General features: G+C 47.9%; 3 protein-coding genes across 5 annotated transcripts in view; 2 read left to right on the plus strand and 1 right to left on the minus strand.

Moving 5' to 3' along the window:
* Positions 1-16312: 16312 nt before the first annotated feature.
* On the minus strand, positions 16313-19327 carry LOC118936241 (hematopoietically-expressed homeobox protein hhex-like). Its single transcript, XM_036972052.1, has 4 exons — positions 18825-19327; positions 17089-17267; positions 16823-16873; positions 16313-16605 (listed from the first exon to the last, which is right to left on the minus strand). The coding sequence occupies exons 1-4, from the start codon at positions 19177-19179 to the stop codon at positions 16342-16344; spliced, it is 849 nt and encodes a 282-aa protein (XP_036827947.1). The 5' UTR covers positions 19180-19327; the 3' UTR covers positions 16313-16341.
* Positions 19328-24936: 5609 nt separating this feature from the next.
* On the plus strand, positions 24937-66967 carry LOC110515857 (fumarate hydratase, mitochondrial). 3 transcript variants are annotated; one of them, XM_036972049.1, is made up of 10 exons: positions 24937-25106; positions 28606-28734; positions 29025-29135; positions 41988-42164; positions 43251-43433; positions 47148-47313; positions 47822-48025; positions 54951-55078; positions 63070-63223; positions 66740-66967. In XM_036972049.1, the coding sequence occupies exons 1-10, from the start codon at positions 24999-25001 to the stop codon at positions 66880-66882; spliced, it is 1503 nt and encodes a 500-aa protein (XP_036827944.1). In that variant the 5' UTR covers positions 24937-24998; the 3' UTR covers positions 66883-66967. The 3 variants fall into 3 exon arrangements, with proteins under 3 accessions (XP_036827944.1, XP_036827945.1, XP_036827946.1); XM_036972050.1 differs by lacking the exons at positions 63070-63223; positions 66740-66967 and adding an exon at positions 56972-57043; XM_036972051.1 differs by lacking the exons at positions 28606-28734; positions 29025-29135.
* Positions 66968-109440: 42473 nt separating this feature from the next.
* LOC110515110 (regulator of G-protein signaling 7-like) overlaps positions 109441-122500 on the plus strand; it is a 56397-nt gene continuing 43337 nt past the window's right edge. The window contains exons 1-2 of the mRNA XM_036972088.1: positions 109441-109645; positions 111814-111926. Of these exons, the coding sequence (XP_036827983.1) occupies positions 111849-111926 (78 nt within the window). The 5' untranslated portion in view covers positions 109441-109645; positions 111814-111848. The remainder of the gene's footprint in view (positions 109646-111813; positions 111927-122500) is intronic.

A 122500-nucleotide genomic window follows, 5' to 3' on the forward strand; every position in this document is an offset into this window, starting at 1 on the left:
CCTCCACATTGACTCTGTACCAGTACCCCCTGTATATAGTCTCCACATTGACTCTGTACCGGTACCCCCTGTATATAGCCTCCACATTGACTATTTGTACCGGTACCCCCTGTATAAAGCCTCCACATTGACTCTGTACCGGTACCCCCTGTATATAGCCTCCACATTGACTCTGTACCGGTACCCCCTGTATATAGCCTCCACATTGACTCTGTACTGGTACCCCCTGTATATAGCCTCCACATTGACTCTGTACTGGTACCCCCTGTATATAGCCTCCACATTGACTCTGTACCGGTACCCCCTGTATAAAGCCTCCACATTGACTCTGTACCAGTACCCCCCTGTATAGAGCCTCCACATTGACTCTGTACCGGTACCCCGTGTATATAGCCTCCACATTGACTCTGTACCGGTACCCCCTGTATATAGCCTCCACATTGACTCTGTACCGGTACCCCCTGTATATAGTCTCCACATTGACTCTGTACCGGTACCCCCTGTATATAGCCTCCACATTGACTCTGTACCGGTACCCCCTGTATATAGCCTCCACACTGACTCTGTACTGGTACCCCCTGTATAAAGCCTCCACATTGACTCTGTACCGGTACCCCCTGTATAAAGCCTCCACATTGACTCTGTACCGGTACCCCCTGTATATAGCCTCCACATTGACTCTGTACCGGTACTCCCTGTATAAAGCCTCCACATTGACTGTGTACCAGTACCCCCTGTATAAAGCCTCCACATTGACTCTGTACCGGTACCCCCTGTATATAGCCTCCACATTGACTCTGTACCGGTACCCCCTGTATAAAGCCTCCACATTGACTCTGTACCGGTACCCCCTGTATATAGCCTCCACATTGACTCTGTACCGGTACCCCCTGTATATAGCCTCCACATTGACTCTGTACCGGTACCCCCTGTATATAGCCTCCACATTGACTCTGTACTGGTACCCCCTGTATATAGCCTCCACATTGACTCTGTACTGGTACCCCCTGTATATAGCCTCCACATTGACTCTGTACCGGTACCCCCTGTATAAAGCCTCCACATTGACTCTGTACCAGTACCCCCCTGTATAGAGCCTCCACATTGACTCTGTACCGGTACCCCGTGTATATAGCCTCCACATTGACTCTGTACCGGTACCCCCTGTATATAGCCTCCACATTGACTCTGTACCGGAACCCCCTGTATATAGTCTCCACATTGACTCTGTACCGGTACCCCCTGTATATAGCCTCCACATTGACTCTGTACCGGTACCCCCTGTATATAGCCTCCACACTGACTCTGTACTGGTACCCCCTGTATAAAGCCTCCACATTGACTCTGTACCGGTACCCCCTGTATAAAGCCTCCACATTGACTCTGTACCGGTACCCCCTGTATATAGCCTCCACATTGACTCTGTACCAGTACCCCCTGTATATAGCCTCCACATTGACTCTGTACCAGTACCCCCTGTATATAGCCTCCACATTGACTCTGTACCGGTACCCCCTGTATATAGCCTCCACATTGACTCTGTACCGGTACCTCCTGTATATAGTCTCCACATTGACTCTGTACCGGTACCCCCTGTATATAGCCTCCATATTGATCTGTTGTATTCAGCATTTCACTGTGAGGTCTACTACACCTGTTGTATTCAGCATTTCACTGTAAGGTCTACTACACCTGTTGTATTCAGCATTCCACTCTAAGGTCTACTACACCTGTTGTATTCAGCATTTCACTGTAAGGTCTACTACACCTGTTGTATTCAGCATTTCACTGTAAGGTCTACTACACCTGTTGTATTCAGCATTTCACTGTAAGGTCTACTACAACTGTTGTATTCAGCATTTCACTGTACGGTCTAGTACACCTGTTGTATTCAGCATTTCACTGTAAGGTCTACTACACCTGTTGTATTCAGCATTTCACTGTGAGGTCTACTACACCTGTTGTATTCAGCATTTCACTGTAAGGTCTACTACACCTGTTGTGTTCAGCATTTCACTGTAAGGTCTACTACACCTGTTGTATTCAGCATTTCACTGTAAGTTCTACTACACCTGTTGTATTCAGCATTTCACTGTAAGATCTACTACACCTGTTGTATTCAGCATTTCACTGTGAGGTCTACTACACCTGTTGTATTCAGCATTTCACTGTGAGGTCTACTACACCTGTTGTATTCAGCATTTCACTGTGAGGTCTACTACACCTGTTGTATTCAGCATTTCACTGTGAGGTCTACTACACCTGTTGTATTCAGCATTTCACTGTAAGGTCTACTACACCTGTTGTATTCAGCATTTCACTGTGAGGTCTACTACACCTGTTGTATTCAGCATTTCACTGTAAGGTCTACTACACCTGTTGTATTCAGCATTTCACTGTGAGGTCTACTACACCTGTTGTATTCAGCATTTCACGGTAAGGTCTACTACACCTGTTGTATTCAGCATTTCACTGTAGGGTCTACTACACCTGTTGTATTCAGCATTTCACTGTGAGGTCTACTACACCTGTTGTATTCAGCATTTCACTGTGAGGTCTACTACACCTGTTGTATTCAGCATTTCACTGTGAGGTCTACTACACCTGTTGTATTCAGCATTTCACTGTAAGGTCTACTACACCTGTTGTATTCAGCATTTCACTGTGAGGTCTACTACACCTGTTGTATTCAGCATTTCACTGTGAGGTCTACTACACCTGTTGTGTTCAGCATTTCACTGTGAGGTCTACTACACCTGTTGTAGTCAGCATTTCACTGTAAGGTCTACCTACACCTGTTGTAGTCAGCATTTCACTGTAAGGTCTACTACACCTGTTGTATTCAGCATTTCACTGTGAGGTCTACTACACCTGTTGTGTTCAGCATTTCACTGTGAGGTCTACTACACCTGTTGTATTCAGCATTTCACTGTAAGGTCTACTACACCTGTTGTATTCAGCATTTCACTGTAAGGTCTACTACACCTGTTGTATTCAGCATTTCACTGTAAGGTCTACTACACCTGTTGTATTCAGCATTTCACTGTAAGGTCTACTACACCTGTTGTATTCAGCATTTCACTGTAAGGTCTACTACACCTGTTGTATTCAGCATTTCACTGTAAGGTCTACTACACCTGTTGTATTCAGCATTTCACTGTGAGGTCTACTACACCTGTTGTATTCAGCATTTCACTGTGAGGTCTACTACACCTGTTGTGTTCAGCATTTCACTGTGAGGTCTACTACACCTGTTGTAGTCAGCATTTCACTGTAAGGTCTACCTACACCTGTTGTAGTCAGCATTTCACTGTAAGGTCTACTACACCTGTTGTATTCAGCATTTCACTGTGAGGTCTACTACACCGGTTGTGTTCAGCATTTCACTGTGAGGTCTACTACACCTGTTGTAGTCAGCATTTCACTGTAAGGTCTACTACACCTGTTGTATTCAGCATTTCACTGTAAGGTCTACTACACCTGTTGTATTCAGCATTTCACTGTAAGGTCTACTACACCTGTTGTATTCAACATTTCACTGTGAGGTCTACTACACCTGTTGTATTCAGCATTTCACTGTAAGGTCTACTACACCTGTTGTATTCAACATTTCACTGTGAGGTCTACTACACCTGTTGTATTCAGCATTTCACTTTAAGGTCTACTACACCTGTTGTATTCAGCATTTCACTGTAAGGTCTACTACACCTGTTGTATTCAGCATTTCACTGTAAGGTCTACTACACCTGTTGTATTCAGCATTTCACTGTGAGGTCTACTACACCTGTTGTAGTCAGCATTTCACTGTAAGGTCTACTACACCTGTTGTATTCAGCATTTCACTGTAAGGTCTACTACACCTGTTGTATTCAGCATTTCACTGTGAGGTCTACTACACCTGTTGTATTCAGCATTTCACTGTGAGGTGTACTACACCTGTTGTATTCAGCATTTCACTGTGAGGTCTACTACACCTGTTGTATTCAGCATTTCACTGTGAGGTCTACTACACCTGTTGTATTCAGCATTTCACTGTAAGGTCTACTACACCTGTTGTATTCAGCATTTCACTGTGAGGTCTACTACACCTGTTGTATTCAGCATTTCACTGTAAGGTCTACTACACCTGTTGTATTCAGCATTTCACTGTGAGGTCTACCACACCTGTTGTATTCAGCATTTCACTGTAAGGTCTACTACACCTGTTGTATTCAGCATTTAACTGTAAGGTCTACTACACCTGTTGTATTCAGCATTTCACTGTGAGGTCTACTACACCTGTTGTATTCAGCATTTCACTGTGAGGTCTACTACACCTGTTGTATTCAGCATTTCACTGTGAGGTCTACTACACCTGTTGTATTCAGCATTTCACTGTGAGGTCTACTACACCTGTTGTATTCAGCATTTCACTGTAAGGTCTACTACACCTGTTGTATTCAGCATTTCACTGTGAGGTCTACTACACCTGTTGTATTCAGCATTTCACTGTAAGGTCTACTACACCTGTTGTGTTCAGCATTTCACTGTAAGGTCTACTACACCTGTTGTATTCAGCATTTCACTGTAAGGTCTACTACACCTGTTGTGTTCAGCATTTCACTGTAAGGTCTACTACACCTGTTGTATTCAGCATTTCACTGTGAGGTCTACTACACCTGTTGTATTCAGCATTTCACTGTAAGGTCTACTACACCTGTTGTATTCAGCATTTCACTGTAAGGTCTACCTACACCTGTTGTATTCAGCATTTCACTGTAAGGTCTACTACACCTGTTGTATTCAGCATTTCACTGTAAGGTCTACTACACCTGTTGTATTCAGCATTTCACTGTAAGGTCTACTACACCTGTTGTATTCAGCATTTCACTGTGAGGTCTACTACACCTGTTGTATTCAGCATTTCACTGTAAGGTCTACTACACCTGTTGTATTCAGCATTTCACTGTAAGGTCTACCTACACCTGTTGTATTCAGCATTTCACTGTAAGGTCTACTACACCTGTTGTATTCAGCATTTCACTGTAAGTTCTACTACACCTGTTGTATTCAGCATTTCACTGTAAGGTCTACTACACCTGTTGTATTCAGCATTTCACTGTAAGGTCTACTACACCTGTTGTATTCAGCATTTCACTGTGAGGTCTACTACACCTGTTGTATTCAGCATTTCACTGTGAGGTCTACTACACCTGTTGTATTCAGCATTTCACTGTCAGGTCTACTACACCTGTTGTATTCAGCATTTCACTGTGAGGTCTACCTACACCTGTTGTATTCAGCATTTCACTGTAAGGTCTACCTACACCTGTTGTATTCAGCATTTCACTGTAAGGTCTACTACACCTGTTGTATTCAGCATTTCACTGTAAGGTCTACTACACCTGTTGTATTCAGCATTTCACTGTAAGGTCTACTACACCTGTTGTATTCAGCATTTCACTGTAAGGTCTAAAACACCTGTTGTATTCAGCATTTCACTGTAAGGTCTACTACACCTGTTGTATTCAGCATTTCACTGTAAGGTCTACTACACCTGTTGTATTCAGCATTTCACTGTAAGGTCTACTACACCTGTTGTATTCAGCATTTCACTGTAAGGTCTACTACACCTGTTGTATTCAGCATTTCACTGTGAGGTCTGCTACACCTGTTGTATTCAGCATTTCACTGTGAGGTGTACTACACCTGTTGTATTCAGCATTTCACTGTGAGGTCTACTACACCTGTTGTATTCAGCATTTCACTGTAAGGTCTACTACACCTGTTGTATTCAGCATTTCACTGTGAGGTCTACTACACCTGTTGTATTCAGCATTTCACTGTGAGGTCTACTACACCTGTTGTATTCAGCATTTCACTGTGAGGTCTACTACACCTGTTGTATTCAGCATTTCACTGTAAGGTCTACTACACCTGTTGTATTCAGCATTTCACTGTGAGGTCTACTACACCTGTTGTATTCAGCATTTCACTGTAAGGTCTACTACACCTGTTGTGTTCAGCATTTCACTGTAAGGTCTACTACACCTGTTGTATTCAGCATTTCACTGTAAGGTCTACTACACCTGTTGTGTTCAGCATTTCACTGTAAGGTCTACTACACCTGTTGTATTCAGCATTTCACTGTGAGGTCTACTACACCTGTTGTATTCAGCATTTCACTGTAAGGTCTACTACACCTGTTGTATTCAGCATTTCACTGTAAGGTCTACCTACACCTGTTGTATTCAGCATTTCACTGTAAGGTCTACTACACCTGTTGTATTCAGCATTTCACTGTAAGGTCTACTACACCTGTTGTATTCAGCATTTCACTGTAAGGTCTACTACACCTGTTGTATTCAGCATTTCACTGTGAGGTCTACTACACCTGTTGTATTCAGCATTTCACTGTAAGGTCTACTACACCTGTTGTATTCAGCATTTCACTGTAAGGTCTACCTACACCTGTTGTATTCAGCATTTCACTGTAAGGTCTACTACACCTGTTGTATTCAGCATTTCACTGTAAGTTCTACTACACCTGTTGTATTCAGCATTTCACTGTAAGGTCTACTACACCTGTTGTATTCAGCATTTCACTGTAAGGTCTACTACACCTGTTGTATTCAGCATTTCACTGTGAGGTCTACTACACCTGTTGTATTCAGCATTTCACTGTGAGGTCTACTACACCTGTTGTATTCAGCATTTCACTGTCAGGTCTACTACACCTGTTGTATTCAGCATTTCACTGTGAGGTCTACTACACCTGTTGTATTCAGCATTTCACTGTGAGGTCTACTACACCTGTTGTATTCAGCATTTCACTGTAAGGTCTACTACACCTGTTGTATTCAGCATTTCACTGTAAGGTCTACTACACCTGTTGTATTCAGCATTTCACTGTAAGGTCTACTACACCTGTTGTATTCAGCATTTCACTGTAAGGTCTAAAACACCTGTTGTATTCAGCATTTCACTGTAAGGTCTACTACACCTGTTGTATTCAGCATTTCACTGTAAGGTCTACTACACCTGTTGTATTCAGCATTTCACTGTAAGGTCTACTACACCTGTTGTATTCAGCATTTCACTGTGAGGTCTACCTACACCTGTTGTATTCAGCATTTCACTGTAAGGTCTACTACACCTGTTGTATTCAGCATTTCACTGTGAGGTCTACTACACCTGTTGTATTCAGCATTTCACTGTAAGGTCTACTACACCTGTTGTATTCAGCATTTCACTGTGAGGTCTACTACACCTGTTGTATTCAGCATTTCACTGTAAGGTCTACTACACCTGTTGTATTCAGCATTTCACTGTGAGGTCTACTACACCTGTTGTATTCAGCATTTCACTGTAAGGTCTACTACACCTGTTGTATTCAGCATTTCACTGTGAGGTCTACTACACCTGTTGTATTCAGCATTTCACTGTAAGGTCTACTACACCTGTTGTATTCAGCATTTCACTGTGAGGTCTACTACACCTGTTGTATTCAGCATTTCACTGTAAGGTCTACTACACCTGTTGTATTCAGCATTTCACTGTGAGGTCTACTACACCTGTTGTATTCAGCATTTCACTGTAAGGTCTACTACACCTGTTGTATTCAGCATTTCACTGTGAGGTCTACTACACCTGTTGTATTCAGCATTTCACTGTAAGGTCTACTACACCTGTTGTATTCAGCATTTCACTGTAAGGTCTACTACACCTGTTGTATTCAGCATTTCACTGTGAGGTCTACTACACCTGTTGTATTCAGCATTTCACTGTAAGGTCTACTACACCTGTTGTATTCAGCATTTCACTGTAAGGTCTACTACACCTGTTGTATTCAGCATTTCACTGTAAGGTCTACTACACCTGTTGTATTCAGCATTTCACTGTAAGGTCTACCTACACCTGTTGTATTCAGCATTTCACTGTGAGGTCTACTACACCTGTTGTGTTCAGCATTTCACTGTAAGGTCTGTTGTATTCAGCATTTCACTGTGAGGTCTACTACACCTGTTGTATTCAGCATTTCACTGTAAGGTCTACTACACCTGTTGTATTCAGCATTTCACTGTAAGGTCTAGTACACCTGTTGTATTCAGCATTTCACTGTAAGGTCTACTACACCTGTTGTGTTCAGCATTTCACTGTAAGGTCTACCTACACCTGTTGTATTCGCCGCATGTGACTAATAAAATGTGATTTGATTTGATTCGATTTGATCAATGTCATATGGGGCGTTATAAGTTATTAATGATATCAATGTCATATCAACGACACAGAGACAGAGGGACAGAGAGACAGAGAGACAGAGGGACACAGAGGGACACAGAGACAGAGGGACAGAGAGAGACAGAGGGACACTGAGGGACACAGAGACAGAGGGACACAGAGACAGAGGGACACAGAGGGACACAGAGACAGAGGGACAGAGGGACACAGAGACAGAGGGACACAGAGACAGAGGGACACAGAGGGACACAGAGACAGAGGGACACAGAGACAGAGGGACACAGACACAGAGACACAGAGACAGAGGGACACAGAGATAGAGGGACACAGAGACAGAGGGACAGAGATAGAGGGACACAGAGACAGAGGGACAGAGACAGAGGGACAGAGACAGAGGGACACAGAGGGACACAGAGACAGAGGGACACAGAGACAGAGGGACACAGAGACAGAGGGACACAGAGGGACACAGAGACAGAGGGACAGAGAGGGACACAGAGACAGAGGGACACAGAGACAGAGGGACACAGAGGGACACAGAGACAGAGGGACAGAGGGACACAGAGACAGAGGGACACAGAGACAGAGCGACACAGAGGGACACAGAGACAGAGGGACACAGAGACAGAGGGACACAGAGACAGAGGGACACAGACACAGAGAGACACAGAGACACAGAGACAGAGGGACAGAGGGACACAGAGGGACAGAGGGACATGACATTGGTGCACCTCACCTCATTCAAACAGACAGATGTGAGGGACTCTATTTATTTATATGTCTATCAGACGGGGCCTTTGGAGCCTGAAGCAATCCACTCAATGTTTCACCTAATATCCACAGACCAAACTGTGTGTTCTTTCACCGTTGTTGATTCTATTGAGCACAATTTGTGAACCATTACACAATACAGGTGAAAATCAATGTACATTCTATTGGTTTTGGGATGGTCTAGGTGATCTACGGGCCATTGAACCCGATGAGTATTCACGTAGGTGCATACAGTTTAAATATTTATCACACACTCTCAGAGCTTAGTTCATTGCAGGTCATATTGCTTCATGTAAACTCTGTAGGGGTTTGTCTTTCTGCTGAATGATAAGCTATGTAATGTTCAATCTGCAGGTAGAGGAGTGGATGAAGAGCAGAGCTGTGTTGAACAATGTACCAGGTCTACATCCTGATACAACAGAGCTGTGTTGAACAATGTACCAGGTCTACATCCTGATATAACAGAGCTGTGTTGAACAATGTACCAGGTCTACATCCTGATATAACAGAGCTGTGTTGAACAATGTACCAGGTCTACATCCTGATATAACAGAGCTGTGTTGGACAATGTACCAGGTCTACATCCTGATATAACAGAGCTGTGTTGAACAATGTACCAGGTCTACATCCTGATATAACAGAGCTGTGTTGGACAATGTACCAGGTCTACATCCTGATATAACAGAGCTGTGTTGGACAATGTACCAGGTCTACATCCTGATATAACAGAGCTGTGTTGAACAATGTACCAGGTCTACATCCTGATACAACAGAGCTGTGTTGTTGGACAATGTACCAGGTCTACATCCTGATACAACAGAGCTGTGTTGTTGGACAATGTACCAGGTCTACATCCTGATACAACAGAGCTGTGTTGGACAATGTACCAGGTCTACATCCTGATATAACAGAGCTGTGTTGAACAATGTACCAGGTCTACATCCTGATACAACAGAGCTGTGTTGTTGGACAATGTACCAGGTCTACATCCTGATACAACAGAGCTGTGTTGTTGAACAATGTACCAGGTCTACATCCTGATATAACAGAGCTGTGTTGTTGAACAATGTACCAGGTCTACATCCTGATACAACAGAGCTGTGTTGTTGAACAATGTACCAGGTCTACATCCTGATATAACAGAGCTGTGTTGTTGAACAATGTACCAGGTCTACATCCTGATACAACAGAGCTGTGTTGTTGAACAATGTACCAGGTCTACATCCTGATACAACAGAGCTGTGTTGAACAATGTACCAGGTCTACATCCTGATATAACAGAGCTGTGTTGGACAATGTACCAGGTCTACATCCTGATATAACAGAGCTGTGTTGTTGAACAATGTACCAGGTCTACATCCTGATATAACAGAGCTGTGTTGAACAATGTACCAGGTCTACATCCTGATACAACAGAGCTGTGTTGTTGGACAATGTACCAGGTCTACATCCTGATATAACAGAGCTGTGTTGTTGAACAATGTACCAGGTCTACATCCTGATACAACAGAGCTGTGTTGAACAATGTACCAGGTCTACATCCTGATATAACAGAGCTGTGTTGGACAATGTACCAGGTCTACATCCTGATACAACAGAGCTGTGTTGTTGGACAATGTACCAGGTCTACATCCTGATACAACAGAGCTGTGTTGAACAATGTACCAGGTCTACATCCTGATATAACAGAGCTGTGTTGTTGAACAATGTACCAGGTCTACATCCTGATATAACAGAGCTGTGTTGAACAATGTACCAGGTCTACATCCTGATACAACAGAGCTGTGTTGGATAATGTACCAGGTCTACATCCTGATATAACAGAGCTGTGTTGTTGAACAATGTACCAGGTCTACATCCTGATATAACAGAGCTGTGTTGAACAATGTACCAGGTCTACATCCTGATACAACAGAGCTGTGTTGAACAATGTACCAGGTCTACATCCTGATATAACAGAGCTGTGTTGGACAATGTACCAGGTCTACATCCTGATATAACAGAGCTGTGTTGTTGAACAATGTACCAGGTCTACATCCTGATATAACAGAGCTGTGTTGAACAATGTACCAGGTCTACATCCTGATATAACAGAGCTGTGTTGAACAATGTACCAGGTCTACATCCTGATATAACAGAGCTGTGTTGGACAATGTACCAGGTCTACATCCTGATACAACAGAGCTGTGTTGGACAATGTACCAGGTCTACATCCTGATACAACAGAGCTGTGTTGGACAATGTACCAGGTCTACATCCTGATACAACAGAGCTGTGTTGAACAATGTACCAGGTCTACATCCTGATATAACAGAGCTGTGTTGGACAATGTACCAGGTCTACATCCTGATATAACAGAGCTGTGTTGGACAATGTACCAGGTCTACATCCTGATACAACAGAGCTGTGTTGAACAATGTACCAGGTCTACATCCTGATATAACAGAGCTGTGTTGGACAATGTACCAGGTCTACATCCTGATATAACAGAGCTGTGTTGGACAATGTACCAGGTCTACATCCTGATACAACAGAGCTGTGTTGTTGGACAATGTACCAGGTCTACATCCTGATATAACAGAGCTGTGTTGGAAAATGTACCAGGTCTACATCCTGATATAACAGAGCTGTGTTGGACAATGTACCAGGTCTACATCCTGATACAACAGAGCTGTGTTGTTGGACAATGTACCAGGTCTACACCCTGATATAACAGAGCTGTGTTGAACAATGTACCAGGTCTACATCCTGATATAACAGAGCTGTGTTGGACAATGTACCAGGTCTACATCCTGATACAACAGAGCTGTGTTGAACAATGTACCAGGTCTACATCCTGATATAACAGAGCTGTGTTGGACAATGTACCAGGTCTACATCCTGATATAACAGAGCTGTGTTGGACAATGTACCAGGTCTACATCCTGATACAACAGAGCTGTGTTGAACAATGTACCAGGTCTACATCCTGATATAACAGAGCTGTGTTGGACAATGTACCAGGTCTACATCCTGATATAACAGAGCTGTGTTGGACAATGTACCAGGTCTACATCCTGATACAACAGAGCTGTGTTGTTGGACAATGTACCAGGTCTACATCCTGATATAACAGAGCTGTGTTGGACAATGTACCAGGTCTACATCCTGATATAACAGAGCTGTGTTGGACAATGTACCAGGTCTACATCCTGATACAACAGAGCTGTGTTGTTGGACAATGTACCAGGTCTACACCCTGATATAACAGAGCTGTGTTGAACAATGTACCAGGTCTACATCCTGATATAACAGAGCTGTGTTGGACAATGTACCAGGTCTACATCCTGATACAACAGAGCTGTGTTGAACAATGTACCAGGTCTACATCCTGATATAACAGAGCTGTGTTGGACAATGTACCAGGTCTACATCCTGATATAACAGAGCTGTGTTGGACAATGTACCAGGTCTACATCCTGATACAACAGAGCTGTGTTGTTGGACAATGTACCAGGTCTACATCCTGATATAACAGAGCTGTGTTGGACAATGTACCAGGTCTACATCCTGATATAACAGAGCTGTGTTGGACAATGTACCAGGTCTACATCCTGATACAACAGAGCTGTGTTGTTGGACAATGTACCAGGTCTACACCCTGATATAACAGAGCTGTGTTGAACAATGTACCAGGTCTACATCCTGATATAACAGAGCTGTGTTGGACAATGTACCAGGTCTACATCCTGATATAACAGAGCTGTGTTGGACAATGTACCAGGTCTACATCCTGATACAACAGAGCTGTGTTGTTGGACAATGTACCAGGTCTACATCCTGATATAATAGAGCTGTGTTGGACAATGTACCAGGTCCACATCCTGATACAACAGAGCTGTGTTGAACAATGTACCAGGTCTACATCCTGATATAACAGAGCTGTGTTGAACAATGTACCAGGTCTACATCCTGATATAACAGAGCTGTGTTGGACAATGTACCAGGTCTACATCCTGATACAACAGAGCTGTGTTGAACAATGTACCAGGTCTACATCCTGATATAACAGAGCTGTGTTGAACAATGTACCAGGTCTACATCCTGATATAATAGAGCTGTGTTGGACAATGTACCAGGTCTACATCCTGATGATTCAACAGAGCTGTGTTGTTGGACAATGTACCAGGTCTACATCCTGATATAACAGAGCTGTGTTGGACAATGTACCAGGTCTACATCCTGATATAACAGAGCTGTGTTGAACAATGTACCAGGTCTACATCCTGATATAACAGAGCTGTGTTGGACAATGTACCAGGTCTACATCCTGATATAATAGAGCTGTGTTGTTGGACAATGTACCAGGTCTACATCCTGATGATTCAACAGAGCTGTGTTGGACAATGTACCAGGTCTACATCCTGATACAACAGAGCTGTGTTGGACAATGTACCAGGTCTACATCCTGATATAACAGAGCTGTGTTGTTGGACAATGTACCAGGTCTACATCCTGATATAACAGAGCTGTGTTGAACAATGTACCAGGTCTACACCCTGATATAACAGAGCTGTGTTGGACAATGTACCAGGTCTACATCCTGATATAACAGAGCTGTGTTGTTGGACAATGTACCAGGTCTACATCCTGATATAACAGAGCTGTGTTGGACAATGTACCAGGTCTACATCCTGATACAACAGAGCTGTGTTGTTGAACAATGTACCAGGTCTACATCCTGATTCAACAGAGCTGTGTTGTTGGACAATGTACCAGGTCTACATCCTGATACAACAGAGCTGTGTTGTTGAACAATGTACCAGGTCTACATCCTGATGATTCAACAGGAAATAGGCTTCCTGGAAATGGAATGCATGTCCTGTATTCACACTCATAACATGGATTTAGTCAATAACCAATAGGAATAGAGTAGAAACCATTGAGCACATTTACAAGGAAATTAATTTTTTACTTAAAAGAAAGACACACTCTTAGACAATAAAAAGGTGCTATCTAGAACCTTTAAGGGGTCTACAGCTGTCCCCATAGGAGAACCCTTCGGTTGCAGGTAGAACCCTTATGGGTTCCATGTAGAACCCTTTCTACAGAGGGTTCTACATGGAACAAAAAAGGGTTCTAACTGGAACCAAAAAGGGTTCTACCTGGAACCAAAAGGGTTCTACCTGGAACCAAAAAGGGTTCTACCTGGAACAAAAAAAGGGTTCTACCAGGAAGCTATATTGAACTGAAGACGTGATAAAGACACTTGACACATCCCTCGTCTTTTCTCAGCAACCAAGTGATGACGCACAGAAGCTGTTAAAATGTCCAAGTGAATATCTGACGACAACACGTCTTTATCACTGAAGTGTCATTACACACTGAAATTGACTTTTCTCCCCTCCAATGAGTCACCAGTTGGTCGGGCATGGTCCCTTATCGTGACGATAAGAGTGTTCAATAATCATCAAGATTAATGAGGATTTCTTATCACTAAATACTGTTTATTAATAATCAATTAAAAATACCCTGAGTTTAGAATACATTTCTAAATGCTTTCCATTCGACGGAGAAAACCCAACAAACAACCACAACCACAAGGACATTCTGAGATGTGGCTAGAGATGGTCAGACAGTCAGTACTGAGTTCCCTTCAGACAGTCAGTACTGAGTTACCTTCAGACAGTCAGGTCTGAGTTACCTTCAGACAGTCAGGTCTGAGTTACCTTCAGACAGTCAGTACTGAGTTCCCTTCAGACAGTCAGTACTGAGTTACCTTCAGACAGTCAGTACTGAGTTACCTTCAGACAGTCAGTACTGAGTTCCCTTCAGACAGTCAGTACTGAGTTACCTTCAGACAGTCAGTACTGAGTTACCTTCAGACAGTCAGTACTGAGTTACCTTCAGACAGTCAGGTCTGAGTTACCTTCAGACAGTCAGTACTGAGTTCCCTTCAGACAGTCAGTACTGAGTTACCTTCAGACAGTCAGGTCTGAGTTACCTTCAGACAGTCAGGTCTGGGTTCCCTTCAGACAGTCAGTACTGAGTTACCTTCAGACAGTCAGTACTGAGTTACCTTCAGACAGTCAGGTCTGGGTTCCCTTCAGACAGTCAGGTCTGGTTCCCTTCAGACAGTCAGGTCTGGGTTCCCTTCAGACAGTCAGTACTGAGTTACCTTCAGACAGTCAGTACTGAGTTACCTTCAGACAGTCAGGTCTGGGTTCCCTCCAGACAGTCAGGTCTGGGTTACCTTCAGACAGTCAGTACTGGGTCCCCTTCAGACAGTCAGGTCTGGGTTCCCTTCAGACAGTCAGGTCTGGGTTCTCTTCAGACAGTCAGGTCTGGGTTCCCTTCAGACAGTCAGGTCTGGGTTCCCTTCAGACAGTCAGTACTGGGTTCCCGTCAGACAGTCAGGTCTGGGTTCCCTTCAGACAGTCTTGTGGGCGTGGTAGATCAAAACAAAACTGTTTAGACTCTGGAGACATTTTCCTGAGAAGACAGATTTTCGGGAGGTCACATAATGGTCTGACAAACACACCTGCTACGCAAAAGTCAATTATGGTAAATTCTGACATAAACTGCATCCCATCTACAAAACCCAAAATCAGCGCCAAAAACCCGCGCCAAAACCAGCGTCAGAATCAGCGCCAAAACCCGCGCCAAAACCAGCGTCAGAATCAGCGCCAAAACCCGCGCCAAAACCAGCGCCTAAATCAGCGCCAGAATCAGCGGATGTGGTATATTGAGACGCAGCCCAGATATCGTTAGTTTAATTAAGAGTGTATTTCAAAAGGGTTCTACTAAACTAACACGTGGAATTGTTTTAAGATGATCATACCAAGAAACATTTAGCTTTTTGATTTAGTCGACAACAAAAAATGCATGAAAAGGATGTTTGTTTTAAAGTGTCTGTCCTATATCTGAGAGGTATAAGAAAGATCAGGATTGTATTTTAATATTTGTACCAAAAAATAAATGCCACTAAACTACTTCCACATACGTCCTTTCGTGTTTTTAACCGGTACGAGGGGACCTTCAAATGAAATTGTATATGTCGCATGAGTACCGTGAAATGCTCACGTTCACGTCCAGTGAGGTTTGTGTGCGTCCTAGAGTAAAACATGTCGTTTGTAGGCCTAACGGTTCCGAAGCTCATTTTTTGCTCAATTAAATTTTATTTTAAAAAAACTCATAATGACAATAAAACAACATCACAAAATATACAGGTATTTATATACAAAAACAAATCTATTTTCCAGAAAGATGCTACAACAATGTTTACTGACGGGCTATTGGTCCTCTTCCCGGGCAGTCAGTCACCCAGTGGGACAACGTCCAGATTGACCTGTAAACACTGATCTGATGACTTCATATCGGTGGATTCAGTGGGAACTCCATGTCATCCTCTATGTCCAGTTCTTGGTCTGTATCGTCTGAAATGTCTGACTCTATTTGTCCTTGTGATAGAGGCGACGTGGAACACTGCAACCGACTGTGAGTGTGCGTCATCTCTGTAGCCCTACATCTCTGGTCCCGGCCCGGACTGAGGCTCACACCGGACTCCGGTCCCTCCTCGCAGTTTCTCCCGGTGCTATCGTCCTCCAGATCTGTCTTACTGCCGGTAGGGTTCTCCTGGGGGGAAATAACAACAACGGTGACCAATCAGCCACAACGTACATTTCACATTGGCATTGTGCATGAATTTTACGCACAGGCTACTCAAGCACTAAATCTATATTAAATGTTTGTTTGTTTTTAGCTTGAAATTAGATATAAATAGCCTTTTCTCTATTCATAATTGACAACTTTAATCGAAAAGTACATTAAACCCTTCCTAATTTATTAATACCTGCTTCAGTCGCCTCCACTTGGCTCTTCGATTTTGGAACCACGTCTTCACCTGGAAAACAATGTCAACGAGAAATGTTTTAAAATGTTAGTCTACTAGATTCTGTGTCAGATCATTTACCTAAGACTATTGGCCTATGCGGAAATCAGTTGAACGAAATGTATTTTTTTAAAAATAATGTAATTGATGATACGGGTGAAACGGATAAAACCCAACTGACATGAATAGATACTGGATGTGGGCCCCTAATAAAACATACTGCTGACCTGTCGTTCACTCAGTTGCAACATTTTAGCCAGTCGTTTTCGTTCGGGGGGTGAAAGGTATTTCTGTGTCTCAAACTTCTTTTCCAGCTCTATTGTCTGGTCGTTGGAGAATCGGACTTGTCCACCTTTTCTCTTGTGCAGTGGACGCTGAATGAACGGGCTCCATAGAAGTTGTTTACCTTTGAAGACAAAAAAAATAAAAATAATGATTTAATATTGAAAAACATGTTTAGACAAATGGGGCAGAATTATATGCTTAATGTTAGACCTTTAAAGTAGCCTCCCCCCCAAAAAGTGAAAATAAATCAAAATTGTTTTCGTTAAACTTGATTCGTTTCTCCTCCAGCAGAGGCCTACATGATTCTATGCAAATATTGACAGTTTTAATCATCTTTCTTGTCCGTGTTTTGCAGGCATCCGTTTAACCTCGGTTTTTAAGGAAGGCCGTGAGTTGAAACTTGAAGCAGAGTGGAGAGAGTAGAACTATGGCAAAATATCCGTCCTGTGTTTCCTGTTGCTTTGCCTCACCAGTTTCTCTCATTACTAACGACCTTTCCATCAACATACTGCAATTGATGCTATTTAAAATCGACATTTGTTTTAATCAGCTTATCTCATTAAACTATAAGCATAACCTCATAAGAATACAATAATAATCACCATTACAATAGTTAAATCCTTTTAAAAAAACGATATATATATATATATATATATACACATACACATACATATATATACATACACATACATATATATCTTCCAAAAAGCTAAAAATAAATAATCGCTTTTTAAAAAATTATATGATTCATTATACCCCAAAAATATTTTGGTTTTGTGGCACAATGATCAAACCCATATTTTTCTTATAGGCATGTATTGAATTATAATGAAATAAATTGGATGAAATAGTGAAATTCAAATAAATTCAAAAGTCACCCTAAAGATTTTAAATTGCGTCAGTTCATAGGCCTATTTCATGTTTTGCAGTTTGATTATTTTAGCAACCATAAAGTCACAATCCACCGCAGAGGAAATGAACAATATCAGACAAACGGATCCCGGCTATCAGAAGTCGAGTGTTTCCTGAATGTGTCTGTATTGAGGATGTCGATAAAATAATCAGCATCATGCACGACTCCCGGGGAAGAGGCTGCTCGAGGCCGCCAGGAAAACATTCAACAGCTTCTGAAAGCAGATTTACTCCTATCGAGAGCTCAAGACTTCCTGTATGAACGGAAAGGGTCAGGCTTGCTGAACAGAGAGGCAGTTCACCCCAGGGCGACACTTTAATGCTGAAATAACAAGTGATTTAGAGCATGTTTTAGTCGCAGGATGCATCGGATGTTAGAAACAATAACGGATTTTGCACAAAAAAAAAAAAACTCAAGGTGGTTGATTTAAGTGGCCCTAACACTTTAACAATTAGCAAACTAAACAGATAACTTAATGTATTTAGGTTAATTATGCCTGAAGTAAATCAACTATGTTCAAGCATGATATACACATTTTTACCTCTAAAACATACTGCCACTTTAGGATGGAAACCTGCAGCACGCAGGGAATGAGAATCTAGTTTCAAAATCAAGTACACGCACAAACTTTTAATCTCCTTTCGCCTACACATTGTACATAGGTTATTACAGGCGCATAGTAGTTGTCAACATTAAAGTATCTTTAACGAATTTCAGCAGAAAAATCATCCAAACAAGTAAGAGATTGATATGAGTTGAACTCACCAAGCGGGTCGTGCCTGATCAGAGTATAGTCCCCCATAGACCGGTGGAATGGATACAGTGAATTAGCGAAAGCCCCGGAGGCATACGTGGCGGTGAGCGCAGCGTGGTGAGAGAACGCAGGGTGGATCGGTGTCGGTTCATAGATGGGGGTCCGGTACGGAGAGACCAAACTGGTGAAGGATGAATTCGGTGACGGTAGATTTGGCGTGGAGACCACCGCTGAAGACTGGGTCAGGGTCTCATTTCTCCCCAGGATGTCTTCGATGTAGAAAGGAGTTGGGTGGACGGGCTGGATAGGGGTCGGCGCGTAAAGAGGAACACCCATGGCTGAAGGCGCACTGTGTTGGTACTGCATGATCACACTATGTTGGTACTGAATAATATCTCTATTCAACTATATTATCTTCTGCTGTCAAAGTAAGAAGTGTAGGAAACCTATAGGCGCCTCTCTCTCTCTCTCTCCATGAGTTGGCTGTTGAGTGTGACCTCAGTTAAAGCTACTTCATATCTCAACATTAGAGGGAGGAGATAACGGAGCAGGCCACTTCCTGCAGGTACACACACACACACTGCGATTGGTCCCCTCGGCAAATACACTTAAAATTCAATAATATCCAATCAGGCTATCCTTTATCTTACCTTTAAGCGCATATGTTCATTAATAAAATAGGCCTTTACGTGTTATCTGTTAAAAATAAAGAAAGATGGTATGAACGTCTCCTGACGCGTGGCACATGTTAAAAAGACATTTCTTTATAAGTGATTCAATAGGCACGTGGTTTTCTAGATTCAATAGAACAGGCTATTCACGTGGTTTTCTAGATTCAATAGAACAGGCTATTCACGTGGTTTTCCAGATTCAATAGAACAGGCTATTCACGTGGTTTTCCAGATTCAATAGAACAGGCTATTCACGTGGTTTTCCAGATTCAATAGAACAGGCTATTCACGTGGTTTTCCAGATTCAATAGAACAGGCTATTCACGTGGTTTTCCAGATTCAATAGAACAGGCTATTCACGTGGTTTTCCAGATTCAATAGAACAGGCTATTCACGTGGTTTTCCAGATTCAATAGAACAGGCTATTCACGTGGTTTTCTAGATTCAATAGAACAGGCTATTCACGTGGTTTTCTAGATTCAATAGAACAGGCTATTCACGTGGTTTTCTAGATTCAATAGAACAGGCTATTCACGTGGTTTTCCAGATTCAATAGAACAGGCTATTCACGTGGTTTTCCAGATTCAATAGAACAGGCTATTCACGTGGTTTCCCAGATTCAATAGAACAGGCTATTCACGTGGTTTTCCAGATTCAATAGAACAGGCTATTCACGTGGTTTTCCAGATTCAATAGAACAGGCTATTCACGTGGTTTTCCAGATTCAATAGAACAGGCTATTCACGTGGTTTCCCAGATTCAATAGAACAGGCTATTCACGTGGTTTCCCAGATTCAATAGAACAGGCTATTCACGTGGTTTCCCAGATTCAATAGAACAGGCTATTCACGTGGTTTTCCAGATTCAATAGAACAGGCTATTCACGTGGTTTTCCAGATTCAATAGAACAGGCTATTCACGTGGTTTTCCAGATTCAATAGAACAGGCTATTCACGTGGTTTTCCAGATTCAATAGAACAGGCTATTCACGTGGTTTCCCAGATTCAATAGAACAGGCTATTCACGTGGTTTTCCAGATTCAATAGAACAGGCTATTCACGTGGTTTTCCAGATTCAATAGAACAGGCTATTCACGTGGTTTTCCAGATTCAATAGAACAGGCTATTCACGTGGTTTTCCAGATGAAATAGAACAGGCTATTCACGTGGTTTCCCAGATTCAATAGAACAGGCTATTCACGTGGTTTTCCAGATTCAATAGAACAGGCTATTCACGTGGTTTTCTAGATTCAATAGAACAGGCTATTCACGTGGTTTTCCAGATTCAATAGAACAGGCTATTCACGTGGTTTTCCAGATTCAATAGAACAGGCTATTCACGTGGTTTTCCAGATTCAATAGAACAGGCTAGTCACGTGGTTTTCCAGATTCAATAGAACAGGCTAGTCACGTGGTTTTCCAGATTCAATAGAACAGGCTATTCACGTGGTTTTCTAGATTCAATAGAACAGGCTATTCACGTGGTTTTCCATGTGCATAAAACGTAGAAAAAAACCTCTAATCTGTAAAAAGTAAATTATAATGGCCTGAATCATTCGGATAGTTGGAGCACATTATCACAGAATATTACTTCAGATTTAAACGGCAACAACAGATTGTAAAATACAACTGTGTCTGTGACAGGTGATTAACTCATGATTTGGATGATTGACATGATCCCGAGACTGATTCCTGTATCAGTGAGCCAATAGAGAGACACTATAGTAGCCCGTCAGTATAACAGTGCTGTGTGTTGTGGGTCTATTATGAATGTTAGTGGTTTTAAATAGCTAACCGAGTAGGGGCTCTATCGGATTATTCCCGCATCGTTTCCTCTTCTCTGTTAAACAGTAATGAATAAATTCCGTTATAACTTCTCTAATGTTTCAGTTTGATCAATAACAAGTCATCTGTGCTCTCTCCAGTTTAAAACAGAGCCCGTGACTACGAGCAGGCCCTAGCCTACACGTTGAACATTTGTGTAATATTTCGCAGCCTATTTGGGTGCATTCTATATTCACTGAAGCTGCAATTTTGTAACTCGGCTCTTTTCAGCTCTTCTAACAGTTATTTTTCTTTGTCTTGATGCAAAATTGTGCCGCAAAGCTGAAATCCCATTGACAATAGTTCCACTGATTAGCCGATTCGATTTTTCTACAAGCGAGTCACTCCAATAAAGGGAACTTTCTAACGTCGTAATTTAGATAAAAGAGACCCGAAGAATAAACACTGATATGGGAGAAGCTGAGACATATAGCCTCACATGAAAGTCAAATCAGTAGATGGCTAATATTTGGACTTTGACAATGATTGCAGTGAATTGATCGGAGTGGCGTCCGGACTTCTGTTCGGACAACAGCTGATAGTTACAGAGAGCAGGGTGGGTGGTCATCGCTGTCTAATGTCGTCGAGCGGCACCGACGTTGTTGGCGACACATGGCCCATTTTAGAGACGTTTTGAATTTAATGGAGTCAATTAATAGAAACGGTTGTTAATAAAATCAATTATCATCAAACACCCAACTGTATCTATTATAAATATGTGGTATATTATTAAAGCTAATTCCATGAATATCCATAAGGCCGTCTAGGCTGCTTTATCCAGTCTACTGAGAGAGAAAGTAAGAGGGTGTAGGCACGGGCTTTAGGACTATAATCTGTTGTGTCACAGATGGATATTCGTTTTCAACAAATTATACAAACTGGGTCTTCAGCGCTGTTATCACCTGATTAGGTCCATAGTGTTAAAATGAAGGACTCATTATGATGATTAGGCTACCTACATGTAATTACAGTTTATCTGCCCCCAGATTACCAAGTAACATCATAGATTCTTGGACAACAATTAAAATGCTTATGGTTTGCGACCTGATTGCTGCCTAGTGGTTAGAGCGTTGGACTAGTAACCGAAAGGTTGCTAGATTGAATCCCCGAGTTGACAAGGTAAAAATCTGTCGTTTTGCCCCTGAACAAGGCAGTTAACCCACTGTTCCCCGGTAGGCCATCATTGTAAAAAATATTTTTTCTTAACTGACTAGCCTGGTTAAATAAAGGTTAGATAAAGGTTAGATAAAAAAAAACCCACATAGGGTGGCCTATCATGGTTTCACTTTTCCCCATTGAGTGCCGCCTGCCTGTGTGATTTATTGGACCAACTAAACAGAAGGAGCATCATTGCTGCCATCTACAGGAAGATAGATATACAGAGCAGACTAGTTTTTTATTTCAGAAGGGTAAAAACTGTGCATCTCTTATTGAATGACAAACAACAACCATGTCATGTTCCCACTCCTACTAGGAGTAGTACTGTTGACCAATCACAGACGAAAGGGGCGTGGACTTCGGATCCAGAATTTTCACAAAATGTCACGTGAACAAACAACCTCATATGCTGGCGGTGATAAGGGATTTTAGAAAAGGCCCCCCATCTCGGTGGTGTTGAGAAATGTATGCAGTTTTAAAAGCTAATTTCCTGCAATTCTACACACATTTTTCCATGCAAATGAGAGAAAAAGTTGAAGTTTTAAAACTGATCTCTCCCTTAAACTCCTCTCTCATTCAAGGAGTCAATTGGGCTCTAGACCAAAAATCCAACCTGAGCACCAATTATGTGAACAAGAAGCTCAACATATAAAATATTTTCCAGGATTTGAGATAATAATACATTTAATTTGTTTGGCGCTTTATATTACAGTTATCTAAAACTTAACTTGTCCTCTGCAATATCGTAAAGCGTGGAAATCATGACATTAAGTACTTTCGAGGAAAATAGGGAAGTTTCTGGAGTCATACCCAGACCTTTAGAAGGGATTGCTTGACGATTAGCTTAGCAACCGCTGATAACGGGAACGTGATTGGTCGACAGTCTGCTGGGCGGAGCGTTATATGTTCCTCTATTCATTTCCTGTTGGGATTCTTATCTCCTCCTTTTCTAATATGGCTCAGCCAACCAAAATCTCACCAGGGGGAGCGGCTGAAAGCGGATGTTTCCGGTTTTCAAGATACAGTATTTTCCATAGAATTAGGAATTAGAATACTAGAATCAGTGGCGATATTAGCATGTAAATCTTGGTATGGCAAACTCAAAAAAGATTTTATGCATGCCAGCAAAGCCACTACACAACACAACACTAAACAATACATTAATTGCACTATATAATGGTGACAAACTGTTAGGGTCTACATAAAGCTGTCCCAACAGCAGAGCTTTCTTTTCAGCACCATGGAGTGAATCCTTACCACTGTTACACCTGGTTATCAGCGGAGCCTTGTCTAGCAGAGAAACAGTTCATTCAGCCTCATTTACTGCCTTTTAAAAAACATACAGTACCAGTCAAAAGTTTGGACATGCCTTCTCATTCAAGTTTTTATTTTATTTTATTTTTTTACTATTTTCTACATTGTAGAATAATAGTGAAGACATCAAAACTATGAAATAACACAAATTGAATTATGTAGTATGAACAGCATTCTTACATAGATATTCCTCTTGTCCAGATGGGATAGGGCAATGTGCAGTGTGATGGCGATTGGATCGTCTGTGGATCTATTGGGGCAGTAAGCAAATTGAAGTGGGTCTAGGGTGACAGGTAAAGTAGAGGTGATATGATCCTTAACAAGCCTCTCAAAGCACTTAATGATAACAGAAGTGAGTGCTATTTTTACTGACAATATTTTAAGTTGTCTATAATTCAATTTCACAATTTCTAAATCACATGCCTTACTTTTATGTTCCTGCTCAAGTAAAAGCAGGACTGGTGGCAACTCTGAAAAACTGATCTGGGGACTCCTCTCAGGCGTCAATGTAATAACGTTTCAATCGGTGACGTCACTTGCTCTGAGACCTTGAAGTGGTAGTTCCCCTTGCTCTGCAAGAGCCGCGGCTTTTGTGGAGCGATGGGTAACGATGCTTCGAGGGTGACTGTTGTTGATGTGTGCAGAGGGTCCCTGGTTCGCGCCCGGGTATGGGCGAGGGGACGGTCTAAAGACGGTCAACAAACAACATAAACATAAATTCAAGTTTAGACAATTAAATTGGTAGCTGCACCTATCCCTCTGTGCCTATCAGTTATTAGAGATAGCAGTTTAGGACTCAACATTGCATGATTTCTAGCCTGGAAAGCCGCTCGTGTCCGCTATTTAAAAGTCTTTTTAACGTGGAGATCCGTCAAAAATACATATAAATAGCGCCCACTAGCGGCTATACAGGATACATGATCGCTTACACATTTGCATTTTCCCAATACAAGTTTAGACAAACCAAAAGGCCTAAAAATGTAATGACAAATACAGTAATATCAAACAACGTCACTTGTTTAAACGGCATGAAGACAGTCAAATGTAGTATAACATTTTTATATCGCTTTTGATTCGGTGTGCTGCTTTAAATGATACCCCCCCCTCACGTGCACAAGAAATGTTGCAAATATATGTTTCCGCCCCCCTAACACAGACGTGTAGTTGGCTCATTTTTAGTTCCGCCCTGGTCTGAAGGGACAGCTGGGTTAATAACGCAATGTATCTCTCTTTGAGAAACGTCCTGCGATTTAACTGCAACCTCCAGGCGTTGCAGAGGAGCCTTTCCAACACAAAGCACAGTCCTGCAGTCATCTCCTCCAGAATGGTACGTTTTGGGGTCTTATCGGGGTTTACAGTCAGTTGTTAGTCCATCGCAGGCCCTGCAAATGACCTTAATAGTTAGCCAAGCTAACTGGTTAGTTAGTGGTACTAGCTCAAATGAAATAGTTAGCCATCTTGCTATCTAGCTTTACATGAATGTAGTAATGCTGTTTTTAGGACAACCGCAGTCTGTCAAACAAGAGAAACACAAGTATTCACAGCAATATTCTGGTAGCAAGCTTGTCATTTGGCTAATGTTATCTTGTCAGGCTGGCAGAAGGTCAAAGTCAGTTTACAACTGTCTGCTAACTGGCTAACTTTCACTGCATAACTTACCAAGTAAACACGGAGTTCAAATTGTATTTGTCGCTTGCGCCGAATACAACAGGTGTAGATTTGACCGTGGAATAATTATTTTCGAGCTATTAACCAACAATACCGATTGAAAACGTAAGAACAATGTCTTAAATAAAAAAAAAAGCAAATAGTTAACGTGACTCAATAAAATAGCAATAACGAGGTTATACAAGGAGTGACTTAGCGAGTCAGTGTGTAGAGGGGTACGAGGTAGTTGGTGAAAGTAGCCCCTAGGAATCTAACATAAAGGCTCACTTTTGGTGAACAGTCCCATCACAAGTCAGACTGTACAAGGCAGCCGCTACTCTTCCTGTGGTCCAGCACGAATGAAGGCAGTAACATACATAATAATACCATTTTTTAAAACATTAAAATACATTTTACAACAGATTTCACAATACATTGTGTGCCCTCCCGCCACTACTCTACTACAACACAATGTGTGTGTGTGTGTGTGTGTGTGTGTGTGTGTGTGTGTGTGTGTGTGTGTGTCAAGTCCTCAATGTTCAATAAGGTGTATTTTTATCTGCTTCTTAAATCAGATTTTACTGCTTTTGTTTAGTTACCTGATGTGGAATAGAGTTCCATGTAGTCATGGCTCTATGTAGTACTGTGGAATAGAGTTCCATGTAGTCATGGCTCTATGTAGTACTGTGGAATAGAGTTCCATGTAGTCATGGCTCTATGTAGTACTGTGGAATAGAGTTCCATGTAGTCATGGCTCTATGTAGTACTGTGGAATAGAGTTCCATGTAGTCATGGCTCTATGTAGTACTGTGGAATAGAGTTCCATGTAGTCATGGCTCTATGTAGTACTGTGGAATAGAGTTCCATGTAGTCATGGCTCTATGTAGTACTGTGGAATAGAGTTCCATGTAGTCATGGCTCTATGTAGTACTGTGGAATAGAGTTCCATGTAGTCATGGCTCTATGTAATACTGTGGAATAGAGTTCCATGTAGTCATGGCTCTATGTAGTACTGTGGAATAGAGTTCCATGTAGTCATGGCTCTATGTAGTACTGTGGAATAGAGTTCCATGTAGTCATGGCTCTATGTAATACTGTGGAATAGAGTTCCATGTAGTCATGGCTCTATGTAGTACTGTGGAATAGAGTTCCATGTAGTCATGGCTCTATGTAATACTGTGGAATAGAGTTCCATGTAGTCATGGCTCTATGTAGTACTGTGGAATAGAGTTCCATGTACTCATGGCTCTATGTAGTACTGTGGAATAGAGTTCCATGTAGTCATGGCTCTATGTAATACTGTGGAATAGAGTTCCGTGTAGTCATGGCTCTATGTAGTACTGTGGAATAGAGTTCCATGTAGTCATGTCTCTATGTAGTACTGTGGAATAGAGTTCCATGTAGTCATGGCTCTATGTAATATTGTGGAATAGAGTTCCATGTAGTCATGTGGAATAGAGCATAAAACATAAAACCAAACTGATTTACGATGTCTTTGGTACATTGGTATGGCCTATACTCCAAAACTAAACACATTCGCTCAATCGCCTTTGAGTATGGTCTTTTATTATGCATAGTGGACTGGCTCAGTGGTGGTGGACTGGCTCAGTGGTGGTGGACTGGCTCAGTGGTGGTGGACCGGCTCAGTGGTGGTGGACCGGCTCAGTGGTGGTGGACTGGCTCAGTGGTGGTGGACTGGCTCAGTGGTGGTGGACTGGCTCAGTGGTGGTGGACCGGCTCAGTGGTGGTGGACTGGCTCAGTGGTAGTGGACTGGCTCAGTGGTGGTGGACCGGCTCAGTGGTGGTGGACCGGCTCAGTGATGGTGGACTGGCTCAGTGATGGTGGACTGGCTCAGTGATGGTGGACTGGCTCAGTGATGGTGGACTGGCTCAGTGGTGGTGGTGGACCGGCTCAGTGGTGGTGGACTGGCTCAGTGATGGTGGACTGGCTCAGTGATGGTGGACTGGCTCAGTGATGGTGGACTGGCTCAGTGATGGTGGACTGGCTCAGTGGTGGTGGTGGACTGGCTCAGTGGTGGTGGTGGACTGGCTCAGTGGTGGTGGACTGGCTCAGTGGTGGTGGACTGGCTCAGTGGTGGTGGACTGGCTCAGTGGTGGTGGACTGGCTCAGTGGTGGTGGACCGGCTCAGTGGTGGTGGACTGGCTCAGTGGTAGTGGACTGGCTCAGTGGTGGTGGACCGGCTCAGTGGTGGTGGACCGGCTCAGTGATGGTGGACTGGCTCAGTGATGGTGGACTGGCTCAGTGATGGTGGACTGGCTCAGTGATGGTGGACTGGCTCAGTGGTGGTGGTGGACCGGCTCAGTGGTGGTGGACTGGCTCAGTGATGGTGGACTGGCTCAGTGATGGTGGACTGGCTCAGTGATGGTGGACTGGCTCAGTGGTGGTGGTGGACTGGCTCAGTGGTGGTGGACTGGCTCAGTGGTGGTGGACTGGCTCAGTGGTGGTGGTGGACTGGCTCAGTGGTGGTGGACTGGCTCAGTGGTGGTGGACTGGCTCAGTGGTGGTGGACCGGCTCAGTGGTGGTGGTGGTGGACTGGCTCAGTGGTGGTGGACTGGCTCAGTGGTGGTGGACTGGCTCAGTGGTGGTGGACTGGCTCAGTGGTGGTGGACTGGCTCAGTGGTGGTGGACTGGCTCAGTGGTGGTGGACTGGCTCACTGGTGGTGGACTGGTGGTGGACTGGCTCAGTGGTGGTGGACTGGTGGTGGACTGGCTCAGTGGTGGTGGACTGGCTCAGTGGTGGTGGACTGGCTCAGTGGTGGTGGACTGGTGGTGGACCGGCTCAGTGGTGGTGGACTGGCTCAGTGGTGTAAAGTACTTAAAGTAAAAATAGTCTAAACTCTGTGGAGGAGTCGAGGTACTTGGCAAACTGCATCCCAACACTACCGCTGGCACAGAGCACTGTCCAAATGGCTGCGTAGGGATTTGTTTACCTACAATTAGCTAGGAGATCTGTATCTAAACACCTGATAGGTCAGCCTGAGACACAACTGTTCTGTTGTTCAGAGGTTGGCTTTCAAATGTCAACAAAGCAAGTCTATAGCTAGCTACTAGTTTATTGTTGTTGTTGAGATTATGCCTCTCTAACCAAATAACCATGTCGTAACCCAGACTAACTTTTCATCTTTGCTATTTGACTGTCTCGATGTTGTTGTTCAGTCTTCAGAGTACAGAATTGAGGCAGACACCTTTGGAGAGCTGAAGGTGCCCGTTGACAAGTATTATGGGGCTCAGACAGTCCGATCCACCATGAACTTCAAGATCGGAGGACCGTCGGAGAGAATGCCAGTAAGTTCAGACTAGATGCTACTTCATCTATCAAGGTGTAGCTTGAGCCCTGAGACACGGCTGTGGATCCCTGTGGCTGTAGGTCACCCGTCCCACCATGTCTCGGGGGGGGATCATTGTAGCTAGCTCTCGCTACAAATTGGACACACATCCTTGCAACAATTTCCTGTCCTATTTCCCCCAGATTCAGATCAGACTAAAGGTTACTTCCTGTAATCAGCGTATCGTTGTGTATCAGTGAAATCATCGTAGCGCCACACGTCCTCACTACTGTCTTTGGTGTCCAACAGATCCAGGTGATCAAAGCCTTTGGGATTCTGAAGAGGGCTGCTGCAGAGGTCAACAAGGACTACGGACTGGACCCGAGGCTGGCTGATGCCATCGTGCAGGCTGCTGATGAGGTGCCTGATACAGGGGGAACAGCCACACCACTACAGGAGAGGGTCGCATGACTGTCAACGTTGTGACAGATTAGACTGGATACCTGTCTACTAACACAGATTAGACAGATCAGCCTGGGTACCTGTCTGGTTCTAACACAGATTAGACAGATCAGCCTGGGTACCTGTCTACTAACACAGATTAGACAGATCAGCCTGGGTACCTGTCTACTAACACAGATTAGACAGATCAGCCTGGGTACCTGTCTGGTTCTAACACAGATTAGACAGATCAGCCTGGGTACCTGTCTACTAACACAGATTAGACAGATCAGCCTGGGTACCTGTCTGGTTCTAACACAGATTAGACAGATCAGCCTGGGTACCTGTCTACTAACACAGATTAGACAGATCAGCCTGGGTACCTGTCTACTAACACAGATTAGACAGATCAGCCTGGGTACCTGTCTGGTTCTAACACAGATTAGACAGATCAGCCTGGGTACCTGTCTACTAACACAGATTAGACAGATCAGCCTGGGTACCTGTCTGGTTCTAACACAGATTAGACAGATCAGCCTGGGTACCTGTCTACTAACACAGATTAGACAGATCAGCCTGGGTACCTGTCTAGTTCTAACACAGATTAGACAAATCAGCCTGGGTACCTGTCTACTAACACAGATTAGACAGATCAGCCTGGGTACCTATCTAGTTCTAACACAGATTAGACAGATCAGCCTGGGTACCTGTCTACTAACACAGATTAGGCAGATCAGCCTGGGTACCTGTCTGGTTCTAACACAGATTAGACAGATCAGCCTGGGTACCTGTCTACTAACACAGATTAGACAGATCAGCCTGGGTACCTATCTAGTTCTAACACAGATTAGACAGATCAGCCTGGGTACCTGTCTACTAACACAGATTAGACAGATCAGCCTGGGTACCTGTCTACTAACACAGATTAGACAGATCAGCCTGGGTACCTGTCTGATTCTAACACAGATTAGACAGATCAGCCTGGGTACCTGTCTACTAACACAGATTAGACAGATCAGCCTGGGTACCTGTCTGGTTCTAACACAGATTAGACAGATCAGCCTGGGTACCTGTCTACTAACACAGATTAGACAGATCAGCCTGGGTACCTGTCTACTAACACAGATTAGGCAGATCAGCCTGGGTACCTGTCTACTAACACAGATTAGACAGATCAGCCTGGGTACCTGTCTAGTTCTAACACAGATTAGACAGATCAGCCTGGGTACCTGTCTAGTTCTAACACAGATTAGGCAGATCAGCCTGGGTACCTGTCTAGTTCTAACACAGATTAGACAGATCAGCCTGGGTACCTGTCTAGTTCTAACACAGATTAGGCAGATCAGCCTGGGTACCTGTCTAGTTCTAACACAGATTAGACAGATCAGCCTGGGTACCTGTCTACTAACACAGATTAGACAGATCAGCCTGGGTACCTGTCTAGTTCTAACACAGATTAGGCAGATCAGTCTGGGTACCTGTCTAGTTCTAACACAGATTAGGCAGATCAGCCTGGGTACCTGTCTAGTTCTAACACAGATTAGACAGATCAGCCTGGGTACCTGTCTAGTTCTGTCACAGATTAGACAGATCAGCCTGGGTACCTGTCTAGTTCTAACACAGATTAGACAGATCAGCCTGGGTACCTGTCTAGTTCTAACACAGATTAGACAGATCAGCCTGGGTACCTGTCTAGTTCTAACACAGATTAGACAGATCAGCCTGGGTACCTGTCTAGTTCTAACACAGATTATACAGATCAGCCTGGGTATCTGTCTAGTTCTAACACCGATTAGACAGATCAGCCTGGGTACCTGTCTAGTTCTAACACAGATTAGACAGATCAGCCTGGGTACCTGTCTAGTTCTAACACCGATTAGACAGATCAGCCTGGGTACCTGTCTACTAACACAGATTAGGCAGATCAGCCTGGGTACCTGTCTAGTTCTAACACAGATTAGACAGATCAGCCTGGGTACCTGTCTACTAACACAGATTAGACAGATCAGCCTGGGTACCTGTCTAGTTCTAACACAGATTAGACAGATCAGCCTGGGTACCTGTCTACTAACACAGATTAGACAGATCAGCCTGGGTACCTATCTAGTTCTAACACAGATTAGACAGATCAGCCTGGGTACCTGTCTACTAACACAGATTAGGCAGATCAGCCTGGGTACCTGTCTGGTTCTAACACAGATTAGACAGATCAGCCTGGGTACCTGTCTACTAACACAGATTAGACAGATCAGCCTGGGTACCTATCTAGTTCTAACACAGATTAGACAGATCAGCCTGGGTACCTGTCTACTAACACAGATTAGGCAGATCAGCCTGGGTACCTGTCTACTAACACAGATTAGGCAGATCAGCCTGGGTACCTGTCTACTAACACAGATTAGACAGATCAGCCTGGGTACCTGTCTAGTTCTAACACAGATTAGACAGATCAGCCTGGGTACCTGTCTAGTTCTAACACAGATTAGGCAGATCAGCCTGGGTACCTGTCTAGTTCTAACACAGATTAGACAGATCAGCCTGGGTACCTGTCTAGTTCTAACACAGATTAGGCAGATCAGCCTGGGTACCTGTCTAGTTCTAACACAGATTAGACAGATCAGCCTGGGTACCTGTCTACTAACACAGATTAGACAGATCAGCCTGGGTACCTGTCTAGTTCTAACACAGATTAGGCAGATCAGTCTGGGTACCTGTCTAGTTCTAACACAGATTAGGCAGATCAGCCTGGGTACCTGTCTAGTTCTAACACAGATTAGACAGATCAGCCTGGGTACCTGTCTAGTTCTGTCACAGATTAGACAGATCAGCCTGGGTACCTGTCTAGTTCTAACACAGATTAGACAGATCAGCCTGGGTACCTGTCTAGTTCTAACACAGATTAGACAGATCAGCCTGGGTACCTGTCTAGTTCTAACACAGATTAGACAGATCAGCCTGGGTACCTGTCTAGTTCTAACACAGATTAGACAGATCAGCCTGGGTACCTGTCTAGTTCTAACACAGATTAGACAGATCAGCCTGGGTACCTGTCTAGTTCTAACACCGATTAGACAGATCAGCCTGGGTACCTGTCTAGTTCTAACACATATTAGACAGATCAGCCTTGGGTACCTGTCTAGTTCTAACACCGATTAGACAGATCAGCCTTGGGTACCTGTCTAGTTCTAACACCGATTAGACAGATCAGCCTGGGTACCTGTCTAGTTCTAACACAGATTAGGCAGATCAGCCTGGGTACCTGTCTAGTTCTAACACCGATTAGACAGATCAGCCTGGGTACCTGTCTAGTTCTAACACAGATTAGACAGATCAGCCTGGGTACCTGTCTAGTTCTAACACCGATTAGACAGATCAGCCTGGGTACCTGTCTACTAACACAGATTAGGCAGATCAGCCTGGGTACCTGTCTAGTTCTAACACAGATTAGACAGATCAGCCTGGGTACCTGTCTACTAACACAGATTAGACAGATCAGCCTGGGTACCTGTCTAGTTCTAACACAGATTAGACAAATCAGCCTGGGTACCTGTCTACTAACACAGATTAGACAGATCAGCCTGGGTACCTATCTAGTTCTAACACAGATTAGACAGATCAGCCTGGGTACCTGTCTACTAACACAGATTAGGCAGATCAGCCTGGGTACCTGTCTGGTTCTAACACAGATTAGACAGATCAGCCTGGGTACCTGTCTACTAACACAGATTAGACAGATCAGCCTGGGTACCTATCTAGTTCTAACACAGATTAGACAGATCAGCCTGGGTACCTGTCTACTAACACAGATTAGGCAGATCAGCCTGGGTACCTGTCTGATTCTAACACAGATTAGACAGATCAGCCTGGGTACCTGTCTACTAACACAGATTAGACAGATCAGCCTGGGTACCTGTCTGGTTCTAACACAGATTAGACAGATCAGCCTGGGTACCTGTCTACTAACACAGATTAGACAGATCAGCCTGGGTACCTGTCTACTAACACAGATTAGACAAATCAGCCTGGGTACCTGTCTACTAACACAGATTAGGCAGATCAGCCTGGGTACCTGTCTGATTCTAACACAGATTAGACAGATCAGCCTGGGTACCTGTCTACTAACACAGATTAGACAGATCAGCCTGGGTACCTGTCTGGTTCTAACACAGATTAGACAGATCAGCCTGGGTACCTGTCTACTAACACAGATTAGACAGATCAGCCTGGGTACCTGTCTACTAACACAGATTAGACAAATCAGCCTGGGTACCTGTCTACTAACACAGATTAGACAGATCAGCCTGGGTACCTATCTAGTTCTAACACAGATTAGACAGATCAGCCTGGGTACCTGTCTACTAACACAGATTAGACAGATCAGCCTGGGTACCTATCTAGTTCTAACACAGATTAGACAGATCAGCCTGGGTACCTGTCTACTAACACAGATTAGGCAGATCAGCCTGGGTACCTGTCTACTAACACAGATTAGACAGATCAGCCTGGGTACCTGTCTAGTTCTAACACAGATTAGACAGATCAGCCTGGGTACCTGTCTAGTTCTAACACAGATTAGGCAGATCAGCCTGGGTACCTGTCTAGTTCTAACACAGATTAGACAGATCAGCCTGGGTACCTGTCTACTAACACAGATTAGACAGATCAGCCTGGGTACCTGTCTACTAACACAGATTAGACAAATCAGCCTGGGTACCTGTCTACTAACACAGATTAGGCAGATCAGCCTGGGTACCTGTCTGATTCTAACACAGATTAGACAGATCAGCCTGGGTACCTGTCTACTAACACAGATTAGACAGATCAGCCTGGGTACCTGTCTACTAACACAGATTAGACAAATCAGCCTGGGTACCTGTCTACTAACACAGATTAGACAGATCAGCCTGGGTACCTATCTAGTTCTAACACAGATTAGACAGATCAGCCTGGGTACCTGTCTACTAACACAGATTAGGCAGATCAGCCTGGGTACCTGTCTGGTTCTAACACAGATTAGACAGATCAGCCTGGGTACCTGTCTACTAACACAGATTAGACAGATCAGCCTGGGTACCTATCTAGTTCTAACACAGATTAGACAGATCAGCCTGGGTACCTGTCTACTAACACAGATTAGGCAGATCAGCCTGGGTACCTGTCTACTAACACAGATTAGACAGATCAGCCTGGGTACCTGTCTAGTTCTAACACAGATTAGACAGATCAGCCTGGGTACCTGTCTAGTTCTAACACAGATTAGGCAGATCAGCCTGGGTACCTGTCTAGTTCTAACACAGATTAGACAGATCAGCCTGGGTACCTGTCTAGTTCTAACACAGATTAGGCAGATCAGCTTGGGTACCTGTCTAGTTCTAACACAGATTAGACAGATCAGCCTGGGTACCTGTCTACTAACACAGATTAGACAGATCAGCCTGGGTACCTGTCTAGTTCTAACACAGATTAGGCAGATCAGTCTGGGTACCTGTCTAGTTCTAACACAGATTAGGCAGATCAGCCTGGGTACCTGTCTAGTTCTAACACAGATTAGACAGATCAGCCTGGGTACCTGTCTAGTTCTGTCACAGATTAGACAGATCAGCCTGGGTACCTGTCTAGTTCTAACACAGATTAGACAGATCAGCCTGGGTACCTGTCTAGTTCTAACACAGATTAGACAGATCAGCCTGGGTACCTGTCTAGTTCTAACACAGATTAGAAAAATCAGCCTGGGTACCTGTCTACTAACACAGATTAGGCAGATCAGCCTGGGTACCTGTCTGGTTCTAACACAGATTAGACAGATCAGCCTGGGTACCTGTCTACTAACACAGATTAGACAGATCAGCCTGGGTACCTATCTAGTTCTAACACAGATTAGACAGATCAGCCTGGGTACCTGTCTACTAACACAGATTAGGCAGATCAGCCTGGGTACCTGTCTACTAACACAGATTAGACAGATCAGCCTGGGTACCTGTCTAGTTCTAACACAGATTAGACAGATCAGCCTGGGTATCTGTCTAGTTCTAACACAGATTAGGCAGATCAGCCTGGGTACCTGTCTAGTTCTAACACAGATTAGACAGATCAGCCTGGGTACCTGTCTAGTTCTAACACAGATTAGGCAGATCAGCCTGGGTACCTGTCTATTTCTAACACAGATTAGACAGATCAGCCTGGGTACCTGTCTACTAACACAGATTAGACAGATCAGCCTGGGTACCTGTCTAGTTCTAACACAGATTAGGCAGATCAGTCTGGGTACCTGTCTAGTTCTAACACAGATTAGGCAGATCAGCCTGGGTACCTGTCTAGTTCTAACACAGATTAGACAGATCAGCCTGGGTACCTGTCTAGTTCTAACACAGATTAGACAGATCAGCCTGGGTACCTGTCTAGTTCTAACACAGATTAGACAGATCAGCCTGGGTACCTGTCTAGTTCTAACACAGATTAGACAGATCAGCCTGGGTACCTGTCTAGTTCTAACACAGATTAGACAGATCAGCCTGGGTACCTGTCTACTAACACAGATTAGACAAATCAGCCTGGGTACCTGTCTACTAACACAGATTAGGCAGATCAGCCTGGGTACCTGTCTGATTCTAACACAGATTAGACAGATCAGCCTGGGTACCTGTCTACTAACACAGATTAGACAGATCAGCCTGGGTACCTGTCTGGTTCTAACACAGATTAGACAGATCAGCCTGGGTACCTGTCTACTAACACAGATTAGACAGATCAGCCTGGGTACCTGTCTACTAACACAGATTAGACAAATCAGCCTGGGTACCTGTCTACTAACACAGATTAGACAGATCAGCCTGGGTACCTATCTAGTTCTAACACAGATTAGACAGATCAGCCTGGGTACCTGTCTACTAACACAGATTAGGCAGATCAGCCTGGGTACCTGTCTGGTTCTAACACAGATTAGACAGATCAGCCTGGGTACCTGTCTACTAACACAGATTAGACAGATCAGCCTGGGTACCTATCTAGTTCTAACACAGATTAGACAGATCAGCCTGGGTACCTGTCTACTAACACAGATTAGGCAGATCAGCCTGGGTACCTGTCTACTAACACAGATTAGACAGATCAGCCTGGGTACCTGTCTAGTTCTAACACAGATTAGACAGATCAGCCTGGGTACCTGTCTAGTTCTAACACAGATTAGGCAGATCAGCCTGGGTACCTGTCTAGTTCTAACACAGATTAGACAGATCAGCCTGGGTACCTGTCTACTAACACAGATTAGACAGATCAGCCTGGGTACCTGTCTACTAACACAGATTAGACAAATCAGCCTGGGTACCTGTCTACTAACACAGATTAGGCAGATCAGCCTGGGTACCTGTCTGATTCTAACACAGATTAGACAGATCAGCCTGGGTACCTGTCTACTAACACAGATTAGACAGATCAGCCTGGGTACCTGTCTGGTTCTAACACAGATTAGACAGATCAGCCTGGGTACCTGTCTACTAACACAGATTAGACAGATCAGCCTGGGTACCTGTCTACTAACACAGATTAGACAAATCAGCCTGGGTACCTGTCTACTAACACAGATTAGACAGATCAGCCTGGGTACCTATCTAGTTCTAACACAGATTAGACAGATCAGCCTGGGTACCTGTCTACTAACACAGATTAGGCAGATCAGCCTGGGTACCTGTCTGGTTCTAACACAGATTAGACAGATCAGCCTGGGTACCTGTCTACTAACACAGATTAGACAGATCAGCCTGGGTACCTATCTAGTTCTAACACAGATTAGACAGATCAGCCTGGGTACCTGTCTACTAACACAGATTAGGCAGATCAGCCTGGGTACCTGTCTACTAACACAGATTAGACAGATCAGCCTGGGTACCTGTCTAGTTCTAACACAGATTAGACAGATCAGCCTGGGTACCTGTCTAGTTCTAACACAGATTAGGCAGATCAGCCTGGGTACCTGTCTAGTTCTAACACAGATTAGACAGATCAGCCTGGGTACCTGTCTAGTTCTAACACAGATTAGGCAGATCAGCCTGGGTACCTGTCTAGTTCTAACACAGATTAGACAGATCAGCCTGGGTACCTGTCTAGTTCTAACACAGATTAGACAGATCAGCCTGGGTACCTGTCTACTAACACAGATTAGACAGATCAGCCTGGGTACCTGTCTAGTTCTAACACAGATTAGGCAGATCAGTCTGGGTACCTGTCTAGTTCTAACACAGATTAGGCAGATCAGCCTGGGTACCTGTCTAGTTCTGTCACAGATTAGACAGATCAGCCTGGGTACCTGTCTAGTTCTAACACAGATTAGACAGATCAGCCTGGGTACCTGTCTAGTTCTAACACAGATTAGACAGATCAGCTTGGGTACCTGTCTAGTTCTAACACAGATTAGAAAAATCAGCCTGGGTACCTGTCTACTAACACAGATTAGGCAGATCAGCCTGGGTACCTGTCTGGTTCTAACACAGATTAGACAGATCTGCCTGGGTACCTGTCTACTAACACAGATTAGACAGATCATCCTGGGTACCTATCTAGTTCTAACACAGATTAGACAGATCAGCCTGGGTACCTGTCTACTAACACAGATTAGGCAGATCAGCCTGGGTACCTGTCTACTAACACAGATTAGACAGATCAGCCTGGGTACCTGTCTAGTTCTAACACAGATTAGACAGATCAGCCTGGGTATCTGTCTAGTTCTAACACAGATTAGGCAGATCAGCCTGGGTACCTGTCTAGTTCTAACACAGATTAGACAGATCAGCCTGGGTACCTGTCTAGTTCTAACACCGATTAGACAGATCAGCCTGGGTACCTGTCTACTAACACAGATTAGGCAGATCAGCCTGGGTACCTGTCTAGTTCTAACACAGATTAGACAGATCAGCCTGGGTACCTGTCTACTAACACAGATTAGACAGATCAGCCTGGGTACCTATCTAGTTCTAACACAGATTAGACAGATCAGCCTGGGTACCTGTCTACTAACACAGATTAGGCAGATCAGCCTGGGTACCTGTCTGGTTCTAACACAGATTAGACAGATCAGCCTGGGTACCTGTCTACTAACACAGATTAGACAGATCAGCCTGGGTACCTATCTAGTTCTAACACAGATTAGACAGATCAGCCTGGGTACCTGTCTACTAACACAGATTAGGCAGATCAGCCTGGGTACCTGTCTACTAACACAGATTAGACAGATCAGCCTGGGTACCTGTCTAGTTCTAACACAGATTAGACAGATCAGCCTGGGTACCTGTCTAGTTCTAACACAGATTAGGCAGATCAGCCTGGGTACCTGTCTAGTTCTAACACAGATTAGACAGATCAGCCTGGGTACCTGTCTAGTTCTAACACAGATTAGGCAGATCAGCCTGGGTACCTGTCTAGTTCTAACACAGATTAGACAGATCAGCCTGGGTACCTGTCTACTAACACAGATTAGACAGATCAGCCTGGGTACCTGTCTAGTTCTAACACAGATTAGGCAGATCAGTCTGGGTACCTGTCTAGTTCTAACACAGATTAGGCAGATCAGCCTGGGTACCTGTCTAGTTCTAACACAGATTAGACAGATCAGCCTGGGTACCTGTCTAGTTCTGTCACAGATTAGACAGATCAGCCTGGGTACCTGTCTAGTTCTAACACAGATTAGACAGATCAGCCTGGGTACCTGTCTAGTTCTAACACAGATTAGACAGATCAGCCTGGGTACCTGTCTAGTTCTAACACAGATTAGAAAAATCAGCCTGGGTACCTGTCTACTAACACAGATTAGGCAGATCAGCCTGGGTACCTGTCTGGTTCTAACACAGATTAGACAGATCAGCCTGGGTACCTGTCTACTAACACAGATTAGACAGATCAGCCTGGGTACCTATCTAGTTCTAACACAGATTAGACAGATCAGCCTGGGTACCTGTCTACTAACACAGATTAGGCAGATCAGCCTGGGTACCTGTCTACTAACACAGATTAGACAGATCAGCCTGGGTACCTGTCTAGTTCTAACACAGATTAGACAGATCAGCCTGGGTATCTGTCTAGTTCTAACACAGATTAGGCAGATCAGCCTGGGTACCTGTCTAGTTCTAACACAGATTAGACAGATCAGCCTGGGTACCTGTCTAGTTCTAACACAGATTAGGCAGATCAGCCTGGGTACCTGTCTATTTCTAACACAGATTAGACAGATCAGCCTGGGTACCTGTCTACTAACACAGATTAGACAGATCAGCCTGGGTACCTGTCTAGTTCTAACACAGATTAGGCAGATCAGTCTGGGTACCTGTCTAGTTCTAACACAGATTAGGCAGATCAGCCTGGGTACCTGTCTAGTTCTAACACAGATTAGACAGATCAGCCTGGGTACCTGTCTAGTTCTAACACAGATTAGACAGATCAGCCTGGGTACCTGTCTAGTTCTAACACAGATTAGACAGATCAGCCTGGGTACCTGTCTAGTTCTAACACAGATTAGACAGATCAGCCTGGGTACCTGTCTAGTTCTAACACAGATTAGGCAGATCAGCCTGGGTACCTGTCTAGTTCTAACACAGATTAGACAGATCAGCCTGGGTACCTGTCTAGTTCTAACACAGATTAGACAGATCAGCCTGGGTATCTGTCTAGTTCTAACACCGATTAGACAGATCAGCCTGGGTACCTGTCTAGTTTTAACACAGATTAGACAGATCAGCCTGGGTACCTGTCTAGTTCTAACACCGATTAGACAGATCAGCCTGGGTACCTGTCTACTAACACAGATTAGGCAGATCAGCCTGGGTACCTGTCTAGTTCTAACACAGATTAGACAGATCAGCCTGGGTACCTGTCTACTAACACAGATTAGACAGATCAGCCTGGGTACCTGTCTAGTTCTAACACAGATTAGACAAATCAGCCTGGGTACCTGTCTACTAACACAGATTAGACAGATCAGCCTGGGTACCTATCTAGTTCTAACACAGATTAGACAGATCAGCCTGGGTACCTGTCTACTAACACAGATTAGGCAGATCAGCCTGGGTACCTGTCTGGTTCTAACACAGATTAGACAGATCAGCCTGGGTACCTGTCTACTAACACAGATTAGACAGATCAGCCTGGGTACCTATCTAGTTCTAACACAGATTAGACAGATCAGCCTGGGTACCTGTCTACTAACACAGATTAGGCAGATCAGCCTGGGTACCTGTCTGATTCTAACACAGATTAGACAGATCAGCCTGGGTACCTGTCTACTAACACAGATTAGACAGATCAGCCTGGGTACCTGTCTAGTTCTAACACAGATTAGGCAGATCAGCCTGGGTACCTGTCTAGTTCTAACACAGATTAGACAGATCAGCCTGGGTACCTGTCTAGTTCTAACACAGATTAGGCAGATCAGCCTGGGTACCTGTCTAGTTCTAACACAGATTAGACAGATCAGCCTGGGTACCTGTCTACTAACACAGATTAGACAGATCAGCCTGGGTACCTGTCTAGTTCTAACACAGATTAGGCAGATCAGTCTGGGTACCTGTCTAGTTCTAACACAGATTAGGCAGATCAGCCTGGGTACCTGTCTAGTTCTAACACAGATTAGACAGATCAGCCTGGGTACCTGTCTAGTTCTGTCACAGATTAGACAGATCAGCCTGGTTACCTGTCTAGTTCTAACACAGATTAGACAGATCAGCCTGGGTACCTGTCTAGTTCTAACACAGATTAGACAGATCAGCCTGGGTACCTGTCTAGTTCTAACACAGATTAGACAGATCAGCCTGGGTACCTGTCTAGTTCTAACACAGATTAGACAGATCAGCCTGGGTACCTGTCTAGTTCTAACACAGATTAGACAGATCAGCCTGGGTACCTGTCTAGTTCTAACACAGATTAGACAGATCAGCCTTGGGTACCTGTCTAGTTCTAACACCGATTAGACAGATCAGCCTGGGTACCTGTCTAGTTCTAACACAGATTAGGCAGATCAGCCTGGGTACCTGTCTAGTTCTAACACAGATTAGACAGATCAGCCTGGGTACCTGTCTAGTTCTAACACAGATTAGACAGATCAGCCTGGGTACCTGTCTAGTTCTAACACAGATTAGACAGATCAGCCTGGGTACCTGTCTACTAACACAGATTAGACAGATCAGCCTGGGTACCTGTCTACTAACACAGATTAGACAGATCAGCCTGGGTACCTGTCTTGTTCTAACATTAGGCAACACTGCTGTAGAGAATAGCTATAGCTTTTGATACAGTACAGAGCAAAACGCAGAGCACTAGACCTTGCTACCTAGCCTGGTCCCAGACCTGTTTGTGTTGTTGGCAAGACGGCACAAACAGATCTGGGATCAAGCTATTCGCTAGCTACATTAGTCCTACTAGTTACATTTAGCCATGGTGCCTCATTCTACTGATGAATGCCTTGGTACCGGTCTTGGCCTTGGTACCGGTCTTGGTACCGGTCTTGGCCTTGGTACCGGTCTTGGCCTTGGTACTGGTCTTGGCCTTGGTACCGGTCTGGGCCTTGGTACTGGTCTGGGCCTTGGTACCCTTGTCTGATGTCCATGTTCCTTGGACCAGACTAAGGCATGTTGGCCTCTCTGGTCTGATGTCCATGTTGACCTCTCTGGTCTGATGTCCATGTTGACCTCTCTGGTCTGATGTCCATGTTGACCTCTCTGGTCTGATGTCCATGTTGACCTCTCTGGTCTGATGTCCATGTTGACCTCTCTGGTCTGATGTCCATGTTGACCTCTCTGGTCTGATGTCCATGTTGACCTCTCTTGTCTGATGTCCATGTTCCTTTACCAGGTGGCAGCTGGTAAGCTGGATGACCATTTTCCTCTGGTGGTGTGGCAGACCGGGTCAGGAACTCAGTCCAACATGAACGTCAACGAGGTGATCAGCAACAGGGCCATCGAGATCCTCGGAGGGAAGCTGGGGAGCAAGGACCCTGTTCACCCCAACGACCACGTCAACAAAAGCCAGGTAGGCTAACCATTCAGAAACGCTTTCTCATTTCATACTAAATGTTGAAGAAGGAAATAAACAGTTTTTCACCCAGATAGAAGTAGCTAGTTTTATTTGGACCCTCAGAAGGGTAACAGACTGTAGCGTTTGCCCTCAGGAGAGTAACAGACTGTAGCGTTTGCCCTCAGGAGGGTAACAGACTGTAGCGTTTGCCCTCAGGAGGGTAACAGACTGTAGCGTTTGCCCTCAGGAGGGTAACAGACTGTAGCGTTTGCCCTCAGGAGGGTAACAGACTGTAGCGTTTGCCCTCAGGAGGGTAACAGACTGTAGCGTTTGCCTTCAGGAGGGTAACAGACTGTAGCGTTTGCCCTCAGGAGGGTAACAGACTGTAGCGTTTGCCCTCAGGAGGGTAACAGACTGTAGCGTTTGCCCTCAGGAGGGTAACAGACTGTAGCGTTTGCCCTCAGGAGGGTAACAGACTGTAGCGTTTGCCCTCAGGAGGGTAACAGACTGTAGCGTTTGCCTTCAGGAGGGTAACAGACTGTAGCGTTTGCCCTCAGGAGGGTAACAGACTGTAGCGTTTGCCCTCAGGAGGGTAACAGACTGTAGCGTTTGCCCTCAGGAGGGTAACAGACTGTAGCGTTTGCCCTCAGGAGGGTAACAGACTGTAGCGTTTGCCCTCAGGAGGGTAACAGACTGTAGCGTTTGCCCTCAGGAGGGTAACAGACTGTAGCGTTTGCCCTCAGGAGGGTAACAGACTGTAGCGTTTGCCCTCAGGAGGGTAACAGACTGTAGCGTTTGCCCTCAGGAGGGTAACAGACTGTAGCGTTTGCCCTCAGGAGGGTAACAGACTGTAGCGTTTGCCCTCAGGAGGGTAACAGACTGTAGCGTTTGCCCTCAGGAGGGTAACAGACTGTAGCGTTTGCCCTCAGGAGGGTAACAGACTGTAGCGTTTGCCCTCAGTAGGGTATTTGTATTTATAGGTATCTGATAAGCTCAGGTAAAGAGTTTTTAAATATCTATTAATCTGTATTTAATGTAAATAGTTGGGTCTTTCAGAGTATTTGAATGGACCTGTAGTTGACCTCTTGTCTGCTCTTGCAGAGCTCCAACGATACGTTCCCCACAGCCATGCACATCGCAGCAGCCAAAGAGGTCCACGAGGTTCTGCTGCCCGGTCTACAACACCTCCACGACGCCCTGCACGCCAAGGCTGTGGAGTTTAAAGACATCATCAAGATCGGACGCACACACACACAGGACGCTGTGCCGTTGTCTCTGGGACAGGTACAGTACACACACACACAGGACGTTGTGCCGTTTTCTCTAGGACAGGTACAGTACGCTGTGCTGTTGTCTCTGGGACAGGTACAGGACGCTGTGCCGTTGTCTCTGGGACAGGTACAGGACGCTGTGCCGTTGTCTCTGGGACAGGTACAGGACGCTGTGCTCTTGTCTCTGGGACAGGTACAGGACGCTGTGCTCTTGTCTCTGGGACAGGTACAGGACGCTGTGCTCTTGTCTCTGGGACAGGTACAGGACGCTGTGCCGTTGTCTCTGGGACAGGTACAGGACGCTGTGCCGTTGTCTCTGGGACAGGTACAGGACGCTGTGCCGTTGTCTCTGGGACAGGTACAGGACGCTGTGCTCTTGTCTCTGGGACAGGTACAGGATGCTGTGCCGTTGTCTCTGGGACAGGAGCAGGACGCTGTGCCGTTGTCTCTGGGACAGGTACAGGACGCTGTGCTGTTGTCTCTGGGACAGGTACAGGATGCTGTGCCGTTGTCTCTGGGACAGGAGCAGGACGCTGTGCTGTTGTCTCTGGGACAGGTACAGGACGCTGTGCCGTTGTCTCTGGGACAGGAGCAGGACGCTGTGCCGTTGTCTCTGGGACAGGTACAGGACGCTGTGCTCTTGTCTCTGGGACAGGTACAGGATGCTGTGCCGTTGTCTCTGGGACAGGAGCAGGACGCTGTGCCGTTGTCTCTGGGACAGGTACAGGACGCTGTGCTCTTGTCTCTGGGACAGGTACAGGATGCTGTGCCGTTGTCTCTGGGACAGGAGCAGGACGCTGTGCCGTTGTCTCTGGGACAGGAGCAGGACGCTGTGCCGTTGTCTCTGGGACAGGAGCAGGACGCTGTGCTGTTGTCTCTGGGACAGGGACAGGACGCTGTGCCGTTGTCTCTGGGACAGGGGCAGGACATAGACACACACCTCATAACGTGTTCATGTTGTAGGATGCTGTTTAAAGCTCCGTGCTGTTGTCTCGGGGGATTACTGAAGACAGCGTCTCTAATGATCATGATCACGTTGCTAATTGATTCATTCAGCTGTGGCCAGTGTCATGTCGTGATAATCTTTGTGCCTGTCTCTGTGATATGTTGTTGTCACGATACCAGTTTTAGAATCACGATACTCGACACCGTAAATGATAACATGGCAGAGAAAGAAGCGTTTCGCTCTCAGTCCCACTGTATTTAGTTTTACTGAACAAATGGCCACTGGATTGATGTAAATAATCATGATGTCATTCTGCCAGGTAGGCATGGGCTACTTTGTAGTAAACTTTTAATTGAGAAGGTTTTTGGGAAAGCCTTTCCAGCTACCAGCAGATGTTTGTCATTAGCATTATCGCCTCATTAGCCTTTCCAGATACCAGCAGACGGTTGTCATTAGCATTATCGCCTCATTAGCCTTTCCAGCTACCAGCAGACGGTTGTCATTAATTAGCATTATCGCCTCATTAGCCTTTCCAGATACCAGCAGACGGTTGTCATTAGCATTATCGCCTCATTAGCCTTTCCAGATACCAGCAGACGATTGTCATTAGCATTATCGCCTCATTAGCCTTTCCAGATACCAGCAGACGGTTGTCATTAGCATTATCGCCTCATTAGCCTTTCCAGATACCAGCAGACGGTTGTCATTAGCATTATCGCCTCATTAGCCTTTCCAGATACCAGCAGACGGTTGTCATTAGCATTATCGCCTCATTAGCCTTTCCAGCTACCAGCAGACGGTTGTCATTAATTAGCATTATCGTCTCATTAGCCTTTCCAGATACCAGCAGACGGTTGTCATTAGCATTATTGCCTCATTAGCCTTTCCAGCTACCAGCAGACGGTTGACATTCGCACACAGACGGGCATTCCCTTGCCGTTGTCTCATGAGGAAGTTGCAGGGAATATGAATAACTGTTGATGGTTTATGATAAACATGGACAAATGTAATTAATTTCAAAGCATTTACTTTTTTTTCCAAACGTGACACTTTTTTGATAGAAGAAACGAAAGTTCCAAACATTTTGTACCGACCCGTTTTTCGTGTTGTATTGGAAAAGTGCAGATGTCTCGGTGTGCTGTACGTGCAACACTAGTGTGGTAACATACTAGTCTGCTAGATGTCAAACTGTCCTAATGAGCCATTTAAAATGTATTTCTACCAGTCGACCAACTGTCCTAATGAGCCATTTAAAATGTATTTCTACCAGTCGACCAACTGTCCCAATGAGCCATTTAAAATGTATTTCTACCAGTCGACTGTCCTAATGAGCCATTTAAAATGTATTTCTACCAGTCGACCAACTGTCCTAATGAGCCATTTAAAATGTATTTCTACCAGTCGACCAACTGTCCTAATGAGCCATTTAAAATGTATTTCTACCAGTCGACCAACTGTCCTAATGAGCCATTTAAAATGTATTTCTACCAGTCGACCAACTGTCCTAATGAGCCATTTAAAATGTATTTCTACCAGTCGACCAACTGTCCTAATGAGCCATTTAAAATGTATTTCTACCAGTCGACCTACTGTCCTAATGAGCCATTTAAAATGTATTTCTACCAGTCGACCAACTGTCCTAATGAGCCATTTAAAATGTATTTCTACCAGTCGACCAACTGTCCTAATGAGCCATTTAAAATGTATTTCTACCAGTCGACCAACTGTCCCAATGAGCCATTTAAAATGTATTTCTACCAGTCGACCAACTGTCCTAATGAGCCATTTAAAATGTATTTCTACCAGTCGACCAACTGTCCTAATGAGCCATTTAAAATGTATTTCTACCAGTCGACCAACTGTCCTAATGAGCCATTTAAAATGTATTTCTACCAGTCGACCAACTGTCCTAATGAGCCATTTAAAATGTATTTCTACCAGTCGACCAACTGTCCTAATGAGCCATTTAAAATGTATTTCTACCAGTCGACCAACTGTCCTAATGAGCCATTTAAAATGTATTTCTACCAGCCGACCAACTGTCCTAATGAGCCATTTAAAATGTATTTCTACCAGTCGACTGTCCTAATGAGCCATTTAAAATGTATTTCTACCAGTCGACCAACTGTCCTAATGAGCCATTTAAAATGTATTTCTACCAGTCGACCAACTGTCCTAATGAGCCATTTAAAATGTATTTCTACCAGTCGACCAACTGTCCTAATGAGCCATTTAAAATGTATTTCTACCAGTCGACCAACTGTCCTAATGAGCCATTTAAAATGTATTTCTACCAGTCGACCAACTGTCCTAATGAGCCATTTAAAATGTATTTCTACCAGTCGACCAACTGTCCTAATGAGCCATTTAAAATGTATTTCTACCAGCCGACCAACTGTCCTAATGAGCCATTTAAAATGTATTTCTACCAGTCGACCAACTGTCCTAATGAGCCATTTAAAATGTATTTCTACCAGTCGACCAACTGTCCTAATGAGCCATTTAAAATGTATTTCTACCAGTCGACCAACTGTCCTAATGAGCCATTTAAAATGTATTTCTACCAGTCGACCAACTGTCCTAATGAGCCATTTAAAATGTATTTCTACCAGTCGACCAACTGTCCTAATGAGCCATTTAAAATGTATTTCTACCAGTCGACCAACTGTCCTAATGAGCCATTTAAAATGTATTTCTACCAGTCGACCAACTGTCCTAATGAGCCATTTAAAATGTATTTCTACCAGTCGACCAACTGTCCTGGTTCTCTTGGTTTTACAGGAGTTCGGTGGGTATGTGCAGCAGGTAAAGTACAGTATAGAGCGAGTGAAGACGGCCATGCCCAGAATATATGAGCTGGCAGCAGGAGGTACTGCCGTGGGCACGGGCCTCAACACGCGCATCGGCTTCGCTGAGAAAGTAGCAGCTACTGTCGCCTCTCTCACAGGTACAGGAAGCTATATACATACATACATACATACATACATACACACACACACACACATTTCATAATGGTTATCATGGTCATGTCTGGTCCACGTTTTCTCACTACTGGTGTCCCCCAGGTCTCTGCACTAGGTCCTCTTTAATGTCCCACTTCTTTTGTCCCCCTGGGCTCTGTACTAGGTCCTCTATAATGTCTCACTACTGGTGTCCCCCACAGCTCTGCACTAGGTCCTCTATAATGTCTCACTACTGGTGTCCCCCACAGCTCTGCGCTAGGTCCTCTATAATGTCTCACTACTGGTGTCCCCCAGGGCTCTGCACTAGGTCCTCTCCTGTTTTCTCTTTACACCAAGTCACGTGGTTCTGTCAGAGGGTTTGCATTGTGGTGTTATGGCTACATTTTACCCTCCCAGCTGTTATCATAAGTCAGACATTACATACTCTGTCAACCTTGAATTGTTTCTGTTTTTATCAAAACCTGTCTACATGAAGTCATATCCTGTCTCCAGGTCTGCCTTTCGTGACTGCTCCCAACAAATTTGAGGCTCTGGCGGCCCACGATGCTCTGGTGGAGCTGAGCGGCGCGTTGAACACGGTGGCCGTCAGTATGATGAAGATCGCCAATGATATCCGCTTCCTGGGGTCCGGGCCCCGCTCTGGCCTGGGAGAACTCTGTCTGCCTGAGAACGAGCCTGGTAGCAGCATCATGCCTGGTGAGTTTCCCTAGTCTGGTTTTCACCATTGTTGTCAAGCATAACACGATATAGTTCACTGTCAAATCAAATTCGATTGGTTACATACACGTGTTTAGCAGATGTTAATGCGAGTGTAGCGAAATGCTTGTTACATCAGAGCTACATGACCCCACCTAACTCCCAGCTGTCTGAACAGAGCTACATGACCCCACCTAACTCCCAGCTGTCTGAACAGAGCTACATGACCCCACCTAACTCCCAGCTGTTATAACAGAGCTACATGACCCCACCTAACTCCCAGCTGTCTGAACAGAGCTACATGACCCCACCTAACTCCCAGCTGTCTGAACAGAGCTACATGACCCCACCTAACTCCCAGCTGTCTGAACAGAGCTACATGACCCCACCTAACTCCCAGCTGTCTGAACAGAGCTACATGACCCCACCTAACTCCCAGCTGTCTGAACAGAGCTACATGACCCCACCTAACTCCCAGCTGTCTGAACAGAGCTACATGACCCCACCTAACTCCCAGTTGTTATAACAGAGCTACATGACCCCACCTAACTCCCAGCTGTCTGAACAGAGCTACATGACCCCACCTAACTCCCAGCTGTCTGAACAGAGCAACATGACCCCACCTAACTCCCAGCTGTCTGAACAGAGCTACATGACCCCACCTAACTCCCAGCTGTCAGAAATCATCCACGCCACATCCAGGGTGGGTCTGGTTTCAAGATGTATTTTTGGCCTTTACTTCCCCCTCTTGACCTCTACTTCAGCAGGAGATGTTATAAATACTATCTAGCTACCCGCAACCTGTCTTTATTCAGACTACCTCTCTAGCTACCCACAACCTGTCTTTAGTCAGACAGCCTCTCTAGCTACCCACAACCTGTCTTTATTCAGACTGCCTCTCTAGCTACCCACAACCTGCCTTTATTCAGACTACCTCTCTAGCTACCCACAACCTGTCTTTATCCTACGCTGATGGACTGATTACAGAACAGTTTCTACTAAAGGCCTTGACATGACATGAAGGGATCCTACGCTGATGGACTGATTACAGAACAGTTTCCTCAGAAGGCCTTGACATGACATGAAGGGATCGTGCTGATGGACTGATTACAGAACAGTTTCCTCAGAAGGCCTTGACATGACATGAAGGGATCCTATGCTGATGGACTGATTACAGAACAGTTTCCTCAGAAGGCCTTGACATTTAGGAGAGCCTTGAAAGTGGTGCTGTCCAGTGTTTACCCTCCTCTCAGAAGTGGTGTTGTTGACCTCTGTTCAGCTGTGTTGTTGTAGGATTTCAACAGGTTGTGATTGGAGCTCGTGTAACGTTACAGCCCTACCTTGGTTTAGTTTATTTACACAAGTAGAACAGTTTGTAACAGTAAAAAACAACAACAGTTTGATCGGGGGGGGAAAGAGCTGAACGGGGTCGTCGACTGTGGGGTTTTAACCACTATGGGGTTTAACCATGGGGTTTTAACCACTATGGGGTTTAACCATGGGGTTTTAACCACTATGGGGTTTAACCATGGGGTTTTAACCATGGGGTTTTAACCATGTAACCATGGGGTTTTAACCATGTAACCATGGGGGTTTAACCATGGGGTTTAACCACTATGGGGTTTAACCATGGGGTTTTAACCACTATGGGGTTTAACCATGGGGTTTTAACCACTATGGGGTTTAACCATGGGGTTTTAACCATGGGGTTTTAACCATGTAACCATGGGGTTTTAACCATGTAACCATGGGGGTTTAACCATGGGGTTTAACCATGGGGTTTTAACCACTGTTTTAACCATGGGGTTTTAACCACTATGAGTATTAACCATGGGGTTTTAACCACTGTTTTAACCACTATGAGTATTAACCACTGTTTTAACCACTATGAGTATTAACCATGGGGTTTTAACCATGGGGTTTTAACCATGGGGTTTTAACCATGGGGTTTTAACCATGGGGTTTTAACCACTATGAGTTTTAACCATGGGGTTTTAACCATGGGGTTTTAACCATGGGGTTTTAACCACTATGAGTATTAACCATGGGGTTTTAACCATGGGGTTTTAACCATGGGGTTTTAACCACTATGAGTATTAACCATGGGGTTTTAACCATGGGGTTTTAACCATGGGGTTTTAACCATGGGGTTTTAACCACTATGAGTATTAACCATGGGGTTTTAACCATGGGGTTTTAACCATGTAACCATGGGGTTTTAACCACTATGAGTATTAACCATGGGGTTTTAACCACTGAGTATTAACCATGGGGTTTTAACCATGGGGTTTTAACCATGGGGTTTTAACCACTAAGTTTTAACCATGGGGTTTTAACCACTGAGTATTAACCATGGGGTTTAACCATGGGGTTTTAACCACTATGGGGTTTAACCATGGGGTTTAACCATGGGGTTTTAACCATGGGGTTTTAACCATGGGGTTTTAACCATGTAACCATGGGGTTTTAACCACTATGAGTTTTAACCATGGGGTTTTAACCATGGGGTTTTAACCACTATGAGTATTAACCATGGGGTTTTAACCATGGGGTTTTAACCATGGGGTTTTAACCATGGGGTTTTAACCACTATGAGTATTAACCATGGGGTTTTAACCATGGGGTTTTAACCATGGGGTTTTAACCACTATGAGTATTAACCATGGGGTTTTAACCATGGGGTTTTAACCATGGGGTTTTAACCACTATGGGGTTTAACCATGGGGTTTTAACCATGGGGTTTTAACCATGTAACCATGGGGTTTTAACCACTATGAGTATTAACCATGGGGTTTTAACCACTGAGTATTAACCATGGGGTTTTAACCATGGGGTTTTAACCACTGAGTATTAACCATGGGGTTTAACCATGGGGTTTTAACCACTATGGGGTTTAACCATGGGGTTTAACCATGGGGTTTTAACCATGGGGTTTTAACCATGGGGTTTTAACCATGGGGTTTTAACCATGTAACCATGGGGTTTTAACCACTATGAGTTTTAACCATGGGGTTTTAACCATGGGGTTTTAACCACTATGAGTATTAACCATGGGGTTTTAACCATGGGGTTTTAACCATGGGGTTTTAACCACTATGAGTATTAACCATGGGGTTTTAACCACTATGGGTTTTAACCATGGGGTTTTAACCATGGGGTTTTAAACATGGGGTTTTAACCACTATGAGTATTAACCATGGGGTTTTAACCATGGGGTTTTAACCATGGGGTTTTAACCATGGGGTTTTAACCACTATGAGTATTAACCATGGGGTTTTAACCACTATGAGTATTAACCATGGGGTTTTAACCACTATGAGTATTAACCATGGGGTTTTAACCATGTAACCATGGGGTTTTAACCATGTAACCATGGGGTTTTAACCATGTAACCATGGGGTTTTAACCATGTAACCATGGGGTTTTAACCACTATGAGTTTTAACCATGGGGTTTTAACCACTATGAGTATTAACCATGGGGTTTTAACCACTATGAGTATTAACCATGGGGTTTTAACCATGGGGTTTTAACCACTATGAGTATTAACCATGGGGTTTTAACCACTGTGAGTATTAACCATGGGGTTTTAACCATGGGGTTTTAACCACTATGAGTATTAACCATGGGGTTTTAACCACTATGAGTATTAACCATGGGGTTTTAACCATGGGGTTTTAACCACTATGAGTATTAACCATGGGGTTTTAACCACTGTGAGTATTAACCATGGGGTTTTAACCATGGGGTTTTAACCACTGTGAGTATTAACCATGGGGTTTTAACCATGGGGTTTTAACCACTATGAGTATTAACCATGGGGTTTTAACCACTGAGTATTAACCATGGGGTTTTAACCACTATGAGTATTAACCATGGGGTTTTAACCACTATGAGTATTAACCATGGGGTTTTAACCACTATGAGTATTAACCATGGGGTTTTAACCACTATGAGTATTAACCATGGGGTTTTAACCATGGGGTTTTAACCACTATGAGTATTAACCATGGGGTTTTAACCACTATGAGTATTAACCATGGGGTTTTAACCATGGGGTTTTAACCACTATGAGTATTAACCATGGGGTTTTAACCACTGTGAGTATTAACCATGGGGTTTTAACCATGGGGTTTTAACCATGGGGTTTTAACCATGGGGTTTTAACCACTATGAGTATTAACCATGGGGTTTTAACCACTATGAGTATTAACCATGGGGTTTTAACCATGGGGTTTTAACCACTATGAGTTTTAACCATGGGGTTTTAACCATGGGGTTTTAACCATGGGGTTTTAACTAATATGAGTTTTAACCATGGGGTTTTAACCACTGTGGGTTTTAACCACTATAAGTTTTAACCATGGGGTTTTAACCACTATGAGTATTAACCATGGGGTTTTAACCATGGGGTTTAACCATGGGGTTTAACCATGGGGTTTTAACCACTATGAGTATTAACCATGGGGTTTTAACCATGGGGTTTTAACCACTATGAGTATTAACCATGGGGTTTTAACCATGGGGTTTTAACCATGGGGTTTTAACCACTATGAGTATTAACCATGGGGTTTTAACCATGGGGTTTTAACCATGGGGTTTTAACCACTATGAGTATTAACCATGGGGTTTTAACCATGGGGTTTTAACCATGGGGTTTTAACCATGGGGTTTTAACCACTGTGTTTTAACTAATATGGGTTTTAACCATGGGGTTTTAACCATGGGGTTTTAACCATGGGGTTTTAACTAATATGAGTTTTAACCATGGGGTTTTAACCATGGGGTTTTAACCATGGGGTTTTAACTAATATGAGTTTTAACCATGGGGTTTTAACCACTGTGTTTTAACTAATATGGGTTTTAACCACTATGAGTATTAACCATGGGGTTTTAACCATGGGGTTTTAACTAATATGGGTTTTAACTAATATGAGTATTAACCATGGGGTTTTAACCACTATGAGTATTAACCATGGGGTTTTAACCATGGGGTTTTAACCATGGGGTTTTAACCACTGTGTTTGAACTAATATGGGTTTTAACCATGGGGTTTTAACCATGGGGTTTTAACCATGGGGTTTTAACCACTATGAGTATTAACCATGGGGTTTTAACCATGGGGTTTTAACCACTGTGGGTTTTAACCATGGGGTTTTAACCACTATGAGTATTAACCATGGGGTTTTAACCACTGTGTTTTAACTAATATGGGTTTTAACCATGGGGTTTTAACCATGGGGTTTTAACTAATATGAGTTTTAACCATGGGGTTTTAACCACTGTGTTTTAACTAATATGGGTTTTAACCATGGGGTTTTAACCATGGGGTTTTAACCATGGGGTTTTAACCACTGTGTTTTAACTAATATGGGTTTTAACCATGGGGTTTTAACCATGGGGTTTTAACCATGGGGTTTTAACTAATATGGGTTTTAACCATGGGGTTTTAACCATGGGGTTTTAACTAATATGAGTTTTAACCATGGGGTTTTAACCACTGTGTTTTAACTAATATGGGTTTTAACTAATATGAGTTTTAACCATGGGGTTTTAACCATGGGGTTTTAACCACTAAGTTTTAACCATGGGGTTTTAACCATGGGGTTTTAACCACTATGAGTATTAACCATGGGGTTTTAACCACTATGGGGTTTAACCATGGGGTTTTAACCACTATGAGTATTAACCATGGGGTTTTAACCACTATGAGTTTTAACCACTATGAGTATTAACCATGGGGTTTTAACCATGGGGTTTTAACCACTATGAGTATTAACCATGGGGTTTTAACCACTGTGAGTATTAACCATGGGGTTTTAACCACTGTGAGTATTAACCATGGGGTTTTAACCATGGGGTTTTAACCACTATGAGTTTTAACCATGGGGTTTTAACCACTATGAGTATTAACCATGGGGTTTTAACCATGGGGTTTTAACCATGGGGTTTTAACCACTATGAGTATTAACCATGGGGTTTTAACCATGGGGTTTTAACCACTAAGTTTTAACCATGGGGTTTTAACCATGGGGTTTTAACCACTATGAGTTTTAACCATGGGGTTTTAACCACTATGAGTATTAACCATGGGGTTTTAACCAATATGAGTTTTAACCACTATGAGTATTAACCATGGGGTTTTAACTAATATGAGTTTTAACCTCTGTGAGTATTAACCATGGGGTTTTAACCATGGGGTTTTAACCATGGGGTTTTAACCATGGGGTTTTAACCACTATGAGTTTTAACCATGGGGTTTTAACCATGGGGTTTTAACCATGTAACCATGGGGTTTTAACCACTGTGGGTTTTAACCATGGGGTTTTAACCATGGGGTTTTAACCATGGGGTTTTAACCACTATGAGTATTAACCATGGGGTTTTAACCACTGTGTTTTAACTAATATGGGTTTTAACTAATATGAGTTTTAACCAATGTGTGTTTTAACTAATATGGGTTTGACCCACAGGGTTTTAACTAATATGTGTTTTAACTAATATAGGTTTGACCCACAGGGTTTTAACTAATATGGGTTTGACCCACAGGGTTTTAACTAATATTGGTTTGACCCACAGGGTTTTAACTAACATGGGTTTGACCCACAGGGTTTTAACTAATATGGGTTTGACCCACAGGGTTTTAACTAATATGGGTTTGACCCACAGGGTTTTAACTAATATGTGTTTTAACTAATATGGGTTTGACCCACAGGGTTTTAACTAATATGGGTTTGACCCACTGGGTTTTAACTAATATGGGTTTGACCCACAGGGTTTTAACTAATATGGGTTTGACCCACTGGGTTTTAACTAATATGGGTTTGACCCACTGGGTTTTAACTAATATGTGTTTGACCCATTGGGTTTTAACTAATATGGGTTTGACCTACTGGGTTTTAACTGTGTGTATGTATATCTTCCAGGGAAAGTTAACCCCACCCAGTGTGAGGCCATGACCATGGTAGCAGCCCAGGTTATGGGAAACAACGTGGCTGTGACCATCGGAGGCAGCAACGGACACTTTGAGCTTAACGTCTTCAAGCCAATGATGGTAAGAACTGATATTACCGTGGACTAAGACGATGCTAATAGGCCAGTTTCACCGTGGACTGAGACAATGCTAATAGGCCAGTTTCACCATGGACTGAGACAATGCTAATAGGCCAGTTTCACCGTGGACTGAGACAATGCTAATAGGCCAGTCTCACCGTGGACTGAGGCGATGCTAATAGGCCAGTCTCACCGTGGACTGAGACAATGCTAATAGGCCAGTTTCACAGTGGACTGAGACAATGCAAATAGGCCAGTTTCATCGTGGACTAAGACGATGCTAATAGGCCAGTTTCACCGTGGACTAAGACGATGCTAATAGGCCAGTTTCACCGTGGACTAAGACGATGCTAATAGGCCAGTTTCACCGTGGACTGAGACAATACTTTGTATTTATTATGGATCCCCATTAGTTCCTGCCAAGGCAGCAGCTACTCTTCCTGGGGTTTATTATGGATCCCCATTAGTTCCTGCCATGGCAGCAGCTACTCTTCCTGGGGTTTATTATGGATCCCCATTAGTTCCTGCCAAGGCAGCAGCTACTCTTCCTGGGGTTTATTATGGATCCCCATTAGTTCCTTCCACGGCAGACAGATACTCTTCCTGGGGTTTATTATGGATCCCCATTAGTTCCTGCCAAGGCAGCAGCTACTCTTCCTGGGGTTTATTATGGATCCCCATTAGATCCTGCCAAGGCAGCAGCTACTCTTCCTGGGGTTTATTATGGATCCCCATTAGTTCCTGCCAAGGCAGCAGCTACTCTTCCTGGGGTTTATTATGGATCCCCATTAGTTCCTGCCAAGGCAGCAGCTACTCTTCCTGGGGTTTATTATGGATCCCCATTAGTTCCTGCCAAGGCAGCAGCTACTCTTCCTGGAGTTTATTATGGATCCCCATTAGTTCCTGCCAAGGCAGCAGCTACTCTTCCTGGGGTTTATTATGGATCCCCATTAGTTCCTGCCATGGCAGCAGCTACTCTTCCTGGGGTTTATTATGGATCCCCATTAGTTCCTGCCAAGGCAGCAGCTACTCTTCCTGGGGTTTATTATGGGTCCCCATTAGTTCCTGCCAAGGCAGCAGCTACTCTTCCTGGGGTTTATTATGGATCCCCATTAGTTCCTGCCAAGGCAGCAGCTACTCTTCCTGGGGTTTATTATGGATCCCCATTAATTCCTGCCAAGGCAGCAGCTACTCTTCCTGGGGTTTATTATGGATCCCCATTAATTCCTGCCAAGGCAGCAGCTACTCTTCCTGGGGTTTATTATGGATCCCCATTAGTTCCTGTCAAGGCAGCAGCTACTCTTCCTGGGGTCCGTCATGATTAAGGCAGTTTATACAATTTTAAAAACATTACATTTACGTTCACAGATTTCACAGCACACTGTGCCCTCAGGCCCCTCCTCCACCACTACCACATATCTACAGTACTAAATCCATGTGTACATATAGTGCTTATGTTATCGTGTGTGTGTGTGTGTGTCAGTGCCTATGTGTGTGTGTGTGTGTGTCTCTCCTCCTCCCAGATTAAGTGTTGACCTCAGCCAGGCTGCAGGGGGATGCCTCAGTCATAATGTAACTCCTCCTCTCTCCTCCTCCCAGATTAAGTGTTGACATCAGCTAGAGTGCTGGGGGATGCCTCAGTCATAATGTAACTCCTCTCTCCTCCTCCCAGATTAAGTGTTGACCTCAGCCAGGCTGCTGGGGGATGCCTCAGTCATAATGTAACTCCTCTCTCCTCCTCCCAGATTAAGTGTTGAACTCAGCCAGGCTGCTGGGGGATGCCTCAGTCATAATGTAACTCCTCCTCCTCCTCCCAGATTAAGTGTTGAACTCAGCCAGGCTGCTGGGGGATGCCTCAGTCATAATGTAACTCCTCTTCTCTTCCTCCTCCCAGATTAAGAACGTGTTGAACTCAGCCAGGCTGCTGGGGGATGCCTCAGTCATAATGTAACTCCTCCTCCCAGATTAAGTGTTGAACTCAGCCAGGCTGCTGGGGGATGCCTCAGTCATAATGTAACTCCTCTCTCCTCCTCCCAGATTAAGAACGTGTTGAACTCAGCCAGGCTGCTGGGGGATGCCTCAGTCATAATGTAACTCCTCCTCCCAGATTAAGTGTTGACCTCAGCCAGGCTGCTGGGGGATGCCTCAGTCATAATGTAACTCCTCCTCTCCTCCTCCTCCCAGATTAAGAACGTGTTGAACTCAGCCAGGCTGCTGGGGGATGCCTCAGTCATAATGTAACTCCTCCTCCCAGATTAAGTGTTGACCTCAGCCAGGCTGCTGGGGGATGCCTCAGTCATAATGTAACTCCTCCTCTCTCCTCCTCCCAGATTAAGTGTGACATCAGCTAGAGTGCTGGGGGATGCCTCAGTCATAATGTAACTCCTCCTCTCTCCTCCTCCCAGATTAAGTGTTGAACTCAGCCAGGCTGCTGGGGGATGCCTCAGTCATAATGTAACTCCTCTCTCCTCCTCCCAGATTAAGTGTGACATCAGCTAGAGTGCTGGGGGATGCCTCAGTCATAATGTAACTCCTCTCTCCTCCCAGATTAAGTGTTGAACTCAGCCAGGCTGCTGGGGGATGCCTCAGTCATAATGTAACTCCTCTCTCCTCCCAGATTAAGTGTTGACCTCAGCCAGGCTGCTGGGGGATGCCTCAGTCATAATGTAACTCCTCTCTCCTCCCAGATTAAGTGTTGAACTCAGCCAGGCTGCTGGGGGATGCCTCAGTCATAATGTAACTCCTCCTCCCAGATTAAGAACGTGTTGAACTCAGCCAGGCTGCTGGGGGATGCCTCAGTCATAATGTAACTCCTCCTCTCTCCTCCTCCCAGATTAAGAACGTGTTGAACTCAGCCAGGCTGCTGGGGGATGCCTCAGTCATAATGTAACTCCTCCTCTCCTCCTCCTCCCAGATTAAGTGTGACATCAGCTAGAGTGCTGGGGGATGCCTCAGTCATAATGTAACTCCTCCTCTCTCCTCCTCCCAGATTAAGTGTTGACCTCAGCCAGGCTGCTGGGGGATGCCTCAGTCATAATGTAACTCCTCTCTCCTCCTCCCAGATTAAGTGTTGACCTCAGCCAGGCTGCTGGGGGATGCCTCAGTCATAATGTAACTCCTCTCTCCTCCTCCCAGATTAAGTGTGACATCAGCTAGAGTGCTGGGGGATGCCTCAGTCATAATGTAACTCCTCTCTCCCTCTCCCAGATTAAGTGTTGACCTCAGCCAGGCTGCTGGGGGATGCCTCAGTCATAATGTAACTCCTCCTCTCCTCCTCCTCCCAGATTAAGTGTGACATCAGCTAGAGTGCTGGGGGATGCCTCAGTCATAATGTAACTCCTCTCTCCTCCTCCCAGATTAAGTGTTGAACTCAGCCAGGCTGCTGGGGGATGCCTCAGTCATAATGTAACTCCTCCTCTCCTCCTCCTCCCAGATTAAGTGTTGAACTCAGCCAGGCTGCTGGGGGATGCCTCAGTCATAATGTAACTCCTCTCTCCTCCTCCCAGATTAAGTGTTGACCTCAGCCAGGCTGCTGGGGGATGCCTCAGTCATAATGTAACTCCTCCTCTCTCCTCCTCCCAGATTAAGAACGTGTTGAACTCAGCCAGGCTGCTGGGGGATGCCTCAGTCATAATGTAACTCCTACTCCTCCCAGATTAAGTGTTGACCTCAGCCAGGCTGCTGGGGGATGCCTCAGTCATAATGTAACTCCTCCTCTCTCCTCCTCCCAGATTAAGAACGTGTTGAACTCAGCCAGGCTGCTGGGGGATGCCTCAGTCATAATGTAACTCCTACTCCTCCCAGATTAAGTGTTGACCTCAGCCAGGCTGCTGGGGGATGCCTCAGTCATAATGTAACTCCTCTTCTCTTCCTCCTCCCAGATTAAGAACGTGTTGAACTCAGCCAGGCTGCTGGGGGATGCCTCAGTCATAATGTAACTCCTCCTCCCAGATTAAGTGTTGAACTCAGCCAGGCTGCTGGGGGATGCCTCAGTCATAATGTAACTCCTCTCTCCTCCTCCCAGATTAAGAACGTGTTGAACTCAGCCAGGCTGCTGGGGGATGCCTCAGTCATAATGTAACTCCTCCTCCCAGATTAAGTGTTGACCTCAGCCAGGCTGCTGGGGGATGCCTCAGTCATAATGTAACTCCTCCTCTCCTCCTCCTCCCAGATTAAGAACGTGTTGAACTCAGCCAGGCTGCTGGGGGATGCCTCAGTCATAATGTAACTCCTCCTCCCAGATTAAGTGTTGACCTCAGCCAGGCTGCTGGGGGATGCCTCAGTCATAATGTAACTCCTCCTCTCTCCTCCTCCCAGATTAAGTGTGACATCAGCTAGAGTGCTGGGGGATGCCTCAGTCATAATGTAACTCCTCCTCTCTCCTCCTCCCAGATTAAGTGTTGAACTCAGCCAGGCTGCTGGGGGATGCCTCAGTCATAATGTAACTCCTCTCTCCTCCTCCCAGATTAAGTGTGACATCAGCTAGAGTGCTGGGGGATGCCTCAGTCATAATGTAACTCCTCTCTCCTCCCAGATTAAGTGTTGAACTCAGCCAGGCTGCTGGGGGATGCCTCAGTCATAATGTAACTCCTCTCTCCTCCCAGATTAAGTGTTGACCTCAGCCAGGCTGCTGGGGGATGCCTCAGTCATAATGTAACTCCTCTCTCCTCCCAGATTAAGTGTTGAACTCAGCCAGGCTGCTGGGGGATGCCTCAGTCATAATGTAACTCCTCCTCCCAGATTAAGAACGTGTTGAACTCAGCCAGGCTGCTGGGGGATGCCTCAGTCATAATGTAACTCCTCCTCTCTCCTCCTCCCAGATTAAGAACGTGTTGAACTCAGCCAGGCTGCTGGGGGATGCCTCAGTCATAATGTAACTCCTCCTCTCCTCCTCCTCCCAGATTAAGTGTGACATCAGCTAGAGTGCTGGGGGATGCCTCAGTCATAATGTAACTCCTCCTCTCTCCTCCTCCCAGATTAAGTGTTGACCTCAGCCAGGCTGCTGGGGGATGCCTCAGTCATAATGTAACTCCTCTCTCCTCCTCCCAGATTAAGTGTTGACCTCAGCCAGGCTGCTGGGGGATGCCTCAGTCATAATGTAACTCCTCTCTCCTCCTCCCAGATTAAGTGTGACATCAGCTAGAGTGCTGGGGGATGCCTCAGTCATAATGTAACTCCTCTCTCCCTCTCCCAGATTAAGTGTTGACCTCAGCCAGGCTGCTGGGGGATGCCTCAGTCATAATGTAACTCCTCCTCTCCTCCTCCTCCCAGATTAAGTGTGACATCAGCTAGAGTGCTGGGGGATGCCTCAGTCATAATGTAACTCCTCTCTCCTCCTCCCAGATTAAGTGTTGAACTCAGCCAGGCTGCTGGGGGATGCCTCAGTCATAATGTAACTCCTCCTCTCCTCCTCCTCCCAGATTAAGTGTTGAACTCAGCCAGGCTGCTGGGGGATGCCTCAGTCATAATGTAACTCCTCTCTCCTCCTCCCAGATTAAGTGTTGACCTCAGCCAGGCTGCTGGGGGATGCCTCAGTCATAATGTAACTCCTCCTCTCTCCTCCTCCCAGATTAAGAACGTGTTGAACTCAGCCAGGCTGCTGGGGGATGCCTCAGTCATAATGTAACTCCTACTCCTCCCAGATTAAGTGTTGACCTCAGCCAGGCTGCTGGGGGATGCCTCAGTCATAATGTAACTCCTCCTCTCTCCTCCTCCCAGATTAAGAACGTGTTGAACTCAGCCAGGCTGCTGGGGGATGCCTCAGTCATAATGTAACTCCTACTCCTCCCAGATTAAGTGTTGACCTCAGCCAGGCTGCTGGGGGATGCCTCAGTCATAATGTAACTCCTCCTCTCCTCCTCCTCCCAGATTAAGAACGTGTTGAACTCAGCCAGGCTGCTGGGGGATGCCTCATTCATAATGTAACTTCCTCCTCCCAGATTAAGTGTTGAACTCAGCCAGGCTGCTGGGGGATGCCTCAGTCATAATGTAACTCCTCCTCCCAGATTAAGTGTTGAACTCAGCCAGGCTGCTGGGGGATGCCTCAGTCATAATGTAACTCCTCTCTCCTCCTCCCAGATTAAGAACGTGTTGAACTCAGCCAGGCTGCTGGGGGATGCCTCATTCATAATGTAACTTCCTCCTCCCAGATTAAGTGTTGACCTCAGCCAGGCTGCTGGGGGATGCCTCAGTCATAATGTAACTCCTCCTCTCTCCTCCTCCCAGATTAAGTGTTGAACTCAGCCAGGCTGCTGGGGGATGCCTCAGTCATAATGTAACTCCTCTCTCCTCCCAGATTAAGTGTTGAACTCAGCCAGGCTGCTGGGGGATGCCTCAGTCATAATGTAACTCCTCCTCTCTCCTCCTCCCAGATTAAGTGTTGAACTCAGCCAGGCTGCTGGGGGATGCCTCAGTCATAATGTAACTCCTCTCTCCTCCCAGATTAAGTGTTGAACTCAGCCAGGCTGCTGGGGGATGCCTCAGTCATAATGTAACTCCTCCTCTCCTCCTCCTCCCAGATTAAGAACGTGTTGAACTCAGCCAGGCTGCTGGGGGATGCCTCAGTCATAATGTAACTCCTCTCTCCTCCTCCCAGATTAAGTGTTGAACTCAGCCAGGCTGCTGGGGGATGCCTCAGTCATAATGTAACTCCTCCTCTCCTCCTCCTCCCAGATTAAGTGTTGAACTCAGCCAGGCTGCTGGGGGATGCCTCAGTCATAATGTAACTCCTCTCTCCTCCTCCCAGATTAAGTGTTGAACTCAGCCAGGCTGCTGGGGGATGCCTCAGTCATAATGTAACTCCTCTCTCCTCCTCCTCCCAGATTAAGTGTTGAACTCAGCCAGGCTGCTGGGGGATGCCTCAGTCATAATGTAACTCCTCTCTCCTCCTCCCAGATTAAGTGTTGAACTCAGCCAGGCTGCTGGGGGATGCATCAGTCATAATGTAACTCCTCTCTCCTCCTTCCAGATTAAGTGTTGAACTCAGCCAGGCTGCTGGGGGATGCCTCAGTCATAATGTAACTCCTCTCTCCTCCCAGATTAAGTGTTGAACTCAGCCAGGCTGCTGGGGGATGCCTCAGTCATAATGTAACTCCTCTCTCCTCCCAGATTAAGTGTTGACCTCAGCCAGGCTGCTGGGGGATGCCTCAGTCATAATGTAACTCCTCTCTCCTCCTCCCAGATTAAGTGTTGAACTCAGCCAGGCTGCTGGGGGATGCCTCAGTCATAATGTAACTCCTCTCTCCTCCCAGATTAAGTGTTGACCTCAGCCAGGCTGCTGGGGGATGCCTCAGTCATAATGTAACTCCTCTCTCCTCCTCCCAGATTAAGTGTTGAACTCAGCCAGGCTGCTGGGGGATGCCTCAGTCATAATGTAACTCCTCTCTCCTCCCAGATTAAGTGTTGAACTCAGCCAGGCTGCTGGGGGATGCCTCAGTCATAATGTAACTCCTCCTCTCTCCTCCTCCCAGATTAAGTGTTGAACTCAGCCAGGCTGCTGGGGGATGCCTCAGTCATAATGTAACTCCTCCTCTCCTCCTCCCAGATTAAGTGTTGAACTCAGCCAGGCTGCTGGGGGATGCCTCAGTCATAATGTAACTCCTCCTCCCAGATTAAGAACGTGTTGAACTCAGCCAGGCTGCTGGGGGATGCCTCAGTCATAATGTAACTCCTCCTCTCCTCCTCCCAGATTAAGTGTTGACCTCAGCCAGGCTGCTGGGGGATGCCTCAGTCATAATGTAACTCCTCCTCCCAGATTAAGAACGTGTTGAACTCAGCCAGGCTGCTGGGGGATGCCTCAGTCATAATGTAACTCCTCCTCTCCTCCTCCCAGATTAAGAACGTGTTGAACTCAGCCAGGCTGCTGGGGGATGCCTCAGTCATAATGTAACTCCTCTTCTCTTCCTCCTCCCAGATTAAGAACGTGTTGAACTCAGCCAGGCTGCTGGGGGATGCCTCAGTCATAATGTAACTCCTCCTCTCTCCTCCTCCCAGATTAAGAACGTGTTGAACTCAGCCAGGCTGCTGGGGGATGCCTCAGTCTCCTTCACTGATAACTGTGTGGTGGGCATTGAAGCGAACATCGACAGGATCAACAAACTCATGAACGAGTCCTTGATGCTGGTCACCGCCCTCAACCCACACATAGGTATGTGTCGTAGTACCGTACGTGCTTCCAAGTAGTGTACGTACATACAGCAGGGGACCAAAAGTAATGAATGAGATCTAGATACCTGCTCTCTAGAGACAGCAGGAGCGGTAGAGATACTCTGAATGAAAAGCCAACTGACATTTACTCCTGAGGTGCTGACCTGTTGCACCCTCGACAACTACTGTGATTATTAATATTTGACCCTGCTGGTCATTTATGAACATTTGAACATCTTGGCCATGTTCTGTTATAATCTCCACCCGGCACAGCCAGAAGAGGACTGGCCACCCCACATAGCCTGGTTCCTCTCTAGGTTTCTTCCTAGGTTTTGGCCTAGGTTTTGGCTAGGGAGTTTTTCCTAGCCACCGTGCTTCTACACCTGCACTGCTTGCTGTTTGGGGTTTTAGGCTGGGTTTCTGTACAGCACTTTGAGATATCAGCTGATGTAAGAAGGGCTTTATAAATACATTTGATTTGTTTGGGGATTTAGGCTGTGTTTCTGTACAGCACTTTGAGATATCAGCTGATGTAAGAAGTCCTTTATAAATACATTGATTTGATTTACTGTGCAGAATACAACTGCAGGAGAAATCAACAGGTTATCCATCAGTCTTTCACTTGTAACCACTAGAGGGCAGTAACTCACAGTCCCACGTTTCAACAGTGCTGAGATCCACCAGACTGTAATGTGAGTATTGTCAATGAGATGTTTTGCTCTACAGCACAGTGAGTCTGTCTACTGCAGTAGATGGAGTCCTACTGAGACAGTCCACTCTGTCTGGTGGCTCAGTGTGTAGGGAGTCCACTCTGTCTGGTGGCTTAGTGTGTAGGGAGTCCACCCTCAGTCTGGTGGCTCAGTGTGTAGGGAGTCCACCCTCAGTCTGGTGGCTAACAGGAGCCCCCCTGTAAAGGAGTGTTAGCACCAGATATCCCCCCCCATCAGACCCAGCTGCACCTGTCTCCCCTGTCAGACACTGTGGTTATTAACAGGAGTCCCCCCTGTAAAGGAGTGTTAGCACCAGATATCCCAATCAGACCCAGCTGCACCTGTCTCCCCTCTTGGCTCCGGTCAGACGTTTTGCACTACGTATTGAATAGGGACATTACAGAACCCTGGAGTTCTCTGTTGGGACATTACAGAACCCTGGAGTTCTCTGTTGGGACATTACAGAACCCTGGAGTTCTCTGTTGGGACATTACAGAACCCTGGAGTTCTCTGTTGGGACATTACAGAACCCTGGAGTTCTCTGTTGGGACATTACAGAACCCTGGAGTTCTCTGTTGGGACATTACAGAACCCTGGAGTTCTCGTTTGGGACATTACAGAACCCAGGAGTTCTCGGTTGGGACATTACAGAACCCAGGAGTTCTCTGTTGGGACATTACAGAACCCTGGAGTTCTCGGTTGGGACATTACAGAACCCTGGAGTTCTCGGTTGGGACATTACAGAACCCAGGAGTTCTCTGTTGGGACATTACAGAACCCTGGAGTTCTCGGTTGGGACATTACAGAACCCTGGAGATCTCGGTTGGGACATTACAGAACCCAGGAGATCTCGGTTGGGACATTACAGAACCCAGGAGATCTCGGTTGGGACATTACAGAACCCAGGAGATCTCGGTTGGGACATTACAGAACCCAGGAGATCTCGGTTGGGACATTACAGAACCCAGGAGATCTCGGTTGGGACATTACAGAACCCAGGAGATCTCGGTTGGGACATTCTCTGTTGGGACATTACAGAACCCAGGAGTTCTCTGTTGGGACATTACAGAACCCCGGAGTTCTCTGTTGGGACATTACAGAACCCAGGAGTTCTCGAGGACATTACAGAACCCAGGAGATCTCTGTTGGGACATTACAGAACCCAGGAGTTCTCTGTTGGGACATTACAGAACCCAGGAGTTCTCTGTTGGGACATTACAAAACCCAGGAGTTCTCTGTTGGGACATTACAGAACCCAGGAGTTCTCTGTTGGGACATTACAGAACCCAGGAGTTCTCGGTTGGGACATTACAGAACCCAGGAGTTCTCTGTTGGGACATTACAGAACCTAGGAGTTCTCTGTTGGGACATTACAGAACCCAGGAGTTCTCTGTTGGGACATTACAGAACCCAGGAGTTCTCTGTTGGGACATTACAGAACCCAGGAGTTCTCTGTTGGGACATTACAGAACCCAGGAGTTCTCTGTTGGGACATTACAGAACCCAGGAGTTCTCTGTTGGGACATTACAGAACCCAGGAGTTCTCTGTTGGGACATTACAGAACCCAGGAGTTCTCTGTTGGGACATTACAGAACCCAGGAGTTCTCTGTTGGGACATTACAGAACCCAGGAGTTCTCTGGGACATTACAGAACCCAGGAGTTCTCGGGGACATTACAGAACCCAGGAGTTCTCGGGGACATTACAGAACCCAGGAGTTCTCGGGGACATTACAGAACCCAGGAGTTCTCGGGGACATTACAGAACCCAGGAGTTCTCTGTTGGGACATTACAGAACCCAGGAGTTCTCTGTTGGGACATTACAGAACCCAGGAGTTCTCTGTTGGGACATTACAGAACCCAGGAGTTCTCTGTTGGGACATTACAGAACCCAGGAGTTCTCTGTTGGGACATTACAGAACCCAGGAGTTCTCTGTTGGGACATTACAGAACCCAGGAGTTCTCTGTTGGGACATTACAGAACCCAGGAGTTCTCTGTTGGGACATTACAGAACCCAGGAGTTCTCTGTTGGGACATTACAGAACCCAGGAGTTCTCTGTTGGGACATTACAGAACCCAGGAGTTCTCTGTTGGGACATTACAGAACCCAGGAGTTCTCTGTTGGGACATTACAGAACCCAGGAGTTCTCTGTTGGGACATTACAGAACCCAGGAGTTCTCTGTTGGGACATTACAGAACCCAGGAGTTCTCTGTTGGGACATTACAGAACCCAGGAGTTCTCTGGGACATTACAGAACCCAGGAGTTCTCTGGGACATTACAGAACCCAGGAGTTCTCGGGGACATTACAGAACCCAGGAGTTCTCGGGGACATTACAGAACCCAGGAGTTCTTGGGGACATTACAGAACCCAGGAGTTCTCGGGGACATTACAGAACCCAGGAGTTCTCGGGGACCGCCAACTGCCACGACCACATACAATACTAATTTTCCACCATAATTTGCAAATAAATTCATTAAAAATCCTACAATGTGATTTTCAGGATTTTTTTTCTCGTTTTGTCTGTCATAGTTGAAGTGTACCTATGATGAAAATTACAGGCCTCTCTCATTTTTTTAAGTGGGAGAACTTGCACAATTGGTGGCTGACTAAATACTTTTTTACCCCACTGTATAACGTCTTCGAGGGTCTGCTATTGGTTCCTTAATTGTGTTCTCTGAGGCTCAGGTCTTCAGTGTTTAGACGTTGAGGAAGTAGAAGGTCATGGTTTGTCATCAGTCTCAGTCTTAATGATGCTTCAGTATTTTAACGTCTGAATTCATCCCTTCTCCATCTTCTCAACAGGTTATGACAAGGCTGCTAAGATTGCCAAGACGGCTCACAAAGAGGGAGGAAATCTCAAGGAAACTGCTATCAAGCTAGGATACCTGACAGCAGAAGAGTTTGACGCCTGGGTCAAGCCACACGAGATGCTGGGACCCAAGTAGAACACAACACGCTGCAGAATGTCTATGGTTATAAATGTCTTGTCTTTGTACAAATAAAACAATAAAACATGTTTGTTGGAACACATTGTTGTATATTATTTAAACCTTATTTTACCAGGTCGGTTGACTGAGAACACATGGTTGTATATTATTTAAACCTTATTTTACCAGGTCAGTTGACTGAGAACACATGGTTGTATATTATTTAAACCTTATTTTACCTGGTCAGTTGACTGAGAACACATGGTTGTATATTATTTAAACCTTATTTTACCAGGTCAGTTGACTGAGAACACATTGTCATTTACAGCAACGACTTGGGGAATAGTTCCAGGGGAGAGGAGGGAAATGAATGAGCCAAAGCTGTTCCCTTCCTCAGTGCAGGAACAGACAGGCCTGATCTATGAATTAGATGTTTCATTCCTCAGTGCAGGAACAGACAGGCCTGATCTATAAATTAGATGTTTCATTCCTCAGTGCAGGAACAGACAGGCCTGATCTATAAATTAGATGTTTCATTCCTCAGTGCAGGAACAGACAGGCCTGATCTATAAATTAGATGTTTCATTCCTCAGTGCAGGAACAGACAGGCCTGATCTATAAATTAGCGGTTCCATTCCTCAGTGCAGGAACAGACAGGCCTGATCTATAAATTAGCGGTTCCATTCCTCAGTGCAGGAACAGACAGGCCTGATCTATAAATTAGATGTTCCATTCCTCAGTGCCGGAACAGACAGGCCTGATCTATAAATTAGATGTTTCATTCCTCAGTGCAGGAACAGACAGGCCTGATCTGGTGTCTGTCACATCTCTGCCTGTCCTGAATCCCCTGCCCTGGTTGCTGTAGACCAGTGTTCCCCAACCCTGGTCCTCCAGTACCCCCAACCCTGGTCCTCAATTACCCCCAACCCTGGTCCTCAAACATGGTCCTCCAGTACACCCAATCCTGGTCCTCCAGTACCCCCAACCCTGGTCCTTCAGTACCCCCAACCCTGTTCCCCAACTCTGGTCCCCAACCCTGGTCCTCCAGTACCCCCAACCCTGGTCCTCCAGTACACCCAACAGTGTTCCCCAACCCTGGTCCTCCAGTACCCCCAACAGTGTTCCCCAACCCTGGTCCTCCAGTACCCCCAACAGTGTTCCCCAACCCTGGTCCTCCAGTACCCCCAACTGTGTTCCCCAACCCTGGTCCTCCAGTACCCCCAACAGTGTTCCCCAACCCTGGTCCTCCAGTACCCACGACTCTGGTCCTCCAGTACCCACGACTCTGGTCCTCCAGTACCCACGACTCTGGTCCTCCAGTACCCCCAACCCTGGACCTCCAGTACCCCCAACTCTGGTCCTCCAGTACCCCCAACAGTGTTCCCCAACTCTGGTCCTCCAGTAGCCCCAACCCTGGTGCCCAACCCTGGTCCCCAACCCTGGTCCTCCAGTACCCCCAACCCTGGTCCCCAACCCTGGTCCTCCATTACCCCCAACCCTGGTCCCCCAGTACCCCCAACCCTGGTCCCCCAGTACCCCCAACCCTGGTCCCCCAGTACCCCCAACTCTGGTCCTCCAGTACCCCCAACTCTGGTCCTCCAGTACCCCCAACTCTGGTCCTCCAGTACCCCCAACTCTGGTCCTCCAGTACCCCCAACTCTGGTCCTCCAGTACCCCCAACTCTGGTCCTCCAGTACCCCCAACTCTGGTCCTCCAGTACCCCCAACCCTGGTCCTCCAGTACCCCCAACAGTGTTCCCCAACCCTGGTCCTCCAGTACCCCCAACCCTGGACCTCCAGTACCCCCAACAGGGTTCCCAAACTCTGGTCCTCCAGTACCCCCAACCCGGGGTCTCCTGTACCCCCAAACCCGGTCCTCCAGTACCCCCAAATCCTGTTTCCAAACTCTGGTCCTCCAGTACCCCCAACCCGGGGCCTCCAGTACCCCCAACAGTGTTCCCCAACTCTGGTCCTCCAGTACCCCCAACAGTGTTCCCCAACTCTGGTCCTCCAGTACCCCCAACCCTGGACCTCCAGTACCCCCAAAAGGGTTCCCCAACCCTGGACCACCAGTACCCCTAACTCTGGTCCTCCAGTACCCCCAACCCTGGTCCCCAACACCCCCAACCCTGGTCCTCCAGTACCCCCAACCCTGGTCCTCCAGTACCCCCAACCCTGGTCCTCCAGTACCCCCAACCCTGGTCCTCCAGTACCCCCAACCCTGGTCCTCCAGTACCCCCAACCCTGGTCCTCCAGTACCCCCAACCCTGGTCCTCCAGTACCCCAACCCTGGTCCTCCAGCACCTCCAACCCTGGACCTCCAGTACCCCCAACCCTGGACCTCCAGTACCCCCAACGCTGGACCTCCAGTACCCCCAACTCTGGTCCTCCAGTACCCTCAACTGTGTTCCCCAACTCTGGTCCTCCAGTACCCCCAACCCTGGTCCCCAACCCTGGTCCTCCAGTACCCCCAACCCTGGTCCCCAACCCTGGTCCTCCAGTACCCCCAACCCTGGTCCCCCAGTACCCCCAACCCTGGACCTCCAGTACCCCCAACTCTGGTCCTCCAGTACCCTCAACTGTGTTCCCCAACTCTGGTCCTCCAGTACCCCCAACCCTGGTCCCCAACCCTGGTCCTCCAGTACCCCCAACCCTGGTCCCCAACCCTTTGTCCTCCAGTACCCCCAACCCTGGTCCCCAACCCTGGTCCCCCAGTACCCCCAACCCTGGTCCTCCAGTACCCCCAACTTTGGTCCTCCAGTACCCCCAACTCTGGTCCTCCAGTACCCCCAACTCTGGTCCCCAACCCTGGTCCTCCAGTACCCCCAACCCTGGTCCCCAACCCTGGTCCCCTAGTACCCCCAACCCTTGTCCCCCAGTACCCCCAACCCTGGTCCCCCAGTACCCCAAACCCTGGTCCCCCAGTACCCCCAACTCTGGTCCTCCAGTACCCCCAACTCTGGTCCTCCAGTACCCCCAACTCTGGTCCTCCAGTACCCCCAACTCTGGTCCTCCAGTACCCCCAACTCTGGTCCTCCAGTACCCCCAACTCTGGTCCTCCAGTAAACCCAACTCTGGTCCTCCAGTACCCCCAACCCTGGTCCTCCAGTACCCCCAACCCTGGTCCTCCAGTACCCCCAACCCTGATCCTCCAGTACCCCCAACCCTGGTCCTCCAGTACCCCCAACCCTGGTCCTCCAGTACCCCCAACCCTGATCCTCCAGTACCCCCAACTCTGGTCCTCCAGTACCCCCAACCCTGGTCCTCCAGTACCCCCAACCCTGGTCCTCCAGTACCCCCAACCCTGGTCCTCCAGTACCCCCAACCCTGGACCTCCAGTACCCCCAACAGGGTTCCCAAACTCTGGTCCTCCAGTACCCCCAACCCGGGGTCTCCTGTACCCCCAAACCCGGTCCTCCAGTACCCCCAAATCCTGCTTCCAAACTCTGGTCCTCCAGTACCCCCAACAGGGTTCCGAAACTCTGGTCCTCCAGTACCCCCAACCCGGGGTCTCCTGTACCCCCAAACCCGGTCCTCCAGTACCCCCAAATCCTGCTTCCAAACTCTGGTCCTCCAGTACCCCCAACCCGGGGCCTCCAGTACCCCCAACAGTGTTCCCCAACTCTGGTCCTCCAGTACCCCCAACAGTGTTCCCCAACTCTGTTCCTCCAGTACCCCCAACCCTGGACCTCCAGTACCCCCAAAAGGGTTCCCCAACCCTGGACCACCAGTACCCCCAACCCTGGTCCCCAACACCCTCAACCCTGGTCCTCCAGTACCCCCGACCCTGGTCCACCAGTACCCCCGACCCTGGTCCTCCAGTACCCTCGACCCTGGTCCTCCAGTACCCCCGACCCTCGTCCTCCAGTACCCCCGTCCCTGGTCCTCCAGTACCCCCGTCCCTGGTCCTCCAGTTCCCCCAACCCTGGTCCTCCAGTACCCCCAACCCTGGTCCCCAACACCCTCAACCCTGGTCCTCCAGTACCCCCAACCCTGGTCCTCCAGTACCCCCAACCCTGGTCCCCAACACCCCCAACCCTGGTCCCCAACACCCTCAACCCTGGTCCCCAACACCCTCAACCCTGGTCCCCAACACCCTCAACCCTGGGCCTCAACCCTGGTCCTCCAGTACCCCCAACCCTGGTCCCCAACACCCTCAACCCTGGTCCTCCAGTACCCCCAACCCTGGTCCCCAACACCCTCAACCCTGGTCCTCCAGTACCCCCGACTCTGGTCCTCCAGTACCCCCAACTCTGGTCCTCCAGTACCCCCAACTCTGGTCCTCCAGTACCCCCAACTCTGGTCCCCCAGTACCCCCAGCTCTGGTCCCCCAGTACCCCCAGCTCTGGTCCCCCAGTACCCCAACTCTGGTCCCCCAGTACCCCCAACTCTGATCCTCCAGTACCCCCAACAGTGTTCCCCAACCCTGGTCCTCCAGTACCCCCAACCCTGGTACCCAACCCTGGTCCCCCAGTACCCCCAACCCTGGTCCCCCAGTACCCCCAACCCTGGTCCCCCAGTACCCCCAACCCTGGTCCCCCAGTACCCCCAACTCTGGTCCTCCAGTACCCCCAACTCTGGTCCTCCAGTACCCCCAACTCTGGTCCTCCAGTACCCCCAACCCTGATCCTCCAGTACCCCCAACTCTGGTCCTCCAGTACCCCCAACCCTGGACCTCCAGTACCCCCAACAGGGTTCCCAAACTCTGGTCCCCCAACCCGGGGTCTCCTGTACCCCCAAACCCGGTCCTCCAGTACCCCCAAATCCTGCTTCCAAACTCTGGTCCTCCAGTACCCCCAACAGGGTTCCCAAACTCTGGTCCTCCAGTACCCCCAACCCGGGGTCTCCTGTACCCCCAAACCCGGTCCTCCAGTACCCCCAACCCGGGGCCTCCAGTACCCCCAACAGTGTTCCCCAACTCTGGTCCTCCAGTACCCCCAACAGTGTTCCCCAACTCTGGTCCTCCAGTACCCCCAACCCTGGACCTCCAGTACCCCCAAAAGGGTTCCCCAACCCTGGACCACCAGTACCCCCAACTCTGGTCCTCCAGTACCCCCAACCCTGGTCCCCAACACCCTCAACCCTGGTCCTCCAGTACCCCCGACCCTGGTCCCCCAGTACCCCCAACCCTGGTCCCCCAGTACCCCCAACCCTGGTCCCCCAGTACCCCCAACTCTGGTCCTCCAGTACCCCCAACTCTGGTCCTCCAGTACCCCCAACTCTGGTCCTCCAGTACCCCCAACTCTGGTCCTCCAGTACCCCCAACCCTGATCCTCCAGTACCCCCAACTCTGGTCCTCCAGTACCCCCAACCCTGGACCTCCAGTACCCCCAACAGGGTTCCCAAACTCTGGTCCCCCAACCCGGGGTCTCCTGTACCCCCAAACCCGGTCCTCCAGTACCCCCAAATCCTGCTTCCAAACTCTGGTCCTCCAGTACCCCCAACAGGGTTCCCAAACTCTGGTCCTCCAGTACCCCCAACCCGGGGTCTCCTGTACCCCCAAACCCGGTCCTCCAGTACCCCCAATTCCTGCTTCCAAACTCTGGTCCTCCAGTACCCCCAACCCGGGGCCTCCAGTACCCCCAACAGTGTTCCCCAACTCTGGTCCTCCAGTACCCCCAACAGTGTTCCCCAACTCTGGTCCTCCAGTACCCCCAACCCTGGACCTCCAGTACCCCCAAAAGGGTTCCCCAACCCTGGACCACCAGTACCCCCAACTCTGGTCCTCCAGTACCCCCAACCCTGGTCCCCAACACCCTCGACCCTGGTCCTCCAGTACCCCCGACCCTGGTCCTCCAGTACCCCCGACCCTGGTCCTCCAGTACCCCCGACCCTGGTCCTCCAGTACCCCCGACCCTGGTCCTCCAGTACCCCCGACCCTGGTCCTCCAGTACCCCCGACCCTGGTCCTCCAGTACCCCCGACCCTGGTCCTCCAGTACCCTCAACCCTGGTCCTCCAGTACCCCCAACCCTGGTCCTCCAGTACCCCCAACCCTGGTCCTCCAGTACCCCCAACCCTGGTCCTCCAGTACCCTCAACCCTGGTCCTCCAGTACCCCCAACCCTGGTCCTCCAGTACCCCCAACCCTGGTCCCCAACACCCTCAACCCTGGTCCCCAACACCCTCAACCCTGGTCCCCAACACCCTCAACCCTGGTCCTCCAGTACCCTCAACCCTGGTCCCCAACACCCTCAACCCTGGTCCCCAACACCCTCAACCCTGGTCCCCAACACCCTCAACCCTGGTCCTCCAGTACCCTCAACCCTGGTCCCCAACACCCTCAACCCTGGTCCCCAACACCCTCAACCCTGGGCCCCAACACCCTCAACCCTGGTCCTCCAGTACCCTCAACCCTGGTCCTCCAGTACCCTCAACCCTGGTCCCCAACACCCTCAACCCTGGGCCCCAACACCCTCAACTCTGGTCCTCCAGTACCCCCAACCCGGGGCCTCCAGTACCCCCAACAGTGTTCCCCAACTCTGGTCCTCCAGTACCCCCAACAGTGTTCCCCAACTCTGGTCCTCCAGTACCCCCAAAAGGGTTCCCCAACCCTGGACCACCAGTACCCCCAACTCTGGTCCTCCAGTACCCCCAACCCTGGTCCCCAACACCCTCAACCCTGGTCCTCCAGTACCCCCGACCCTGGTCCTCCAGTACCCCCGACCCTGGTCCTCCAGTACCCCCGACCCTGGTCCTCCAGTACCCCCGACCCTGGTCCCCAACACCCTCGACCCTGGTCCTCCAGTACCCCCAACCCTGGTCCTCCAGTACCCCCAACCCTGGTCCTCCAGTACCCCCAACCCTGGTCCTCCAGTACCCCCAACCCTGGTCCCCAACACCCTCAACCCTGGTCCCCAACACCCTCAACCCTGGTCCCCAACACCCTCAACCCTGGTCCTCCAGTACCCTCAATCCTGGTCCCCAACACCCTCAACCCTTGTCCCCAACACCCTCAACCCTGGTCCCCAACACCCTCAACCCTGGTCCCCAACACCCCCAACCCTGGACCTCCAGTACCCCCAACCCTGGACCTTCAGTACCCCCAACCCTGGACCTCCAGTACCCCCAACCCTGGACCTCCAGTACCCCCAACCCTGGACCTCCAGTACCCCCAACAGGGTTCCCCAACCCTGGTCCCCCAGTACCCCCAACCCTGGTCCCCCAGTACCCCCAACTCTGGTCCTCCAGTACCCCCAACTCTGGTCCTCCAGTACCCCCAACTCTGGTCCTCCAGTACCCCCAACTCTGGTCCTCCAGTACCCCCAACCCTGATCCTCCAGTACCCCCAACTCTGGTCCTCCAGTACCCCCAACCCTGGACCTCCAGTACCCCCAACAGGGTTCCCAAACTCTGGTCCCCCAACCCGGTCCTCCAGTACCCCCAAATCCTGCTTCCAAACTCTGGTCCTCCAGTACCCCCAACAGGGTTCCCAAACTCTGGTCCTCCAGTACCCCCAACCCGGGGTCTCCTGTACCCCCAAACCCGGTCCTCCAGTACCCCCAAATCCTGCTTCCAAACTCTGGTCCTCCAGTACCCCCAACAGGGTTCCCAAACTCTGGTCCTCCAGTACCCCCAACCCGGGGCCTCCAGTACCCCCAACAGTGTTCCCCAACTCTGGTCCTCCAGTACCCCCAACAGTGTTCCCCAACTCTGGTCCTCCAGTACCCCCAACCCTGGACCTCCAGTACCCCCAAAAGGGTTCCCCAACCCTGGACCACCAGTACCCCCAACTCTGGTCCTCCAGTACCCCCAACCCTGGTCCCCAACACCCTCAACCCTGGTCCTCCAGTACCCCCGACCCTGGTCCTCCAGTACCCCCGACCCTGGTCCTCCAGTACCCCCGACCCTGGTCCTCCAGTACCCCCGACCCTGGTCCTCCAGTACCCTCAACCCTGGTCCTCCAGTACCCTCAACCCTGGTCCTCCAGTACCCTCAACCCTGGTCCTCCAGTACCCCCAACCCTGGTCCCCAACACCCTCAACCCTGGTCCCCAACACCCTCAACCCTGGTCCTCCAGTACCCTCAATCCTGGTCCCCCAGTACCCTCAACCCTGGTCCCCAACACCCTCAACCCTGGTCCCCAACACCCTCAACCCTGGGCCCCAACCCTGGTCCCCAACACCCTCAACCCTGGTCCTCCAGTACCCTCAACCCTGGTCCCCAACACCCTCAACCCTGGTCCCCAACACCCTCAACCCTGGGCCCCAACACCCTCAACCCTGGTCCTCCAGTACCCCCAACCCTGGTCCCCAACACCCTCAACCCTGGTCCTCCAGTACCCCCAACCCTGGTCCTCCAGTACCCCCAACCCTGGTCCTCCAGTACCCCCAACCCTGGTCCCCAACACCCCCAACCCTGGTCCCCAACACCCTCAACCATGGTCCCCAACACCCTTAACCCTGGTCCCCAACACCCTCAACCCTGGGCCCCAACACCCTCAACTCTGGTCCTCCAGTACCCCCAACCCGGGGCCTCCAGTACCCCCAACAGTGTTCCCCAACTCTGGTCCTCCAGTACCCCCAACAGTGTTCCCCAACTCTGGTCCTCCAGTACCCCCAACCCTGGACCTCCAGTACCCCCAAAAGGGTTCCCCAACCCTGGTGCCCAACACCCTCAACCCTGGTCCTCCAGTACCCCCGACCCTGGTCCTCCAGTACCCCCGACCCTGGTCCTCCAGTACCCCCGACCCTGGTCCCCAACACCCTCGACCCTGGTCCTCCAGTACCCCCGACCCTGGTCCTCCAGTACCCCCAACCCTGGTCCTCCAGTACCATCAACCCTGGTCCTCCAGTACCCTCAACCCTGGTCCTCCAGTACCCCCAACCCTGGTCCCCAACACCCTCAACCCTGGTCCCCAACACCCTCAACCCTGGTCCCCAACACCCTCAACCCTGGTCCTCCAACACCCTCAACCCTGGTCCTCCAGTACCCTCAACCCTGGTCCCCAACACCCTCAACCCTGGTCCCCAACACCCTCAACCCTGGTCCCCAACACCCTCAACCCTTGTCCCCAACACCCTCAACCCTGGTCCCCAACACCCTCAACCCTGGTCCCCAACACCCTCAACCCTGGTCCTCCAACACCCTCAACCCTGGTCCTCCAGTACCCTCAACCCTGGTCCCCAACACCCTCAACCCTGGGCCCCAACACCCTCAACCCTGGTCCTCCAGTACCCCCAACCCTGGTCCCCAACAACCTCAACCCTGGTCCTCCAGTACCCCCGACCCTGGTCCTCCAGTACCCCCGACCCTGGTCCTCCAGTACCCCCAACCCTGGTCCTCCAGTACCCCCGACCCTGGTCACCAACACCCTCAACCCTGGTCCTCCAGTACCCCCAACCCTGGTCCTCCAGTACCCCCAACCCTGGTCCTCCAGTACCCCCAACCCTGGTCCCCAACACCCTCAACCCTGGTCCCCAACACCCTCAACCCTGGTCCTCCAGTACCCTCAACCCTGGTCCCCAACACCCTCAACCCTTGTCCCCAACACCCTCAACCCTGGTCCCCAACACCCTCAACCCTGGTCCTCCAGTACCCCCAACCCTGGTCCCCAACACCCCCAACCCTGGACCTCCAGTACCCCCAACCCTGGACCTTCAGTACCCCCAACCCTGGACCTCCAGTACCCCCAACCCTGGACCTCCAGTACCCCCAACCCTGGACCTCCAGTACCCCCAACAGGGTTCCCCAACCCTGGTCCTCCAGTACCCCCAACCCTGGTCCTCCAGTACTCCCAACCCTGGTCCCCAACACCCTCAACCCTGGTCCTCCAGTACCCTCAACCCTGGTCCCCAACACCCCCAACCCTGGTCCTCCAGTACCCCCAACCCTGGTCCTCCAGTACTCCCAACCCTGGTCCCCAACACCCTCAACCCTGGTCCTCCAGTACCCTCAACCCTGGTCCCCAACACCCTCAACCCTGGTCCTCCAGTACCCTCAACCCTGGTCCCCAACACCCCCAACCCTGGTCCCCAACACCCTCAACCCTGGTCCTCCAGTACCCTCAACCATGGTCCCCAACACCCTCAACCCTGGTCCCCAACACCCTCAACCCTGGTCCTCCAGTACCCCCAACTTTGGTCCTCCAGTACCCCCAACAGTGTTCCCCAACTCTGGTCCTCCAGTACCCCCAACCCTGGTCCTCCAGTACCCCCAACCCTGGTACCCAACCCTGGTCCTCCAGTACCCCCAACCCTGGTCCCCAACCCTGGTCCTCCATTACCCCCAACCCTGGTCCCCAACCCTAGTCACCCAGTACCCCCAACCCTGGTCCCCCAGTACCCCCAACCCTGGTCCCCCAGTACCCCCAACCCTGGTCCCCCAGTACCCCCAAATCCTGCTTCCAAACTCTGGTCCTCCAGTACCCCCAACCCGGGGCCTCCAGTACCCCCAACAGTGTTCCCCAACTCTGGTCCTCCAGTACCCCCAACAGTGTTCCCCAACTCTGGTCCTCCAGTACCCCCAACCCTGTACCTCCAGTACCCCCAACCCCGGTCCCCAACCCTAGTCACCCAGTACCCCCAACCCTGGTCCCCCAGTACCCCCAACCCTGGTCCCCCAGTACCCCCAACCCTGGTCCCCCAGTACCCCCAACCCTGGTCCCCCAGTACCCCCAAATCCTGCTTCCAAACTCTGGTCCTCCAGTACCCCCAACCCGGGGCCTCCAGTACCCCCAACAGTGTTCCCCAACTCTGGTCCTCCAGTACCCCCAACAGTGTTCCCCAACCCTGGACCTCCAGTACCCCCAACTCTGGTCCTCCAGTACCCCCAACAGTGTTCCCCAACTCTGGTCCTCCAGTACCCCAAACCCTGGTACCCAACCCTGGTCCTCCAGTACCCCCAACCCTGGTACCCAACCCTGGTCCTCCAGTACCCCCAACCCTGGTCCCCAACCCTGGTCCTCCAGTACCCCCAACCCTGGTCCCCAACCCTAGTCCCCCAGTACCCCCAACCCTGGTCCCCAACCCTAGTCCCCCAGTACCCCCAACCCTGGTCCCCAACCCTAGTCCCCCAGTACCCCCAACCCTGGTCCCCAACCCTAGTCCCCCAGTACCCCCAACCCTGGTCCCCAACCCTAGTCCCCCAGTACCCCCAACCCTGGTCCCCAACCCTGGTCCTCCAGTACCCCCAACCCTGGTCCCCAACACCCTCAACCCTGGTCCCCAACACCCTCAACCCTGGGCCCCAACACCCTCAACCCTGGTCCTCCAGTACCCTCAACCCTGGTCCTCCAGTACCCTCAACCCTGGTCCCCAACACCCTCAACCCTGGGCCCCAACACCCTCAACTCTGGTCCTCCAGTACCCCCAACCCGGGGCCTCCAGTACCCCCAACAGTGTTCCCCAACTCTGGTCCTCCAGTACCCCCAACAGTGTTCCCCAACTCTGGTCCTCCAGTACCCCCAAAAGGGTTCCCCAACCCTGGACCACCAGTACCCCCAACTCTGGTCCTCCAGTACCCCCAACCCTGGTCCCCAACACCCTCAACCCTGGTCCTCCAGTACCCCCGACCCTGGTCCTCCAGTACCCCCGACCCTGGTCCTCCAGTACCCCCGACCCTGGTCCTCCAGTACCCCCGACCCTGGTCCCCAACACCCTCGACCCTGGTCCTCCAGTACCCCCAACCCTGGTCCTCCAGTACCCCCAACCCTGGTCCTCCAGTACCCCCAACCCTGGTCCTCCAGTACCCCCAACCCTGGTCCCCAACACCCTCAACCCTGGTCCCCAACACCCTCAACCCTGGTCCCCAACACCCTCAACCCTGGTCCTCCAGTACCCTCAATCCTGGTCCCCAACACCCTCAACCCTTGTCCCCAACACCCTCAACCCTGGTCCCCAACACCCTCAACCCTGGTCCCCAACACCCCCAACCCTGGACCTCCAGTACCCCCAACCCTGGACCTTCAGTACCCCCAACCCTGGACCTCCAGTACCCCCAACCCTGGACCTCCAGTACCCCCAACCCTGGACCTCCAGTACCCCCAACAGGGTTCCCCAACCCTGGTCCCCCAGTACCCCCAACCCTGGTCCCCCAGTACCCCCAACTCTGGTCCTCCAGTACCCCCAACTCTGGTCCTCCAGTACCCCCAACTCTGGTCCTCCAGTACCCCCAACTCTGGTCCTCCAGTACCCCCAACCCTGATCCTCCAGTACCCCCAACTCTGGTCCTCCAGTACCCCCAACCCTGGACCTCCAGTACCCCCAACAGGGTTCCCAAACTCTGGTCCCCCAACCCGGTCCTCCAGTACCCCCAAATCCTGCTTCCAAACTCTGGTCCTCCAGTACCCCCAACAGGGTTCCCAAACTCTGGTCCTCCAGTACCCCCAACCCGGGGTCTCCTGTACCCCCAAACCCGGTCCTCCAGTACCCCCAAATCCTGCTTCCAAACTCTGGTCCTCCAGTACCCCCAACAGGGTTCCCAAACTCTGGTCCTCCAGTACCCCCAACCCGGGGCCTCCAGTACCCACAACAGTGTTCCCCAACTCTGGTCCTCCAGTACCCCCAACAGTGTTCCCCAACTCTGGTCCTCCAGTACCCCCAACCCTGGACCTCCAGTACCCCCAAAAGGGTTCCCCAACCCTGGACCACCAGTACCCCCAACTCTGGTCCTCCAGTACCCCCAACCCTGGTCCCCAACACCCTCAACCCTGGTCCTCCAGTACCCCCGACCCTGGTCCTCCAGTACCCCCGACCCTGGTCCTCCAGTACCCCCGACCCTGGTCCTCCAGTACCCCCGACCCTGGTCCTCCAGTACCCCCAACCCTGGTCCTCCAGTACCCTCAACCCTGGTCCTCCAGTACCCTCAACCCTGGTCCTCCAGTACCCTCAACCCTGGTCCTCCAGTACCCCCAACCCTGGTCCCCAACACCCTCAACCCTGGTCCCCAACACCCTCAACCCTGGTCCTCCAGTACCCTCAACCCTGGTCCCCCAGTACCCTCAACCCTGGTCCCCAACACCCTCAACCCTGGTCCCCAACACCCTCAACCCTGGGCCCCAACCCTGGTCCCCAACACCCTCAACCCTGGTCCTCCAGTACCCTCAACCCTGGTCCCCAACACCCTCAACCCTGGTCCCCAACACCCTCAACCCTGGGCCCCAACACCCTCAACCCTGGTCCTCCAGTACCCCCAACCCTGGTCCCCAACACCCTCAACCCTGGTCCTCCAGTACCCCCAACCCTGGTCCTCCAGTACCCCCAACCCTGGTCCTCCAGTACCCCCAACCCTGGTCCCCAACACCCCCAACCCTGGTCCCCAACACCCTCAACCATGGTCCCCAACACCCTTAACCCTGGTCCCCAACACCCTCAACCCTGGGCCCCAACACCCTCAACTCTGGTCCTCCAGTACCCCCAACCCGGGGCCTCCAGTACCCCCAACAGTGTTCCCCAACTCTGGTCCTCCAGTACCCCCAACAGTGTTCCCCAACTCTGGTCCTCCAGTACCCCCAACCCTGGACCTCCAGTACCCCCAAAAGGGTTCCCCAACCCTGGTGCCCAACACCCTCAACCCTGGTCCTCCAGTACCCCCGACCCTGGTCCTCCAGTACCCCCGACCCTGGTCCTCCAGTACCCCCGACCCTGGTCCCCAACACCCTCGACCCTGGTCCTCCAGTACCCCCAACCCTGGTCCTCCAGTACCCCCAACCCTGGTCCTCCAGTACCATCAACCCTGGTCCTCCAGTACCCTCAACCCTGGTCCTCCAGTACCCCCAACCCTGGTCCCCAACACCCTCAACCCTGGTCCCCAACACCCTCAACCCTGGTCCCCAACACCCTCAACCCTGGTCCTCCAACACCCTCAACCCTGGTCCTCCAGTACCCTCAACCCTGGTCCCCAACACCCTCAACCCTGGTCCCCAACACCCTCAACCCTGGTCCCCAACACCCTCAACCCTTGTCCCCAACACCCTCAACCCTGGTCCCCAACACCCTCAACCCTGGTCCCCAACACCCTCAACCCTGGTCCTCCAACACCCTCAACCCTGGTCCTCCAGTACCCTCAACCCTGGTCCCCAACACCCTCAACCCTGGGCCCCAACACCCTCAACCCTGGTCCTCCAGTACCCCCAACCCTGGTCCCCAACAACCTCAACCCTGGTCCTCCAGTACCCCCGACCCTGGTCCTCCAGTACCCCCGACCCTGGTCCTCCAGTACCCCCAACCCTGGTCCTCCAGTACCCCCGACCCTGGTCACCAACACCCTCAACCCTGGTCCTCCAGTACCCCCAACCCTGGTCCTCCAGTACCCCCAACCCTGGTCCTCCAGTACCCCCAACCCTGGTCCCCAACACCCTCAACCCTGGTCCCCAACACCCTCAACCCTGGTCCTCCAGTACCCTCAACCCTGGTCCCCAACACCCTCAACCCTTGTCCCCAACACCCTCAACCCTGGTCCCCAACACCCTCAACCCTGGTCCTCCAGTACCCCCAACCCTGGTCCCCAACACCCCCAACCCTGGACCTCCAGTACCCCCAACCCTGGACCTTCAGTACCCCCAACCCTGGACCTCCAGTACCCCCAACCCTGGACCTCCAGTACCCCCAACCCTGGACCTCCAGTACCCCCAACAGGGTTCCCCAACCCTGGTCCTCCAGTACCCCCAACCCTGGTCCTCCAGTACTCCCAACCCTGGTCCCCAACACCCTCAACCCTGGTCCTCCAGTACCCTCAACCCTGGTCCCCAACACCCCCAACCCTGGTCCTCCAGTACCCCCAACCCTGGTCCTCCAGTACTCCCAACCCTGGTCCCCAACACCCTCAACCCTGGTCCTCCAGTACCCTCAACCCTGGTCCCCAACACCCTCAACCCTGGTCCTCCAGTACCCTCAACCCTGGTCCCCAACACCCCCAACCCTGGTCCCCAACACCCTCAACCCTGGTCCTCCAGTACCCTCAACCATGGTCCCCAACACCCTCAACCCTGGTCTCCAGTACCCCCAACTTTGGTCCTCCAGTACCCCCAACTTTGGTCCTCCAGTACCCCCAACAGTGTTCCCCAACTCTGGTCCTCCAGTACCCCCAACCCTGGTCCTCCAGTACCCCCAACCCTGGTACCCAACCCTGGTCCTCCAGTACCCCCAACCCTGGTCCCCAACCCTGGTCCTCCATTACCCCCAACCCTGGTCCCCAACCCTAGTCACCCAGTACCCCCAACCCTGGTCCCCCAGTACCCCCAACCCTGGTCCCCCAGTACCCCCAAATCCTGCTTCCAAACTCTGGTCCTCCAGTACCCCCAACCCGGGGCCTCCAGTACCCCCAACAGTGTTCCCCAACTCTGGTCCTCCAGTACCCCCAACAGTGTTCCCCAACTCTGGTCCTCCAGTACCCCCAACCCTGTACCTCCAGTACCCCCAACCCCGGTCCCCAACCCTAGTCACCCAGTACCCCCAACCCTGGTCCCCCAGTACCCCCAACCCTGGTCCCCCAGTACCCCCAACCCTGGTCCCCCAGTACCCCCAACCCTGGTCCCCCAGTACCCCCAAATCCTGCTTCCAAACTCTGGTCCTCCAGTACCCCCAACCCGGGGCCTCCAGTACCCCCAACAGTGTTCCCCAACTCTGGTCCTCCAGTACCCCCAACAGTGTTCCCCAACCCTGGACCTCCAGTACCCCCAACTCTGGTCCTCCAGTACCCCCAACAGTGTTCCCCAACTCTGGTCCTCCAGTACCCCAAACCCTGGTACCCAACCCTGGTCCTCCAGTACCCCCAACCCTGGTACCCAACCCTGGTCCTCCAGTACCCCCAACCCTGGTCCCCAACCCTGGTCCTCCAGTACCCCCAACCCTGGTCCCCAACCCTAGTCCCCCAGTACCCCCAACCCTGGTCCCCAACCCTAGTCCCCCAGTACCCCCAACCCTGGTCCCCAACCCTAGTCCCCCAGTACCCCCAACCCTGGTCCCCAACCCTAGTCCCCCAGTACCCCCAACCCTGGTCCCCAACCCTAGTCCCCCAGTACCCCCAACCCTGGTCCCCAACCCTGGTCCTCCAGTACCCCCAACCCTGGTCCCCAACCCTGGTCCTCCATTACCCCCAACCCTGGTCCCAACCCTAGTCCCACAGTACCCCCAACCCTGGTCCCCCAGTACCCCCAACCCTGGTCCCCCAGTACCCCCAACCCCGGTCCTCCAGTACCCCCAAATCCTGCTTCCAAACTCTGGTCCTCCAGTACCCCCAACAGTGTTCCCCAACTCTGGTCCTCCAGTACCCCCAACAGTGTTCCCCAACTCTGGTCCTCCAGTACCCCCAACCCTGGACCTCCAGTACCCCCAACAGGGTTCCCCAACCCTGGACCCCCAGTACCCCCAACTCTGGTCCTCCAGTACCCCCAACCCTGGACCTCCAGTACCCCCAACAGGGTTCCCCAACCCTGGACCCCCCAGTACCCCCAACTCTGGTCCTCCAGTACCCCCAACCCTGGTCCCCAACACCCCCAACTCTGGTCCTCCAGTACCCCCAACCCTGGACCTCCAGTACCCACAACAGGGTTCCCCAACCCTGGACCCCCCAGTACCCCCAACTCTGGACCTCCAGTACCCCCAACCCTGGACCTCCAGTGCCCCCAACCCCCAACCCTGGACCTCCAGTACCCCCAACTCTGGTCCTCCAGTACCCCCAACAGTGTTCCCCAACTCTGGTCCTCCAGTACCCTCAACCCTGGTCCCCAACACCCTCAACCCTTGTCCCCAACACCCTCAACCCTGGTCCCCAACACCCTCAACCCTGGTCCTCCAGTACCCCCAACCCTGGTCCCCAACACCCCCAACCCTGGACCTCCAGTACCCCCAACCCTGGACCTCCAGTACCCCCAACCCTGGACCTCCAGTACCCCCAACCCTGGACCTCCAGTACCCCCAACAGGGTTCCCCAACCCTGGTCCTCCAGTACCCCCAACCCTGGTCCTCCAGTACTCCCAACCCTGGTCCCCAACACCCTCAACCCTGGTCCTCCAGTACCCTCAACCCTGGTCCCCAACACCCCCAACCCTGGTCCTCCAGTACCCCCAACCCTGGTCCTCCAGTACTCCCAACCCTGGTCCCCAACACCCTCAACCCTGGTCCTCCAGTACCCTCAACCCTGGTCCCCAACACCCTCAACCCTGGTCCTCCAGTACCCTCAACCCTGGTCCCCAACACCCTCAACCCTGGTCCCCAACACCCTCAACCCTGGTCCTCCAGTACCCTCAACCATGGTCCCCAACACCCTCAACCCTGGTCCCCAACACCCTCAACCCTGGTCCCCAACACCCTCAACCCTGGTCCTCCAGTACCCCCAACTTTGGTCCTCCAGTACCCCCAACAGTGTTCCCCAACTCTGGTCCTCCAGTACCCCCAACCCTGGTCCTCCAGTACCCCCAACCCTGGTACCCAACCCTGGTCCTCCAGTACCCCCAACCCTGGTCCCCAACCCTGGTCCTCCATTACCCCCAACCCTGGTCCCCAACCCTAGTCACCCAGTACCCCCAACCCTGGTCCCCCAGTACCCCCAACCCTGGTCCCCCAGTACCCCCAACCCTGGTCCCCCAGTACCCCCAAATCCTGCTTCCAAACTCTGGTCCTCCAGTACCCCCAACCCGGGGCCTCCAGTACCCCCAACAGTGTTCCCCAACTCTGGTCCTCCAGTACCCCCAACAGTGTTCCCCAACTCTGGTCCTCCAGTACCCCCAACCCTGTACCTCCAGTACCCCCAACCCCGGTCCCCAACCCTAGTCACCCAGTACCCCCAACCCTGGTCCCCCAGTACCCCCAACCCTGGTCCCCCAGTACCCCCAACCCTGGTCCCCCAGTACCCCCAACCCTGGTCCCCCAGTACCCCCAAATCCTGCTTCCAAACTCTGGTCCTCCAGTACCCCCAACCCGGGGCCTCCAGTACCCCCAACAGTGTTCCCCAACTCTGGTCCTCCAGTACCCCCAACAGTGTTCCCCAACCCTGGACCTCCAGTACCCCCAACTCTGGTCCTCCAGTACCCCCAACAGTGTTCCCCAACTCTGGTCCTCCAGTACCCCAAACCCTGGTACCCAACCCTGGTCCTCCAGTACCCCCAACCCTGGTACCCAACCCTGGTCCTCCAGTACCCCCAACCCTGGTCCCCAACCCTGGTCCTCCAGTACCCCCAACCCTGGTCCCCAACCCTAGTCCCCCAGTACCCCCAACCCTGGTCCCCAACCCTAGTCCCCCAGTACCCCCAACCCTGGTCCCCAACCCTAGTCCCCCAGTACCCCCAACCCTGGTCCCCAACCCTAGTCCCCCAGTACCCCCAACCCTGGTCCCCAACCCTAGTCCCCCAGTACCCCCAACCCTGGTCCCCAACCCTGGTCCTCCAGTACCCCCAACCCTGGTCCCCAACCCTGGTCCTCCATTACCCCCAACCCTGGTCCCAACCCTAGTCCCACAGTACCCCCAACCCTGGTCCCCCAGTACCCCCAACCCTGGTCCCCCAGTACCCCCAACCCCGGTCCTCCAGTACCCCCAAATCCTGCTTCCAAACTCTGGTCCTCCAGTACCCCCAACAGTGTTCCCCAACTCTGGTCCTCCAGTACCCCCAACAGTGTTCCCCAACTCTGGTCCTCCAGTACCCCCAACCCTGGACCTCCAGTACCCCCAACAGGGTTCCCCAACCCTGGACCCCCAGTACCCCCAACTCTGGTCCTCCAGTACCCCCAACCCTGGACCTCCAGTACCCCCAACAGGGTTCCCCAACCCTGGACCCCCCAGTACCCCCAACTCTGGTCCTCCAGTACCCCCAACCCTGGTCCCCAACACCCCCAACTCTGGTCCTCCAGTACCCCCAACCCTGGACCTCCAGTACCCACAACAGGGTTCCCCAACCCTGGACCCCCCAGTACCCCCAACTCTGGACCTCCAGTACCCCCAACCCTGGACCTCCAGTGCCCCCAACCCCCAACCCTGGACCTCCAGTACCCCCAACTCTGGTCCTCCAGTACCCCCAACAGTGTTCCCCAACTCTGGTCCTCCAGTACCCCCAACCCTGGTCCCCAACCCTGGTCCTCCAGTACCCCCAACCCTGGTACCCAACCCTGGTCCTCCAGTACCCCCAACCCTGGTCCTCCATTACCCCCAACCCTGGTCCCCAACCCTGGTCAACAGTGTCTCCTGACCCCTCCTGTCTCAGCCTCCAGTATTTATGCTGCAGTAGTTTATGTGTCGGGGGGCTAGGGTCAGTTTGTTATATCTGGAGAACTTCTCCTGTCCTATTCGGTGTCCTGTGTGAATCTAAGTGTGCGTTCTCTAATTCTCTCCTTCTCTCTTTCTCTCTCTCGGAGGACCTGAGCCCTAGGACCATGCCCCAGGACTACCTGACATGATGACTCCTTGCTGTCCCCAGTCCACCTGGCTGTGCTGCTGCTCCAGTTTCAACTATTCTGCCTTATTATTATTCAACCATGCTGATCATTTATGAACATTTGAACATCTTGGCCATGTTCTGTTATAATCTCCACCCGGCACAGCCAGAAGAGGACTGGCCATCCCACATATGCTCTCTCTAATTCTCTCTTTCTTTCTCTCTCTCGGAGGACCTGAGCCCTAGGACCATGCCCCAGGAATACCTGACATGATGACTCTTTGCTGTCCCCAGTCCACCTGACTGTGCTGCTGCTCCAGTTTCAACTATTCTGCCTTATTATTATTCGACCATGCTGGTCATTTATGAACATTTGAACATCTTGACCATGTTTTGTTATAATCTCCACCCGGCACAGCCAGAAGAGGACTGGCCACCCCACATAGCCTGGTTCCTCTCTAGGTTTCTTCCTAGGTTTTGGCCTTTCTAGGGAGTTTTTCCTAGCCACCGTGCTTCTTCACCTGCATTGCTTGCTGTTTGGGGTTTTAGGCTGGGTTTCTGTACAGCACTTTGAGATATCAGCTGATGTACGAAGGGCTATATAAAATAAATTTGATTGATTGAATTTGATTGGTCCCCCAGTACCCCCAACCCTGGTCCCCCAGTACCCCCAACCCTGGTCCCCCGGTACCCCCAACCCCGGTCCTCCAGTACCCCCAAATCCTGCTTCCAAACTCTGGTCCTCCAGTACCCCCAACCCGGGGCCTCCAGTACCCCCAACAGTGTTCCCCAACTCTGGTCCTCCAGTACCCCCAACAGTGTTCCCCAACTCTGGTCCTCCAGTACCCCCAACCCTGGACCTCCAGTACCCCCAACAGGGTTCCCCAACCCTGGACCCCCCAGTACCCCCAACTCTGGTCCTCCAGTACCCCCAACCCTGGACCTCCAGTACCCCCAACAGGGTTCCCCAACCCTGGACCCCCCAGTACCCCCAACTCTGGTCCTCCAGTACCCCCAACCCTGGTCCCCAACACCCTCAACCCTGGTCCTCCAGTACCCCCAACCCTGGTCCTCCAGTACCCCCAACCCTGGTCCTCCAGTACCCCCAACCCTGGTCCTCCAGTACCCCCAACCCTGGTCCTCCAGTACCCCCAACCCTGGTCCTCCAGTACCCCCAACCCTGGTCCCCCAGTACCCCCAACCCTGGTCCCCCAGTACCCCCAACCCTGGTCCCCAACACCCTCAACCCTGGTCCCCAACACCCTCAACCCTGGTCCTTCAGTACCCCCAACCCTGGTCCTCCAGTACCCCCAACCCTGGTCCTCCAGTACCCTCAACCCTGGTCCCCAACACCCTCAACCCTGGTCCCCAACACCCTCAACCCTGGTCCTCCAGTACCCCCAACCCTGGTCCTCCAGTACCCCCAACCCTGGTCCTCCAGTACCCCCAACCCTGGTCCTCCAGTACCCCCAACCCTGGTCCTCCAGTACCCCCAACCCTGGTCCTCCAGTACCCCCAACCCTGGTCCTCCAGTACCCTCAACCCTGGTCCTCCAGTACCCTCAACCCTGGTCCCCAACACCCTCAACCCTGGTCCTCCAGTACCCCCAACAGTGTTCCCCAACCCTGGTCCCCCAACAGAACACAGTTCATGGACGCATTTACCATTACATGGATGCATATACAATTCCATAGATACATATACAATTACTGTCAAGTTATCTAGGTGTTATAATTATTTCAGCTGTGCCCAAACTTGAAAACGGCTTGCTCAACACGTGAAGGATGAAAAGGGACAACTCAATTCCTTTTCAGTGTTTTATTATGGTTTTGATGCCATTTGTTGAATATGTTGAAACGGTTGATTTGTTGAATAGAGTAGTTGAATGACAGAGGAATAGGGAATAGGTTGATAACCTTAAACAGAGAATAAACCTGCATTATTTTACACAATAAACAATGCATGACACAGCAACAAAGCATGGCTTTGAATAAAGTAAACGTTGAAACAATTTAATCTAGCACTTCAAGCAATTACTTCTGCAGTCAGAAAATATCCACAAAAAAGAAGTCACCACTCTTACCAGAGTTAAACATGTAAATTGTGCTAAGCACTGGATGCAACATAATAAATAATTCCAAACATTACATACCAGTTGCGTGTTTAGGGTTGAACAATGAGCTGTTTGTATGTTGAGGACCCAAGCAAAGCTAAGCCCAAACATTTTATACCCATGCTTATCTGCCAGGTGCGCATGTAAAAGTACTCCCTCCAGAAATCCTGGCTCAATTTTTTAGTTCCACCCGTGTTTTTGGGTTATCTGCCCTCTTGAGGCCTGGAGTTCTTTAAAGGAAGAGCTGCCATTGTGCTCATATTTTGAGTGTTCTGTTTTTTGACGCAACACCTCCCACTTGACCTCCTGGTTCTTGAACCCAAGGAGGTCACACGAACCTCGGTGTTGGGGCAGGTTCGATTTCAGCTATCAGGTTTTTCCTTTTTCAACAGGAAGTAAAACAATGATGCGTCTGACATCCCTATGAAGAACTGTAGCAGGTATTTTAGTTGAGAGTTTCTTTGACTTCTCTTGAGCTGCAAGGAACACGTCTCTTAGTGCATCTTCACACTCCCCGACAGTGAGTACAGCTTGTTTGGCTCTGGACCTCCAGTTTGTTGAAAGAGCGTCCTCCCACTTTGGTTTATCTGAGGCTGAATTCTTGGTCAACATTTCTTTCCATCTCGTTGCGGCTCTCCAAACCCAGGCAATGACTCGGCCTGGTCAGACTGCTGAATTTCCTGATGTCAATCAGTTTGGTTACCGCAGAGCCGGCTGGTGATCTTCGGATCCGAGTCTTGGGTTCATCTGGGTTATTTTGCTGTGCATCACTCTGGTTTTTCTTGACCTGCGCTCTGGTCAGTGCTGCCGAGAAAGCTTTCCTTCGAAGTTTGTTTATGCCTTCCTTGGCATACGCAGCGATTTCTTTGGCTGACTTATGTGGCCACTCTTTCACAGGTTGCCTCAGGAATGCTGGTCCATCCTGCCACATGGAATCTTCCTGGAGGTCTTCTGGGGCTGCCCCTCTTGTTATGATGTCAGCACTGTTCAGGCCTCCTGGGATCCACCACCAGTCTTCTACGGATGTGGATTTCTGGATCTCTCCAACACTATTCGCAAAGAAAGTTTGATATCCATAGCTGTCTCTCTGGATTGCTCCCAACACAGTTTGACTGTCCAGTAGATGGAGCCATCGTTCAGTTTCTATTCGACTGTGCTTTTCAACGTACTTTCAAAGTCGTGCTGCATAGACAGCACCGCAGATTTCAGCTTTTACTGGTTCTCCCTTTTGGTCCAATGGTGTGAGCTTTGCTTTGGATTCAACCAGTCTGACTTTGATGCCTTGCTGGGTCTCCCATCTTAAGTACACTACGGGTCCATAGCTCTTGTCACTTCCATCAGAGAATGTTATTCCCCAAGGTTTTCTAATCCAGTTGACTGGTGTGAGGCTTCTGTGAAAGGTGATTTGGCCAAGACGTGTGTATTCCTCAAAGAATTGGATGGCTTCTTCCCTCAAATTTTCAATTTTTTGTCCCAAGTGTCTCGGGTCAGAGTTTTGCCTCCAGCTTCCTGAAACGCCTTTCTGACAAGAATGGCGCCCTTTTGTTTGGCAGGTGTGACGAGGCCTACTGGGTCATACAGGCTAGCTACCTGGCTCAGCAGTTCTCTTCTCGTCAGTGGGTTTGGAGTTTTCCCTCTCACCTCTTCATCAAGGAGATTTTGGCCGACTCTCATTTTTCTTTTTCCTCTTTGAGAAATTGATTGAAGTCATGAGGTACAGTTTATCCTCCTCAACAAGGTATCCAACTCCAAGGGCTTTATTGTCTCCTTCCCTCATTTGGTTTGGGAGAATGAGTGCTGTGCTTGACTGCGCTCCTTGTTCTCCTGGTACGATCTTCTGCCTCCAACTTTGATCTGACCGGACCCAGGGCTTGAGGAAGAAGCCACCTGTCTTCAGGATCTCATCAGCCCTTTTGGTGTTCTAGTCCAGCTTTTGCAAGTCATTATGGGAAGTCAGGATGTCATCGACATAGGTATCCTCTTCAAGGATCCTACGTTCCTCCTCCAGGTGAGCAAACATGGGCAGTTTGGCTGTCTCTCTCATAGCCAATTGCGCAATGCACCCTGCTGGTTGATCGGCAATGTTGACTCTGGTGATCGCATACTCTTCAATCTCTTCCTCCTCAGTGTCTCTCCAGAGAAATCTGTGGAGGTGCCTCTCCAGGTCTTCCAACCACACAGAATTGTACATTTTCTTAATGTCGGCAAGGGCAGCATGGACACCTCTCCTGAACCTGAGTAGTACTGCTCGGATGGGATTGAGGAAATGTACAATTCTTTGTGGTTGGAAGACCTGGAGAGGTACCTCCACAGATTTCTCTGGAGAGACAGTGCAGCAGCAGACTGAACTTGAGAAGACATTCCAAGAATGCGAAGTACGATTGGATGAGGTCAGGGGGATGATCCAGTCCAACCTATGGCCTAGATACGGGGAGGATTAGGTGAAGTCTGCAATCAAAGAAGCTGAGACCGCCTGTGATGGAGTTGCTCAAATACCTGTTATTGCTGTAAATAGAGATGGTTTCGAGCTACGGTGGGATGGTGCGAAGGCACAAGTCCAAGATGCAATCACAAGCCTAGCAGAGTGAGAGATGTGGATTCCAGTAGCATGTTGCTTCAAAAAACAGAACACTCAAAACATGAGCACAATGGCAGCTCTTCCTTAAAATAAATCCTGGCTAATTTTTTTAGTTCCACCCGTGTTTTTGTGTTATTTGCCCTCTGGAGGTCTTTAACGGAAGAGCTGGCATTGTGCTCATGTTTTGAGTGTTCTGTTTTTTGAGGCAACAGTAGTATATACCTAGTCTGCTTTATGGCTCTAATCTGATAGTGGTGTTGGAGTGGTAGATGTCTAGTCTCCCTTATGGCTCTAATGTGATAGTGGGAATGAGGTGGTACATGTCTAGCCTCCCTTATAGCTCTAATATGATAGTGGTAATGGGGTGGTAGATGTCTAGTCTCCCTTATGGCTATAATCTGATAGTGGTAATGGTGTGGTAGATGCCTAGTCTCCTTTATGACTCCAATCTGATAGTGGTAATGGGGTGGTAGATGTCTAGTCTCCCTTATGGATCTAATCTGATAATGGAAGTGGGGTTGTAGATGTCTAGGCTCCCTTATGGTTCAAATCTGATAGTGGTAATGGGGTGGTAGATGTCAATTCTCCCTTTTGGCTCTAATCTGATAGTGGTAGATGTCGAGTCTGCTTTATGGCTATAATCTGATAGTGGTGGTGGGGTGGTAGATGTCTAGTCTCCCTTATGGCTCTAATGTGATAGTGGAGTGGTAGATGTCAAGTCTCCCTTATGGCTCTAATCTGATAGTGGTATATATGCCTTGTTTGCTTTATGGCTCTAATCTGATAGTGTTAGTGGGGTGGTAGATGTCTAATCCCCTCTATGGCTCTAATCTGATAGTGGTAGTGGAGTGGTAGATGTCTAGACTCCCCTATGGCTCAAATCTGATAGTGGATTTGGGGTGGTAGATGCCTAGTCTCTTTTATGGCTCTAATCTGATAGTGGTAATGGGGTGGTAGATGTCTAGTCTCCCTTACGGATCTAATCTGATAATGGAAGTGGGGTTATAGATGTCTAGGCTCCCTTATGGTTAAAATCTGTTAGTGGTAGTGGGGTGGTAGATGTCAATTCTCCCTTTTGGCTCTAATCTGATGGTGGTAGATGTCGAGTCTGCTTTATGGCTATAATCTGATAGTGGTGTTGGGGTGGTAGATGTCTAGTCTCCCTTATGGCTCTAATGTGATAGTGGGGTGGTAGATGTCTAGTCTCCATTATGGCTATAATCTGATAGTGGTGTTGGGGTGGTAGATGTCTAGTCTCCCTTATGGCTCTAATGTGGTAGTGGGGTGGTAGATGTCTAGACTCCCCTATGTCTTAAATCTGATAGTGGATTTGGGGTGGTAGATGCCTAGTCTCTTTTATGGCTCAAATCTGATAGTGGTAGTGGGGTGGTAGATGTCTAGACTCCCTTATGGCTCTAATCTGATAGTGGATTTGAGGTAGTAGATGCCTAGTCTCTTTTATGACTCTAATCTGATAGTGGTAATGGGGTGGTAGATGTCTAGTCTGCTTTATGGCTCTAATCTGATAGTGGTGGTGGGGTGCTAGATGTCTAATCTCCCTAATATCTCTAATCTGATAGTGGTAATGGGGGTGGTAGATGTCTAGGCTCATTCATGGCTCTAATCTGATAGTGGTAGTGGGGTGGTAGATATCTAGTCTCATTTATGGCTAAAATCTGATAGTGGATTTGTGGTGGGAGATGCCTAGTCTCCTTTATGGCTCTAATCTGAGAGTGGTAGTGGGGTGGTAGATGTCTAGACTCCCTTATGGTTCTAATCTGATAGTGGAAGTGGGGTGTTAGATGTCTAGGCTCATTTATGTCTCTATTCTGATAGTGGTAATGGGGTGGTAGATGTCTAGTTTCCTTTATGGCTCTAATCTGATAGTGGTAGCGGGGTGGTAGATGTCTGGTCTCACTTACGGCTCTAATCTGATAGTGATAGGGGTGTGGTAGATGTCTAGTCTCCCTTTATGGCTCTAATCTGATAGTGGTATATATGCCCTGTCTAGTTTATGGCTCTAATCTGGTAGTGGGGTGGTAGATGCCTAGTCTCTTTTATGGCTCTAATCTGATAGCTGTAGTGGGGTGGTAAATGTCTAGACTCCCTTATGGCTCTAATCTGATAGTGGTATATATGCCCTGTCGGGTTTATGGCTCTAATCTGGTAGTGGGGTGGTAGATGCCTAGTATCTTTTGTGGCTCTAATCTGATAGTGGTAATGGGATGTCTAGTCTCCCTTATGGCTCTATTCTGATAGTGGTAACGGGGTGGTATTTGTCTAGGTTCCCTTATGGCTCTAATCTGATAATGGTAAGGTGGTGGTAGATGTCTTGTCTCTTTAATGGCTCTAATCTTATAGTGGTAGCTGTGTTGTAGATGTCTATTCTCCCTTATATGGTTCTAATCTGATAGTGGTAGTGGGGTGGTAGATGTCTAGACTCCCTTATGCCTCTAATCTGATAGTGGATTTGGGGTGGTAAAATGCCTATTCTCTTTTATGGCTCTAATCTGATAGTGGTAGTGGGGTGGTAGATGTCTATTATCCATTATGGCTCTAATCTGATAGTGGATTTGGGGTGGTTGATGTCTAGTCTCCCTTATGGCTTTAATCTGATAGTGGTAATGGGGTAGAATCCTAATCTTCCTTATTTTATTTTATTTATTTATTTTTATTTTACCTTTATTTAACCAGGTAGGCAAGTTAAGAACAAGTTCTCATTTACAATTGCGACCTGGCCAAGATAAAGCAAAGCAGTTCGACAGATACAACGACACAGAGTTACACATGGAGTAAAACAAACATACAGTCAATAATACAGTATAAACAAGTCTATATACAATGTGAGCAAATGAGGTGAGAAGGGAGGTAAAGGCAAAAAAGGCCATGGTGGCAAGGTAAATACAATATAGCAAGTAAAACACTGGAATGGTAGTTTTGCAATGGAAGAATGTGCAAAGTAGAAATAAAAATAATGGGGTGCAAAGGAGCAAAATAAATTAATAACAGCTGGGAAAGAGGTAGTTGTTTGGGCTAAATTATAGGTGGGCTATGTACAGGTGCAGTAATCTGTGAGCTGCTCTGACAGTTGGTGCTTAAAGCTAGTGAGGGAGATAAGTGTTTCCAGTTTCAGAGATTTTTGTAGCTCGTTCCAGTCATTGGCAGCAGAGAACTGGAAAGAGAGGCGGCCAAAGAAAGAATTGGTTTTGGGGGTGACTAGAGAGATATACCTGCTGGAGCGTGTGCTGCAGGTGGGAGATGCTATGGTGACCAGCGAGCTGAGATAAGGGGGGACTTTACCTAGCAGGGTCTTGTAGATGACATGGTAGATGACTTATGGCTATGATCTGATAGTGGTAATGGGGTGGTTGATGTCTATTCTCTCGTATGGTTCTAATCTGATAGTGGTAGTGGGGTGGTAGATGTCTAGTGTCCCTTATGGCTCTAATCTGATAGTGATAATGGGGTGGTAGATGTCTAGTCTCCATTATGGTTCTAATCTGATAGTGGAAGTGGGATTGTAGATGTCTAGTCTCCCTTATGAATCTAATGTGATAGTGGGAATGAAGTGGTAGATGTCAAGTCTCCCTTATGGCTCTAATCTGATAGTGGTATATACAGAGTCTGCTTTATGGCTCTAATCTGATAGTGGTAGTGGGGTGATAGATGTCTAGTCTCCTTTATGAATCTAATGTGATAGTGGTAATGGGGTGGTAGATGTCTAGACTCCCTTATGGTTCTAATCTGATAGTGGATTTGAGGTAGTAGATGCCTAGTCTCTTTTATGGCTCTAATCTGATAGTGGTAATGGGGGTGGTAGATGTCTAGGCTCATTTATGGCTCTAATCTGATAGTGGTAGTGGGGTGGTAGATGTCTAGTCTCACTTATGGCTAAAATCTGATAGTGGATTTGTGGTGGGAGATGCCTAGTCTCCTTTATGGCTCTAATCTGATAGTGGTAATGGGGTGTTAGATGTCTAGTCTGCTTTATGGCTCTAATCTGATAGTGGTGGTGGGGTGGTAGATGTCTAATCTCCCTAATATCTCTAATCTGATAGTGGTAATGGGGGTGGTAGATGTCTAGGCTCATTCATGGCTCTAATCTGATAGTGGTAGTGGGGTGGTAGATGTCTAGTCTCACTTATGGCTAAAATCTGATAGTGGATTTGTGGTGGGAGATGCCTAGTCTCCTTTATGGCTCTAATCTGAGAGTGGAAGTGGGGTGGTAGATGTCTAGACTCCCTATGGCTCTAATCTGATAGTGGATTTGGGGTGGTAGATGTCTAGACTCCCTTATGGTTCTAATCTGATAGTGGAAGTGGGGTGTTAGATGTCTAGGCTCATTTATGTCTCTATTCTGAGAGTGGTAATGGGGTGGTAGATGTCTAGTCTCCTTTATGGCTCTAATCTGATAGTGATAGGGGTGTGGTAGATGTCTAGTCTCCCTTTATGGCTCTAATCTGATAGTGGTATATATGCCCTGTCTAGTTTATGGCTCTAATCTGGTAGTGGGGTGGTAGATGCCTAGTATCTTTTGTGGCTCTAATCTGATAGTGGTAATGGGGTCTCTAGTCTCCCTTATGGCTCTATTCTGATAGTGGTAACGGGGTGGTAGATGTCTAGTCTCCCTTATGGTTCTAATATGATAGTGGTAGTGGGATTGTAGATGTCTAGTCTCCCTTATGAATCTAATGTGATAGTGGGAAGAAAGTGGTAGATGTCTAGTCTCACTTATGGCTTTAATCTGATAGTGGTATGTACCTAGTACGCTTTGTGGCTCTAATCTGATAGTGGTGGTGGGTGGTAGATGTCTAGTCTCCCTTATGGCTCTAATGTGATAGTGGTGGTGGGTGGTAGATGTCTAGTTTCCCTCATGGCTCTAATGTGATAGTGGTAATGAGGTGGTAGATGTCTAGTCTCCCTTATGGCTCTAATGTGATAGTGATAATTAAGTGGTCGATGTCTAGTCTCCCTTATGGCTCTAATGTGATAGTGGTAATGGGGTGGTAGATATCAAGTCTCCCTTATGGCTCGAATGTGATAGTGGTAATGGGGTGGTAGATGTCTAGTCTCCCTTATGGTTCTAATTTGATAGTGGTAATGGGGTGGTAGATGTATAGTTTCCCTTATGGCTCTAATGTGATAGTGGTAATGGGGTGGTAGATGTCTAGTCTCCCTTATGGCTCTAATGTGATAGTGGGAATGAAGTGGTACATGTCTAGCCTCCCTTATAGCTCTAATATGATAGTGGTAATGGGGTGGTAGATGTCTAGTCTCCTTTATGGCTCTAATCTGACAGTGGTAATGGGGTGGTAGATGTCTAGTCTCCCTTATGGATCTAATCTGATAGTGGTAGTGGGGTGGTAGATGTCTAGCCTACCTTATGGCTCTAATGTGATAGTGGTAATGGGGTGGTAGATGTCTAGTCTCCCTTATGGCTCTAATCTGATAGTGGTAGGGGTGGTAGATGTATATTCTCCCTTTTGGCTCTAATGTGATAGTGGGAAGGAAGTGGTAGATGTCTAGTCTCCCTTATGGCTCTAATCTGATAGTGGTAATGGAGTGGTAGATGTCTAGTCTCCCTTATGGCTCCAATCTGATTGTGGTAATGGGGTGGTAGATGTCTAGTCTCCCTTATGGCTCTAATCTGATAGTGGTAATGGGGTTGTAGATGTCTAGACTATTTATGGCTCTATTCTGATAGTGGTAACGTGGTGGTAGATGTCTAGTCTCCTTTATGGCTCTATTCTGATAGTGGTACCGAGGTGGTAGATGTATATTCTCCCTTTGGCTCTAATCTGATAGTGGTAGATGCCTAGTCTGCTTTAAGGCTCTAATCTGATAGAGGTAGTGGGGTGGTAGATGTATTGTCTCCCTTATGGCTCTAATCTGAAATTGGTAATGGAGTGGTAGATGTCTAGTCTCCGTTATGGCTCTAATGTTATAGTGGGAATGAAGTGGTAGATGTCTAGTCTCCCTTTTGGCTCCGATATGATAGTGGTAATGGGGTGGTAGATGTCTAATCTCCCTTATGGCTCTAATCTGATTGTGTTAGTGGGGTGGTAGATGTCTAGCCTCCCTTATAGCTCTAATATGATAGTGGTAGTGGGGTGGTAGATGTCTAGTCTCACTTATGGCTTTAATCTGATAGTGGTATGTACCTAGTACGCTTTGTGGCTCTAATCTGATAGTGGTGGTGGGGTGGTAGATGTCTAGTCTCCTTTATGGTTCTAAAATGATAGTGGTAGTGGGGTGGTAGATGTCTAGTCTCCCTTATGGCTCTAATCTGATTGTGGTAATGAGGTGGTAGATGTCTAGTCTCCCTTATGGCTCTAATGTGATAGTGGGAATTAAGTGGTAGATGTCTAGTCTCCCTTATGGCTCTAATGTGATAGTGGGAATTAAGTGGTCGATGTCTAATTTCCCTTATGGCTCTAATGTGATAGTGGTAATGGGGTGGTAGATGTCTATTCTCCCTTATGGCTCCAATGTGATAGTGGGAATGAAGTGGTCGATGTATAGTCTCCCTTATGGCTCTAATCTGATAGTGTTAGTGGGGTGGTAGATGTCTAGCCTACCTTATAGTTCAAATCTGATAGTGGTAGTGGGGTGGTAGATGTCTAGTCTCCCTTTTGGCTCTCATCTGATAGTGGTAATGGGGTTGTAGATGTCTAGCCTCCCTTATATCTCTAATCTGATAGTGGGAATGAAGTGGTAGATGTCAAGTCTCCCTTATGGCTCTTATCTGATAGTGGTATGTACCTAGTCTGCTTTGTGGCTCTAATCTAATAGTGGTAGTGGGGTGGTAGATGTCTTATCTCCCTTTTGGCTCTCATCTGATAGTGGTAATGGGGTTGTAGATGTCTAGCCTCCCTTATATCTCTAATATGATAGTGGTAATGGGGTGGTAGATCTCTAGCCTCCCTTATATCTCTAATATGATAGTGGTAATGGGGTGGTAGATGTCTAGTCTCCCTTATGGCTCTAATGTGATAGTGGTAGTGGGGTGTTAGATGTCTAGTCTCCCTTATGGCTCTAATGTGATAGTGGGAATTAAGTGGTAGATGTCTAGCCTCCCTTATAGCTCTAATCTGATAGTGGTAATGGGTGGTAGATGTCTAGTCTCCTTTATGGCTCTAATCTGACAGTGGTAATGGGGTGGTAGATGTCTAGTCTCCCTTATAGCTCTAATCTGATAGTGGTAGTGGGGTGGTAGATGTCTAGTCTCCCTTATAGCTCTAATCTGATAGTGGTGGTGGGGTGGTAGATGTCTAGTCTCCCTTATGGTTCTAATCTGATAGTGGTAGTGGGGTGGTAGATGTCTAGCCTACCTTGTGGTTCAAATCTGATAGTGGTAGGGGTGGTAGATGTATATTCTCCCTTTTGGCTCTAATGTGATAGTGGGAAGGAAGTGGTAGATGTCTAGTCTCCCTTATGGCTCTAATCTGATAGTGGTAATGGGGTGGTAGATGTCTAACCTCCCTTATGGCTCTAATCTGATAGTGGTAATGGGGTTGTAGATGTCTAGACTATTTATGGCTCTATTCTGATAGTGGTACCGAGGTGGTAGATGTATATTCTCCCTTTGGCTCTAATCTGATAGTGGTAGATGCCTAGTCTGCTTTAAGGCTCCAATCTGATAGTGGTAGTGGGGTGGTAGATGTATTGTCTCCCTTATGGCTCTAATCTGAAATTGGTAATGGAGTGGTAGATGTCTAGTCTCCGTTATGGCTCTAATGTTATAGTGGGAATGAAGTGTTAGATGTCTAGTCTCCCTTTTGGCTCCAATATTATAGTGGTAATGGGTTGGTAGATGTCTAATCTCCCTTATAGCTCTATTCTGATAGTGGTAATGGGGTTGTAGATGTCTGGTCTCCTTTATGGCTCTAATCTTATAGTGGTAGTGGATGGTACATGTCTAGTCTCCCGTATTGCTATAATCTGACAGTGGTAGTGGGCTGGTAGATGTCTAGTCTCCTTTATGGCTCTAATCTGATAGTGGTAGGGTGCTGATAGATGTATATTCTCCCTTTTGGCTCTATCCTGATAGTGGTAGATGTCTAGTCTCCTTTATGGCTCTAATCTGAGAGTGGCAGTGGGGTGGTAGATGTCTAGTCTCCCTTATGGCTCTAATGTGATAGTGGTAATGGGGTGGTAGATGTCTAGCCTACCTTATGGCTCTAATGTGATTGTGGTAATGGGGTTGTAGATGTCTTGTCTCCCTTATGGCTCTAATGTGATATTGGTAATGGGGTGGTAGATGTCTAGTCTCCTTTATGGTTCTAATCTGATAGTGGTAATGGGGTGGTAGATGTCTATTCTCCTTTATGGTTCTAATCTGATAGTGGTAGTGGGGTGGTAGATGTCTATTCTCCCTTTCGGCTCTAATCTGACTGTGGTAGTGGGGTGGTAGATGTCTAGTCTCCCTTATTGCTATAATCAGATAGTGGTAGATGTCTATTCTCCCTTATGGCTCTGATCTGATAGTGGTAATGGGGTTGTTGATGTCTAGACTATTTTTGGCTCTATTCTGATAGTGGTAGTGGGGTGGTAGATGTCTCGTCTCCCTATTGGCTTGATTCTGATAGTGTTAGTGGGGTGGTAGATGTCTATTATCCCTTATGGCTCTAATCTGATAGTGGTATTGGGGTGGTAGATGTCTAGTCTCCTTTATGGATCTAATCTGAAAGTGGTAGTGGGGTGGTAGATGTCTAGTCTCCATTATGGCTCTAATCTGATAGTGGTATTGGGGTGGTAGATGTCTAGTCTCCCTTATGACTCTAATCTGATAGTGGTATATACCTAGTCTGCTTTGTGGCCCTAATGTGATAGTGGTGGTGGGGTGGTAGATGTTTAGTCTCCCTTATGGCTCTGATCTGATAGTGTTAATGGGGTTGTAGATGTCTGTACTATTTATTCCTCTATTCTGATAGTGGTAGTGGGGTGGTAGATGTCTAGCCTACCTTATGGCTCTAATGTGATAGTGGTAATGTGGTGGTAGATGTCTAGTCTCCCTTATGGCTCTAATGTGATAGTGGTAATGGGGTGGTACATGTCTAGTCTCCCTTATGGCTCTAATCTGATAGTGGTAATGGAGTGGAAGATGTCTAGTCTCCCTTATGGCTCTAATCTGATAGTGGTAATGGAGTGGAAGATGTCTAGTCTCCTTTATGGCTCTAATTTGATAGTGGGAATGAAGTGGTATATGTATAGTCTCCCATATGGCTCTAATCTGATAGTGGTAATGGGGTGGTAGATGTCTAGTCTCCCCTATGGCTCTAATCTGATAGTGGTAGTGGGGTGGTACATGTCTAGTCTCCCTTATGGCTCTAATCTGATAGTGGTAGTGGGGTGGTACATGTCTAGTCTCCTTTATGGCTCTAATTTGATAGTGGGAATGAAGTGGTATATGTATAGTCTCCCATATTGCTCTAATCTGATAGTGGTAATGGGGTGGTAGATGTCTAGTCTCCCCTATGGCTCTAATCTGATAGTGGTAGTGGGGTGGTACATGTCTAGTCTCCCTTATGGCTCTAATCTGATAGTGGTAGTGGGGTGGTACATGTCTAGTCTCCCTTATGGCTCTAATCTGATAGTGGTAATGGAGTGGAAGATGTCTAGTCTCCCTTATGGCTCTAATCTGATAGTGGTAATGGGGTGGTAGATGTCTAGTCTCCCTTATGGCTCAAATCTGATAGTGGTAATGGGGTGGTAGATGTCTAGTCTCCTTTATGGTTCTAATCTGATAGTGGTATATGCCTTGTCTGCGTTATGGCTCTAATCTGATAGTGGTAGTGGGGTGGTAGATGTCTAGTCTCCTTTATGGCTCTAATCTGATAGTGGTAGTGGGGTGGTAGATGTCTAGACTATTTTTGGCACTTTTCTGTTAGTGGTTGTGGGGTGGTAGATGTCTAGCCTACCTTATGGCTCTAATGTGATAGTGGTAATGGGGTGGTAGATGTCTAGTCTCACTTATGGCTCTAATTTGATAGTGGGAATGAGGTGGTAGATGTCTAGACTATTTATGGCTCTATTCTGATAGTGGTTGTGGGGTGGTACATGTCTAGTCTCCCTTATGGCTCTAATCTGATAGTGGTAGTGGGGTGGTACATGTCTAGTCTCCCTTATGGCTCTAATCTGATAGTGGTAATGGGGTGGAAGATGTCTAGTCTCCCTTATGGCTCAAATATGATAGTGGTAATGGGGTTGTAGATGTCTAGACTATTTATGGCTCTAATCTGATAGTGGTAATGTGGTGGAAGATGTCTAGTCTCCCTTATGGCTCTAATCTGAAAGTGGTATATGCCTTGTCTGCGTTATCGCTCTAATCTGATAGTGGTAGTGGGGTGGTAGATGTCTAGACTATTTTTGGCACTATTCTGATAGTGGTTGTGGGGTGGTACATGTCTAGTCTCCCTTATGGCTCTAATCTGATAGTGGTAATGGGGTGGAAGATGTCTAGTCTCCCTTATGGCTCTAATCTGATAGTGGTAATGGGGTGGAAGATGTCTAGTCTCCCTTATGGCTCTATTCTGAAAGTGGTATATGCCTTGTCTGCGTTATGGCTCTAATCTGATAGTGGTAGTGGGGTGGTAGATGTCTAGTCTCCCTTATGGCTCTAATGTGAAAGTGGTATATACCTAGTCTGCTTTATGGCTCTAATCTGATGGTGGTAGTGGGGTGCAAGATGTCTCGTTTCCCTTATGGCTCCAATCTGATGGTGGTAATTTGGTGGTAGATGTCTTGTCTCCTTTATGGCTCTAATCTGATAGTGGTAATTGGGTGGTAGATGTATATTCTCCCTTATGGCTCTAATCTGATAGTGGTAATGGGTTGGCAGATGTCTAGTCTCCCTTATGGCTCTAATGTGATAGTGGGAATGAAGTGGTAGATGTCTAGTCTCCTTTATGGCTCTAATCTGATAGTGGTAATGGGGTGGAAGATGTCTCGTTTATGGTTCTAATCTGATAGTGGTATATGCCTTGTCTGCGTTATGGCTCTAATCTGATAGTGGTAGTGGGGTGGTAGATGTCTAGTCTCCCTTATGGGTCTAATGTGATAGTGGTATATACCTAGTCTGCTTTATGGCTCTAATCTGATAGTGGATTTGGGGTGGTAGATGTCTTGTCTCCCTTATGGCTCTAATCTGATGGTGGTAGTGGGGTGGTAGATTTGTAGTCTCCTTTATGGATCTAATCTGAAAGTGGTAGTGGGATGGTAGATGTCAAGTCTCCTTTATGGCTCTAATCTGATAGTGGTAGATGCCTAGTCTGCTTTAAGGCTCTAATCTGATAGTGGTAGTGGGGTGGTAGATGTCAAGTCTCCTTTATGGCTCTATTCTGATAGTGGTAGATGCCTAATCTGCTTTAAGGCTCTAATCTGAAAGTGGTAGTGGGGTGGTAGATGTCAAGTCTCCTTTATGGCTCTAATCTGATAGTGGTAGATGCCTAGTCTGCTTTAAGGCTCTAATCTGATTGTGGTAGTGGGGTGGTAAATGTCAAGTCTCCACAGTGTCTCCTGACCCTTCCTTTCTCAGCCTCCAGTATTTATGCTGCAGTAGTTTATGTGTCGGGGGGCTAGGGTCAGTTTGTTATATCTAGAGTACTTCTCCTGTCCTATTCGGTGTCCTGTGTGAATTTAAGTGTGCTCTCTCTAATTCTCTTTTTCTCTCTTTCGGAGGACCTGAACCCTAGGACCATGCCTCAGGACTACCTGACATGATGACTCCTTGCTGTCCCCAGGCCACCTGGCCGTGCTGCTGCTCCAGTTTAAACTGTTCTGCCTTATTATTATTCGACCATGCTGGTCATTTATGAACATTTGAACATCTTGGCCATGTTCTGTTATAATCTCCACCCGGCACAGCCAGGAGAGGACTGGCCACCCCACATAGCCTGGTTCCTCTCTAAGTTTCTTCCTAGGTTTTGGCCTTTTCTAGGGAGTTTTTCCTAGCCACTGTGCTTCTACACCTCTGCATTGCTTGCTGTTTGGGGTTTTAGGCTGGGTTTCTGTACAGCACTTTGAGATATCAGCTGATGTACGAAGGGCTATATAAATAAACTTGACTTGATTTGGTAGATGTCTATTCTCCCTTTCGGCTCTAATCTGATAGTGGTATGTACCTAGTCTGCTTTGTGGCTCTAATCTGATAGTGGTGGTGGGGTGGTAGATGTCTAGTCTCCCTTATGGCTCTAATCTGATAGTGGTATGTACCTAGTCTGCTTTGTGGCTCTAATCTGATAGTGGTGGTGGGGTGGTAGATGTCTAGTCTCCCTTATGGCTCTAATGTGATAGTGATAATGGGGTGGTAGATGTGTAGTCTCCCTTATGGCTCTATTCTGATTGTGGTAATGGGGTGGTAGATGTCTAGTCTCATTTATGGCTCTAATCTGACAGTGGTAGTGGGGTGGTAGATGTCTAGTCTCCCTTATTACTTTAATCCGACAGTGGTAGTGGGCTGGTAGATTTCTAGTCTCCCTTATGGCTCTAATCTGATAGTGGTAGTGGGGTGGTAGATGTCTATTATCCATTTTGGCTCTATTCTGATAGTGGATTTGGGGTGGTAGATGTCAAGTCTCCCTTATGGCTCTAATCTGATAGTGGTAGTGGGGTGGTAGATGTCTAGTCTCCTTTGTGGATCTAATCTGATATTGGTAGTGGGGTGGTAGATGTCTAGGACTATCTAATGGGGATATAGACCTGTCTGTCAGCTCCATTATCCTACTACCTCTCTGGTCTGGACTAACTAATGGGGATATAAACCTGTCTGTCAGTTTATTGAGACAGGGAGGTGTGCATCCCAAATAGGGTTCTGTTATAAAGTAGTGCACTATATAGGGAATAGGGCCTTGCTCTAAAGTAGTGCACTATATAGGGAATAGGGCTCTGTTCTAAAGTAGTGCACTATATAGGGAATAGGGCTCTGGTCTAAAGTAGTGCACTATACAGGGAATAGGGCTCTGGTCTAAAGTAGTGCACTATACAGGGAATAGGGTTCTGTTCTTAAGTAGTGCACTACACAGGGAATAGGGCTCCATTTGGGACACAGCCCAGAGAGATGAGGAGAGTTAGAGTGACATGTAGGAGATCAGCAGGTATCTCCCCTGGGGAAGGACTTAGCTCAGACCTCCAGAGCTGGGGCAGCCTGTCTAAGGGCAGACACCCTGCCGACCTTACCTGCAACGTCAATGGCACCCTACTCCCTATATAGTACACTTCGTTTGACCGCGACCCGTCGGGGCTCTGGACAAAAGTATTCTACCGTATAGGGAATAGGGTTCTGTTCTAAAGTAGTGCACTATACAGGGAATAGGGTTCTGTTATAAAGTAGTGCACTATACAGGGAATAGGGCTCTCTTCTAAAGTAGTGCACTATACAGGGAATAGGGCTCCATTTGGGACACAGCCCAGAGAGATGAGGAGAGTTAGAGTGACATGTAGGAGATCAGCAGGTATCTCCCCTGGGGAAGGACTTAGCTCAGACCTCCAGAGCTGGGGCAGCCTGTCTAAGGGCAGACACCCTGCCGACCTTACCTGCAACGTAAATGGCACCCTACTCCCTATATAGTACCCTTCGTTTGACCGCGACCCGTCGGGGCTCTGGACAAAAGTATTCTACCGTATAGGGAATAGGGTGCCATTTGGGATGCAGACCCTGGCTCTGTTAGCTGGACCCCTGCTGAGCTTTATTGATTGTGGGCTAGCTGATTAGGAGAGGAGGCATTAGCAAGTCATGCCCTTTCTGGCAGGAGCTTGTTCATTAGTATGGAAACCAGACTAGACGACCTGCTTCTCGTTGCCTTCCCTTAGCCACAACCTCAGGCATAGTTCAATATCGGTGCTTTATTCATGGACACAACGCTCTGCAAAGTGCTGTGTTCAGGTTATACACAATCTGATGTTGTTTTTCCCCATTTGAAATATTTTAGCTTATTGGGGAGAAGTCAAAGATTTCCTTGATTAGGTAGTAGAATGTACACAGTGTGATATGAACGTCTGGTTGATTAGGTAGTAGAATGTACACAGTGTGATATGAACGTCTGGTTGATTAGGTAGTAGAATGTACACAGTGTGATATGAACGTCTGGTTGGTTAGGTAGTAGAATGTACACAGTGTGATATGAACGTCTGGTTGATTAGGTAATAGAATGTACACAGTGTGATATGAACGTCTGGTTGATTAGGTAGTAGAATGTACACAGTGTGATATGAACGTCTGGTTGATTAGGTAGTAGAATGTACACAGTGTGATATGAACGTCTGGTTGATTAGGTTGTAGAATGTACACAGTGTGATATGAACGTCTGGTTGATTAGGTAGTAGAATGTACACAGTGTGATATGAACGTCTGGTTGATTAGGTAGTAGAATGTACACAGTGTGATATGAACGTCTGGTTGATTAGGTAGTAGAATGTACACAGTGTGATATGAACGTCTGGTTGATTAGGTAGTAGAATGTACACAGTGTGATATGAACGTCTGGTTGATTAGGTAGTAGAATGTACACAGTGTGATATGAACGTCTGGTTGATTAGGTAGTAGAATGTACACAGTGTGATATGAACGTCTGGTTGATTAGGTAGTAGAATGTACACAGTGTGATATGAACGTCTGGTTGATTAGGAAGTACAATGTACACAGCATGATAGAAACGTCTGGTTGATTAGGAAGTACAATGTACACAGAGTGATATGAACGTCTGGTTGATTAGGTAGTACAATGTACACAGCATGATAGAAACGTCTGGTTGATTAGGTAGTACAATGTACACAGAGTGACAGCAGTCAGTCCAGCAGTATTCAATACATGTAGCAGTCAGTCCAGCACCATTCAACACATGTAGCAGTCAGTCCAGCACCATTCAATACATGTAGTAGTCAGTCCAGCAGTCCTGCTGTCCTGTCCTGGCTAGACAGATTGTGGTATAGCAGGAACTGTCTGGTCCTGGCCATGCAGATTGTGGTATAGCAGGGACTGTCTGGTCCTGGCCATGCAGATTGTGGTATAGCAGGGACTGTCTGGTACTGGCCATGCAGATTGTGGTATAGCAGGGACTGTCTGGTCCTGGCCATGCAGATTGTGGTATAGCAGGAACTGTCTGGTCCTGGACAGGTAGATTGTGGTATAGCAGGGACTGTCTGGTCCTGGCCATGCAGATTGTGGTATAGCAGGGACTGTCTGGTCCTGGCCATGCAGATTGTGGTATAGCAGGAACTGTCTGGTCCTGGACAGGTAGATTGTGGTATAGCAGGGACTGTCTGGTCCTGGACAGGCAGATTGTGGTATAGCAGGGACTGTCTGGTCCTGGCCATGCAGATTGTGGTATAGCAGGGACTGTCTGGTCCTGGCCAGGCAGATTGTGGTATAGCAGGGACTGTCTGGTCCTGGACAGGCAGATTGTGGTATAGCAGGGACTGTCTGGTCCTGGCCATGCAGATTGTGGTATAGCAGGGACTGTCTGGTCCTGGCCAGGTAGATTGTGGTATAGCAGGGACTGTCTGGTCCTGGCCAGGCAGAGCATAGCCACCTTGGTTCTCTTACACATTGGTCAGTGCTCTCCGGGATCCTTGGGACTTCCCTTACCCTAAACCCTAAACTTCATTGGGGACCCGGATAGCACAGACCCTTACACATCACCCAGACAGGCTGTTCCATGGTGTCCTATGCAACAAACACAAGTGTTTCCTAGATCGAAGTCTGACACGGTCCCCTGGTAATACTTTATCAGAAGCACTATGATTCCAAGAAGAGTCCGTTGAGAGATGAGAGATGAACACGAAAACAAACTTGAACATCAAGAGCAAATGAACATGTCCTGTGAGTATATTGTCATCATCATGGGAGGACAGGATGTTGTAGACGGTTGGGACTAAATCATCCTTCCGAGTGCTCATATTGTTGTTTACACACCCGCAGACACACACACACACGCGTGTGCACGCACGCACACACACACACACACACACACACACACACACACACACACACAAACAGAGAGAGAGAGACAGTATACAATCCTCTGAAGGGACGTAATATGAAGCCTAATTTCAAAGCTGAGGAGTCAATGAACTGTTTGTCTTCAAGACTCAGGAGTCAATGAACTGTTTGTCTTCACTCATCAGGAGTCAATGATCTGTTTGTGTTCACTCCTCAGGAGTCAATGATCTGTTTGTGTTCACTCCTCAGGAGTCAATTAACTGTTTGTCTTCAAGACTCAGGAGTCAATGAACTGTTTGTCTCCACTCATCAGGAGTCAATGATCTGTTTGTGTTCACTCCTCAGGAGTCAATGATCTGTTTGTGTTCACTCCTCAGGAGTCAATTAACTGTTTGTCTTCAAGACTCAGGAGTCAATGAACTGTTTGTCTCCACTCATCAGGAGTCAATGATCTGTTTGTGTTCACTCCTCAGGAGTCAATGATCTGTTTGTGTTCACTTCTCAGGAGTCAATGATCTGTTTGTCTTCAAGACTCAGGAGTCAATGAACTGTTTGTCTCCACTCATCAGGAGTCAATGATCTGTTTGTGTTCACTCCTCAGGAGTCAATGATCTGTTTGTGTTCACTCCTCAGGAGTCAATTAACTGTTTGTCTTCAAGACTCAGGAGTCAATGAACTGTTTGTCTCCACTCATCAGGAGTCAATGATCTGTTTGTGTTCACTTCTCAGGAGTCAATGATCTGTTTGTGTTCACTCCTCAGGAGTCAATGATCTGTTTGTGTTCACTCCTCAGGAGTCAATGAACTGTTTGTCTTCACTCCTCAGGAGTCAATGATCTGTTTGTGTTCACTCCTCAGGAGTCAATGAACTGTTTGTGTTCACTCCTCAGGAGTCAATGATCTGTTTGTGTTCACTCCTCAGGAGTCAATGATCTGTTTGTGTTCACTCCTCAGGAGTCAATGAACTGTTTGTCTTCACTCCTCAGGAGTCAATGAACTGTTTGTCTTCACTCCTCAGGAGTCAATGATCTGTTTGTGTTCACTCCTCAGGAGTCAATGAACTGTTTGTCTTCACTCCTCAGGATTAATTGTTTGTGTTCACTTCCATTGTGTTAGTACAGATGATGACTCCAGCTAGACACAGGGGACATACTAACTCAGATGTACAGGCAGTAAACTCTCTGATACCTTTTATATAATTCATGTTTTAAATGTTTTTAGTGATTCATGATGTGTGAAGCAGTGAAGGCATTTACCCTTTTACAATGTTAATCATTTAGCCGACGCTCTTATCCAGAGAGACTTACAGTCAGTCAGTCGTCTTCAGATAGCTAGGTGAGACAACCACATATCACAGTAGTTAGTATATTCATCTTCAGATAGCTAGGTGAGACAACCACATATCACAGTAGTTAGTATATTCAGATAGCTAGGTGAGACAACCACATATCACAGTAGTTAGTATATTCAGATAGCTAGGTGAGACAACCCCATATCACAGTAGTTAGTATATTCAGATAGCTAGGTGGGACAACCCCAAATCACACTCGTAGTAAGTTCATTTTTTTCCTCAGTAAAGTAGCTATCAGCAAGGTCAGAGCTAGTAAGAGGGAAAATAGTCAAGCTCGAGTGTTAGGTCACGAAATGCTTTTCAATATCTAAAAATTAAAATAAAAATGGAAATTATGTTGATACATTTTCAGTATAACACAGTATATCCTACAGTATATCCTACAAAATAACATAATACGCCATAAACCTTATCTATTGCTTATTGTAGAGTCAGTATTATTAGACTGTTACATTAATTTGTTCTTTGAGATATATGGCAGGAAGGCAGGTTGTGTAGAGAGGAGAGGGAGGATGGAGGTCGATGCCTTTTAACCGTACAGTTGCCAAGGCGCTCGAGATTCCTGACACGTGATTGGCCAAGGAGTCGATGCGCGTCCACGTGCTAGTTGTGAGAGCGCTCCCGATAGCCCAGCGCCCGTCTGCAACAGAGAGGATGGTGAAGCGAGAGGGATATCTGGGCAACCAAAAATATATTTTCCAGCAGGTGTCATTTTTTCCCCGTTTTTTTCGCTTACCGGTGAGGATTTTTTTACATGGAGGTCTATGAGAGGAAAAAAAATCGTTTAAAAAACATGCATTTGCTCCGTGTGGCTTATTTAATCAAATAGACGTTTCGTAATGATGAGGTTATTACGAGTGTACTGATATAAGTAGGAAACGAGACATCCGGGAAACTTTGAGAAAAAAACACTTTATATCGGAGTTGTGCCTGGACGTCACTAGTTATCACAGTCACAAAGTAGTAGAACCGCCCATGTATACAATTTATCTTCTTAAAATTGGATTTTAAACCACCTAACCCTAACCACACTGTTAACCTTATGGCTAACCTTAAATGAATACCAAAAAGCTAAATTAATTTGTGATAAGACATTTTTTACTTTGTGACTTTGGTAACTATTGGAAACCGTTGTGCCTGTTGTTTCACAGGCGTATCTGCCCTGTCATTGGCTAGAATGGTCCCACCTGATCTTGCCGCCTTCCATTTTTGAAGACACTTATTTTCCGTTGTTAGAGCGGGCACTTGATTATCTGACCAATATAATAGATAATCTGTGTCTGACATCAAGCCCCGTTCGTGGTGTAGAGAGAAGAGAAGAGTAAAGAGGAGAGGACTGGTAGAGAGAGTGCCACAATCTGACTGCAAGCATCGATAGAAATAACGCCACATTTCCATAATTTCCAAATGAATTATCATCACATGGATTCGACTGACAACTGACGACCTGATCTGAGGGTCTCTATCGGAACACAGAGTCTTCCTCACGGGCTGTGGTCGGGTAGGATACACCTCAAATATCTCTTGTGGTTTAGCTAGTAACACGTCTTTGTTTTCTCCTCCGGGGGAACGTACCGGGACAACATATCTAGATAGGACAGCTGTACCAGTTGCATTGCGCGCCTCACTTCAGCTATAGGAGCTGTCCCAGGTCCTGGAACCGATTATAGCTCCTAATACATGACCTGCTTTTCAGCCATTATTTATTTTGTAAAGCGAAAAACATTTGACTGAATACGTTAATGTGGGTTGTTTGCTACACTGCGCGTGTTGATACACTAAAAGTGTCCGTTTTTAAAACCGACTATACTAGGATACGGCCATTTAACATCATATTTGAAAAATAATGTGTCACCTTCTTTGTTGACGGTTCTAGAACATCTATGTAAAATTAGTTGATTGCTCATTTTGAGAAAAAAAGTAAGTATTGTGAGGGTTATCTACACTAAAGCTAAGTTTTTCACTGAAAGGTTCAGGATTTTACATGTTTTTATTCTAAAACTAGATATTTCTAAAACAGAATACCTAAATTGTAATCCTACAATGAAACAGCCACCCAATAACTCTTCTATCTGCAGTAGTTAACAGAATTACAGTCCATGAACAGCATCCAATAAGAGTCAAGAATCGTTGTTAGCTGGACAACACACTAACAAGGTGATAACAGAGGTTCTGTAGTCTAGTCCAGCCGATCAAAACACACTGAAGACCAGTAAACTGATATTTATCTCTTGTGATTCTCTGATCCACCTCTACACAGATGACACCATCCTGTATACTTCTGGCCCCTCTTTGGACACTGTGTTAACTAACCTCCAGACGAGCTTCAACGCCATACAACTGTCCTTCCGTGGCCTCCAACTGCTCTTAAATGCAAGTAAAACTAAATGCATGCTCTTCAACCGATCGCTGCCTGCACCTGCCCGCCCGTCCAGAATCACTACTCTGGACGGTTCTGACTTAGAATATGTGGACAACTACAAATATCTAGGTGTCTGGTTAGACTGTAAACTCTCCTTCCAGACTCACATTAAGCATCTCCAATCCAAAATGAAATCTAGAATCGGCTTCCTATTTCGCAACAAAGCATCCTTCACTCATGCTGCCAAACATACCATCGTAAAACTGACCATCCTACCGATCCTCGACTTTGGCGATGTCATTTACAAAATAGCCTTCAACACTCTACCCAGCAAATTGGATGCAGTCTTTCACAGTACCATCCGTTTTGTCACCAAAGCCCAATGTACTACCCACCACCGCGACCTGTATGCTCCCGTTGGCTGGCCCTCGCTTCATACTCGCCAAACCCACTGGCTCCAGGTCATCTAATAGTCATTGCTAGGTAAAGCCCCGCCTTATCTCAGCTCACTTGTCACCAAAACAACACCCACTCGTAGCACGCGCTCCAGCAGGTATATTTCACTGGTCACCTGCAAAGCCAATTCCTACTTTGGCCACCTTTCCTTCCAGTTCTCTGCTGCCAATGACTGGAACAAATTGCAAAAATCACTGAAGCTGGAGACTCATGTCTCCCTCACGAACTTTAAGCATCAGCTGTCAGAGCAGCTCACAGATCACTGCACCTGTACATAGCCCATCTGTAAATAGCACATCTATCTATCTACCTACCTCATCCCCATACTGTATTTATTTATTTATCTTGCTCCTTTGCACCCCAGTATCTCTACTTGCACATTCATCTTCTGCACATACATCACTCCAGTGTTTAATTGCTAAATTGTAATTATTTCGCCACTACTATTTATTCCTTTACCTCACTACTCTTCTACATTTGCACACACTGTAAATAGATTTTTCTATTGTGTTATTGACTGTACGTTTGTTTATGTGTAACTCTATTGTTTGTGTCTCACTGCTTTGCTTTATCTTGTCCAGGTCGCAGTTGTAAATGAGAACTTGTTCTCAACTAGCCTACCTGGTTAAATAAAGGTGTTCTCAACTAGCCTACCTGGTTAAATAAAGGTGTTCTCAACTAGCCTACCTGGTTAAATAAAGGTGTTCTCAACTAGCCTCCCTGGTTAAATAAAGGTGTTCTCAACTGGCCTACCTGGTTAAATAAAGGTGTTCTCAACTGGCCTACCTGGTTAAATAAAGGTGAAATTAAATATAAAATAAAAAATCTGCTCTTTCCCATCTCTCTTTCAGGAGCCCTTCACACTGCCAGGAGATCACGTAAAGTCATGGCGCAGACAAACAGTTATAGTCAGAGCAGCAATGGAGTGGCTGATGAATCCCCCAACATGCTGGTCTACAGAAAGGTAAGAAAGGCATCTAATATAAATAACCTAATGGGTTCTGATACTTCTCCTCAGTCCCCGACCCAAATTGTTCAAGTTGTGGGTGTTGGTGCTCTCTCCATAATGGAATGATAACTCATAGATACCTGCCTTCTATGGATGGTAATGTACTGGGTTTTGGATACCATAGAATCAGGGGTTTGGGGTGCTCGACTCAGTAGTTTCATCTAAAGTCCCAGGGTGCAGGGTTCAAAAGGGACTGGAAAAGGGTTTGGGTTTTGGATATCTTCATTTCATCTTTGTTTATTGTACCACAAATCCATAGCATGTTATTGCTGCTCTGTGTTCACATTCAATGCTTTGTTTTTTTAAAAAGAAACCCCTGAACGCTTTTTGACAATGTGTTGAAACAGAATCTAAATCATCATCTGACTCTTATTGCCCCTTGGTTTGGTGTTGAAGTAGACTCAGAATGCCCCTTGGTTTGGTGTTGAAGTAGTCTCAGAATGCCCCTTGGTTTGGTGTTGAAGTAGACTCTGAATGCCCCTTGGTTTGGTGTTGAAGTAGACTCTGAATGCCCCTTGGTTTGGTGTTGAAGTAGACTCTGAATGCCCCTTGGTTTGGTGTTGAAGTAGACTCTGAATGCCCCTTGGTTTGGTGTTGAAGTAGACTCTGAATGCCCCTTGGTTTGGTGTTGAAGTAGACTCTGAATGCCCCTTGGTTTGGTGTTGAAGTAGACTCAGAATGCCCCTTCGTTTGGTGTTGAAGTAGACTCTGAATGCCCCTTGGTTTGGTGTTGAAGTAGACTCTGAATGCCCCTTGGTTTGGTGTTGAAGTAGAGTCAGAATGCCCCTTGGTTTGGTGTTGAAGTAGACTCTGAATGCCCCCTGGTTTGGTGTTGAAGTAGACTGAATGCCCCTTGGTTTGGTGTTGAAGTAGACTCTGAATGCCCCTTGGTTTGGTGTTGAAGTAGACTCTGAATGACCCTGGTTTGGTGTTGAAGTAGACTCTGAATGCCCCTTGGTTTGGTGTTGAAGTAGACTCTGAATGCCCCTTGGTTTGGTGTTGAAGTAGACTCTGAATGCCCCTTGGTTTGGTGTTGAAGTAGAGTCAGAATGCCCCTTGGTTTGGTGTTGAAGTAGACTCTGAATGCCCCTTGGTTTGGTGTTGAAGTAGACTCTGAATGCCCCTTGGTTTGGTGTTGGAGTAGACTCAGAATGACCCTTGGTTTGGTGTTGAAGTAGACTCTGAATGCCCCTTGGTTTGGTGTTGAAGTAGACCCAGAATGCCCCTTGGTTTGGTGTTGAAGTAGACTGAATGCCCCTTGGTTTGGTGTTGAAGTAGACTCTGAATGCGCCTTGGTTTGGTGTTGAAGTGGACTCAGAATGCCCCTTGGTTTGGTGTTGAAGTAGAGTCAGAATGCTCCTTGGTTTGGTGTTGAAGTAGACTCAATGCCCCTTGGTTTGGTGTTGAAGTAGACTCAGAATGCTCCTTGGTTTGGTGTTGAAGTAGACTCAATGCCCCTTGGTTTGGTGTTGAAATGTACTCAGAATGCCCCTTGGTTTGATGTTGAAGTAGACTCAATGCCCCTTGGTTTGGTGTTGAAGTAGACTCAATGCTCCTTGGTTTGGTGTTGAAGTAGACTCAGAATGCTCCTTGGTTTGGTGTTGAAGTAGACTCAGAATACCCCTTGGTTTGGTGTTGAAGTAGACTCAATGCCCCTTGGTTTGGTGTTGAAGTAGACTGAATGCTCCTTGGTTTGGTGTTGAAGTAGACTCAATGCCCCTTGGTTTGGTGTTGAAGTAGACTCAGAATGCTCCTTGGTTTGGTGTTGAAGTAGACTCAATGCCCCTTGGTTTGTTGTTGAAATGTACTCAGAATGCCCCTTGGTTTGGTGTTGAAATGTACTCAGAATGCCCCTTGGTTTGATTTTGAAGTAGACTCAGAATTCCCCTTTGTTTGGTGTTGACGTAGCTACATCTCAAATGTCTGTTCCCTACATAGTGCACTACTTTTGACCAGGGCCCATATAAGTCTGGGCCCAGGTTCCCAGAAGCATCTCAAGGCTAAGTTAATGGTTAGAATCTTCATAGGAGCATCGTTAAATCTCTGAGCTGTTTCCCAGAAACCGTTGTTAGTGAAGTTGAAGGCTTTTCGTTTAGCGACTGCCTCAGACCACTCGTAGAACAGCTAACAGCTAGCTTTCTGACCTTCCGCATCACTTTATACACAGAAGAGATCTGCTAAACATAGAATCAAATCAAATGTATTTATAAAGCCCTTCTTACATCAGCTGATATCTCAGAGTGCTGTACAGAGGGCCTCCCGGGTGGCACAGTGGTTTAGGGCACTGCATCGCAGCGCTAGCTGTGCCACCAGAGACCCTGGTTTCGCGCCCAGGCTCTGTCGCAGCCGGCCGCGACCGGGAGGCCCGTGGGGCGACGCACAGTTAGGGAGGGTTTGGCCGGTAGGGATATTCGTGTCTCATCGCGCACCAGCAACTCCTGTGGCGGGCCGGGCGCAGTGCGCACTAACCAAGGTCGCCAGGTGCACAGTGTTTCCTCTAACACATTGGTGCAGCTGGCATCCGGGTTGGATGCGCGCTGTGTTAAGAAGCAGTGTGGCTTGGTTGGGTTGGGTTGTGTTTTGTAGGACTTTCGACCTTCGTCTCTCCAGAGCCCGTATGAGACAAGATAGTAACTATTAACTATTAATAATTGGATACTACGAAATTGGGGAGAAAAGGTATATTTTTTTAAGTGCTGTACAGAAACCCAGCCTAAAACCCCAAACAGCAAGCAATGCAGGTGTAGAAGCAATGACGCTGTTTATCTGTCTCTGTGACCACCGATAACTTGGGAACGAAGTTCACTCTGAACACAAAGTTGCCCAACGTCTTTACAATTGAACAAACTGAGGATAAACATATGCTTCAAATGAAAACCGAGATGACTGCATAAAAAAACCCAAATACAGATATATTTAAATCATATTGAAATGAATATAATGTTGAACAAATCATCTATTTGTAGTTGGCACCTCGATATACAGTGTTGCATGATGATGTGCCAAATACATCTGTGATTGAGTGCATTATTATACGGTAGGCATTAGAATAAGCCGCCTCAATATTTGCAGCCGTTTAGGTGATAATCTCTGTAGGAGCTGATCCGTCATCAGTATTGTGGAATAATTGTAATGTTAAGGTAAGATTGGAATGGAGTAAAGCTGATCCTAGAACAGCGATGCCCTTTCCTTCGATCCCGTCAGTATCGACACTATGCTCTAACGACGCACTTAGTGACCGTTCTGTCTGCGTGGTGTTTGGGGAAAAGCATGTTACAGCTTTGGCCGTTGTAGGAAAGATGTTAAAACACTCCTAAGTTCCATCGCTATGGGGAAACCAGGCCCAGGTCAAAGGTAGTTCCATCGCTATGGGGAAACCAGGCCCAGATCAAAGGTAGTTCCATCGCTATGGGGAAACCAGGCCCAGGTCAAAGGTAGTTCCATCGCTATGGGGAAACCAGGCCCAGATCAAAGTTAGTTCCATCGCTATGGGGAAACCAGGTTGTTCCATCGCTATGGGGAAACCAGGCCCAGATCAAAGGTAGTTCCATAGCTATGGGGAAACCAGGCCCAGGTCAAAGGTTGTTCCATCGCTATGGGGAAACCAGGTTGTTCCATCGCTATGGGGAAACCAGGCCCAGATCAAAGATAGTTCCATCGCTATGGGGAAACCAGGCCCAGATCAAAGGTAGTTCCATCGCTATGGGGAAACCAGGCCCAGATCAAAGGTAGTTCCATCGCTATGGGGAAACCAGGTTGTTTCATCGCTATGGGGAAACCAGGCCCAGATCAAGGTAGTTCCATCGCTATGGGGAAACCAGGCCCAGGTCAAAGGTAGTTCCATCGCTATGGGGAAACCAGGTTGTTTCATCGCTATGGGGAAACCAGGCCCAGATCAAGGTAGTTCCATCGCTATGGGGAAACCAGGCCCAGATCAAGGTAGTTCCATCGCTATGGGGAAACCAGGCCCAGATCAAAGTTAGTTCCATCGCTATGGGGAAACCAGGTTGTTCCATCGCTATGGGGAAACCAGGCCCAGGTCAACGGAAGGGAATCAGCTGGTTTCATTCCAGTTGTGATTAGACTGAAGGGAATCAGCTGGTTTCATTCCAGTTGTGATTAGACTGAAGGCAAATCAGCTGGTTTCATTCCAGTAGACCAACCTCTGTCCAGGATAGATAGACACTGTCCCATGATTACCAGGCAAGTCAGTTAAGAACAAATTCTTATTTTCAATGACGGCCTAGGAACAGTGGGTTAACTGTTGGTATGTTCGAGTACAATCTTTTTCTCTAGGGACAGTCCTGCCAAAAGCTAGCAGGTAGGAGGGGCTCCTCTGCTGTAGGGCAGGTGTCTGGACCTCCAGACCACGGTGTGTGTGTCATGCCAAACCTTTAGCATGGATCTGCTCTGAAAACATCCCAAAGAATCAAATGACTACATCTGCTGTGACGAACGACGATCAATGAAAGGGCCACTGTTGTGTCGACATGAAACGAGAGAAGTCCCAGGTTAAATGGTTGGACTCTGTAGACTTATGAAATCTGTATAAGAGAGAGAGAGAGAGAGAGAGGGAGAGAGAGAGAGAGAGGGAGAGAGAGAGAGGGAGAGAGAGGGAGGGAGGGGAGAGAGAGAGGGAGGGAGGGAGAGGGGGAGAGAGGGAGGGAGAGAGAGAGGGAGGGAGGGAGAGAGAGAGAGAGGGAGCGAGGGGAGAGAGAGAGAGAGGGAGAGAGAGAGAGAGAGAGAGAGAGAGAGAGAGGGAGAGAGAGAGAGGGAGATAGAGGGAGGGAGGGAGGGAGGGAGATAGAGGGAGGGAGGGAGGGAGGGAGATAGAGGGAGGGAGGGGGAGAGAGAGAGAGGGGGAGAGAGGAAAGTAACAGATGGTTTGTTGTTACAGGAAGTGCTCAGGTTAATGACTTCCCAGGAGTGCTTTCCATCCTGAGGAGAAAGGCCAGCTGTCATTAATGTCCATGTCAAGCTAATTAAAGGCTATACCCTGCTCCTCCCTCTATCGTTCCTATGGCTGTTAGAGTCCACCTCCCTGCTGCTGTATGGTTCCTATGGCTGTTAGATTTCACCCCCTGCTCCTCCCTCTATGGTTCCTCTGGCTGTTACAGAGTCCACCCCCTGCTGCTGTATGGTTCCTATGGCTGTTAGTCCACCCCCTGCTCCTCCCTCTCCTACAGGACTTTACCCTAATACTGACCTGGTTCTCCCAACAGGACTTTACCCTAATACTGACCTGGTTCTCCTACAGGACTTTATCCTAATATTGCCCTGGTTCTCCTACAGGACTTTACCCTAATACTGACCTGGTTCTCCTACAGGACTTTACCCTAATACTGACCTGGTTCTCCTATAGGACTTTACCCTAATACTGACCTGGTTCTCCTATAGGACTTTACCCTAATACTGACCTGGTTCTCCTACAGGACTTTACCCTAATACTGACCTGGTTCTCCTACAGGACTTTATCCTAATACTGGTTCTCCTACAGGACTTTACCCTAATACTGACCTGGTTCTCCTACAGGACTTTACCCTAATATTGACCTGGTTCTCCTACAGGACTTTACCCTAATACTGGTTCTCCTACAGGACTTTACCCTAATACTGACCTGGTTCTCCTACAGGACTTTACCCTAATACTGACCTGGTTCTCCTACAGGACTTTACCCTAATACTGACCTGGTTCTCCTACAGGACTTTACCCTAATACTGACCTGGTTCTCCTACAGGACTTTACCCTAATACTGACCTGGTTCTCCCAACAGGACTTTACCCTAATACTGACCTGGTTCTCCTACAGGACTTTACCCTAATACTGACCTGGTTCTCCCAACAGGACTTTACCCTAATACTGACCTGGTTCTCCTACAGGACTTTACCCTAATACTGACCTGGTTCTCCCAACAGGACTTTACCCTAATACTGACCTGGTTCTCCTACAGGACTTTACCCTAATACTGACCTGGTTCTCCTACAGGACTTTATCCTAATACTGGTTCTCCTACAGGACTTTACCCTAATACTGACCTGGTTCTCCTACAGGACTTTACCCTAATACTGACCTGGTTCTCCTACAGGACTTTACCCTAATACTGGTTCTCCTACAGGACTTTACCCTAATACTGACCTGGTTCTCCTACAGGACTTTACCCTAATACTGACCTGGTTCTCCTACAGGACTTTACCCTAATACTGACCTGGTTCTCCTACAGGACTTTACCCTAATACTGACCTGGTTCTCCTACAGGACTTTACCCTAATACTGACCTGGTTCTCCCAACAGGACTTTACCCTAATACTGACCTGGTTCTCCTACAGGACTTTACCCTAATACTGACCTGGTTCTCCCAACAGGACTTTACCCTAATACTGACCTGGTTCTCCTACAGGACTTTACCCTAATACTGACCTGGTTCTCCCAACAGGACTTTACCCTAATACTGACCTGGTTCTCCTACAGGACTTTACCCTAATACTGACCTGGTTCTCCTACAGGACTTTACCCTAATACTGACCTGGTTCTCCTACAGGACTTTACCCTAATACTTACCTGGTTCTCCTACAGGAGTTTACCCTAATACTGACCTGGTTCTCCTACAGGACTTTACACTAATACTGACCCGGTTCTCCTACAGGACTTTACCCTAATACTGACCCGGTTCTCCTACAGGACTTTACCCTAATACTGACCCGGTTCTCCTACAGGACTTTACCCTAATACTGACCTGGTTCTCCTACAGGACTTTACCCTAATACTGACCTGGTTCTCCTACAGGACTTTACCCTAATACTGACCTGGTTCTCCTACAGGACTTTACCCTAATACTGACCTGGTTCTCCTACAGGACTTTACCCTAATACTGACCTGGTTCTCCTACAGGACTTTACCCTAATACTGACCTGGTTCTCCCAACAGGACTTTACCCTAATACTGACCTGGTTCTCCTACAGGACTTTACCCTAATACTGACCCGGTTCTCCTACAGGACTTTACCCTAATACTGACCCGGTTCTCCTACAGGACTTTACCCTAATACTGACCTGGTTCTCCTACAGGACTTTACCCTAATACTGACCCGGTTCTCCTACAGGACTTTACCCTAATACTGACCCGGTTCTCCTACAGGACTTTACCCTAATACTGACCTGGTTCTCCTACTGGACTTTACCCTAATACTGACCTGGTTCTCCTACAGGACTTTACCCTAATACTGACCTGGTTCTCCTACAGGACTTTACCCTAATACTGACCTGGTTCTCCTACAGGACTTTACCCTAATACTGACCTGGTTCTCCTACAGGACTTTACCCTAATACTGACCTGGTTCTCCTACAGGACTTTACCCTAATACTGACCTGGTTCTCCTACAGGACTTTACCCTAATACTGACCTGGTTCTCCTACAGGACTTTACTCTAATCTTATAAGTTTTGTATATTTTCATGGAACCATATAGTTTTGATAGATGCTTCATGTCTGCAGGTGCGGTTACGTTTTCAATAGTTATTATAAAAGACTTCGTCGATGTTCTGGGTTTGAATCTGGGTTTGTGTGAACCTAAAAGGAGGAGGATGAAGGTGGATGGGTTTCTCAGAGATAAGTGCAGGGATTTTTCTGCCATTATAATCCTTGGGCAGGCTGCCAAAGCGTTTATTTTTCAGGTCGCCTAAACCCTCAATATATATTTTTTTTAAATACATTTTTGTGATGACAGAACACATTCAGTGTAATCTTAAATGACGAAAAGCAGATATAAAGTGTATATATCATATTTGTTATATTATATTGTTATATTACAATATCTTTTTGGGGGGAAAATCACACAAATGTGTGTCCCTAGAGTCTCCCAGTGCACTACTTTTGACCAGAGCCCTATTGAACGAGGTGGCGTTTGAGCCGACCAGGGCCAGTGGCTCACATCACTGATTGATTTGCCTGTGTTTGTTTAGCTGATGGTTCTCATAGGTTGTAGTAGTCAGCCTGGTCAGGGACGACATTTCATTCATTTGGTAGATGTTTTTTATCCAGATTGACCTACAGGAGCAATTAGGTGTTAAGTGCCTTGCTCAAGGGCACTTAGACACATTTTTTTTTTGTACCTAGTTGGTCAGGGATTTGAACCAGCGACTTTTAGGTTACTGGCCCAATGCTCTTAACCTCTATGCTACCTGCTACAAGTGGAACCGGCGTTCAGACAGGCCCTGATAGAGGCTCTAAGGAAGAACAGAGGAGTAGACAGACGGACGGACGGACGGACAGACGGACAGAGGACTAGTGGGTCATCCTGGGGACTAACAGACAGAGGACTAGTGGGTCATCCTGGAGACTAACAGACAGACAGAGGACTAGTGGGTCATCCTGGAGACTAACAGACAGACAGAGGACTAGTGGGTCATCCTGGAGACTAACAGACAGACAGAGGACTAGTGGGTCATCCTGGGGACTAACAGACAGAGGACTAGTGGGTCATCCTGGAGACTAACAGACAGACAGAGGACTAGTGGGTCATCCTGGAGACTAACAGACAGACAGAGGACTAGTGGGTCATCCTGGAGACTTACAGAGAGACAGAGGACTAGTGGGTCACCCTGGAGACTTACTGTTGACCAGGGCCCATAGGGTAGTGCACTACTGTTGACCAGGGCCCATAGGGTAGTACACTACTGTTGACCAGTGTAGTATGTATGTGATAGGGTGCCATTTATGACTCATCCAGGGAGTGTAATGTATTACCCAGAATTAACAGCCCAGCACACCAGAACCCCACCAGCCAATAGAGACAGAGACAGGCTGACTGACTGAATGGAGGGAGACAGGCTGGCTGAATGGAGGGAGACAGGCTGGGTGAATGGAGGGAGACAGGCTGGCTGAATGGAAGGAGACAGGCTGGCTGAATGGAAGGAGACAGGCTGGGTGAATGGAAGGAGACAGGCTGGGTGAATGGAAGGAGACAGGCTGGGTGAATGGAAGGAGACAGGCTGGGTGAATGGAAGGAGACAGGCTGGGTGAATGGAAGGAGACAGGCTGGGTGAATGGAAGGAGACAGGCTGGGTGAATGGAAGGAGTCAGGCTGGGTGAATGGAAGGAGTCAGGCTGGCTGAATGGAGGGAGACAGGCTGGGTGAATGGAGAGAGACAGGCTGGCTGAATGGAGGGGGACAGGCTGGCTGAATGGAGGGGGACAGGCTGGCTGAATGGAGGGAGACAGGCTGGCTGAATGGAGGGAGACAGGCTGGCTGAATGGAAGGAGTCAGGCTGGCTGAATGGAAGGAGTCAGGCTGGGTGAATGGAAGGAGTCAGGCTGGCTGAATGGAGGGAGACAGGCTGGCTGAATGGAGGGAGACAGGCTGGCTGAATGGAGGGAGACAGGCTGGCTGAATGGAGGGAGACATGCTGGCTGAATGGAGGGAGACAGGCTGGCTGAATGGAGGGAGACAGGCTGGCTGAATGGAGGGAGACAGACTGGCTGAATGGAGGGAGACAGGCTGGCTAAATGGAAGGAGATAGGCTGGCTGAATGGAGGGATACAGGCTGGCTGAATGGAGGGAGACAGGCTGGCTGAATGGAGGGAGACAGGCTGGCTGAATGGAGGGAGACAGGCAGGCTGAATGGAGGGAGACAGGCTGGCTGAATGGAGGGAGACAGGCTGGCTAAATGGAAGGAGATAGGCTGGCTGAATGGAGGGAGACAGGCTGGCTGAATGGAGGGAGACAGGCTGGCTGAATGGAGGGAGACAGGCTGGCTGAATGGAGGGAGACAGGCTGGCTGAATGGAGGGAGATAGGCTGGCTGAATGGAGGGAGATAGGCTGGCTGAATGGAGGGAGACAGGCTGGCTGATTAAATTAAATGACAAAATAATCACAAAATAATTACAGAGACAGACAGAGACAGGCTGACTGACTGAATGGAGGGAGACAGGCTGGCTGAATGGAGGGAGACAGGCTGGGTGAATGGAGGGAGACAGGCTGGGTGAATGGAGGGAGACAGGCTGGCTGAATGGAAGGAGACAGGCTGGGTGAATGGAAGGAGACAGGCTGGGTGAATGGAAGGAGACAGGCTGGGTGAATGGAAGGAGACAGGCTGGGTGAATGGAAGGAGACAGGCTGGGTGAATGGAAGGAGTCAGGCTGGCTGAATGGAGGGAGTCAGGCTGGCTGAATGGAGGGAGACAGGCTGGCTGAATGGAGGGAGACAGGCTGGCTGAATGGAGGGAGACAGGCTGGCTGAATGGAGGGAGACAGGCTGGCTGAATGGAGGGAGACAGGCTGGCTGAATGGAGGGGGACAGGCTGGCTGAATGGAGGGAGACAGGCTGGCTGAATGGAGGGAGACAGGCTGGCTGAATGGAGGGAGACAGGCTGGCTGAATGGAGGGAGATAGGCTGGCTGAATGGAGGGAGACAGGCTGGCTGAATGGAGGGAGATAGGCTGGCTGAATGGAGGGAGACAGGCTGGCTGATTTAAATTAAATGACAAAATAATCACAAAATAATTAAGTCGGAGCAAAACGGTGGCCATCCAGTA

The sequence above is a fragment of the Oncorhynchus mykiss genome, unplaced genomic scaffold, assembly GCF_013265735.2.
Source record: "Oncorhynchus mykiss isolate Arlee unplaced genomic scaffold, USDA_OmykA_1.1 un_scaffold_119, whole genome shotgun sequence".
NCBI classification, from domain to species: domain Eukaryota; kingdom Metazoa; phylum Chordata; class Actinopteri; order Salmoniformes; family Salmonidae; genus Oncorhynchus; species Oncorhynchus mykiss.

What these genes read in the sequence shown, in the direction of transcription:
- LOC110515857 (XM_036972049.1), top strand. Translation starts at nt 24,999, where the DNA reads ATGTATCTCTCTTTGAGAAACGTCCTGCGATTTAACTGCAACCTCCAG. An exon ending in CAGTCATCTCCTCCAGAATG is followed by an intron (nt 25,107 to 28,605) that starts GTACGTTTTGGG and finishes GTTGTTGTTCAG; the next exon opens with TCTTCAGAGTACAGAATTGA. An exon ending in TACTGTCGCCTCTCTCACAG is followed by an intron (nt 47,314 to 47,821) that starts GTACAGGAAGCT and finishes TCCTGTCTCCAG; the next exon opens with GTCTGCCTTTCGTGACTGCT.
- LOC118936241 (XM_036972052.1), bottom strand. Translation starts at nt 19,179, where the DNA reads ATGCAGTACCAACACAGTGCGCCTTCAGCCATGGGTGTTCCTCTTTAC. An exon ending in GATCAGGCACGACCCGCTTG is followed by an intron (nt 17,268 to 18,824) that starts GTGAGTTCAACT and finishes TTGTCTTCAAAG; the next exon opens with GTAAACAACTTCTATGGAGC. An exon ending in TGCAACTGAGTGAACGACAG is followed by an intron (nt 16,874 to 17,088) that starts GTCAGCAGTATG and finishes ATTGTTTTCCAG; the next exon opens with GTGAAGACGTGGTTCCAAAA.